Source organism: Mastigoproctus giganteus, chromosome 9, assembly GCF_048544385.1.
Source record: "Mastigoproctus giganteus isolate SK-2022 chromosome 9, ASM4854438v1, whole genome shotgun sequence".
Classification (NCBI taxonomy): Eukaryota; Metazoa; Arthropoda; class Arachnida; order Uropygi; family Thelyphonidae; genus Mastigoproctus; species Mastigoproctus giganteus.
The window spans coordinates 122,116,329-122,260,507 of record NC_143583.1 but is presented as its reverse complement, the minus strand read 5'-3'; the positions used below and the strand labels follow the sequence as shown (position 1 = coordinate 122,260,507).

Genomic DNA, 144,179 nt, shown 5'->3' with positions numbered 1-144,179 from the left:
GAACCATATTAAAATTGGAATTTTTCAAAAAAAAATTTCTGCTTGCTTTTGTTAACGAATTGGCTGTCAGATGTGCCTGACTGTAAAATAGGAACGTGGTTTTCATTATACTTGTATGTTGCAAACTGATTAACAATATTAGTAAAATGCTAAAGAAACATGATGTATAATTTCAGAAGGCATATATGCAAGTATTCTGTATATGTTTTTTTTTTTTTTTTTTTTTTGATTTGGTAGTTATTGGCGCATCGGCTTCTGTGGCCATATTGCACCTCCCAAGGTTTTTGCAGTACTTTGATCCAAGCCCGAGGCGGGAATCGAACCCGCGACCTTTGGGTTGCCGGGTAGGTACTTTACCCACTCGGCTAGCCCGGTCGGCTTCTGTATATGTAAACTCTGAAATAGTTTGCTTTCTGTACTGTATGTGATTTTTAATTTCAAGTGCCATGAAATGTGATTAAATCAAACAGTTTCAAAAAAAAAAAAAATACACAAAGAAAATGTGCAATGGGTAGAAATCAAAAATAGATGTATTACTGCCAGTTTTTTTTTTTTTTTTTTATTCATTTATGATGAAGCATCCTTGGAGTTGTACTAATCGTGCAGGCATGTTGTGGAAGAACTGTGTGCAATTTCACTTGGGCATTAATGAAATTGCATGGATTGGAAAAGAGGGTAATAATGGCTCTGAAAAATGCCATTTTTGTTTGCTACAGATGGCATTAAACAAAGTGATTCCAGGCTATATCCCATTGTGGTGACCTTTTGTAATAAAAGAAATCATCAAACTGAAAGCATATCTCCAAATAGGCCTACAAGGCTGGGACAATTCATATTGAACAATTAGACTTTACACCAGCCGGTATTCAAATAAACAAATTTTAATCCTGCAACTAAAACACTTTATTTACAATAAAATAAAATACAAGTGTATAAAATTAAATGAAATAAAATAAAATATATATATAAAATAAAATATGATGATAAAAGCGATAAAAACAGTTAATAAAATACTGTAACAACTATAGCTCTCGGAGACAGCGGTCTCCTTTCTCAACAGCATATTTCTGCTGTGTGGCAGATCCACGGCACTCGTCACATGGTTCCTCGGGAATATGGCTGGAATTTCCCATTTATGCACCAGAACTGCTAGCTGAAACCATTCATCTCGCCCAAGAACAATGGTTTCAAAGAGGGGATGTAAGCATGCACCCTTGTCTCTATTAATGGAATTGCTAGCTGCCCCAATACGTAAACTCTCAAGCCATTTACGGTCCCAGAACCCCTGTGCATGATCGGTGATGACAGTATCCTCCGGGGAGATTTGATGTTGCTTCTCCCAGAAGTGTTCTGCCACGGCAGACTTCCCATAATTTGCAGACTTTATTGTTTTTTTATTTAAGCGATAAAAACAGTTTTGTTAACTGTTTATATCGCTTTTATCATCATATTTTATTTTATTTTATATATATATGTTTTTATTGTAAATTAAATCACATCAGTTTTAGACTACTATATATTTCATTTTATACTCTTGTGTTTAGTTGCAGGATTGAAATTTGTTTATTTGAATACCGGCTGGTGTAAAGTCTAATTGTTCAATATAAAAATAAAAACTGAAAGCAGTTGCTCTTAGTGTCAGCACTGGAAGGTAATTTATAGTTTGGTATCTTCTTATGAATAACCTGAAACCATGTGGTATTCTTTTAAAAAACTGGCGGCACACATTTCTGTGAATGTGGATGAATTAAGTGGAATTTACTGCTACAGTCCATTCCGATTATTTGGGACTAGTGCATTTTGGCCCGATTAAGCGGCTGCCCCATTTATCCGAAGTTTCACGTAAATGGTTAAAAATACAATGTACCCCCCCTTACAATTGGTTCACTGTACAATCAAATCACGTTACGATGGTGACTCCATCGTAACGTGATTTGATAGGTAGCATAGTAAAGTACCATTCACTATATGATGTGCAGTAAGCGCCGGTCATTGTGATCACGTTTGTGAATTGAATTTTAATTCTATTAAACAGCGATTCGAATTAGCGAAAATAGGAGGAATATTATCCACAGGCTAAACAAAGATACAGGGTATCTCAAAAATATTGGTACAAACGTTTAGGGGAGGTAGGTAACATCTAAAGGAATCTGAATCGCATAGGAACCCATAACCGGAAACTTCACTGTAAGTCGGTACACGGCACTGCTCATCAGTTCGTGAGAGGGAAAATTTCTGGTTTACTCATTCAAGCAGTAGTCGCCGCACAAAGAGCATGCATCGATATACGAACTGTGAACTGGCAGACATGCACCTAGTGTATGGATTAGCAGAGGGCCCACACGGTGTGCACCCCCATGCGGCACAACATCGCTTTGCAATAAATGTGTGGGCAGGTATGGTCGGTGACTGCTTAGTTGGCCCATACCTGTACCATCCCACATGAACTCCGCTAAATATCGGATCTTTCTTGAACAAGTTCTACCAGGGTTACTTGATGATGTTCCAGCAAATGTGAGATGCAACATTTGGTTTCAACATGACGGGGCACCTGCCCATTATGGAAGGTGTGTTCATGACCATTTGAACAAGCGTTTTGGGCGTCAGTGGATTGGCCGTGGTGGACCCGTTGCCTGGCCCCCACACTCACTTGATTTATCGAGCCTTGATTTCTTTCTGTGGGGGCCCCTCAAATCTATTGTGTATGAATTGCCTTTGGAGACAAATGGATCTCGTGGCGAGACTCGTCTGCGCTGCTGCTACTGTCAAAGAAACTCCGGGTGTGTTCGACCGTGTCCACCAATCCATGCTGCATTGGTGTCACGCATGCATCGTGTCTCATGGTGGAACCTTCGAGCGTCTGTCGTAACATCATGAAATGCATCCATCTCATACTACATTGTTAATATTATGCACCTAGTGTATGGATTAGCAGAGGGCCCACACGGTGTGCACCCCCATGCGGCACAACATCGCTTTGCAATAAATGTGTGGGCAGGTATGGTCGGTGACTGCTTAGTCGGCCCATACCTGTACCATCCCACATGAACTCCGCTAAATATCGGATCTTTCTTGAACAAGTTCTACCAGGGTTACTTGATGATGTTCCAGCAAATGTGAGATGCAACATTTGGTTTCAACATGACGGGGCACCTGCCCATTATGGAAGGTGTGTTCATGACCATTTGAACAAGCGTTTTGGGCGTCAGTGGATTGGCCGTGGTGGACCCGTTGCCTGGCCCCCACACTCACTTGATTTATCGAGCCTTGATTTCTTTCTGTGGGGGCCCCTCAAATCTATTGTGTATGAATTGCCTTTGGAGACAAATGGATCTCGTGGCGAGACTCGTCTGCGCTGCTGCTACTGTCAAAGAAACTCCGGGTGTGTTCGACCGTGTCCACCAATCCATGCTGCATTGGTGTCACGCATGCATCGTGTCTCATGGTGGAACCTTCGAGCGTCTGTCGTAACATCATGAAATGCATCCATCTCATACTACATTGTTAATATTATGTCAAATAAATGTTTGCCACTAATTACTGTCTTGTGTCATTTCTGCTTCTTGTGCCTCTGCTACTACTTTCCCCTTGACGTTTCTGGTTATGGGTTCCTATGCGATTCACATTCCTTTAGATGTTACCTACCTCCCCTAAACGTTTGTACCAATGTTTTTGAGACACCCTATATATTAAGCACAAATTTACCCTTTATTACCTTACCAATTAAAAAATTAAATGATACGTGAAAATCGGAAGAATATACGTGATAATCGGAATAATTAACTTACTGTAATAAGTATATACGAACTAGTTGACATTTCTGTTCACTGACATTTGTGGGTGCGGGTTAAAATTTGAAACAGTAAAAAGATAAGCAATCAATAACAAAGAATACGGCACACACAAATTGCAAGTAACACGATATGTGCAAGTGAGAACAGAGTAACGAGTTACAAAGCTTTAAAAATAGGAATGAAGAGAAGATCGAAAATTAATTTTTTTATATGATCGAAGATTTCATGGAAGTGTAAACACATTTCATCATAACCCACAGAATTCCAGTTGTCGCAAATGCAGTAAGATCGAGTTTACTGTCCGTTTATGATAGATTTCACTAACAGAAAAGCCTAATAAACAGGTGACTGCTAATTGTTTTATGGTTGTGACCCCCAGAATTTCGACCGAACTATGTGGTACCGTCGGAGACAATAGTAGGGTAATGCTGCGGTCTCCTGCCCGGATTAAACGGCATGCTGTCCCAATTAGGCGAAGTAAACCCTGGCTATTTTCTCGATTGGTTTCTGTTTTTTAAGATTTGCCCCAAATAAACGGCTGCCCCGATTAACCGGTGGCCCAAATAACCGGAATCCACTGTATGTAGAAATTAGTTAGATAGTATGAATCAGAGCTGTATTACTCAATATGTTCTACGTTGGTAATAATATTAGTAAATTGATAAGAGGAGTTTACCTCAATATAGTACGTGGAACACTTCCGTATGATACCCTCCAGAAATTAAAACGAAAAAATCGACAACTTACCGGTACATTAAAGTAAAATATAAATAATTAAAGTGAAATATAAATAATTAAATAATCAATTTAACACAATTCAAAATCAATTCAAAACAATTAAAATTCAAATTAACGCAATTAAAAGAATCTAACGAAAATATTCAAAACGATTTTCCTTCCTTACTTCCTTCCTTCCTTCGATAGGAAGGAAAATCGTTTTGAATATTTTCGTTAGATTCTTTTAATTGCGTTAATTTGAATTTTAATTGTTTTGAATTGATTTTGAATTGTGTTAAATTGATTATTTAATTATTTATATTTCACTTTAATTATTTATATTTTACTTTAATGTACCGGTAAGTTGTCGATTTTTTCGTTTTAATTTCTGGAGGGTATCATACGGAAGTGTTCCACGTACTATATTGAGGTAAACTCCTCTTATCAATTTACTAGTAGAAATTAGTGCCAAAAGGAAAAACAGATTCAATTTCAGCTTATACATGCTACTGAAAAAAAAAAAAAAGATTTTGAAGAATGTGTGTATACCACCATGTCCACTTGATGCACTGCCTTTGATTTTTGCTTATTACTCTTAACTAAGAGCATAACCCCTCCCCTGCTGTCTTTTCTGTTCTCATTGTACTCCCCATTTTCAAATTCTGTCTCCCTTATATGTGAGTGTCACCATGTCTGACAGCACCACAATATCTGCATTTTATGACACGACCAGGACTTACATTTTATCAGATTCATTTACTATGCTCTCTAGTATTAGTATATCATCATTCTTCCCTTTCTTGGCAATTCTCTCTCTCTCTCTCTCTCTCTCTCTCTCTCTCTCTCTCTCTCTCTCACACACACACACACTCAGGGTAACTCACTTTTTTTTTTTTTTTTTGCTGGTGCAGCAAAAGCCTGAGGCTTCCTTGCACCATATGTCTAATGATAATAATATGCTGTTTTCACTCTTAGTAACTCTAGCACTGCCGTTGTATTTGCTTATTCCATGAAGGGCCCTATCAGCCTTTGAAGTTATCCATTGGAATATGCAGCAGCCTTGCTTTCAAGGCTGCTGCATATTCCAATGGAAGCAGTGGAAGAATCACTCGCAGCTCTGCTTGTAACTGTTGTTAATCTAGTAGTTTGTGTACCCTCCTCCCCAAGCTAACACTTTTTCAACCCACCTTCACTTTCTTGCACCACCCCACCCCATCTCTCCTGTTAATAAGCACAGATTGACAAGGTCCACATCACATAGTTTTATTTTAGCTAGCGAGTTATAAATTACTGGAATAAGTTACCTACATGGGTAGTACAGGCTGACAGTTTGAGAAAATTCAAAGGTCAGCTGGATAATTACCTATGGGAGGAGGGAAATGCATAGGTTGTCTATTTCCATTTCTTTTATTAATTTTTTATTCTTTAAAATTTTCTTATTATTTATTTATTTTTTTTGGCTGGTGCAGCTTAGGCCATAGGCATCCTTGCGCCATGGGGCCATTGCTAATACTAATCTCCCTTCTACCCATGTTTGGACAGAATTGTAGATGCTTTCACTTTCAGTCCTAACTTGCAGCTTTTTCTCAACATTGTCCTGTGTGCTTGTTGAGTAAATTCCCCGGTGTCCTACTCTTAATATCATTAGTACCAACATGTACAGTATCACCTTTTGTGTCCTTCAAAGATGATAGCTGCTCTACATCATCAACCTTAGTCCCTGGCCAACATACCCTGGTCCTATTCCACCTGTCCTTTTTGTGCAATATGTTCCCTGTTTCCCTAATAATCAGGTCACCAAAAATAGCTACTTCTTGTGGTATCAAGGATCTCTGCTGGAGAGGATCTTATATTGTCTGGGGCATTGGTGGGGGCAGGTGTGTGCTTGATGGGTCCCTCTCTTTTAAACTTAAAGAGCATCAATTGTATTCTTCAAGCTGGCATAGTAATCCCATCAGAATGCCAAATTTGTGCTTAACTACCTCATGCTCTTTGCAGTGCGCACGCACGTGCACACACACACACAGGCATCCCCTGTGTCTGTCTCCGTGCCCTGCTAAAAGGTACCTTCGCAAAGAGGGCACAAATAACACAATCCTAATTTATAGGAGAATTGGCTGTGAGAGTTCTCCTCTGAACCAAAGCATTCCTGCTGCTTTGATGCTCTACTCTGAGGCATGATTTCAGTCTAAATCTAATTTAAAAAGCTCAAAACTAAGATCGAAAAGAATAATGCTAATCCCTTTATATGACAGCAAAATAAAAACTGTTATTACAAACCATGGTATTTTAGATTACATTACATACTACACGATAAGGTTACATTACAAAAACACTTACAATATTACACTGCTACAAAACTATGTAAAAACCTCCAAGTAGCAGTTATATCAATACTATAACAATGGCAGCAGAATTAAAATGTTCGTATGTCAATACAGCACAGTGGTGGCAGAAGTCTTTGGTTTTTTTTTTAAACATCTTTAAAGGCCAAGTAACAAAGAAATTCACCAACTTATTCCAAGAGACAAATAATAATTACACTACTAAATTTAAATCAAAAGTTACAAAAAAAAAAAAAGCAATATTTAAGCAGTAAAGAAAAGTTCCATTTAGTGGCTCCCAAAAGCATTTGCTCCAACATAGCCTCAACAGCAAAAAAGATAATTATGTTTTTTAAGTTTTAAATAAGTTTTAAGTGCATGGATGTAAATGAGAAAATGTTACCCTGCTGGTAATGAATACACTACTATTCATTTAAAAGCAATAACTATGTACTACTGTAAAAATGCCATAAATTCTTTTCAGTCCTCCACCCTTGGGGATTGAAAAGACTATAGTCAGGAGTGGTTCTAGGTAGGGTTAAAGGAGTTTTGCCCATTCCTTATGATCAAAATAACGATTTTTTTATTACTACATGATGATTTAAGCTCAGTGATTCCTCAGAATGCTGCTTTACCCCATTTAGAAAATCCTGGTATATCTAGTCTTGATAATTTTAAAATTTTCCAGATTTTAGGGTGATAATTCTAGTGTTTGGGCAGTTTTGGCAAAGCATATTTCAACGAATATTAAACACTAACAAGTTATTTGTACCTGCAAAGATTTATAATAATTAAAAGGTAGTGCTAGTGAACTGTTATTTACAAATGTAAATAACAGTTCAATTTGTTAAATGTGAAGAAACGACATGGTTACTGTAAATATCATGTACTGTAATGTCCGTTCTAAATACATGCCAAGTATAGTATCCAAGAATATGTATATAAAAAAAATAAATACTTTTGCATTGGAGAATAAAAAAAATAATTATTCTTAAAGAATAATTATAACAAGATATCTTTATCAATTTTCATGACATTTTGGTTTAAATAATGTATCATATAGAAATTTAATTTCTCAAACTTAAAAAGGATCACTAATTTTCATTTTTGTCAATATTATAACTTGCCATGCAACTGATAATTTGTATGTTATTTATAATGGCAGAAAAATTTTGGTTGTGTGAAATTAAGCCTGCTCTTTGTGCCAGTCATTAAGTTTCTGGTTATGGAAGAGATTAGCCATAGATTTATAAGCTACCCACATAGGTCCCTAGACCTCTCATGCATACCAGCTAGCCCCATTATCTGAAATAAAGTAGTAATATTTCATCATATATATTGTACTCTACTGTATTTATTATACTGTACTGTATATAACAATTGTTACATACCAATTGGTAAATAACAATTTACAATTAAAATTATTTACTTTTGATTGCTAATAAAAAAAAAATAACATACCAAAAAAGAACAAAGAGAAGGGGATATATGACAAGAAAATTACCACATTCATCTCATTAAATGATTTGTGTATTATAGATATTGAAGGGCATTTAAGAGAACTTGAACAACAATTAAAATTAATATTTTTTTAAAAGCTAGGAACAATCAGTGGAGTCATAAATTAATAACCTTAGCCAGTAAGTTGTAAATTACTGAAATGAGCTAAGGCTGATAACTTGGGAAATTCAAAGCTTAGCTAGCTTTCTTTGCTGGTGAGACAAAAGCCTGTGACTATCCTGCAACATATACATATGGCTTTACTTGAAGTAAAAAAACAAACAAACATTGGGAATTAAAAAGTAAATATTTTATTATTATGTAATTAAGAGTTTTGTGAACCGTAAACCTTATTTTCTGGTTTAAAAAAAAAACAAGCCGTACTTTCTTGAACATTCTGCACCCCTTGAATAAGCTATGCACTCCATTTTTAATATATGGAAAAAAAATTGTGAATTTATTTTGTACTATTTCAGATTTTTTCTCCTCAAGCTATTATTTTCAGCTTTTTCACTAACTGAAAGATTGTACTTGTCTGCTTTTAGTACTCATATTTAGCAGGACATATACACAATAACTTACAGACTATGCAGGATAATCTGGGGCCCTAAAAGAAAGTCAGAGGGCACTTGAACTTACTGTAACCTTTTATCAGTTTTTATTTGTTCATCCAGCCTTTCAGCACTGGAAAAACAGAGCCACCACTGAACATAGGTAATCAGGCCTTACAGTTTGCATGGCCTCCATTAGCTCAGGGCTCAGGTATGAAGGTTCATACATATACATGCTTTTAGTGACTGGTTGAAACCCATGTAACTAGCACAGTGCTGTTTTTATATATACATATAATGTGAGATAAAAGTTAGGCAAAAGTGATAAAAATAAATAAATATGGCTATGTAGCTATCATTAGAGGCAGCAAATGCACATCCTCCACATGATGCCTAATTATATCTGATAATTAAAATAAATATGATATTTAAAATAAAAACATCAGCCAGTAGTACGGCAATAATGCAGAGCGAAACGAAACGTAAAATAATAAAAAATAAACAAACAGGGAAGGGAAAGTAGCGGTAGTAGGACAAAAGGTAGTCGATAATTCCCTGTATAATTTAGTCATTAAACCCAATTAATAAAACATGATATAAATTTAAAATAATGCCAATTATACATAATTTAGCGGAACCCCCTCGAAAGGTACCATTTCCAAAAGACGTGAAATATCACCAAAAAAGGGTTAAAGAAACTACCAAAAAACTAAAATATCAAAATAATAGACTGACCATCATGCCCCATATCGACAGAGGACCACGAGGCCAATAATGGTCATGGAATCGCTGCATTTCAATCGTCATACAAATCATCGCAAAGGCGGAAATATCGAAGAACCAAACCACACCTCCATTCTCCGATAGATCAACCAATGATAGCTACATAGCCATATTTATTTATTTTTATCACTTTTGCCTAACTTTTATCTCACATAATATAAATTAATGGTAGTAGTGGGTTGATATGCTAAATAAGCAGCGCCTGTGCCGCCATCTATTTCTTTCCTTTATATTATATAAGCTGGTTAAGCTTGCATTATGTCAGTGGTGTGGCTCTGATCTAGAGTGCTGTCTGTTCTATAGATTATTTTTCGCTGCATAAGGACCAGCGCCATGCAAATCCTCTGCATTGGTTGATCTATCGGAGAATGGAGGTGTGGTTTGGTTCTTCGATATTTCCGCCTTTGCGATGATTTGTATGACGATTGAAATGCAGCGATTCCATGACCATTATTGGCCTCGTGGTCCTCTGTCGATATGGGGCATGATGGTCAGTCTATTATTTTGATATTTTAGTTTTTTGGTAGTTTCTTTAACCCTTTTTTGGTGATATTTCACGTCTTTTGGAAATGGTACCTTTCGAGGGGGTTCCGCTAAATTATGTATAATTGGCATTATTTTAAATTTATATCATGTTTTATTAATTGGGTTTAATGACTAAATTATACAGGGAATTATCGACTACCTTTTGTCCTACTACTGCTACTTTCCCTTCCCTGTTTGTTTATTTTTTATTATTTTACGTTTCGTTTCGCTCTGCATTATTGCCGTACTACTGGCTGATGTTTTTATTTTAAATATCATATTTATTTTAATTATCAGATATATATATATTTCTCCCTGTGAACTGACTGGTTGTTCTAGGAGTATAAACAAAATTTATATTTATTAACTAGTACAGGGTGCAAACCTTAGAACCTTGATCTATAAGTGCTTAACCTTATGCTCTTGAGCTATAAGTGTTTAACCTTATGCAGTTAAGCACATGGGTTGAACAAAACCCCTAAAATATTTCAGAGTTCATGCTTCATATACTCTGTCCACACAGCTGAAACTTCTAATAGTTCTTTTTGAAATGTTTTCTTCGATGTCTGTGCAGAAAGTTCTAAAAATGCCAAATACTGCATAATTAGGAAAAATTCACAATTAAGTGAAACCTAATTAAATGCATGTGTTAATTGACATATCACATTGAGTTGTTTCCCCAGGGGCTCACATCTGGGGAGTATGGGCGTGGCACACCCAGGGTTACGAGTTCCGTTCCAAGACGTTCGTTATGCGTTTTGTTCTTTACGCGTATCTTGCATTCCTGAGCTTTTACATTACGTTACGTATTGTCTATGTTAACACCCATTTTAAAGCATGTACAAAACTATGTACTAAACATCAAATGGTCTATACAATAAGTTTAATTATAATGTAGGAATGCATTATGGTTTATCGTATACGATACGTAATGTAAAATAAAAAAAGAATAAAAAAACAAGATATTGTACTTGTTAATTTTAATTAAAAACATAGAGTTACAAAATAGAAATAAAGAAATACTGTACATATGTAATGTATTCAACTTTTACTTCTCAATATCTTCATCAGAGTTCAATATTTTTCGCATAAGTGACACTAGGTGCAAATGAGGTAGATGGAAGAGTGTCTGATAATGAAACAGCTGGGTTTCCACTTTTTTTAAAATATGTTTTTATAAAAGATTGCACAATTTCTTTTTTTCTTCAAAAATCTTGCCGTAGCATGCTAGACAGTCATAAATGCCTCTTTTCACTTTTGCAATTCTTTCCATATTTGCCTCTTCTTCAAAGATTGCCATTCCCTCAGAAATTGATTTAAAAGCTGCAGCCATTTTCTCCCATGAGAAAACATTTTACGTGCTGTGACATGCAAACTAACGTTTTTTAACTGGCTAAATTAGTTTTATTAACCAAGGACAGTTCAGTATAATTATCATATAATAATTTTCTGATAATTATTGTAATAAACCCTTTTTTTAAAAGTTTATTTAAATCTTACAATTATGTTCACTATAAGTTTGGCATTTCGTTTTATATAAGTAACTCTAACTATTGGATTGATAAAATGAATTATGACATTCGTTATAGCGAATGTTCGTAAAACGAGAGTTGCCTGTATTCCTCGAATGGTTCTGTTTTTAAATTTACATTTGCTTGCCAACAGGTCTAAAAGGAGTTTTAAAGGAAAGTTAATTTCAAAAATTAATTTTAAAAATGTTTTTAATATAGAACATGGATTTTTCGCAGATGTGTTCCAGAAAAGATTGAAAGTAAAGTCAGCATAAAAAAAAATTAATAATTATAATTATTTTTTACTAATTTTTGAAATTTTTACTCGTGGAGGAATTTAAATTTTTTATGCAGCTAGTGATGGGTTAATATTTCTTGGACGAGGCGATTTCTTGAGTTCGAGTCCCATCAAAGTGAGGAATTTTTATTTGCCTTTTTCACATGTGGCTAAGTCAGTCTTAGACAAGTGTAGCATGGTTTTTTGTCCAGAAAACAGAAAATCAACCACAGAACACATGCAATTTGCAGACAGTATACACAGAGTGATATAGCCTTAGTCACTAATGCTCCTAAAACTGTACTACTACTAACCAATTTCTGTCATTCTTAAGGGAAGGTGACAAATATATGTGCCTCATGATCTGCACCTTTCATTTCCACTTAGCAGTAAATGATGAGTGTCAAAAGTGATCCAGTCCTGATATGTGAATGAATTGCATGCATTGCTGGAAAACAAAATTATTCATTTCCAAAAGAGAATCCTAACTTTACATAGTGCAACATCCCAAGTTGTGTTTTCATAAATATAGGTAATAAACATTATTACCTTTATTTATTATCAGTGGAAAACAAAAATTGTTCATTTCCAAAAGAGCAAATCCTATTTTTTTACATAGTGCAGCATTCCAAGTTGTGTTTTAATAAATAGGTAATAAACATTACACATTTAGGCTACAACCTGACAGGTGAATAATTTCTTGATAAGGCTACAGCTGAATGAGCAAACACACCTGTTTTTATTTGTTCATCCAGCCTTAGTCTTGAAATCTGAAGTTCCAGCTTAAGTTTGTGAATAAAGTGTATGTATACTCAAATTTGTTGGTTTTTTTTTTCTTTTTTTTTTTATAGAAAGTTGCTGGATATTTTAAGAAAAACAGCATTTAAAAAAAATACAACCAACTGATAACCAATGGAGAATGAAAAGAGGATCTTTCTTTGCATTAGGCTGACAAACATTCCCTGAACATAAAACTAAATTGCTGGTTTTGTAGAATTTGATGTTTAGAAAGTTTCCATGTTAATGCAGGAACTTTCATCAACTATATGAAGTTGGGAGGACTGTTTAAATCCTGCTTGCCAGCAGCAGCAGCAGGAATTAAATGCCCTTATTGCTCACAACAGAACAAGTGCTTTCAAAATGAGATGTCCTGTGTTGCACTACTTTGAAACAGAATTATGAAAGGGTTAATGTACTATTTATTTAAAAGATCATCTGCAATTTGATAAGGAACCCTTCAGTGCACTCTCAGAGCAGTTTCTCATCCACGGGGAAACTATAGTAGATTCTCTACTTGTCCCTCATTTTGAAAGGTCTAGGTTCAACTGCTATTAATTATTGAAGAAAACTTTAAGAATTTCAAATGAGGCCATAGTTAATTGATTTCAGGCAGAGAGAATAGGATTCCTCACAAGTTGTTCCAGGTTTTTAAGTGTGTCAAGTGAGAAATTGGCCCAGTAATGCACACTTATATGGACCTAATATACAGTGGCACAATGTGATTTAAGTTACCTAAAACCTAATGACATCTTTTACACAAATAGCAGATTAACAATTTGGGAATGTGTTAAAGTAGTGTGAACAATGGCAATTCATTGTGAGGGCAATATTTCACTGAGCATTAAGCCTGTTGCATTAATTATACAGTTTAAATCCTGCTGGCTGAAAATATGTATGAGAGACCAGACAGCCCTCAAGTTCATTTCAGTAAAACCAAAGGACATATTATCATAATTATGTGCTGACTTTGTATGATTAATTTAAAAACAAACTTACTCAACAGTTGATTTTAAAAGAACTAGAGGAAATTAAAATAAATTGCATACAGAAAAATGTTTTTTGTTTGATAAAAAAAAATACTGGGTTATCCATTTGTATATTGCTTTTGCCCAACTCTTTGCACTATAACGGGACCATCCACAATACTTGACAAAATTAACAGAACAAAATGTTTTTCATATTGTGAACAGTGTTTCCAAAGGCGAGGCGAATATTTGATGTAATAGGCTTGCAAATTCTGAATATCCAATAGAAATCGATCTACCATCGAGAGACACATAAAAATGCAAATTATTCATGCCTATAAAAACATGTTGCAACCACATCATTCCTGTTATTTGGCTTTGCTCAGTGGGATAACCTCATTCCCGTACACAGTATGGAAAGTCATTTAGATCAGCGTTATTCAACTGGGGGAATGCGGGAGATTAACAAGAAACAAAAATATTTTAACAATTGAAACGTATTGTTTACCCATATTCTGTAGTAATTACACCAGTGCTTTTTTTTTTTTCTTTTTTTTTGGGGGGGGGGGGCGGTATGCAACGGTACGGCGTACCGGCACCTTTATTAACAGTGACGTGTGCTATTTGGATGCAGTGAACTTCGAAATTTGTACCATTCCGTAAATTTTTTTCACATGTTTACATGCTATTCAAATAAGCTTAAAATTGTTTAACTAAATTTGCATTTTCACTGTCTACTGTTAAGATATTTTCTACATAAAACTGTATAACCATTTTTATAATTCGAAATTACTCAGTCGGACCTCTGGTTAACGAAGTCCTTTTATAGTGAATTATTTTGACTTCCCATTGGAAGTAACATTTAAAATACAGTACTTTCCGTTGAACAAAGAAAATTTTCATATAGCGAACGGAGAGAATTAATTCGGTACGCAATGTTTGCATTTCTGGCCTTCAGGCAATTTAGACAATTAGTGCTGCTGCACGCATTAAGAGCTAAAGGGAATACCATTCTACAACTTAGTGGTACTTGGTAAAACTTGTCCGACCACATGTCCCACATACGGAGAAATCGCGCTGGTCAACAGTGAGCAGATCAAGGGGTATTCCCAATGGGCTCTGGTCCACCTTTTACTGTAGTGGTGGCCAAACTTTTTCCGTACAGGGGCCACATTAAAAAAAAATTCAAAGTTAGATTTCTTTATGCTGTTTTAGTTGATTTTTCGGGCGGGCCGTAGGTTGGACACCGCTGTGAATCAACTGTAAGTTCCCCGTTCGAGAATTAGGAGAGCGATTTTATTTTACCCCAAAAAATAATCATCTGTTGTTTCACGGAAGCGCGTTATCGACATTTTCCCTATCTCTGTTTTTTTTTTTTTTTTTTTTTTTTAGCGCATTGGCTTCTGTGGCCATATTGCACCTCCCAAGGTTTTTGCATTTTCTACGCTGATCCAAGCCCGAGGCGGGATTCGAACCCACAACCTTTGGGTTGCCAGGCAGGCACTTTACCCATCCGGCTAGCCCGGTCGCCTATCTCTATTTACATAACCCCGGGGGCTCACATCTGGTGAGTATGGGCTTGGCAAACCCAGGGTCCTGAGCCGGATATCATCATTCTTCTCTTTTTTGGTGATGCCCCTCTCTCTCTCTCTCACACAGTAACTCGGGAATTTTTTTTTTTTTTTTTTTGGCTGGTGCAGCATAAGCCTCAGCTTCCTTGTAACATATTGATGATAATAATAATAATAAATGGTCACAGTACCTGAATATCCGAATGACACTGACATTTTGGACAGTTTCAAAAAAAGAAAGAAAATAAGAAAAAAAAATTAAGAACTAATGACAACGAAGGTAAACCTAAATATAAATTGCCGCTATTTGGTGAAAATGAAGTTAGAAAATTGTGAATTAGGTTACAGTAAAATAAAAGGCCTCCGTAGCCGAGTAGTCAGGAGCGGGTGTGCAGTAGCACGCGCTCTTTGAGTAGACAGGGGTTCAAGTCTCTGACTGCTAAATACGGTCGATCTGCCAAGCCGCACTGGGCAGATTATGGTCCATTTCCCTCAGCATGAATTATTGAGAAGGCTTCCATCCCGCAGTGGGTTGATAATGGCTGCAGTTTACCTTACCTTTTTTTTTTTTTTTTTTTAAATGAAAGATACAATTCGTGGATTTCGGGGATACCTAATTGAAAAATGGTTTCGGAAGAATTGAAGCATTTGATGGACGCTCTGATTACAATACCAATTTCATCGAGTCAATGCGAATGAGGATTTTCACAAATGAATCTGAACAAGAGCTTCGTTGAAAAATAGTTTTTTCAGCACTGATTCTTAAAATTGTAGGCCTACTGCTGACCAGCTTCGATCCAGCAAAATATGTCGATTTGTGGCTGCTTCATAAACGTCATTCAGCAACACACACAAAGAGGGAGAAAAGAAGTCGGCAGAGGGTGTCGGATCAGAACTTAATAAAAATTTGGAATATTCTATAAAAGCTTTATTATGAAATTATTTTAACTTATTATTTTTAGGGTCCGTAGGCCTAAACAAAGACCCTTATAAGTTATAATGTCACTCGGTTGTCTGTCTGTCACAGCATTGTATCTATGGAACCACTCAACGTACTGACTGGAAATTTTGCATGGGTTTGTATATCATGTGGGCCAACATAATGCCATATTTATCGTTGTTGACAAAAATTTATCTGAGAAATTGAGGGGTAAAATGTGGGGGGACAAAAAATGTCGACAACCTATATACACCATTGGAAAGAGCTCAACGAGTAAGTTTAAAATATATTTTTAAAATTAAAAATGGTAGTGCCAGACAGAAAATGTGCCTAATTTTCGTGTCCCCCCTATTTCCGTTGCTAATGGAGCTAAAAATTTAAAAATCACATTAGCTATGCATTATTCGATGCTTATCGAGGGAAAACTTCTGATTGAAATCTATCATTTACTTTTTGTGTTAAAATTTAAAAAAAACAATTTTTTTATTGCACTTCGATAGCGTGCTTCTTTGTGCTAAGTAACTCCTTTTGGTGACAGAAAGGTTGCTAAATAGTTAATAATTCTATAAAGGTCATGTTCCTCCGTTTTAGGCCAAGCTGGTGTACTAGAAATATTTTTCAGTTACCATAAAGCTCTATTTCAGATACTACACTAACGATCATTCGTGACTACTAACCCCTCATCCTGAGTGCCCGGCACACAGTAGTTGACCGATTTATTTATTTATTTTACTCACATTTTACTTATTTTTTTATATACTTGAATAATAAATTTATGCTTAATAAACTGTGTTAAATACTAAATTTGTTGTTCTTAATCCAAAAACATTACTACTAAAGCAATATCATGTAAAAAAATGTTGAGTACTTCATATCCTTTCAATTTTCAATTTTTCCTGAAAGCAAAGAATGAGTACCGGCACCTATTTTTTTTACAAATAAAACACTAAATTACACTATTACCATCATTAAGCTAAGTGATGATTAGTCAGAATTGATGATTAATCCGATTTTTTACATAAGTGTATTTTGTATTGTTGTATATACACTATTGCGATTTAAGTGATGATTCATCCGAAGTGCTGCATTGAAGTGTCAAATATGGCAAAATCCGATTATACGCACATTCCGTTTCTGGATTAATTAAATTTGATTAAAAATTTTGACATTCTGATTGAGATGTGTATTTTCAAAAAATTTATTTAAGAAAATGATTTTTTAAGATTTCATGGAGATAATAATTAACGAAATACATGATTAGATTATCTAATAAAAAAAAACCTAATCTATCTCTATATCTATTTATTGCTATTAAGATATGCGAAATGATATTTTTAAGTATATCTTGATGCTTAATAATTAAATTTTCTTTTTTTGATTAGTGGTTAAAAAAAATTACTGCCCCATAATTTGGTATAACATAATCCAATTTTGTTCTTAGTCAATTTTTTTAATCAAATTTAATTAATCCAAAAACGGAATGTGCGTATGAGAGCTTCCTTGTATCCAGGGGAGCTACCCATTGACTGGAGACGTGCAAATATGACCCCAGTCCACAAAGGAGGATCAAAGGGAGACACTGATAATTACAGACCTGTTAGTTTAACTTCTGTTCCAGGGAAATTAATGGAGGCACTGGTCAAAGAAGCATTGCAGGATCATCTAGACAAGACTTCAGTTACAGCTCAGACACAACGTGGGTTTGTTAAGGAGAAGACTTGTCTGACCAATTTGATTGGATACTAGGTTGTATTCACAAAGGAACGATGCAAAGAATAATTTTGATATCATATATTTGGATCTTAGCAAGGTCTTTAATACTGTTGCACATGGAAGACTGCTGCACAAATTGGAGCGGTGTGGCATGGAGGCAAATTGCTGGTATGGATAAAGGTATGGTTGAGGGGGAGAAGACAGAGAGTGGTAATCAATGGACACTGCTCATCGTGGACTAATGTTATTAGTGGAGTCCCTCAGAGTTCAGTGTTGGGTCCATTCTTGTTTTCTGCATTTATAAATGATATAGATGACGGTATATCAGGCTTTATATCCAAGTTTGCACACGATACGAAGGTTGGCAGGGTTGTTAATGACAGTATGCTGTTGCAATCGGATCTAGAAAAGTTGAACAGATGGGCTGAAAGGTGGAAAATGAAGTTTCGCATTGACAAATGTAAAGTACTACATTGGGAAGCAGGAACCCAAGAGTAACGTATAAACTCTGTGGTACTACACTGAGGGTGGTAGAGAATGAAAAGAACCTGGGAGTAATTGTGCAGGCAGATATGAATTTTTCTGAGCAGTGCAGACGGTTTGCAAGAGTAGCTCATGGTGTCTTGTCAATGATATACAGGAATTTTTCTAGCAGGGATAAGGCAATGGTCAGGCCACACCTTGAGTACTGTATACAAGTCTGGAGGCCTCATTTTAAGAAGGATGTAGAGCTGTTGGAACAAGTACAGAGAAGGGCAACAAGATTAGTGAATGGAACGAGGGGTTGCTGCTATGAAGGAAGCTTAAGTTTTGCAGATTACAGTGTCTGGAGAGTAGGCACCTGCAAGGTGATCTGATTGAGGGGTATAAAGCCTTGAAAGGTTTGAGCATGCTCAATGCTGATGGGATTCTTTCTCTTGCTCAGAATAATCGCCTGAGAAGTTTGCCTTTAGCCTTGGGTGGTTGATTGCTGGAATAAACTTCCATCTGTTGTTGTAGAAGTTGATAACTTAAATAGATTCAAGACAGAACTTGATAAACATTTGGAGCTAGTGGATGGGTGAAAGAAGGGTTTTTTTTTTTTTTTTTTGGTTTTATTTGGCTGATGCCAAAAAAAAACAAAGAAAAACCCTTATTTCAAAAAAGCAAGCTTAAAAAAACCTTTTTTAAGCTTGCTTTTTTGCATCATGTGCCCTTGCTTATGCTAATAATCGGATTTTGCCAGTACTACCGAGTATTTACGAAATCACTCGAACTGTGTCCGATGGTTGATGGATTACCGGCCGTTTACCATCTATTTTGTTTAAGTTCTCCTCTGTTAGCTCTCGGGGACGGTTGTGTGCGCACGGTTGCAGTTGTGGTGATTTTTCCTGTTAATTCTTCCGTGTGATTATTTTAATACCTCATTATGGATAAGTTCATTTTAAAGTGAAAACGTGAAGGTGATAGGTGAAAACGTGAAGGTGATAGGTGAAAACAAAAACGGCAGTGCATGTAGTGAAAATAATGAATTGCAAAGATCTAATGAAGTTACACTTGTTACTCCATCTGGACGGAGTGGTGTTGAGAATGTTGTAAAATCTACTAGAACTAAACATAATACTGCAAAATCTTTGAAAGCTAAGACTAAACCCAAATATCGTAATTATGACGAAAGTTGTGTCAATTATCGTTTCATTTCAAACAAGTGTGATCCACCCTTCCAGTCTGTGTAATATGCAGCCAAACTTTGTCTAATTATAGCATGAAGCCCTCTCTATTAGAACGACATCTTGTAACAAATCATATCGAATTGAAAGATTTTGATGTTGATCTTTTAAGTGCAAAGCTAACTATAATAAAAAATCAAAAAGTTATTCAAAGTTTTACCAAAACTTCGAATTCTAAAGATGCTTTAGAAACGTCTTACGAATTAGCTTTATTAGTTGCTAAAAATAAAAAGGCGTACACAGCGGTTGAAACACTCATTATTCCTGGTGCTTTAATTATCACTTATAAAATGCTAAACAAAAAGTGTTCAAACATAATAAAAAGCATACCAACTTCTGATACTGTAGGTCGCCGAATTTGTGAAATAGCACAAGATGAAATTCTGCAAACTGTTGAAAAGATCAAAACTGGATAAAAGATTTTCAATGCAAATCGACGAGTCTACGGACATTTCAAATAATGCCCAGCTTATTCTGTTTGTCCGCTATTTTGATGTTGAAATTGGTGCTATTAAGGACGACATACTGGGTTGTAAACGGATGCCAGAACATATAAAGGGAAAAGATATTTTTCAAACTTTGGACAATTTTGTGAGACTTGAATTAGGATTCCAGTGGGAATACTATATCAGTATATCCACAGATGGAGCAGCCTCAGTGACTGGACAAAAAGTGGGCTTATTGCAAGTATACGCGAAATCAATCCTGACCTCGACTGGCAACATTGTATTATTCATAGACAAAGTTTGGCTACACAAAATATGACTCCAGAGTTGCATGAGGTAATGACTGTTGCTGTTAAGGTAGTCAATTTGATCAAGTCTCGAGCACTAAATTCACGGCTTTTTAACACAATGTGCGAAGAGATAGGTTCATCAAACTCACCTATTGTTGCATACCGAGGTGAGGTGGCTCTCCCGAGGACGTGTTTTAACTCGCCTGTTTGAACTGAGGGAGGAAGTGAAGTGCTCCCTAGTAAAAATAAAATCTATGTATCCAACTTCGAAAGCATTGATTTGCTTTCACAACTCAGTTACCTTGCTGATATTTTCAGCAAGATAAACGAACTTGATCTCCAACTTCAAGGATTCGACAGTAATATTTTCAAGACGCATAGTAAAATCAAATATTTCTATATTAAATTATTGTTGTGGGCAAAATGTATCAAGGATGGAAATATCGCAGCTTTTCCGAATTCACTGTTCAGAATGGAGTTCCCATAAGTCAGTGTGACTAAAAAAATTAATTGGCACTTGATGCATCTCAGCGAAGCCTTCACACAATATTTTCCGCATATCAAGAATGAAGAAAAAATAAACGATTAGGTATTAAATCCTTTCGTCACAGCGAGTGCCATAACTGCTAACATGCGAGTCAATTTAAAAGAGAATTTATTAGAAATTGCAGCGGATAACTCATTGAAAACAATTTTTGAAAGCCTGAGAGTATGCGATTTTTGGTCCAAAACTCGAAAACAGTTCAAAGAAATTAGCGAAGAAGCTCTTTCAAATTTTCTCGTGTTTCCCTCAACTTATTTGTGAACAAGGCTTCTCTGCCTTAACGTCGACAAACGTTAAGGACAGAAACCGTTTGAATCCAGAGGCAGCAATCATTCTTGTCCTAACTTCTACTCGGCCACAAATTGAACTGCTGGCTTCAACAAAACAAGCTCAACAATCTCACTGAGTTTTTAATATTTGTTATTTTAATGAGAATAACTTTTGTATTGATTTTAACACTGTTTTTGTAGAAGCGAAGCGATTTTATAATGAGAATAAATGTCTGTATTTCGATAATTTTATCATTACGTTCTTAACCTACTTAATTATTTTTTTATTACTATTAATAATAATTATTATTATTACCACCTACTTAACTTATTGACTCGATAGAACAGCAATTACTAGCAAATAATGTAGAAATAGTAGGATTAACTGGACTAGCAGGCCAAGATCTAGAGCTTGTTATAAAACAACTAGGACTTGCATTGAAGCTACAGCACAATAAAGAAATAGAACACTATTACATACCTAATAATAAGAAAATAAACGACAAGCCTACACTAATTGTCAATTTTTTAAACCATGTGGTAAAGGAAAAATGGATGAGAAAGGCAAAGGAGATCCGACTGACAGCAAATGATGTATTTCAGAACAACAGTAATATTCCAATCTACATAAATGACCAATTAACAACTCATCTCAAGCAATTGTTTTGGGAAACAAAACAATTAGTAAAAACACACAGTTACAAATTTCTATGGTTAAAACATGGAAGAATTTATGTGAAGAAGAATGAATCTTCAAGAGCCATAAGAATCTTGAGTTCAAAGGATCTACAGTATATAAAATAGACCCTTATATTGTGAAAAATTGAAATTTCCTGAAATCTAGACCTAAGTTAAAATTAAGACTTCACTTATGCTTTTTTGAGGAATCACAGATTTTCAACTCACCTTTACATTTTTTGCTAATGTAAAGTTTGCAGATGATAAAAATGTTAGAAGGGTGGTTAATCACTGATACCATATCTAGAAAATGATACAGATGGACTGGCAAATTGAGTTTAACATTGATAAATGCACAGTACTACATATGGGTAGTACTAATTCTAGAGTAACGTACTAACTATGGTACTACACTCAAGTAGAAGAAAATGAAAAAGAACTGGGGGTCATTGTGCAATCAGATATGAAATTTTCTGAGCAGTGCAGACTGGCGGCCTAACCTTCTGAAAGAGGACCTTTATTCTTAATTACTATTGCTAATTATAAACCAGATTTTCTTCTATTAGTTTAGAAATTCTTTTATAATTAACATTATGCACGTCTTCTGTTCAAAGTTATATTTTGGGGAGTCTCAGGAGAATATTTTTCCTTTGGATTTATTTGTTGGTACATCTGAACTTTTTTTTTTTTAATTTTCAATTGCTATTTCATTTGTTAGAATTACTTCAAACTAACTACATGATATACTGGTGTGCAAAATTTAAGGACCAGTCAGGTTTTCACCTGTAACTTCTCATAGGAGTGGCCTGGATATGGGAAAAGCATACCAAAGGAACCTCGTGAGGTACAGAAATGATGAAGGAAACACACCGACATAACTACCGAAGCAAATGGAGCCAAATCGAGTAGGGAACACACAATTTACAGACAATATAAATATGGGTAGATGTAATAAATAAATAGGAACTGAGGCCAATGGCACCTTGGAACAGACGCACATGGGGAAGGATTAGCTCAGTACAGTCTGCGCGCGTAGCACAGTGGTATCGTCACTGTCCTCCCCACACTGGGTGAAAAAGGCCCGGGTTCGAATCCCGTCGATGACGCGACGAACTTTAGTGGGCTTTTTCACTCCTTGGCTGAGTTAGTCGGTCTCTGGCGTAGATAGCTAGGTCCCCCCCCCTCAAACTTAGGTTTTTTCGTCCTGTAAACAGCCAAATCGAGTAGGGAACACACAATTTACAGACAATATAAATATGGGTAGATGTAATAAATAAATAGGAACTGAGGCCAATGGCACCTTGGAACAGGCGCACATGGGGAAGGATTACCTCAGTACAGTAGCGTGCACCGGTTACAGTAACGCCTTCCAGTATCTGGGGTTGTGTACATCCATCCAAGATAACGCCTCCCCAGACAAGAACATCTCGACCGCCATATTGATCCATTTCAGTGATATTTGCGGAGTGATATCGTGTGTCAACCTCTCACCAGATTAGCTTACGTCCAGAATCGCTGCTGAGACTGAATCTGATCTCACAAGTAAAGAGTACCTTACCCCAGTGTGCTGCTGTCCAGTCCTTGTGTTCGATACACCAGTATAAACGGTGTTTCCGAATGGCAGGTGTTAAAGGGATACAGCGTACTGGCCGTCTGGCAAACAGTCCACCTTTGTGGAGTCGCTTGTCCACAGTAAACCGCGATATCCTGCATCCTGTGCAGCTGGTTTGCAGTGGATCATGCCGTCTTGTGTCGGTCCTCTTGGCCTGTAGTCGTATATTGCGTTCATCATTGGGCGTTGTTTTTCGTGGACGACCATTACTGGTCCTTCGAACAGCTGTACCTGTCGTTCTGAAGGCCGACCACTCACGTGAGAACTCTTCAGCCACACTCCTCGCACTTCGACCTTCCTCTAGCTTCCTAATTATTCGACCCAGGCTAAAATCATCCCGATGTTGTCTAGTGGCCATTTCGTTGCCTGAAGCACTGTATGAAACCATTCGAACGTCTGTAACAATCGTGTTTATCGTTCGGTAATTTTCACATAACTGCTGCTTTCATCTGTTTATGTGCACCCTCTCATCACGATTCAAATTTTTACATGTGCTCCATCTTTCTACTGAACGGCCACAGTTATGCAAATCGCTACAGACTCATTTGATTTTGTTGTTGTAACCTTTAGAAAATAGTGTTGGTCCTTAAGTTTTGCACACCAGTGTAATAAAGCAGTATTTCTACCGGCGATTACATATGCTGCAGGGATATTGTATCCGAGATCAAAAATAGCAGTAAACAGAAAGAAGCTCGAAACTATTCAAAGATTTATCCTCCTTACCATTACCAGGGCCTGCCGTTCTGTTAGCACCCATGCCCTTCAGGTGCTGGCAGGCGCCCTTCCTTTGGACCTGGAGGTGATATGTTGAGGGTTCCTCTACCAACTATCAAAAGGCACATCGGTGTCGTTCATTGACCACACCATTGATCCCACTAACAACTTGAATGCTGAAAAGAAGCGCCTTAGCCTCCATTTTTAGCAGACATGGCAAGATAGATGGGCTAACTCCGCTAAAGGAGATATCACTAGGAAATTTATTCCACATATCAACAAGGTATATCCCAAGTCTCCCTCATGGTTCTCCCCCGGCCTATACGCAACTTACATGCTAAAGGTCACGGATCCATCAGAGCCAAACTCTCAAGTCTTGGAATTATTAATGATCCCTTCTGCCACTGTGGAGAGCTGGACTCACCTAATGTATGACTGCCCTTTGTATGAGCACCTTTGCTGCATTCTGATTACCAGAATTAACTTTAATCCAAAACTCCAGGTGCATTACTTGTTGGACAGCGACAGAGAGTACAAGGCCTTCTCGCAATACTGCCAGGAGCTCTTCACAAGAAGAAGATTCCTACCGCTGGAACGAAAGTACACCTGACTAACTCATTTTGCCCAAATTCAAGCAGGAATGTCAACGACTACCATCGATAATGGGACTGGACCTCTGTCCTATGAATGACAACACTGTTCTGGATCTTCCTGATTTAGACTCTTCACAAACTGTGATATTATGCAGCTCTGCTGACCCAGTGACCAAATGGATGGAAGCTCTAAAACCGCCCCCTAGTCAGACTGCAGTGAACATATATCTCTAATTGTTACTTAACTAACGGGAAAAATCCGAGGAGAGACCCCTACTAGTGACACAGTACGGTGATAACCACACACTTGACGACCAGACATGAAAGCTAAGAACTCATAGTGACAAGTATACATCGGGCGGGACACATGACGTACAGTCCCCAAATGTGACAGGCTCGACAGACTGAAAAAGAAGACAAGATGGGATGGGACCTTCGTTGGAGGTATGACACTCAAAAGCACAGCTCAGCTGCTGCCATTAAGCTTTCCTTGACAAGCTTCTTTCCGTGGTCCTTCTCCACTACCACCCAGGCAGGGGGAGGGAGGTTACCCCATGTTCTCCTGCCTCCTCGCCATCCCTCTGGTGGGGCATAGGCCTGCTCCACAGTTTTGGGGGTCATCTTCCCTATGGACCCCTTATCTTTCCCCCACAGCCTCTAGTCTCCCTCCCCCTTCTCTAACTTATAACCAGCGTCCGAACGATCTCTAAATTGCCTGAGCCCTACACCCAAAAACTTAATAACAACATCAAATCGCATAGCCAGTAATCCTTTTGGCTGACCCTTACTGTAGCGTTTTTTTTTTTTTTTCCCTAGGTCCTAGCCACTGAAATCTCAGGAAATTAGGTGGCAGGACCTGCCAGAATAAATAACTATAATACTGGTATACCTGGTCTGCCTCCACGGGGCGGAGCGTGGACATCGTTGGAACCCATTAGGGGCCCAGCAGCTAAGTGACCAGAGGAACAACGGTACACGACACTACACATACAAATTCCATACACTTTTAAACTCTGGCATTGACAGTGTTCTGTTTCACACCCACAATATATACTACGCGGAGATGGGAGAAACCCCTGGTGCCATTTGACACTAAACGCACTCTACTACACCATTGTACCTCTGAATTGCTATTTGGGAGTCAATAAATTATATTATTTATTTCAGAAAAGCACAACTTTTCTATTATCCATTCCCCGCTTGTGTCAGTTGCAAGTCTAACATAACGTAACCTCACCAATGTATATTTATTCATATTTTCAATTAATCTGAAATATTCTTCCAAGAAATGAATACCTTGATTTTGTAGCATTTTAAGTATTTCTCTTGTACTAGACCTCTATCCATTTCTCTGACATAGTTTTGTTGGGTTTCCTCACCAAAATGTTATTTTTATTTATTTATTCTTTTTTTTTTTTTGATCTTGTGTAAATTAGTAACTTGAGTCAGTTATTGGGAATTTATGGGTTAAACCAGCAAAGACCACATGGTCTGTTCGGAACAGAATAAAGCTTTTCAGGAAGAGGAAGAATTCGCTAAGATTAGCTTTCTCTGTAGTGTTGCATTGTCAAGGGTTCAACAAGGCAGAAATTGCATTTCTGCCTTTTTGATTCTCAACACCACATACTTGACTGTGATGGTGGAGTTGCAGCCAGTATCTTGAGCTACTTAGCTAGAGGCACTCCCTTTTTCAATTTCCAATGTGGTGTCTGTGTGTTAAGAGGCATAGCAACTAAAGCTATGAAGGTTCAGTCTATTTGGTCTGTAACTACGTGTGTTGTCGGTCGAATTACTGGACCAAAAATTTGAGTTCCTGGGGGAAAATTGCACACCCAACGCCTGAGATCAACTAACTCGGCCACGTTGTGAAAAAGAAGAAAATGAAAATTCCTCTCATCACTTACTGAATTTCAATCCAGGCGTTTATTCACTCCCTGGATGATAGTTATAAGTACTGCAAAGTTGCTACGTTTTTAACTTAAGCTATGTACCGACTCCAGTATTCTGCATTAACGCACTGTGCATTAAGTTACTTGTTATACGGTACATTATGAGGGAACAGTATCAACACCATCAGTTTTTGCAAGTCGTGGTCAGAATATGGCATCCCGAAGCTTTTATACAATTTAATGAAACGAAGCGTTATTTCATTACTGCAACTATATTTTAAATATGAAATTGTAATTTTTTTATTAAATAACTGTAATTTTTATTACAGTTATGTAATAAAAATTTATTAAATAACTGTGCAGAACATTCTGTTCGAAGCGTAGTGTCCGATCGTACAGTGGAAGTAAAAGGATGTCAGATAACACGCTAGCATACGTGAAAAGTAACATCCATTGATGTCGTTTTTTTGTTAATAAAGGAAAAGGAATGCGGATAGACGGCGCAGTCAACCGAACATGGGTGAATGATACCGAACGCATTCTACCTTTGGGGCATTCGTTGTACATTTCTCTTCTTTTCATATAAAGCTTATGCAAGATGCTCAGTTGTGGACACTATAGGAAATTCTTAACTGTCCTGTCAAATAATGGTTCTTTTCCACTAATTTCAAAAGTTATTTATTATAACGAACGTTTGGTTCAACGAGATTCATGTACAAAGGGAAAGTTCATTGTAATGAATTTTAATGTGTTGCCAATCAATGGCGCACTCAGAAATTTTGTTTGGCGGGAGGGTTCCTCTGTTCTGTACTGACAGGTTTTGCAGGAGTCAACAATTGATTGGTCGCTGTTGCATGTTCACTTTGGCCTTCATATGGGGGTTAATTGTCTGTGCGAGCAGCACAGTGGTATCGTCATTGTCTTTCCCACACCGGGTGGAAAAAGCCCGGATTCGAATCCCGTTGATGACGCAAGGAACTTTAATGGGCTTTTTTCACTCCGTAGCTAAGTTAGTCGGTCTCAAGCGTAGATAGCAAGGTTTTCCCGCCAGAAAGGTTTTTTTTTACGTCCAGCAAACAGGCAAATCGACCAGAGAACACACGAAATTTACAGGCAAATAAATATATGGGTAGATGTAAGAACTTGCGGGCCCTAATATAATAATTTGAATTTGTGGGGGGCGGGGGTTAATTGTCTGCGCAGGCAGCACAGTGGTATCATCACCGTCCTCCTCACACCGGGTGGAAAAGGCTCGGGTTCAAATCCCGTCAATGACGCGAGTAATTTTAATGAGCTTTTTTTCGTTCCGTGGCTTAGTTAGTCGGTCTCAGGGGTAGATAGCAAGGTTTTCCCACAGGAAAGGGGGGTTTTTGTCCATAAAAATAGACAGGTCGACCAAAGAACACACGCAAATAACAGACATAAGACACACAGCACTGCAGATGAATTTAATGATTCGGGTGGCCTAAAAATAATATTGTTTTTTGGGGGATTGAGTATGTGCATTTCCGAACAACCTTCTGGTGGACGGTTTATAGATAGTTTTGGGTACCCTCCTCTTAGCATATACGGGTAATGGAAAGTAGCTAATAAGTTTTCTTAATGCATTATCTTTATTATTATTATTTTTTTTGGTAATGAACAGATAATTGAAAGAAGCTCAAATGAATGCTCCTAGTATCTTTATTATTTTATTTTTTTTGGACGATTGACATGACTGGACTTAAATTTTAATTGTAAGAGGTTGATTGTAGGATAAATGTGCGACGGTTTTTCTGCTATTATTAATACGCTGTTGAAATTCCACCTTTCGGTGTGAAGGACGGCAAACGAATTGGTTATTTATTTTTAATGAGTGAGGCTGTGATGGTGAGTGTTTTAAGCTTGTATCTTTTCATCATTTTTAAGAGTTATGCTATTACTAATTCTGATATTAATAGTAATTTCCATACAATGCCTGTCGAAATATATGATAGGTTTCAAAAGCATGAAATTACCCCCTGAAGGAAACTTTATCGAAAATCCTCTGGCCGTTTAATAACTGCAAGTTTTAATGTTTTGGGCTGGGAGATGCTATCATAAGATCAATATTATGTTGCCACTGAAAGTGGTTTTTCTTCTTTTTCTTTCCCGCCACCTATAGGCGAGGAATAGTACAAGGTGCGAAGTTGATGTGGGGTCCATTTTAGTTTGGTGAAGGCGTCGCAGTTAGTGAAGTCCTGCGGAGAAGTCCACGTGCCGAAAAATTATTTCGAAGAAAGGCAATAATATATTTCTTATATTGTATCTCTTGATATTTGGCATCAGGTGAGTAAGTTTTGCATAAATCACTAAGTATAGTTGTATAACATATTAATATATATTGGAGTAGCATTTTGTGAACTTAGCAATGTCGCCAAATAGCTTGGTTTTTTTGTTAAACCTAATTAGGCTTACAGGCTTCGTTGTCTGAAGCTATCGGATAACGTGCCATTGCACTCAGAAGTCTGTTTAAGCTTTGGATTTTATTCGGAAACCTTACATGTTAACTTAATTGAAGCGAAAATTTATAATTTTTTTGTTTTTTTTTAAATAAAATGATGTTTTTGATTGAAAAATAATTTTCCCGCTTCAATCTTGAAACGTTGTGGAGAGATGACGAATCGATTTTTTGTTCCAATTTTTGTTTTCTTTTTAAGGTTTAATTTGATGTATGTAACGTGAAGAACATTAATTTTAGTTTTGTTTGAAATAATTTATTCGTAAGTCGTTAATTGTTACTTTTAAGTATTTTGCTTTAGCATTCAGACCGTTGGCTTTCTTTATCTAAATGAGCGGCCAAGATATCAGGCAATTTGCACAATGCCGGAGCAGATTTTTGTAATGTCCTTATTACAGGTACTGTAAATGAAAGGTCTATTGCAGTGAACATGGACGCCATTATACGCAGCTTCGCGTGAAGAATACGCAGTATTTGAATGTACGCAGTATTTGAATTCCTTTTTATTCCCATTAAAAAAGGTGATTGGAAACTATAATAATTCGATTTTTTGCATCTAGGTAATGTTCATAAATAGATAATAGGTAATTTTTATGTATAGATAGTGTATTAAATTTTTATAAATCGCAAATACATTGAATTAGAAGTAAAATAATATTAATTAAAATAGCAGCACTTGATTTAGCCATCAATTAATTAAAGCGACAAGACTCAGTTCTTTTTTTTCTTGACTTATTTTTTTTAACCTGCCCGCCGTTTTCCTTTCATGCTCAGAGTAACGTCCTGATGCACTTTTTAACTAATTATTAAAAGCATTGGCCGTAACTGAGAACTTATTGATAACAATAGATTGGGCTATTTTGGTTTGGATAAGGTCTGGCCACTACTTTTTAATGGGCTAAGCAACAGATAAAAAAAAAAAAAAAAATCAAAATCGGAATCGTGTGGTAGTGAATAAGTTGTAATTAAGTTGCCGAAGAATGTGAATTTGTGGAATGTGCAGTTGTGCGTTGCTTTAATTGCAACAGTCAGAATGTAACATAGTAATGAATAAAGACAATATAATGCAGGCCCAGATTAATTTCAACTGTTGCAGTTCTTTGTTCTCTGTTCGTCTTTGTTTTCCATATTGCGTTCCTGAAAGCTTAATGCAGAATAGTGATAATTTTCACTGGAAACGGTCCTTTAGACTGGATTAATAGTGAACTTAAATTGAGGTCTTTCTGATCTTTTCAGTAGGACAGAATGGTCCAAGGAAGCAAGTTATACAGAAATTTTTTGCTACTCTTCTCTTCTCTTCACGTCCAAGGAAGCAAAAGTTATACAGAAATTTTTTGCTAGTCTTCTCTTCATGTCCCTAGTAATAAGTTGGACGCTTTTTAAATTTATTACAGAACATGAACTGTTCATTGGATTTTAACTTTTTATGCAACTAAAAGCCTTCTGCGAAAATTAATGTTAATTGTTAATTTAGCTTAAACACTTTCTTAAACCAATGCAATGAAATGTTTCCTTTGTAAATTGTCAATCGCATTTTACATTCTGTTGATAAATGCTGATAAATAGCATGGGGGTGGGAGATGGTTGAAACACTTATTGCCGTTACATATTGGATATGTATATCTGATTATGTATGTATGTACTAAAAAAAGTACCATTTGATGGTAAAGATTCAAGGAACTTTGAATTTTTTTTTTACACCAAAATAAAAAAGATTGAATAGTGACCATGTGAATTTTAGTATTGTTTCATCACAGCTTTTTATTTTCAAGCTGCAAAATCCAAGTGGAAATATGGCTGTAAAAATTTTACTAGCAGGATGTAAATAAAATGCTACTACACTAGTGGCCAAAAGTGTGGAAAAAAAATTGAATTTTTTTCTGAAATTAAAAATAATGGTACTAACATTTATGACAGTTATAGATTTTGTCACATGACCAGTGACTTCAAGGTTTGAGCAATCAGAGTGCATCTTCAATGACTGACTACATGTGCAACAATATGCTGTAAAGCATAAATAGCTGATTATGTAGTGATTCTATACCATATATGTAAAACATGTGGGCTGCATGTAGCACACCAGCAAAAAAGCTGATCCTTGAAAATAACTTAAAAGAATATGAAATACAATAGTTTACTAATTCTATATAATAATATTAATTATTTAATTAAAAATTAGTCATATTGAAATTTTATTTTTTATTTGTATGCACTTTGGGTCTGAATTTGACTTGTTTAAATGTAACATTTGAAAGGAAACAGAAGAGATGGCCACCTTTTATGTCATCTCACTCTTTTATGCCCGTTTCATTTTGCAACATGTTTGTACATGCAAAGCCTTTTCACTACCTACTGCAATAAGGTAGGTATCTGTACGGTTGTACATCGGCAGACTATTTTTCTTCATTAAAAATTGATTTTGTGTAGGGCAGTCTGGAATGAATTGTGTATTATGTCTTTAGTTAAAGTAGTATGTAATATATGTTGTCGAACCATAGTACCAGAAGAAATATGAGCTACCAGAGTGAATAAAATATTGAAGGAGAATGTCAGTGTTCTCAAGAGAAATGGGAATTACAACTTTTTTGTCAAAGCAGAAAATAAAATATGCCGAGAGTAGCATTTATATATTTTATTTTTAAATAAAATTTATAAATACAGTCAAAATACTCTTTGACTGTTCAGACTTACACTGGTTAACATGTAAAATGTTACAAAAATGAAAATACCCAATCTTGACTAATTTTATGGTGCTGAACACAAATCTTGTTTGGCTCTTGTTTTCAAATTACAGTAGAGGCTTCATATTAGCGAGTTATTCTACATTATCAATTACAGCTCATGGCAACGCCGCAGTTTCAGTACCACCATGCTCTTATGTGATGATAAGTTGTCACTTCAAATGAGTTAGTCTTCAAATATGTTGCAGTAATCCTCAGATGTGGCTAGAGACTAGGTGATTTTTTTTTTTTTTTTTTTTTTTTCAGTTAATGGTCCTCTGTGCAATTCCTACTTTTTGCACAGTGTTTGTGTTATGTATGAATATGCCCCGTAATTGTGTGAATAGTCTTGGGTGATTTGTGTTACATGTGAAGTCATGTTAGCTTCAGGAAAGTGTCCCTTAACTCAAACCATGAAAAAGGCCTACTTTTAAAGTAAGCGACCAGGACAAGAACTGGCTGCACTACATGTTCATTAAAACTCGTGTGGGTGAAACAAAAGGCACGTTTTATGCTTTCTGCAGTGCCCATGATGTGGAAGGAGCCAATAAATCACCTCACACTGTTACTTGTCTATGGTGCCTCCTGTTCAAGTAGTATTAGCAGAGGTGTGAGGAAGCCTATGGCTTATGTTGCACCAGTCAAAAAAAAAAAAAAAAAAAAATTTAAAAAAAATAAAAAGAAAAGGAAATAGACAATCTATGCATTTCCCTCCTCCCATAGGAGGAGGGAAATGCTGACCTTTGAATTTCCCCCAACTGTCTAGGCTGACAGTTAGGGGAAATTCAAATTACTGGAATAAGATACCTACATCAAGAACTGGAATAAGTAGGTATTATTCCAGTAATTTATAATTCTGGCTAAAAGAAAGCTATCTGCAATCCAGTCTAAACATCTCCCCTGTAACTTAAATTTATGGCCCCTACTTCTAGAATCATTTATAACTGAAAATTTTGTACTCATTCATTTTACTTGAAGTTTAATTGAAGGCAAATGAAGTTTAACATTGACAAATGTAAAATTACTACATATGGGAAGCAGCAACCCCAGAGTGACGTACCAACTCTGTGGTACTACGCTGACAGGGGTGCCTCTGTAGCCAGGTGGGAAGGAGCACCAGTGCGTGGCACACGCTTCTTGATTAGACCGGGGTTCGAGCCCCCATCACCACCAAATACGGAGGATGCGGAAAGGTCAGGGAATGACCACCGCATATTCCTGGAGCAATATGGCCTTAGTTGCTAATGCTCCTAAAAAAAACAAAAAACAAAACTACACTGACAGTGGTAGAGAACGAAAAGGACCTGGGGTAATTGTGCAGGCAGATATGAAATTTTCTGAGCGGTGCAGACTGTCTGCAAGAGTAGCTCATAGTGTCTTGTCAATGATATACAGGAATTTTTCTAGCAGGGATAAGGAGGTGATTATCCCCTTATATAAGGCAATGATCAGGCCACACCTTGAATGCTGTATACAGGTCTGGAGGCCTCATTTTAAGAAGGATGTAGAGCTGTTGGAACGAGTACAGAGAAGGGCAACAAGATTAGTGAATGGAACAAAGGGTTGCTCTTACGAAGAAAGGCTTAAATTTTGCTAATTACAGTGTCTGGAGACTAGGTTGATGTGTATAAAGCCTTAAATGGTTTGAGCATGCTCAATGCTGATGGAATTTTTCCTCTTGCTCAGAATAATCATTTGAGAGGGCATAAATTCAAATTGAGAAAAAGACAGATGTAGGGTAGAGTAGATGTACAGAAGTTTGCCTGTAGCCAGTGGTTGGTTGGTTGGTGGAACAGACTTCCATACTTTGTTGTGTTGTTGTGGAAGTTGATAGCCTAAATAAATTTAAGGCTGAGCTGGACAGGTACTTGGAATGGAGGGGTGAAATGGGAAGTTTTTTTTTTTTTTGGCTGATGCTGCGTAAGCTTGCTTTCTTGCATCATATGCCTCCTAATACTTAAACACCTCAATCAAGTCTCCTCTAAGGTGTCTAGTTTCCAAGCTCTGCAACCCACATATTCGAAGTCTTTCCTCGTATGGAAGCCCTTTTGCCGATCTCACCAGGCAAGTTTACCAGTCTTTGGACCCTTCCAGGAAGCCCAATGTCTTTCTTTAGGTGCGGTCTCCATACTTGAACATAGTATTCCAAGTGTGTTGTAACAATAGCTTTATATAATGGTATTATGATGTCCTTAACTCTACTTGCAATTGTTCAATAAATCGATAGAACACAGTGGGCCTTCCTTGCACCAAGTGTATGTTATTTTGGGGTTACCCTAGGACCTTTTCATTCTCCACTATCCTGAGGTGTAATACCTTATACTTTGCTGGATTAAAGCATAGCTGCCATTTTCTGACCATTCCTGAAGTCTATCTAGGTCACTCTGAAGAAGCTCTGCTTGGTGGTGATCATTAATTACTCTACCAATCTTTACATCTGTAAATTTAGACATGCCCACTACTCCATCTGTCATTTATGAAAATCAAAAATAGTGGTCCTAATACTGATCCTTGAGGAATGCAACTTCTTACATCAACCCAACTGAGGAATAACCATTTATCACAGCCTCCTGCCCTGAAGCAATTCTGCTATCTGTCAAAAGATTTTCCCCTGTGATTCCAACCTGTTCCAGCTTATGTAAGTAACCACTCATGTGGGACTGCATCACAGGCTTTGCTAAAATTCAAGTAAACAATTTTGAAATTATTTTCTAAATCCAGCTCCCTGTCAAAATAGCTAACCAGATTAGCTAAACATTTTTTTTTTTACCTTCCCTAACTTTAGTAGGGAAAAACTGCATCATTAATTTTTTTACTACTAAAGTTACTGACTGGCCAGTAATTTCCCACTTCATTCTTAGAACCATCCTTATGTATTGGAGATACATTGGCACTTTGCCACTCCAACGGAATCACTCCCAAGTCCAGTAGTCCTCTCATAATTAGTCTCAATGGTTCAATGCACTCAACTTTCTGCTTCCCTTAAGATTATAGGGTATATGCCATCAACCCCAGGAGCCTTACTGGCCTGTAGGTCCCGAAGTTTTTTCATTAAATGAACATGTGAAGTATCAACAACATTAATTGCATTTTGTTTTCAACTTCAGTCCCATAATATCTCATTGACACAAAGGGTTTTTCTTATGTAAATATTGATGCAACTTCAGCTGGGGTTATGTAATACTATCCCACATCCATTACATAAGGTCTGATTCTGGGTCGTCCTTCTCTTTGCATTTATATATGTGAAGAATTCCTTATCCCCACTCTGCCTGCAATTTCTCCTAATCTACTTTTGCCAACCTAACCTTTTCTGTGGCTACTATTACAGATTGCTTTGTAGCTGTTATACTTCAGTACTTTTTATTGCTTTCTCATGCCATCTTTCTGCCCAAGTAATATGGCACTTTCATTATTCATCCAACTTGGAATCTTGCTCATGGAGTATTTTTTTAATGGTATTTACACATTCAAGGTTTCTGTGATTAATGTTTTAAAGGTATACCATAATTCAATTGTATTTCCTCTCTGCGCGATATCTTCCCAGTTAATAAAGGCCACATAGCACCTTAAGGCATCAATTTCCTTTTCTGAAGTTATAACCCATTCTTTTGCCCTTAACTACTGCTACCTCTCTTTATGTCCACTATAGAACTCCATGATCACTTCCTGTTCCTGTACTGTCAGCTCCATTGTCTGGTTAATGGGGAAAGATACTAGGGAATACTTTCCCTGACATCCTAATACAAATAGGAATCATCTAGTTGAGTGCTGCTGAAACTATCTGTGGTGAAGGACCAGTTCCTTTTATTTCCAATCTGTTGCAGACTGGTAATTTTGTAAAATACAGTTGTCATGGACCAGTAACATCCATAATGAATTTCCAATTCGTTGCAGACTGGCACTGGTCTGTGGACCACACTGTGTAGCACTGATCTAGATGATTTAAAAATTGTCTGTGTTGAGTTTCCTACCCATTTTCTGCAATCACTTAGAGGAAACATAAAATCGCCCATAATAAAAAGGATAACAATCAAGAAAAAGTGACGCTCCCAAATATAACATCTGCAATTCGTCGCATGCCTCATGGTGAAGCACTACATACTCCTGAACCACCTGACTGTTTTTCTGTACACTCATGATAATGAAGAAATTATTGAACATCACAGTTTCTGTACACAAAGAAGTCTGGTCTATGTTAAGGGATCCACCATTTTGTCAAAGCCCTTATCCTTCTGAACCAAATAAAATTGCAAAGTGATCTTAATGAACTCATCAGGGATCTCAAACTGCTGAAGAATACGGCAGCGCTTTTGTCTCGAGGCTACAACAGCAGAATCTTCTAGATCAGTGTTTCTCAATCTTTTTACTCTCGTGGCACAATTTCCAATGAAGAAAAATTTCGCGGCACACCCTTTGAGAAACACTGTTCTAGATAATGCTGTGGAAGTGATAACATTTCGTACTTAAAGACTGATAAATTCTATCAAACAAAGTGAACCCACTTTTTGTGAGGATGTTGGTCTAATGACAGCAATGAATGTGAGGCATGTTCCCAAATAATGGAGACTATTTATAGATGCTTCTAAGGTTAGCAGACTCACAATGGAAATGCCTCCTTCAATACGTCTTGTGTATGCTGTCCACAAAAAAGGAACATATGCAAACAGAGAACATCCTCTTAAGGTGTACACTATCAGAAGTACGAGTGACAGATATGTGGAAATTTTAATGTACTCACCATTTTATTAGGACTGCAAAAAGGTTATGCCATGTATGTTGCTTTCTCTGTGAGTGAGATAGTTGTGCCAAGGATATGAACTATGAGAAAAGGAGTTGGCCTCAGTGAAAATTATAGACATCTAGAATAAAGAATGTAGCATTTGAACCTCTGGTAGATCCAAATAAAGTTTTGCTTCCACCACTCCACATAAACTGGGGCTCATGAAAAATTTCATGAAGGCTTTGGAATTGAACGGTCCTGCATTTGCATATTTACAAGAGAAATTTCGTAGACTCAAAACAGAGAAGATTAAGGCAGGTGTTATAGGCGCATAAATAAGGCAACTTTTCAAAGATGATCGGTTTGAATGTGCCCTTAATGATAGTAAGAATTCAGTGTGGAATGCCTTTTGAGATGTTTCGATCAGTTTTCTAGGAACTGTTAAATCTGGCAACTACAGGTAGCTTGTGGAAGAGTTTGTTACTTACAAAAAAACTTGGGGTGCAACATGTCATTGAAGATGCATTTCTTGCACTTGCACCTGGATTTCTTCCTGACAAACTGCGACAAACATGGCGAGCGATTCCATCAAGCAGTGATGGAACAAAGATACAAAAGCAAATGGAGTATCTGCCACCTTAGCTGATTGTTGGATTGTGAGAAGTGATGCTCCTGAAGCTGAATAAGAGTGAAAAGTGTAAAGGACCCATGTTTGCTATAGGTATGTTAGTAGCTACATCTTACTGCCATATAAATAAAAAAAAAAAAAAAAAAAATACTTTCTATAAATATTAAAAAAATACTTTTTTTTTGTAAATGAGCCCATCTGCTATTTTAAGCACTATTTTGGTGTTTGGCATCTCAAAATCTATTCAGTAAACTTCCTTTCATGTCTGTGACAAGGTATAACCCAAGATTTGTTTAGTGTTATTGTAAAAGCACTGATACCTGTAACCAAGTAGGGAAGAAAGTACTTAGCAGGCCATTGTTATGATCTACTAACTAGGATGGATAAATTATTGGTCCTGACCTTGGGTGTGGGGGTACCTCTAGTCATCACCTATGATAAGGTGAATTTTATATTCTAGAGGGTTCAGGCCAGTTTATGAATTCATTGTGGCTGCATAAGTATTGTTATTAACCCTTCAGAGCTTACTCTTTTTCAGACAAGAATGCTTACTTTGGATCTCATAGACCCAGTATATTTTAATTAAGGTCGTAAGTTTGAAAATGAATTTAGTGCTTTATAAAACATTTAACTTGCTAAATCATGAAAAAAGAAAGGTTAAACCAAAGCATTTCACATTAAAAAAAATAATATAACTCAATTCCTATGAAGAATACAAAAGAAATTATTGTGAAAATAATTCAAGCATTTCATAACACAAATTTATTTTAAAATTCAATACATAGAAATAAAAATTAATTTGTAAAATCCTTATTCGAGCTCACAATTATACTCGAAGCATTCGTTGCACAAAACATTGACATGTTCTAAACAAAGGAAACATTTTGAGCAAAAAATATTGCATATTTCTGCCTTTGATATTGGTAGCATCTTCCTAGTTTTTGACCTGTAGGATGCTCTCTCTTTGTAGTCTTTCCCACGATTTTAGATAGTCTAGATCTTAAAGGCAGTCTTGGATTCTGGCCTTGCCATGATATGTTCATGCACAAGTTCAAGATACAAACTTGTCAGAAAATGCCTGTGTCATTGCTGGGTTTTTATTTTCATAATGACATCAATTAATTCCAGCAACATTTAGTAAGCTGTAGAATACAACCTTCGGCCACCTTCTAGTATTTCTTGCACAATTACAAAGGGTACTAGGAAAGTTTTGCAATATGACGCAACAATGAATCACAGGAAGCTGCTTGTTGCTTCATGTTGAGACATGTTCATACGTGCATAGTAGTCGCCGCGCCAAGTCAATGGGCTCAGTTATTCATTAGTAGTGAGAGTGTCAAGTGCTTGCGATGGCATCGTGGTCATGAAATGAGATAAGGACAGTTTTGCGGTATAATTTCGTGCGTGGTTTAACCATAGACCAGTGCTTAGAAGAAATGACTCTTGCACTAGATGATGATTGTCCACATCGTACAACGATATTCAGGTAGTATAGAGAATTCCAAAGGGGAAATTTCACTCTGGAGGATTCTGAGAGGCCTGGAAGGCCACGAACGTCAGTTACGGAGGAAAACGTTACTGCTGTGAGGAAAATGCTTGACGAAAACAGGCGAGTGACCTACCAACAGATAGAGGATACTTTGGGCCTGAATGCACCAGCAATTCGTTCGATTCTGCAAGATCATTTGCACGTGAAGAAACTTTGTTCTCTCTGGGTGCCGCATGAACTGACTGAAGAGCAGATGACACAACGTGTGACTTGGTGCCGGGAGATGTTAAAAAAGTTTGATAAGGGACAATCTCGGTATGTGAACAACATCGTGACAGGTGACGAGACTTGGCTGTACTATTACGATCTGCCGACCAAGGCTCAAAACAAAGTTTGGGTCTTTGATGATGACGACACACCCGTAATTGTCAGAAAATCCCGATCTGTAAAGAAGAAAATGATAGCTGTATTTTTCAAATCGAGTGGAATTGTGGCACGTGTTGTTTTGGACACGCAGAAGACAGTCACAGCTAAGTGGTATACTGAACAATGCCTGCCTAAAGTCATTGGATCTATGAAGAACCTGTGGCCAAAGTCAAGAATGGACACCTGTTACCTCCATCACGAAAATCCTCCAGCTCACCGCGCCAAAGCTTGCACCGAATATTTGACCACGACAGGACTGAAACTTCTCGAGCATCCTCCCTACAGTCCAGACCTTGCTCCCTGCGACTTTGCACTGTTCCCACATGTGAAAATGAAGCTAAAAGGGAGACGGTTTTCCAGTGATGGGGACCTTCTACGAGCTTGGGACAACGAGTGTGCTTTACTCCCTAGTGAAACTTGGCAGAACTGGTTTAAAGATTGGTTTCGGAGGATGGAGAGGTGTATTGAATGTAGAGGAAATTACTTTGAAAAAATTAAATAAACAAAGCTGTATTGCAAAACTTTCCTAGTACCCTTTGTATATGTTGAACACATTTGATCAGTATCAACTCTGCCTTTGGTGGCAATATAAAATGTTATTATTTCAGGTTTATGTTGCTCTCCTGTGTTCTCATCTACCTTGTAATTATGTAGAGTAGAAAGCAACAAGACTTTCTTTTTTGGTATGTAAGAAACCAAAGTGCAGTTAACCGGAAAACCAAATAGACTTGTCTTTTTTTTTTTTTTTTTTTCTGAGGAATCTTTGTTCTTTGTCAAAGGTTCCAACTAATGTTAGCTGGTGAGAAATTAGCATTTTTTGTTTTAGCATATTATTAGCATAATATTATGCTCATATTAGCATAACTAGTGAACCAATTGTCTACAGTTATGTTTCTATCAGTTCCTGAAATTATTCTGCCCAGCGTTCAACGACATTGCCAGGACTATTACTGATTTTATATGAGCCATCTGGTTATGCTCCATTTTACTTGGGTAAAACTTAGATGCATCTACTAAACCAAAAATCATAATCCTATACTTACTTGGTTTACTGGGGATATTGCCTAAAGCTGCACTATCAGAATGCTTCAAGATGCTCAGAATGCTTCAAGCTATTTGTCACCTGTTACGTATTCTGACACTGAGTGGGTATTCTTACAGTTCTGCACAAATATTTCAAATGCTTCTCTAATTGGTGCAAGCTTATCAATTTTTTTCTTTCATTTCGAGTAGCTTTATCTTCAAATCTAATACATTGTAAAAGAAATTTGAATCAAGGCAAAGACATAACCAAGCGAAACAATTTAACCCCTGTACCATCTGTTGGCTACAGATGGTACAGGGATTGAATGGGTTTTTTTTTTTACCCTCCCTGATTTGGGAAATCTATAAACTACATAAAGTCAGTTATAGCCACTTAAATTAAGTCATAAAATTGAAGTTAATTACATAAATAAATCATGATTAAGATGCATTTAGTGCTAAAGCCTCAAGCTGTGAGCAAATTTAGACTGCATATAGTCCTGAAACGGCACCGTTTCAGGACTATTTGGCCCTTCTTTGGTGGGTAGGTAGGTACCCAAGTGATGCAATGATGGCAAAACAGTTATGAAGTATAACTCCCCAATATGAGAGATGCCTGATGGTGTATGATGTATTTAGACTAAGATGCATTTAGGGCTAAAGCCTCAAGCTGCGAGCAAATTTAGACTGTGCATATAAAGTGCAATAGCATCGTTAATACACAGTCATTTCTGAATAAACAGAATATTTTTAAGGCGGCATCGAAACGGTGCTGTGGTACCTATCTGAGAATAAGTAACATTAGTCTTCTCCTTAGGTGAAGCGATGTTGTCCTACATTGTGCATAAAAAGCTTTAATTTTGAAATAAATGCTGAAATTTGAGTTTTTGCCTTATTTACGATATAAAAGAGTTGCATCTTGTCCTTGTAAATAAGTTCATTGAGTTGAATCTAGTAAATAAATCTGCAAGATATGCAATATCAAGTTTTCATCTTCTTGAGGTCATTACTAAGGTTGTTCTTATCTTCAAAAAACTCAACAGTATCAAAGAGTTCATAAAATCTGTTGAGACAGTTGCCTTTTGACAGCCACCGAACCTCGGAGTGAAGTAGCAATCGTTCAAACTCTTCTGTTTTGATCACAAAGCTTTTGAAATATACGATCATTCAAAGAATGTGCTTTAATTTTGTTTATAGCAGTAATAACAGTTTGTAGAGAATTGTACAGTTGATCAAGTTTTTTTGCAACTTAATACTGATGGTGAATGACACAATGAACAGTAATATTTGGCAGTGTTTTTTAAATAAGCCATAAAATCCTTGTAACGGCCAATCATTGGTTCTCCATCTGCCCCATTCATGCTTATCACCCCCCCCCACACACACCCATCATGCCTAATGCCCCCATGGATAATTCAAATTCCCCTGGGGGTGATATTCTCCACTTTGAGGAGAAGCACTGGTCTAGATGGATGCCAAGGTATTTACCATTGTCTACTTGTGGCATGGCAATTTAATTTCATTGGTGGGCATGTTTCATTTTCTGTCTCATTGTAAATGAGACAGAAATGTAAATGAGTAAATTTTCTCTTGTTTTCTTTCATGTGCATTTTTTTTTTTTTTTGCCAAGCTTGTTTGGTTAAGCTGTTCTTGTAATCTTTGTGTTGCAATTATTGGAACTGTTATGCAGTTATTCCAAGTTACTTAGCATTGTCTGCTTGCAGTGTGGTGTGCCTGGCCATTTAATTTCACTGGCAAGCATATTTCCTGTCTCATCGTAAATGTAAAATGAGTAGATTGTCTCTGGTTTTCATGTGCATTTTTTTTTTTTTTTTTTTTTTTGCCAAGCTTGTGTCTGGTTAAGCTGTTCTTTTGTAACTTTTTGGTTGCAATTATTGCATTTTCATTGGTTATAAGTTCTGCTGTGTCATCAGCAATTGCTACTAGGGTGTTATAGTTAACTGGGAGGTCAGCCATGTATAGGGTATGCAATACTTGGCCCAAGGGAGTATTATACTGGGTTTGTATCTTGAAAGATATTACCAAGTTTCACTTGCTAATATCTTTCTGTGAGGTGATTTAATAATTATATATAATTTGTGAGGTAGTACCTGCTTCAGTTTGTATAGTAATCCTGCATGCCAAACTTTGTAAAATGCTTGCCTGATGTCCAAGAGCACAGCCAAGCAATTCTTTTTTTGTTTCCTGACAATTGTTGATAAAATTGACAACTCTATGCACTTGTTCGATAGTGCTGACTGAATCCAAATTGATGTGGTGGAATTCAGTTTTTTTCTAGGATCGGTTTTAGCTGTTTTAACATTAGCTTTTCTACTATTTTTGATAATATTGGTAGTAGACTGATGGGTCGGTACGACGTTACTTCATTGGAGGATTTCCAGGCTTTAGTATCATTATTGGGGCAACTTTCCATGCTGCTGGGAAATAGTCCACACATATTATGGCATTGTATATATGTGTGTTAGAAGCATTAGTCCTTTTGGAGGTAGTTCCTTGAGTTTCACCAGTAATTAAATCGTACCCTGGAACTGTTTTAGAATTCAGTGGCATCATATGCCACTACCAAAGCATGTTAACTAATTTTTGTTGTGGTCAGTTTTCTTAACCACAACAAATTTTTACGAATATATTTTTAATTTTTTTATTTTATCAAAGTGTTAATTTCTATTTGATAAATACTGTTTGCCCTGGTATTATTTTCTTAAAGTTTGAGTGGCAAACAAAAAAAAAAATTATAAAGATTTCCTTTACCATAGAAATAGCTTGATTAGAAAGCTATTTTAATGAAAATATAATTTGGTGTTACAACTTTGAAAGTGGACTGCAGCACCACTAATAATGACTGGTTAGGTTGAAAAAAATTAACAAGAAATTGCTCTTTATAATGGGATTTTATGGAATTAACTGGAAAAAATAAATGTTTGTAGCTGTTATTTTTTTATATAGACTGCCACCCTAAGAATATGAAAGGGCACACTAGAAATTTTTACTGTGAATAGTGTTAACTAGGATTTTTTTTTATAAGACTTCTTGTGTGGCTGTTATAAGCTGCTGCAATCAGCCATTGCATCATTAGTTGTACAAAATGGCATAAACCCTCCTTCAGTCTTGTGCTAAATCAGATTCCTAAAATATACATAATTTAATTATGAAGTGCCATTTAGAATTATCTACAGTAGACTGTTGAAATAATGGCATCTGAAATAATGGAACATTCGAAATACTACACATTGAGATCGGTGCTGAAAAAGAAAAAGTCACGTGACTACTGTTTTTGTTTAAGTTTGCCATTTTGAAAGTGAATACTGTACTGATATCATGGATTATAAGCTGTTTTACATTTATTTTAAACTAAAAACCTCACTGTGGCTCCTAATGTTAATTTTCATACAGAAAAGAAAAGAACAACATTAATTTTATACAAAAATAGAACAGGTATAAAGAGGAGTATATTAATGGCAAAGCATAACATTGGATTGTCAAAATGTTTGTTTTTTTTATGTACAGTTAATAAAATTGCATTTTTTTAGCCTCATCTTTGAATATATTTAAAATAACTTTCTAGATAATGGAAAAATCTACTGTATTCAGCTGGGATTGGAATTGATTATCTTGTCCCAATGGTTAAAAATAATGAAAACAGTAACCTAAATAGAAGTGGTCACTCACTGAACAGGTGTGGGAACTCCCTTTTGACTGGATGGTGTCCTTATCTGTTCAGTGCTTTACTGTGATTGCATATTCTGCAATCAGATGTCAATGACACTTAGTGTCTTGAAAGCTGTGTTAGCATTCTGTGGTTTCTGTTATATTTTCTGTAATTTTAAACAATTTACTCAGTAAAATCACTCATTTTAAAATATGGTGAAACACTGATTGTGACAAGTTGCAACATGTATGATGCTGTAATTTCAAACAGTCAATCCCAATTTTTTTTTTTTTTTTTTTTTTGTTACACCTTGTATATATGGTTGGTAAGCTCTTAATTGTCAATTGCTGAAATACTTTTGTTAGCAAGTAAAAAGTTTTGTCAACCAAATCTGTTGGTTTGTCATGATAATTAAAGGGCAAACAGACTATAGGTACAGTAAATAGCCATGTTTGCAATTGTAATAAATAAATAAAAGGAATTAAATATAAAATGGAAATTTTTGCCTTAAATAAGTTTACTAAATTTATTTGTGCCATCTGTAGTGCATTTTTTTAATAGTGGACATGGGAACATTTATTTCAGACAAAATGAGCAGTAGTGAATGCTATAAATGCCATAAAACTGGTCATTTCGCTCGGGAATGCCCCTTATCAGATGGAGGTCGTAGTAGCGGAGGAAGAAGGGGGGGAAGAGGTGGTGGATATAGAGGTGGTTTTGGAGATTCTCGTTTCCAAGCAAGAGGTAGCATTTTCTTTTTAGTATTATTGTTTAACTTTGTAGTTGCTTGATAAATTTAGCATCATTTGAATAATTTCTAAACTTATTTAATATTTGAATAAATTCTAAATTTTAAAATTATTATAGAAAGTGAATTTTGAAATTCATTTAGTCACTTGATTATTTAGATAATGGAGTAAATTTTATTTTCTGTATATATTCTACAAATCATATATTCCAAACATGCTAGATAGAAAAGACAGCTTGGAAAGTTTGTCATAACTATGGACCAAGTATGTAATTCTTGTAGAATTTCTGGATATAAGCAGTACTGCAAATTCTTTCATTTGCATCAAAATTCTTTAATTGCATTTAAAGATTGGAAAATAGTACATAAGTATGGCAAAGCATATGGTGTGGCACAGTGCTTGGATAAATTTAGAATATGGCATTGGAAAGAAATTGTGGTAAAAAAATTGTTGCTTAAAGTATGGAGTTACTTTGAAAGAGCTTTAATGAGCAATGAATAAAGACTAACATTCAGGAACTTGAGGTGAAGTTGTTTTATTTGTACAATAAAATTGCTTTGGAGTTGATTGTTATTTGAAGTTCGTTTGTTGTTCAAAGTAGATTGTTAAGCAGAAGTTGATTTGCTGTAACATTTTTTAAGGAGTGATCTTTATTTAAAGAAAAAATGGTGTGCATTTGTGAGTTGGAATTTTCTCAATCAGTTTTAGATCTGTTAACTGCAGTACAGTGAATTGTGTAAAGTGTTACAAAGATTTTTTGTAGATATGGGTTAACATAGGTATCTTATAGAGCAAGACATTAAAATTTAGATAATTTAAATAAACATTTTGCAGAATAAAATGTCTAACCTTTGTAGGATGTTTGACTTGAGACACAGAAAGCATTAGTAGTACAAATTAAAACTTGGATATGGACCAAGCATTTGGACAGAAAATCTTGTTGATTAAGGGAAGATGTGTGGGAGGCATTGGCAACTAGGGTGACTTGTATGGTTAAAGTGTTTAGGTTGTGAGACAATGTAGAAATTTGTGGTGAAAGTGATATTTTATATGGTGATCGGCATGGTTTTGTAAGAGTAAATGTTGTAATAGAAAGCTGAGTTTTTATAAGTATGCATTCTCTTGAGTTAGGTTATGATTTAGTATTGGTTGATCTGTGACATGTGCAGAATTGTTTTAAGAGTAGTTACCAGAAAAGTAAGGTAAATCAGGAACACAAGGATGTGTGCTGTGAGGTTTGGTGCTTTTATTCCATAAACAACGTTGCGATGCATTAGTAATGCTTAAGCGTAATATAAAAATAGAGCTGTAGTGTGGATTTTGTTGCAGTGGGGGATTTGGATAGATAGCAGTTCTGCCAGATATGGAGATATCGGTTTGTCATCAGATTGAGTTAGCAAAATTAGGATGGAAAATTCTATCTATATATGTAGATATAGATAAGTGTATGTACAATGTAAGTAAACAGATTTATTGAGTAAGAACTGGGGATTGCTAGATATTTGCAGATTTGAATTTGTCTAAAGTGGAAAATTGTGGGTAATGAGCAGAAGGAAAACCTGATTTTTTTGCTCTTACGTAAAGTGACTTTTTTGGATCGTGATCTCGTGGTTAGTAATTGTAGATGTGGAGTGTGTGCAAAATGTATTTGGTGTGTGTGCATGTATATGGTGTGTGTGATAAGGGAGTTGGAAGCTTCAAGTCTTATTGGGAAGGAGGTTGAAATGGAACTGGTAAAGGGGATGATATTAGCCTGATGCATTCCATAGCATACCAAAGAACACAGGATCATTTGGGAAACAGAAAAGGGGTGGAACAAATGATAGGAAAAATTTTAAAATGACAATACTTGAAAGGTGAAGTCATTGAAAATTGAGACGAACCTATGTATGTAATTTGTCAGAATGTGCTTTCATTGGTGGGAACTAGTCTAGAAGTAGTGCTGCCTGAATAGTGTGGAATTTAGATGGGATATGACTTTGTTTAAAGGTAAGATGAGTCCAATTTTTTTGTCTTCTCTCCCCTCATAAACAGCATGTTTCCCCCTTCGTAATTTCATTTCCTCTTCCCATATTTGGCTAGATTATTTTTACTAGAATGACAACTGGTCACTTAGTAATTGCAAAAATTGGTCCATTTTTTACATAAAAAAAGGTTGCTAAATTTGCCTCTGACAGTGTATAGTGCCTGCAAAGAAATGTAGCTTGTCTTGATCCTTTAGAAACACTTAAGATTACATTTTGTAATTGAAAATAATTAATGTTATGGATTTCTATATCAACTGAAATTGTGCAGATGTGAAGTGCTTGCCTTACAGCAGAACTATTAGCAAAGTCTCCATATTGCATAATGTTTAGGCCATATACAGAAAGTGCATTTTATTCACCTCCAGTGTAGAATGGGTTAAGTATTTAAGATAAGTTATTACTCTTTAGTAACTATGCAATATAAAGAGCAATTTTCATTTCTCTTTTTCAAAGGGACAAAATTTTAATTGATAATTTAGAATTTCTAAAGTTAGTGCTGTGTCATTTTGTCTGTTTTGAGAATTTTATTTTCTCACTTAAGTTAACAAGTTCTATTAAACATTTAATTTACCAGGTTTATTTGAATATATTAACCTCTTCTTGGGTGCATATGTAGGTCTGTTTTTGCAATGGACACTTAAAATGTGTTTATATATGAACTGACATAATTTGGTTGTCCAGTTTGTGCTGCCATCTTTAATCAGTTTTTCAACTAATAGTATTGGCCCAGAATAAAGGGCAAAGGTGAAGTAAGCTGCTCTGTCAATCATGGCAAACTCCTTTCCTGCTACTGGCAAGTTTCTGCTATGTGCCTGGTCAGCAGTATTCTGAATTGTACAAGTGCAAAATTCAGATGCTCATGCAGCAGTGCCACATAACCTAATTCATGTGGAATGAATCCAAAATTGGCCTATGTCATGACTGATGTCTACTTTTCAACATGTTAGAATACCAAGCATTTTACTATTTGCATTCTACTGTATGCAAGATTCAAAAATTCCTACACTTTGGCACGACTTATTACATCAGCTGTTTTGTGTGAAAGGCAGGCATGATTCATTTGTGCTGTGCTATTGGAACTGGCTTTGTCTTTGCACATATGGACATGTTAACAAGAATTTTTGCAGCCCACTGCACTAGATGGCAACAGCAAACTGAAGTGCCAAACTTTTACCAATGGCTAACTACTCTTCTTTCAGGGTAGCACCTTTGGCCTTTATTAAAAATTCACAAAGCAATAAGTGACTTTCAATTAGTTGTTTTACACAAGAAAGTAAGGTGCCTCTTTTTCCACAAATTACTGCTGCATTTCACAGCCAATTTTTGCACCCTAGTGCACTTGCCAGCTGCAGCAAAGTGATAACTATTAACAGTGACCAATTGTTTTCAGCCACATAAGAGGAAATCTAATCTTTATGCCATTAGTAAAAATTTGACACATCAGTTTGCTGTTATTATTGAGCATAGTGGGATACAAAAATGCACTGCAAAACATTTCCACAATGTGCAAAGGGAAAGCTGAAGTCTAGCTTTGTTTAAAAGTTGGTATGACTTTCAGAAGTATTAGATAAATCTAGTGTTTCTTACTTGATTTCTCAGGTTAGAATTGCATGTTTCATTTTGTCCAGTCAAGATTGGTGGTTCAGACACAGGAAGACTAAGATTTTTGAAAAGTAAATGAGACAAGAGGCCAAGGGAATCGATTTGGATCATTGGTGAACTGAAGAATACATGCAATAACAGAAACAATATTTTGCCTCCTCAAGCAATATTTGTTCTGAATCTAGTTTTTTTTTTTTTTTTTAATTTACAATTAAACTCCACTATACATTTAGCTATGATGTTGATTTAAAAAAAAGTTAATTTTTGTTGTCATGTCTTAATTAGTTTATTCGATAACATTCTGTTAATTTGACTAAATTAAATTGCTTTGAGTAGTTTCATTGTTTTTGCATATTCAAGATTGTAATAATACTGCAAATTAGGCCATGGAAAGAACAGACAGCATTTGCATAGCAAACCTCTACAGCAGGTGTGAGGCAACTTTTTTTCGTCAGCGGGCCGAATGAAATTTTCGCATCATGATGCGGGCCGGAATAGATTGAACGATTTAATAAAAAAAAAAATCAGAACCTAAGAAATGTTATTACTTGAATTACCAAATTATTGTATTTTTAAAAAAAAATATCTGAATGTCCAATTATCATTGAAAATGCAGCATTCGGCATCAATTTTTCTTTTTTTTTTAATTGGCTCATTTTATGGGCTATAAATTATATTAAATTAAAAATTGTAATAATTAGGAAAGGCATAAAACAATATCTCGCACCAATATTTTTTTCAATAAGAAGTCAAACCCAAAGGAACTTCGTTCAATCGATGCTACAATAATAATTAGGAAATAACTCTTTGGCGCTGCGTAGAATCACTTGGTTACTGTTGTACTGGCCGCGATTCCCGATTGAACCGAATTAAGCCGAACATTTACGGCGAGTAGTCGGGTATGGATTTTCTATATTTATGCATTTACCGAGGGGGCCGGATTCAACATCGTCGCGGGCCGGCTGTTACCCACCCCTGCTCTACAGGATGGTGTGAATTGACTTTCTTAGTCTGATAATTAAAATATTTTAAATCATAGATGATAAGGCTTTTTATGGTTAAAATAAAAATTAGCAAATCTGTATGGGACTTTATTTTTTTTATTTGATCTAAGATCGACTTAGGCAGAAAATCTGGTCCTGAAATTAAAAGAATAACAAAAGATCTGGAAAGGCAAAGACAGCAACGAAGTCCAGTATGGTCAGTGTTAGTGTTTCCCATAACTTACAAATGCAAAAGTTGGACAGTGAAAAAAGTGGACAGAGGAAAAATTTGTTTTTGAACTCTGGTTCTGTAGAAATTTGCTACGCATACTGTGGACAGAAAGTTATGAACAGATTTTTGATCACAACAAGCCAGAAACATCACTGGAAGTCAGAAACTATGACTGACCTTTTTCGGTCACATAATGTGATCCAATTTATTAGAAAATCAATAATGCTAGGAAAGATCAGTGGAACAAAAAGAGGTTTAAAAAGAACACTAGCATGAGCATGAAGGACCTCAAAGATGCTGTTGAAGACTGCAGCATGGAGGCAATTGACCCATAAAGTCTGACTGAACAAAAAAAAAAAAAACATTTATTGTTAGCGGGAACAGTGTTTTGTTTAAACATTTATTGAAGAAAATAATTTTCATACCACAGGAAAGTAGCCAGAGTGTGAGTTGACAAAGAGCTTTTTTGAGTGGTTAAAATTTCATATTACACTAGTCTTCAAGTTAAGGTCAGTTTTTGATATGGCCACAATGTATGTTTGCACTTCAGATTCTGAAGTGCAGATTATTATCACCTAAAGATTTGGGGAGTTTTTTTTTGGGGGGGGGGCAGCATTTTTTCTCTTTTTAGGATTGTAAAATTTAAAACATTAAAAAATAGTCAATCAATAATGACTAACACAGCACTCACAAATTGCACAAGTGAAATATGGAGTAACAAGCTTAAAAAATAGGAATGAAGAGAACATTCTGAAAATCTTTATGAATGGTTTCAGCAAAGGAGAGACACATTTCACCATAATAACAGGGAAATTCCAGAAAAAAAAGCTGGAATCCCATAGAATTCCAGCTATTGATATTATTGCAAATGCAATAAGGTCGAGTTTACTACCTGTTTATAATGAATTGCACTAACAGAAAAGCCCAATAAGCCAGAAATGGTAAGTGATCTCCAGAAATGTGGGCTTGCGTGAGGTGATAATAGTGTCTACCTTAACCCTGTGAAGTTATTTAGAGAAATTCATTTTGACCGTTATCATGGTGTCAACTAAAAGAATAAGTGACAGTGGTGCTGGTAAATTTATCATGAACAGGAAGTAATCGATTTGGATCAGAAAATTAAAAGATGTATGAAAATGGTCAAACATTAACAATTATCAAGCACAATTTAGATTTGGTCCTGGAATGTATCTCTTATGTACGTTGACGACTTGCTGTATACATTATTTCATTTCACTTCCTGAAAAATGATGGGTGATTACCAAAAAATTATCTGAGATTTGAATTCAGTTGAAATCTACCAGAACAGTGTGGTACAATAAAACCCTGCTATAATGGATACTGTTTTAGTAAAAAATATGCTATAATGAATACTTTTTAATAAAAGATAAATATTTCCAGATCCTGACCAACTTCCTATATTAATAATGCTTTAAGTTACATTTGAAGTTTGAAGAAAAATTGATTTCAAAATCCATCTATGCCTAAAATGTATTGTGAAAATTATTATGGACTAAAAAAAGTAAATGTTTTAAAAGATTTTTAACAAAAGGATCAGATCTTTTGAATGATTCGATTCAGTGATCCAAATGGTATGCCCCCCCCCCCCCCAAATGACATGATGGATATGTGCACCTGCTTGTGCTCAGTTGAGAAGTGATTCAATTTTTTTGACAAAAAAGCTTTAGAATTTAGTGGTCTTTCAGCTTAGTGCAGTCTGAATTCTCATTCTTAATTATACTATAGTTTTTTTCCTATTAATCTGCAAAAAAAAGTTGAACATTAACACGAGCAAAGTTATATCATTATGAGTAGTTATAATTATTTCTTATAAATATAACATTTTTACTTTGTAAAAATTGAATCTTTTTACTTTGTAGATTTAAATTTTGTTAGTTTGATTTTCAAGTGTTTAAAATAAAGCAGGAATTATTACTTCTGTATGCTAGAAAGGTGGAGCAGAATTTTTGTACAAATAATGGTTCTTTTGAATTAATTTTAAGTGATGTTCATTACAATTTCAGTGCACACCTGAAGGTTTTCTTATTGGAGTTTTTGAAATTTACATTATTCCTTATTTTTGACAACTTACTACTTAAATATAACTGGAATGTTAAATTAGTATTATTAATCATTGGTTTAAGTTGGAGATGATTAGAATGCAACTTTCTGTGCACCCTATATTTTTCTATTATGAATTTGAAGTGGTTTTCTTTTGGAATTGAGTTCAAAGTGTAAATCCTTTGTTTTGATGAGGTTATGTTTACAAAGTTATGAGAAAGAACAACACTTTGAATAGTTTGATATCAGTTTCCCGTGATTTGTGGATAAATCAGAAAATACATTTATTATTACACTAAATCTGAAAATGGAAGTTGGAATGAACTTCAGGAATGTGAGCACAAAATCAGTTTGGATGGCCAATGTACTTTTTTTTTTTTTTGCTGGAAGTGGGGATTTCTTGAAATTGGTACAATATGAATAATGCTTTTTCTTGTATTTGAATCGGGGCTAAGAAAACTTAATTGGGGAATGATATTTGGATGTGGTGATTATCCTACCAATGTTAGGAATGGTATTAGTTATGAGTTTGCATTTCTTTAAAGTGAAAGCCCAGTATGCAAGTGTTTTAAGGAAAATGCCCAAAGTGTTTGAAGGAAAATGCCCATAGTCATCAGGAAATTGATATCAAAATGAACCTTTGAATTTTCAGCAAATGTGTTTTGGTAATGGAAAATAATTTTTGGACTGCTCATAGTAATATCTGGATAAGTGAATTGCGTAGCCTGGATGTGAATTTAGAGATCATATAAAAGGTATTGTTCAAGCAGCAAAAAGAGTATGTAGACATTTCAGTTACAGTTAGAATTGCTTCCGTGTGAAGTGACTTAAAAACAGCAAGCTTGTTTCCCCCCCCCTTCCCCTTCTCTCCTCGTTGCTGTGATATATAGTTGAAGGAAATTTGGTTGCGTTACCTTAACCCATTTGAAGGAAAATTGGCAACATTTCCCTTGCTGTTTGCTTCTGAAATGTTTTCATTTGCTGATTTTAAATCACTGATTTGCAGTACAGTGGCCATTGGTGTTAATTTTATGTTCAACTTGTTCTCTCCATACAACCGTAATTCTTCGATTATGGGGAAATGGTGCACAAGATTTGGATCCTGGAGTATTTCTTTTTGTTCTAGTACTATTTATACATGAAAATTTCACGATAGCATTTCATGGAATTGCTGCATTGTCTAAGAAGCTAATGGGAAAAGTGGATATGCATATTTCGAATGGTAGCCAAACTTCTGTGATTTGTAATTGTCAGTATGTAAGGTAAATATTTTAATATTTATCTTATTGAACAGGTTTTAAAATTCTTGTCAGATTCCTGAATTTCTAAATTTTAAAATGTATTGTTTTTTCTAGATTGTTCTTCACTAAGTTTTTCACCTTGCTGAAGTACCATTAAATTGGGTTTTGTGAGAGATTAATTTTATTTTTTGTTAATTTTCCAAAACAGATGCATATTATTTGTGAGTATGTAAAGTATATATATTAATTGAAACATTGAATGTGTTATGTTTCTAAAAATCACCCTTATTCATTTCTTTAACTTTGTTGTTAAAGATCAAACTTTTTTTTTTACAGTTAAGCTGTTCTTAAATTGAACATTAAATTTTCATTTGGATTTTTAGACATACTTGCAATTTTTGGATTGTATACTATTGAAAGTTAGGTGTGTTTGATTGAAATAATCATCACTTACCTGATTGCATTTATCATGTTGCTTCTGTTTTACATTGTTTAAAGCTATATGCTTTTTATTATTTCTTTTAAAAAAATATATTAATATTTTGAACTTTTACTTCTGTTGTACCCTTTGTAAATCTGATTACATCAGTCAGCATTTAGTTTTAGACCTAGTGACAATTTTGTAACATGGAGACTCACTCAGCAAATTTATATTTCATAAGGATATTTGCATTATATTTTGCTACAAGAGAACGTTACAATTTTACCCAGGGGTCTGCCGGTTTTTGCAGGTTTTGTAGAGTTGCTTTTATTTGAATAGTGTTAATGCCTTGACCATGTCATCATTAATAGATTATGCTATTAATGCCATACCAGTCTTTAAAAGCTGGTTACAGCCATTAAATCTAAGAATATACTTGCTAATGATGCCTCTCCCAAACCTTTTTTTTTTTTTTTTTTTTGTCGGTAAGTTGCTTTGCTGCAGATCACTGCCAGATCTCAGAATTACTGTAGATAGATTTATGAACTTGGTACTAATTTACTGCTTGTCCTTTTACATTAGTTTTATACTTTGCTTTGGTCCATAAATCATTCCATAGTTCATCAGGGACTAGTGATTGATATGAAAGATCTAAGCTTTAAGCTCCTGATTTAGACCACAGTACAGTAAGCCCCCCCCCCCCCGCTATTCGCGTATTCGCAATCGCTGATTTAATATAAAATGAAACCTAAAAAAATGTGAATTTTAAAGTGCCGTGAATATTTTCCACCATAAAAAAAGCATGGGCGTGGCTAAAATTATCTTAAAAATAATTTAACAGGTGGGGGAGAGGGGTGACAAAATCGCGAGCGTGGATGTTTCTCACTAATCCTTGTTCAGTATGTGTTATTATGTGCTTGTCATGGAAGGTTTGGTCGTTGGCTTTTAATTTATATGCTTATAAAGTGAATAAATTTATCAATTTATAAATTGATATGCTTACAAAAGTGATAAATCTACCGTTTTGCAGTGTAAAACAGACTTTTTCGAGTTTGTTAACGGAAGAAAGTTTATTGTGGACAAGTTCTTTTTTACCCGTACAAAAATATGGTTACGAATAACAAGGGAAATGTGAAAATATCAAAGAAGGTGATGACATTAGCGAATAAAATTGAGTTATTAGACAATTTCTAATGGTGAAAGTGTCTCTTCAGTGGCAAAACATTATAAAATCAATGAGTCACCAGTACGATCAATCAAAAAATTGGAAGGAAAAATCCGCCGTAGCGTCAGTGAAAAATTTCTAATAAATATTACATTTAATATTAAATTGTTTCTTATTTTCATTTCGGTTCTATATGCTTGCATTTCACTATGTACATAGTCATATTATGAAGGTACATATAATACATACATAGACAAAATTTTAGACTAGTTTTTCTTATATATTTCATACTTTGGAACGGAACCCATTTATTACTATTGGAGCCATAACTCAGTATTCGCGACATTTCTCAGGAACGTAACCCCCACGAATAGCGGGGGTTTACTGTACTCCCTTTCTCTTGGTAACAGAGTAGGAGTAGGCAACCTTTTTTCATCTGTGGGCCAGAAGAAAATTTTATATATATTGCTTTCAGCTGGTTATATATACACAGACATTTCTTGATTTGTACATTTCTTTTATATTATGATTAACATAGTTGAGCAGTGTTATACCACTTCTCAATAAAGAATGCCTTAGTTATTTTTTCTGAACAGTGAGCAGTGAAGAACATGGTAGTCAGTGAACATTGCTTATTTGTTTTAAATGTTCCACTAAAAATAGCTAAAGGTTATTTATACTGTTCTGAATAAGAGACTCCTATGTACAGTGTAAACAAGCTTCACTGTTATGAATTTTACTTAATGAGTTAAACATTTATGCAGTAGAAACTAATGGGAAAATGCTACAAATCAAGTGAGGAAGCTAAGCTGCACATAAATTTCATAATGGATAAAATTTTATACTGCAACTAACTGTTTATGGGGGGGGGGGCTGGAATTTTAATTGGTCTTAAAAACCTCCCAGAGACAGTTTGCACTGCTGTTGATCCAAATCCTATTCAGTAATATAAACATGCAAAATCTGAATTAATCCTAAAACCTTACCAAAAAATCTGTGATATTAATAAAAATAAGTTGCTAGACAGTAAATGGCCTCCGTAGCCGAGTGGGCAGGAGCGGGAGTGCAGTAGCACGCACTCTTTGAGTAGACCGGGGTTCAAGCCCCTGACTGCTGACTACGGTCGATCTGCCAACCCGCACTGGACCAACATGGCAGATTATGGTCTATTTCCCTCAGCATGAATTGTTGAGGAGGCTTCCATCCTGCAGTGGGTTGATAATAGCTGCATTACTTATGGGATGACTAAAAATTGGATTATTTGTGGGTGATATTATGCTGTAGGTTGAAAGTTTGTCAAATTAAATTAGAAATATGATTAAAAATTGGAACAAGGCTAGAAACAGTCTTTAACTGAAGATGGAAGGGTAAAAGGTAAAGTAAATCGAAAAATCCATTAGGAGCAAAAAAAATTGCTTAAAGGCAAATTAAGCTGTTTATAACACATTGCATATCTGTGGTGCTGAGAGCTGGGCAACAGATAAAAAAAATCAAAAATTAGAATTATTGAAAATCAGTTTTCAATTAAAATAACTAACAAATGGAAATAATAGTAACATCATGTTACCAATGAAGAAATAAGAAAAAAAATGTTCATAACAAATATCCAGCCAAATATAAGAGCAAAGTTAATGTTGGAAGCTATAATTAGGTCAACATATTCTGAACAAGAATCATATCAGGACTTCTGGGCTGATTTTATGAGGGTTTACTCTGACTATAACCAAAAATCTAATAGGGAATAGAATACCATGGAAGGCTGACAGATTTGCACTGCCATAGTGAGCTTATCAATCCTCTCTGGGGATATCCATTATTGAAATCCAGTGGATTTTGATGGTAAGGCTCATTAATTTGTCATACTTGCCAGAAATATTCCTCTTATGGAAACCAAGAAATGACTGTATACATTTAACTAACAGTGGTAATTATAATTGGAAGAAAAGTTAACATGGATTAGAATTATTATGTATGAATTGATTTTTAGATATGGTTGCTTATTAATTAGTACCTGGCTTTATACAACTGCAAGTTATTTTGGAGGTTATGGTCCATCTTCCCCCTTCCCCATTTTGGAAAATAAATGATTAAATTTTTAACATTTTAATTTATTACAGCCAAATGAAATGTTTTGCTGGCAATGGTTTACCCATCTTTTCTGTTATGCAGATATGTTCCATGTTATTCAGATGGGAACCTGTTGAGAATTTGTAAATGAAAACTGTACCTTGGTGTATCTTTAAAGAGAACATTGATCTTGTACCCAATAAGATGTGCTTTATTCCCCGGTCCATGGTTTTGAATGCAAGTGGCCTTATCTCATTTTCTGGAGCCCTTTACTTTTCCTTAACCAAGTTGTAGCCAGAGAACTTTGAGGAGGGGAGATATTTCCCTGCTTGTATCACTGTTAGGATCAGATAGTGTTTATTCATGATAAACTGTCTGCAGATCTTAATTTCCTTCAAGATTTCTGTATCCTGATATTGTTTGAAATTGATACAAGCTCAATTCTCCTGCCATAATTTTACCAGTAGTTGTCTGAATATACCATACAATGCACCAGTTTTTACCACTATTCTAAAATAAATTCCTTTTCAGACATGCTAATTTTATAGAATTCTTTTTTTATTGTTAACTCCATTTGTTTCATAAATGGAGTTAACAATAAAAAAAATAATTAGTGATAGTGTGCATAATCATTTATATGTTAATATAAAGTACAGAAAATAGTGAAATGGTTAAAGAACACTCAAGTAAGGAATTCTGTACATATAACTTGGCCAGTCATTTTTTTAAAATAAAATCCCCAAAGACAATAGGTACTAGAACCTGTAATAGTACCATGTTAGGGTTTGAAGGTTGAGAAGACAGAAAAATATACTTTGCTGAAATTAAACTTAAATTTCTGTTTGTTATTTTCAGGAAATACATGTGAAAGGAGGTTCTATGAGAAAGCTGAAGTTGAAGGTATAAATAAGGAAAAAGAAAAGCTAGATTCTCTGAGTTTGAAATTGGACTGTAAATAGATGTTAACTGGCGGTTGCCTGTGTTTGGACTGATTTTGAAAATAGGAGGAATTTCAGAAGCCAATTCAGAATGTTGTCCATGCAAATATCTATAGCAAAGGCATGCAGCAGAAACAGACTTTGTTAGAGATGAGTCATTAATTAACCTAACTGCTCTCTTTTGAAGGGAATCTAGAAGCCTCAGAGGTTTGGGGCATCCACCCAGATGTGGGAACAATATTCCATGGTAGGGTAGATTTGCAATTTGTACAGAATGAATAGATGTATAGATGTAATAATGCCAAGAACAAAAAGCCCAATTTTTTTAGATGCATTGTTAGCATTGGGGGCAGAAGAATCCTTTCTGTGAGATATAAGATAGGATTGAGTTTTAGAAGGATTGTAATTAGTGAAGTTATTTTACTCCTATTGGAGAAATACCTGCAGATCAGTATTTAAGGAATTGGTGGTGGATGTTTGAGTTGAGGCTGTTTGTGCAGGGCACAAACAGCCTCAGCTCAACTTGGAATGTTGAATTGAATGTTGGAATGAAACAGCCAGCCTCAACTTGGAATGCAATGTATCATTAACAAAATGATGGATAGGATTTTCAGTCAGTGTAAGATCATTGGTATATAAGATAAAGAGAGGGAGAAAGAACTGAACCTTGGTGAACACCAGCATTATTGGAGAAGTTAGACAGCCATCCAATGACACTAGAAGACAGTGGTGAGAGTGAAAAACTCTATACCCAATTAACAAAGAACAGTTGACAATCTTTAAGATAGAAGCTTGTTAAGAAGGGCTTTCTGCCAAACATGATCAAAAGCCTTATAAATGTTAAGAGCAACTGCTTTATCACCAAACATTTTCAATGAATTTGTCCATAAATAGGTAACATAAGCTATCATATTACCAGTGTATAGATTGATAAGATGGAAGGTTTCAAGATATTTTAGGAGTTGGCAGTTAATGGATTTATTTACTTCAGTAAGAATAGAGCTAAGTGTAATGGGATGATAATTGGGTTAGAGGGATTTGTCACCCTTTTTAGGAACTGGCAGGATATTTGCACATTTCCAAGCAGAAGGAAAACTATCAGTGGAAGGTAGGAAGGTGTAGCCGACCGGACTAGCCAGGTGGGTAAAGTGCCTGCATGGCAACCCAAAGGTCGCAGGTTTGAATCCTGCCCCGGGCTTGGATCAAAGTAATGCAAAAACCTTGGGAGGTGCATTATGGCCACAGAAACCGATGCACCAACAACTACCCAAAAAAAAAAAAAAAAAGGAAGGTGTAAAAAATACAGAACAGCAGTAAGCTGAGGGAGCACAGGTTTTAAGAACAATTGGAGAACTAGCAAGCTGGCACTTTCTTGGCATCAAAGTTCAAAATTTTTCTGATATTCCTTTGATGGAGATTGGAGGGTACATGAATAAAGGGGTGGTGTACTAAGATCATAAATACAAGAGTTAGAAGAAAAGTAGTGTGCTTGCCAACTAGCTTTTGGCTTTATCTTTAGTTGAGGAGGTAGTCTGAGGTGGGTGCATAGGTATTGAAAAGTTGTAGGCAATAGCTTTGGCAAGAAACCATAAGCTTGTTTTCAAACTAGGAGCAGTTTTCTGCTCTTAGTTTGAAAATCTAGTTTGGACTTAATATGCTTTACAATTGTTACAACCTTTAATGTAGGCAGAAGATGAACCTGAAGATCTCATCCTTTATCTAAACCAAAGTTAAGATAAAGGAAGATCTTAAGCTGGGGTATGGATTAAAGGATTTTGATCCCTGCATGATCTTAGCAGGGATCAAATACTTGAATTAAAAACTTGAAAATTAAAAACAGTAATCCAGTCAAGGAAAAAAGAATAGAGGCTGAGAACAGCCAAGAGTGAAAAGCTCCGTTGGTAATAGAAGAGACCATTACCAATTTGTGATAATTGCAGTATTGGAAGCAGAAAATCAAAGCCAACTGGTGTGGCAAACATAAATCACCAAGGAAAATGACCTTGCTGTTAGGAAAGTCGGACGAGAAATTTGAGTTTCATTAAAAAAATCTGTTCCAAGTGATTAGTTGAATTGGGAGATTGATATAGCAAGAGTTCATTTTAATAGAACTGTGTCGGTTGACAGATTAAGTCTGATTGAAAAGAGGAGATTCCAAATTTCTGACAGGGAATATTAGAATGGATATGTGCACAAGTATCACCATTAAAGTGAAAGGAATCTTACAGCAAATAATTAGGAGACCCAAGGTGAGCAGTAGTTGAAGCAACCAATATGTGGATTCTGTCAGAAAAAGTAACTGCAGGTAGAAATGGACATCATTGAGCTTGGGACTAACACCACATATTTGTGAAATGAATGACCAAGATTTTGGTAGGCTCAGATCTCCTTGCAGTTAAGTTTGTTATATATTGATTTGACTATTTTGATGTATTCAGTAGTAAAGGGAGTGGATATGTACAAATTAATGAAGTTTTTGATTTAGTGTACAAACACAATAAGAATATACCCAGCTTATTGACATAATGTGCCCCCGTGTAACTACTTGGCCTCTCTCTAGTCACTATCTGGCAGAGTAGAGTGGGAAAGATTATAAACTGGCTGATCTTGGATGATCTAAAGAATTACCTGTGAGTTTGGTCTGGTGGGTGATAGAGTAGCTAGCCACCTGCTTACACCATTTTAGAGATTTACCTTTGAAATGTATAGTAGTTGGATCTTGCTGTGATGCCCATCATAACCTCAGACATCAATCAATGCATGATGAAAGGTGGGGATTGCTGGAGGTTTGCTCTGGAGGCTAAATATGGTTTCACTCCTTCGAGCAATTTGGTGGTATTACATCAGATGATCAGTAATCTGCTACCTAGTATTACCACAGCACAAAGACAAACACAGTGGTGTTTGTCTTTGTGCTGTGGATGCCCCCCCCCCCCATTTATTCACACCTGGCTGGTCACCTCCAGTACACTAGGTGTCTAATTTCAGGACTTGTGGGGATGCTGTACTGTGGTTTACTGACAGTCCCACCATTATGAAGGTGCATGCAGAGATTTGGTTGTTACAGAATGGCCAGATTTCACTAAAATTTGGTGCACTTGACTCAAAAATTAACACCTTCAGTATCAGTTCCAGAATTTCTGATTCCCAAGTAGCAAGCCCTGGCTTGTCATACCTAAGAATGTCTGACAAACCTGAAGGACCAAACTTCTTGTAGACAGTGGCCAATTCAAAAGAAAACTTTATTATAAAATGAAAGATACAAAATATTTAAAGTTAATTCATGGAATTAAATAGAATTTATAAAAATAAATGCAATCAAAATACACTGATTAAAAGGAATGAAAATAATACATCTAAAAACAAAATAACTAGATATTTGGTTTTGCCAGAGTATGAGTGGCTAAATCAGGTGAACAAGTTTTGGAAGGAAGTGATGTACCAAACTAGAATGGTAGGTGAGGAAAAGAGGAGCAAATGTAGTGGTGGAATGACAAGAGCATTTAATTACCTCACACCCAAAACCCCAGAAATAGGTGTATAAGGTTATAATTGGAGCCAAAGTGGAACTTGTATGCTGATTCTAACCAGCAGCACATCTTAACATTACAGCAGTAATATGTGAGTGTGCAAACTCCAGGTAGGAAATTGCAAATCATAAATCACTCTTCCTTTTAAAGACACTCCATATCCCTTGGAGGAACTGTTAATAGTCTGCATTACAACTTGCACTACACTGGCAAGGGGATCCATAGTTTGGAACATCAACTAAAAGACCACTGATCTTTTAGTTGATGTTCCAAATGATGCAATCAGTTCAATCAGTAACTAAAAGATCACTGGTCTTTTAGTTGCTGATTGAACAACAATGCTGATTTTGGCCCCATCACTGGTAGCTGTGCATTATTGACAGAGGGTAATAACCTTGTGCCACCTTACAGCTTTCATAACACCTACTATAAGATGTTTGTTTTAGCATCTTATTTTCTGTGATTGTTCACTTAATAGCAGCCCAATTTTTTTGCATCTAGTCGATAATTGCTAGTGTTGATAAATTGGTAAATGCTACTCAGTTGCCAAAATTTTTTTTTTTTTTGCATTTTTGAAATTAATATTTCCTAGTTTTGGCTATCCCCTGTTTGGTCTGAAGAAACTATTGGCTTTATTTATTGTTTTTTTTTTTTTTTAATATAATTGTGGATCCTCTGGGAATGGTGCTCAAAGATAAGACTGCTGCAAAAATTTTGAACTTCATTTGAGAAATGCACATAGTAAAATATTAGCTTACTTTGGGGTAAATAAGGATTATAATTAAAGAGCCATTCTGCATAAGGAATGTCTTTTTTATTAAATTTTTTTGCTCTGTTTATTAAAAACTCATCTGAATTAAATTTTATTTGGTATAAGGAACAGTATTTATTGCATCTTTTTGTTAGAAATAAGATGACATACTGCAATTTAATGCCTCCGGTGCATGTAGGACAGGAGTTATATATATTTTTTTTCATTCAGTGATCTTAAGCACCTTCTCTTTAGTCTGTAGCCAAGAGAGATAAAATACTCAATATTGCTACCTCCATTGGTTGTCACACCAAATGGGCAACCAGCAGTTTAGACAAGTTCCTTACCACTGGATTTCTTGGAAATAATTCAATTTTTTATTACATTTAATAATGTGGAAAATCCCAATTATTATGTAATAACTAATAAAATAATATACATTCATATTATATGGTAATAAAAATTTGCCAAAATTTCGAGGAAGGTACATAAAATATCAGAAAGCTATATAGGAAAATTTGATTTTCAAAAGTCAGCATCAAACTATTTTGTGACATTAATTTTAAACTTGGGTGATGCATAACACCAGGAAGATGGCTACAGTCCACAAAGGGAATTAGTGTGCTGTGATTTTGGGCATCCCTGTTAGAGGAAAAATGATTAGTTGATATTAGTGAAGTGTGCAAGTTCTTGGTCAGGCTTTTTTTTTTTTTTTTGTGGTCTCCTTTTCCCCATATGGGTTTAAATAAATACCCAAAGGATGTCAAAACTATTTAAAACATCTGAAAATTGATTAGTGTTGGGGGGGGGGTGGATTCTTGTGAATTCCCATAAAGTTGACTACATAACTACAAGATTATCATGCATGGATCATGTGGATAATCTTGTGTATTGTTATGGATACCCTCTTAAAACACTGCAGTATTCATAGTTGTAGTTAGATTTTTTTAATAAACACAACCATACTTTTGCTCTTTTTTCCTAAAACATTTTACATATAAAAGCAGCAGACGAGTAAGAATATCTTTTCTCTCAACAGTTTTGAAAAGAAACTAATCATTGTTAGTTGCAAAGATTGGCAACTTTGCAACGTCTTATGGCATTTTCTCCTACAAGAAATATTACTGCCACTAACAAGTCACTGTATTATGGAAAGAGTGGTATGTGGCAATAAATATTTTGGTATAGGACATCAGATTTTTCATGATGACCAGCTACATTTGATATAGCTTACCAGAAATGGCAGATGTAGTTCATTTTTGTGTTATATGGCTGTTTCCCTAATCTGAAATAATAAATAATTCTAGAAGTAAAATAGTACTAGAGGAATATTGATACTAAAGTCCTTTGGTACAGTATAATTATAAAAAAAAATTTAGAAAATTGTATTATGGGTTTGCCACAACTATTACGGCTTTGCCAAAATGCTGACAGCACAAGTCATCTTTAAAAGGCTGCTACTAGCATTTATTGCACTTTGCTTTATATATTTAAGCTATCAACTTCCACAACTGATGGAAGTTTGTTGCAGCAATGAACCACTTGCTAGCTAAAGGCAAACTCCCACATCTGTTCTGCAACCTCCATCAATTTGAATTTGTTGCCTTGTGTATAGTCTGAGCAAGAGGATGAATCCCATAAGAATTGAGCTTGATCAATCCATTCAAAGCCCTAAACACCTCAATCAGAGCATCCTGCACGTGCCTTGTCTCCAGTTGCTGTAATTTGCAGAACTGAAGCCTTTCATGTCAGGTTAACCCATTTATTCCCTTCACCAATCTTGTTGGCCTTCTCTGTACTTGTTTCAGCAGCACCTTAAATGTTCCTTCTTAAACTGTGGCATCTAGACTTCTATACAGTACTCAAGATGTGGCTTGACCATTGCTTTGTACAATGGGACAATTGCCTCCTTATCTTTGCTAGTAAAATTCCTGAATATCAAGGACAAAATCCCATGCAGCCTGTCTGAATTGCCTAAAGATCTTCATATCTGACTGCAAAATTACCCCAGATCTTTCATTTTCTAGTACCACACGATTGGTACAGTATTCTTGTTTACTGCTACCCATATGCTGTACTCTGCATTTGTCAGTGTGTTCAACTTCTATTGCCATTTCTCATCCCTTCTACCTAACTTTTCTAGATCCTGTTGCAGTAGCATACCATCATTACCTTGCCAACCTTTGTATTGTCTGTAGACTTGGAAGTTAAGCATGATATGCCTTAATCAATATCATTGATAAATATAGAATACAACAGTCCCAACACTGAACTTGAGGACTGCTCTAATAAATCAGTCCGTAATGAGCTATGTCCATAGATTACCACTCTTCTTGCACTTAATTATCCTTTTATTCATAGCAACAACTTACTCTTAATGCTACACTGCTCCAATTTGTATCAAAAGCTTTCCTGAAATCCAAATATGATATCAATTATTTTTTGCATCCAGATTCCTTGTGACAACAATTGTATCCAATCAGATTTTCCCCTTAACAAACCCACGCTGTCTGAAGTATAATTGCAGCTTTGTCTAGATGCTCCTGCATTAGTGATTCCATTATTTTCTCTGGAGCAGAAGTTAAACTAACAGTATAATTTCTTGTCACCCTCTGAGTTGGGGGTTATGTTTGCACATCTCCAGTTTGCTGGGACCTCCCCTGAATTCAAGGATGCTCTCATAATTGTCGCCAAGGATTTGCTTACTTCCTTTTCTATCTCCCTTAATATAATTCAATAGATTCCAGGTACCTTACTTATATTTAACTTCAATTTCTTTTCATTCTCCTCTCAGTTATTACAAAATCATTTAGCTCTCTGTTAGGGTTTCATAAACTTCTCAATTCCCTTTCCTGAAGAATTCATGTGTGAATATAGACGCAAAATACTCATTGTTCGTTAGCTACCTGGGCAGGATCATTAACAATCAAAACTATTGATACCTAGTACATCAGTTTTATTCATTCCCTTCCTTCCAGTTTTTTAGAGAAGGCCCCCCCCCACTTGCCAAAGATTTCTTGTAATATGCCTTCACTTGCCTAGCCTCCTTTGTAACTTGATTACAGCCTAGTTTATATCTGCCTGATAATTGCTCTTGTGTTGCCTGATAATTTTTCTTTTTTGCCACGGTTCATCTGACATATATTTAGGCTTATGCTTTGAATATTTCTTAGTTGGTATGAAAAGCCTAGTAATTTAATGATTAATTCCTTGAATGCTTCCCATTTAGAATTTGCTGATGGTAATGATAGCACATTTCAGTCACCCATTAACAATTGATGACTACTATTTCACCATATTCCAATAGTGGCCTGCCTGGAGTGTGTAATACCTGTCTTAAATGCTATCCAGTGTTACTGATCAATAAGTTTCAAAAAAATTATAAAATGAAAACTTCAGAATGTTGCTGTTCAGTTTCAGTTCTTTTGTAATTATTTTTATTTGTAGTATTTGACACCTTTTGTCCTGCGATATTCCCCTGCTCATTACCTTATATGCTAATTTATTTCTGAATCCTGTTTCTAAGAAGTTGTGAAATTTTAGGTTGCAACTTAGTTTGTTTTAGATGTCACAAGGCACACTATGGCCATAGATGCTAAGTGCCTAATAAATCCCCAAACAAACAATTGAAGTAAAGTTAATTTTGGCCTTCCTTATGTTCTAAATATCTAACTGACAATGTATTCATGAAGAGAATATATTTCTGATAAGGTCTAAATTTTTAATTTTTGATCCAGTAAGTATTGGAGCTAGGTTCCATGTTGACTTAGTAGGGATGACACAGTTAAGTAGCAAATAACCAGAAATAAAACACTTTCAACTAAATTCTGATTGATTTCTATTATCCAGCAATAATTTGTATTGCTGAGGCTGTAAATATATATTTTTGGCATTCACTTTATTGGTGGTTATTAGAAATCAGTTATCCATATTTAAAATCAGTGTTTCTTCATTACATGGAAAACTTAGCTCATCTTCATTATCAGAGTAATTTTTTGAGACTTTAATTCTATTTACATATTTTTGTTAGTTGTTGCAGTTCTATGATAAATTGCAATTCAGTGAAGGTGTGCTATTATACTGCTAGAATTTGTGATGTCTATTTCACTGTATGGATGGATTTTCAAATGCTGTATCGGTATAAATTTGCTTCCCTGTTTTGCATAAAAAAAATATGCTCTTCACCTATTTGATAATAGTTTCTTCAATAATTACTGAAAATCAAATTGATTTTTGTATTTGGAGTGCATAGAATATTGCAATATTAATTCCATTAGAATTCAAATATTTCTTGGGGTTTGGGAATATGATCCATAAAGAAATCCTACTGACAGAATAAAAGGTACTCCTTGTTTATTTCTAAAATATTAATAGAATGTAGGAAAAATTGAGCTTATGTAAGCTAATTTATGTAATAACTTCAATAAGTACCAACCTCTATGTATGACAGACTTCATAAAATAAATAAAAATTAAATTCAAAATAAATCTATATTTAATATAAAAATAAAATACACTGAGTATTTGGAGTTAAAAGTGATAAAAACCAGATAATACAGTGGACCCCTGCATTTTGACAAATTCGTTCCAGAGACACCATCCTATTGTGAAAATATGCTAAGTGAACTTACTACCACATTGTTTTATTGGTAATTCGTTCCAGGACCTCAGAAGTTAAAGGATGGAAAAACAATGTGTGGTCAACCCGTTCACAAATGCTGCTATTGGCTGAAAGGAAGGACTGTCTTGTCCAGTTGTAGACCATCTTAAGCCCATTCCATTGTAAAGTTAAATAAAGGTGTCAGTTAACGTGATCCCTGGTTAGTGGAATCAGCCACTTTAATTTCAAATCATTAAAATGCACTACACTTTCTTCATTATCATATGGTTTTTTATAAGATCTATTTCAAGTAATTTTGCGATATTTTTCTAAAGCACATTTCTGGAGATCACTACCATAAAACAAAAACAATTGTAGTTTCTAGTTTATTGGGCTTTGCTATTAGTGCAATCTATTAAAATGGGTAGTAAATTATCTTATTGCAGTTGTGATAATACCAGTATCTGGAATTATGATGAAATGTTTCTCCTTCCTCTTCAATCATATAAAAAAAAACAAATTTTCAGAATCTTTTCATTCATACCTTTTTAAGCTTTGTAAACTTGTTACTCCATATCTAACCTGCACATACTATTAGTTGCAATTTTTGTGTGCCATGTTCTTTGTTATTGATTGCTTATCTCTTACAGTTTTAAATTAAATTTTAGAATTTCCTCCAAAAAATGTCAGTGAACAGAAATATCAATCAGTATTAATTAAGCTTTGTACTTAAGAGTAAATTTATTTGTATTTTGCTAACTGGGATGAAAATATTCTTCTGATTTTCACGTATCATTTAAATTTGTTAATTGGTAATGTAATAAAGTGTAAATTTGTGATCTTTACTCTTATAGCCTGTGGATAATATTCATCTTATTTATGCTTATTAGAATTGCTCGTTGAATAGAATTTTTAAAATTCAGTTTGTAAACATGATCACAATGGCAGGTGCTTATCACATTGTACAATGAATTTTAAAAGTGGGGGTCCACTGTATTAAAATTTATATGAATATTACAGAGTTAAAAACAAAGATTTCAGAGACAGCTGTCTCCTTTGTCAACAGTAACTTTACAGCCAAGCTACATACTTAAATAACACTAGCAGCATCATGGCTGAAGGCTCGTGATCATGCAGGTATTAACTATTTAAGTTTACTATTTATACTGGAGGAGCATGTGAATGATCCATCCTCCATATGCTCATGGAGGCCATAAATGGTCTGTGGAATTGTTCATCCCATCCTAGGATCACCCTCTTGAAGAGGGGATAAATACAGACTCCCCATGTCTCCATTAATTATGTTACATTCTGAACAAAGCTTAAAAAGGTATGAATGAAAAGATTCTGAAAATTTGTTTTTTTTTTATATGATTGAAGAGGAAGGAGAAACATTTAAGTTCTTGAGGCAATACTGTTGCCATTACCTATGTGAACTGTTCAAATAGGTATTGGCACTGTAAATGGCTCAAGAGGGGGATAATTGGGGTAGAGTAACACATACCAAGGGCCACTATCTGCTGGTATTATTTAAAGCTGTACCATGCTATAAAGTTTCACTGTTAACAAAGGAGATGGCTGCCTTTGAAAGATCCGGTGTTGTATTTAAGACTTAATACTTAATACTGTTTATTATTTGTTTAGCTTTTGACTCCTTAGTTTATAGATATATTATATTTTTATATTAAATATACAGTTATATAATTTTATTCTAGTAGTCTTTGTGATGTATGTGGGTTGCTGTATTTATTGCAGTTATTATATGCCATTACACTTCAATATTCTATGTATTTTGTCATAATAGATAAATATGTAGTAGTGTTTTGAATTTTGAGTGGGTGGGTGGAATTAATTTTGTGCATATTGATGTTTCTTGATTTTATGTACTCTGCGTTATTGTCAACATTGCATTTAAACATTCTAAAAGTAGTGATTTCATTTACGCTTTATTCATGTGATTTAAGAAATTCATTGGATAATTTTCTATTTTTACTTAAAGATTGAATTAGTGAATGTGTGTATGTGTGTTTCCCCCCCCATAAATTAGTGAGGTTGTATTACAAGTTTCTTAAAGTTTATTGTAATTTGTGTATGTGTGAGAAAAAAAATGTATCCTTATCTGAAAAATAAACCACACTCTTCAGACCTGCCATTTAGAGAAAGAAAGGAGGAAAGAAATAACAAAAAAAAAAAAAAAAAAAAAAAAAAAAAAAAACTTTTAGTACAGTTTTTATTAATGGCCTTACAGGAATTACTCCCTGCACCTGAATGAAGCCAGTCAACTATAACCACCAAACTGGCCACAATCTGTCTAAACGGCAGTCTGACTCTCCCTTTACTGTTAGCTCTCCTATTAGGGGTGAGTTATAAACATTATAATCAAATCAATTGCAGGTTAATTCAATACAAACATAAGTAATAAAGGGTATGTACATAAATTGAGTTGCATGTATTATAATAAAATACACTGAAACTTACTGCATGCTGTTTCTTTAGATAAGTATATTTTGCTTTGAAAATTTTACCTTAAATATCTGATTTGCATAGGAATTTAAAATAGTTTTTTTCTAATAGCAAATGGTTTTTTAGCTTTTATATAAAATTTGCTAATTTCATCCTTATGAAAGCTAATTTATATTTTGCAGTGCATAAAGCTACAATACCTGTCATACTTCACTTTAATAATTATACCTTAATTTGTTTTGTATTTAAAGTTTTGCCATGTTTGACTTTATTAACTAGTCACATACATTTGCCATTTATTTGCCAGTTTAATCTGTTTTTCTTATCATTAGCTATGTAACGTTTTGCCTTATATGTGCATGTGCACTTAGGCAGATATGTGGTGTTAATAAGCAATTTCATTTGTATTAAATGTTTTTGAGCTAAGTTTAGAAATAAAACATGTTTTATTTTAGGTAACTACATGGAACAAATAAATGTGTTAATTTAAAATACTGAATTTCTAGCTAATTCCAGTCATTTTGAATTAAATTTGAAAACAAGCAATTTCTTAATTCTGAATCTGCTGATTGTTAGTAAAGGGAATGATTTGAAAAATGAAGTAAGAACATCTGTATTTAGTTATGCACATTGAAACAGTCTTCATGCAAAATGAAACTTGTTTTTGCAATTTGTTCTGCAGCATTTTTATTATTTTTTTTTAATCAGTGAGCTCTTACATTCTGAAATGAGGTAATTCCTTCTTTTTTTGCATTAAACAATAAGGCATAAACATATTGGTTGTTGAGACAATGAACAGTTCTTAAATTTATTTTTTTTCCTTTTCTCGTTAGAAAGCAAATCTATTTAAGTGATGACCATTTGACTTCATTATAGTTTTGTTGATATGAATGAATTCTTTATATGTCAGGTTTGTTATTTTGTTTGAGTGTCTGGTGTCATGGGTGCCATTATTATTTAAGAAAGGTATTAAATTTTTAGTATTAGAGCTTTAATTGGGATCTTGGAATGAAGAAAATGTGACATTAAGTATTGTGTGTAGTGCCACTTTTGTATACATAGTAAAATGAAATAAATTTATTTCACTCTATTTAGAATTCTCTTGTTATAGAAGTATATTTATAAAGGTAATTCAACTAAATAGAGATAAATGTGCATGTTGAGTGTAGAATGTCTTATTCTTAACAGGTGCCCATTTTTATTTTTTGGGAAACGTTTTTTTGATTTTTCTTCTTGAACTTCTGGTGTTCTTAACGGATTACAATACTGCAACTTTTAAAAAAAGTATTAAAAAAATTAAACTATGTTCACATATTCAAAATTTCTTTTTTTGTTGAAAACTACAACAAAGTATTGGACATAAAATAGAAACTTCAACCTCGTAGTTGGTTCCAATTTAGAAGACAGTTAAGAGTGAAAAATTATTGCATGCGTAGTATATTTCTACCAGTGTGTATAAATATTATGAAAATGCATATTTGTTAACATTAGTTACTGCCATTTTCAGACTTATTTTAGAATTAAATTTGAATTTGGAAAACATTGAAACTATATATGTTGCTTCTCACAGAGTAGCAGCGATTTCAGCTTTTGTCTTGCACCATGCCATGCTTTGTGCAGATCTGAATAGTTGCAAAAAGTGGTGTGGCACCTGGCAGGTTCTTGCATCCAATTTCTGTGCAAAAGAAAATCACTTCAAAAACTATTGCAGTGAATACAGCAATGTTATTTTTGAAGGGCACCTATAGGATGCATCACCACCACCACTGCTATTGAATGGAACTTAGATAACACTTCAACTAAAATTAACGCTGTTATCTTAAACTTTTCAGAGCACATTCTTGTTATAGGCAACGAATGTAGAAATGCTGAATGAAGCTCTAAATATTACAAAAAGAATAAGTTCAACTTCTTCAGGAAGTGATTGAATAATGGCTATCTTGGTTATGTTTGGACATGAATCCAGTTCAGTTTGCTGCCTTTTGGGAGACAAACTGGTAAAGAAAAGATCTCCTTCTGACTGAAAAAGCATTCAGTCCAGGATGCCACCTATGCTGGGAGGAAATAGTGAGCTAGAAAAGCTGGGGAAAACCTGTAAAAGGTGCCCTTGCCTCGTTTAAGGAAAGTGTCTTAAAATTATTCGTGGTCGTACCTGGCTACAGTTAGTGGTTGAGATGACCTTATGGGTTCTTTAGGCATCTTGATTTGGTTAGAAGACACTTGGAAATGAATTCCATCTGGACAGTCCTTCCTGTGAACCATTGCTGGCAAATATTTAAGTGAGTTCAATTTAGAACTAACGTTTTATGGTAGGAATATATTTTTTCTGGTTTGTACAATAATATATTTTTTGTACAAGTATATTTTTTGACCCTCTTTTGTAATGACTAGGAGTGATACTTAGGGTTAGTTTACATGATGTATTTGGAATTTCTGCTGAGTATATTGTGTAATATACATGTATGCAAACAAAGTAATAGAGAAAATTGTCAATCCAAAATAAATGTTAGCATCCTCACTGGCAGCAGAAATAGTAAGTGACCACAATATTATGTAAACTAAAAAAAAAAAAAACAAGGTGACAAAATATCTAAACTAGATTAACGATGAGATGTGGCAACTACATAAGGCAGAATAATCGAATTTTCCTAATCATTTACGTAAGTTTTCTTGTAATTTTATTGCCTGCTCATAACTGGTTAGAACAAAATTAGTGGACAAATGAGAATAGATGCTTCCACCCATTTTGTAATCTTGTCATTTATATATATTAAAACAATTTTGAACCAATACGAACAACTTCGAGCAAACTTAACACTACAATGCTCACTCAGTTACCTTGATAACATTGAGTTTTAAAGAAACTTTAAAATTGATAACCATAAATATTTTCAGATCTATGAAGTTGAAATAATCTGTGGTGGCCAAGTAAGAACTGTCGAGTTGGTGGTTTAATTCTCTCAGAATCACATTCACATTTATGAAATGTGAGAAAACAATCTTTTACTATCTGCAGGTGATGACAAGTGTCTTATAATTTTTAGAAGACTGTCTTCTAAAAATTAGTGTCTATATCAAAATTAGTCTAATTTTTCTACTAATGCTGGTGTTCCCCCAGGGTTCGATTCTTTTCCTATTGTACAGGGTGATTCAAAAGTTGTGTACCATTATAAACACCAAATTTCAGAGCTAATTATAAGGATGACTGGGTTAGTGTTTATGTATGGGGTGTCAAGTACTGTACACTGTTCAGTTGCCAAAGAATTTAACCAACTGAATCCATGCTGGCCTCCACTTGATCAGCCAACCAATGTATGACTATTAAACAGCTTTAAAGAAACAAGTGTTGCTGATCGTCCTCAAAAAAGAGACCAAAATGGTAACTGAAGAAACATTAGTATTGGTGTAGCATGCAAACAGCCCAAAAAAATCTGAGCAAGTCAAGCCAATGTTGAGCATTTCAAAATAATCATTTTCCCCGAACTTGGTCAGGATTAGCATGGTGATAACTAGAGTTTGGATTTTTATGACCTTACCTTTAAGGTGAAGTTTATAGTTTACCTATAAACTTTATGTAAACCAAATATCAGTTTGCAAGTTTTTTTTTTTAATATAAACATTAACATTTTTTAAAACATACAAAAACCAAAATGTATAGGCTAAGGTACTAGGCTACTAACACTTAAGTTTCTAAGTACTTTCCATCACATTGCGGTACCTGTATCCACTCCAAATGTTTAGGAGTTAATCTCCTATCTTCTGCTAATATTTGCTTGTCAGCAGAGAAGGAACAAGATGTGATCAGGGCAAAATTAAACTCCTTAATGACATCGGGATATAGAGGAAGTTCTTCAATGGGAGTATCCTCTAAAACTTGGGAAATTTTGCATATGCGAAAAGCTAATTTGGGCAACTGAGATGAGCAGTGGTCGAATCAACCAATACCTGAGATTCTGTCAGAAAAATTACATGGGGTTTGGCAGATTGATAGTGGAAATGGACACCGTGAGGTACAGAAATGTTGAAAGAAACAATGGAAATAAAATAGTACAAGAGGGATTTTATTCAGAAATGGCAGCATAGTATAGTGCTGTCTGCCATGATACAGATGCATCACTGCGATAGGTGAATCTAGCAACAGTTGCACGATTAGTTTTATCCAGAACCTTTGATGCAAGGAGATACGATTTAGATGATTCATCTGAATCAAGCTTTCCAACAATAAAATTAGCTATATCCTTCATAATCCGTGGTTTCATCAACTGAACCCCACACACAGCTGCTTCCAGTATCTTTGCGTATATTGTAAGTGCAGTGCAGTAGGGCTTCTACAACTTTCCCAAGTTATTGACTCCTAGAGGATAGTCATTGCAGTGAAAGTAAGTTATATAGCCTACACAGTGTTCAGTCTTTTGGATTTTATTAAATAAATTATTTAATAAAATCAATGAGAGCATACTGATTTATAGCAGTCCAAGATAATTTTTCCGTAACGTTGATTCGTCAGGAATTTTCCAAGCTTTTGAAGACCGGATTGTTCACTTTGTTCGAAGGAATGCTTGCGGCAACCATTGCTTGGCATAAATCTTCACTAATAGAGAAGACTATTCGCTACTAGTCTTCTCTATTAGTGAAGCGTTACTTATTCGAAGTAGTGCAATACATTTCGTCTGCATATCATTGTGTGCTCTTCCTTCATGAGTGAAGGAAGAGCACAATATGATATGCAGACAAAATGATGCCTTTCACCCTACTATTGTAGTTGTTCTTTAAGAGTTATCCATGGTATATCTACCCCAATGTTATATTAATATACATACCTCTTTATTGCAAGTGTTGCAATATATTATTTTTCCATCTATTTGATGTCTTTTAGACTTCTATAAAAGAAATCCATTTTCTAAAAAGCTCGATTTTGGCTTCATTTCTCCAACAGCTGAAGTTTCTACTGTATAAAATAAGTTGAACGAATAATTTGTTAAACTCAGTATACTGTAAAGTTTTAAATTATATCTAAAATTACACTACGGTGTCATGAGTGACTAAAGTTCCAATCAAAATAACTTTGGGATTTAGCCGCTCGTGCCGGCCCACGCTGGAATGTGAAATGATTAAATGTAAATTCCCATGGTGTTTTAGAAATATATTTTAAAACAATTTGATAAATAATTTGTCAATTATCGTAAGACAATGTGAAAGTTGTCAGCAAGTATAAAATATATATATATTTTGAAATTATGACCTAATGTGTAAAATATGAAATTATAAGCACACTTCTTTACGATCCTCAGACATGGACACAAAGTTTCATGCCTTTATCTAAACGAAAAATGAATGATAATACAAAAAAATCCAAACCCTAGTGATAACACAGCTTGACAGGAGTGTTGAGTAGGTGACAAAACAGATGTATCGTTTGTGTTGGGCGATGAGGTAGTATTTTACCTAAATCTCAGTAGACTAATTTTCATTATTAGACTGACAGTAATCCTAATTTGAAACAACCACCCATTGAAATATTTTCAGTCAGTGGTTCTCATTTCTTTGGCAACAGTTACTGGTGGCACATGCTTACATATGCTACAGAGTTGCTAAACAAATTTTCTGGATAATCTGTTACAACAAAGTAGCATCACGTTCTTCCGTTAAGATGGAGCACCATGCATTATTCATTGGTTGTGAGAAACTATCTCAAACAGTTCATCCAACATGTAGATAGGATGACGATGCCCAGTTCAATGGCCTCCAAGATCACTGGACATTCATGAACTTAAGGAAGCAAACATTGGACTGCTGTAAAATTACCAAAGAGGCATTGATACATATCCAGGCATTGTTCACACAAAGAATTCAAGTGTTTGCATTTGGAATTGTTCATTTTGAATATCTGTTAACAATGAAAATAACTTGCTCTGTGGAATACAAATTTTGACTAACCCTGGTACGTTAATCTTCCACTGACCATAAATTCTATCCCTAGTTCTGCTGATCATAGCATGCTACATTTCACTTCTGTTTGTGAACCTTACCCTACACAAGCAACTTCAAATTCTGAATATCCAACAGATTTCTTATTCTAATCTTTAGGTAATTTTTCCCATACAAAGATAACCTAGTTAATTTTGATTTTTATAAAACTCAATCATGTCTTATCACACAAAGGAATCGACTGCTTCTATGCTTATTTTTTTAACCTTGACTTAGTGACCTAAATCATTAGGCCACTGAAAATTTTACTTTTTATGACCAGGTTTTGGTGCATTATAACCTTAGTCGCTAATGCACCAATAAAACCCAAGCAACAACAACAACAACAGCTTATTTTTGATAGTAAAGTCATGTTCATTGGGGTTTAACATGACCTCTGCATCTCAGTGTTTTCTCCTTTGCTTTCAGTGTTACTTTTCTTCTGATCAACTCATCACTCTTTACAAATCTCAAAATATTTCTTACCATGAAATGCTGTTCCCACAACTTAGGTGGTGCACCCAAAATTCTGAATGGAGTTTCTAGACTCCATTCAGAGGAGGCCAGTCAGGTTAATTAATGACCTGTCTTCACAGACAACATTCTCTCTGTTTTTGATTCATGCTTTCTCTGTATGTGGATGGTTCTTCTGAATTGCTATGTGTAATCTCTTCCAAACCAGTTGTATGTATTACTGCCACAAGCAGTCAGTAATTATTCACTATCCAACTAAAATTCACAGAATCAACTATTCACCTTTGTCATTCATCTGTTCAATTTCTGGTTTCTGGAACAGCCTTCTTTCACATTTATTTTCCAAAAAATACCACCTACAAAACTCAAGTTTAATGTTAACAGATATTTCATAAGTATTACATTCCAATGCCTTTTTGTTTTTATGCCTCATTTAAAAAAAATGCCTCCTGTTGATTTCTCTTCAATTTGAAAACAGAATTATGGGCATCTCCAGTGACTGACACATCTCAAAATAATTCTTTCCATATCCAAAAAAAGTTTGACCTTTTCTTTGGAGGATTAATTCGTAAATTCTGAGAGCAGTGGTGACCTACTGTGTTTCCACTGCATGGACTGTTTTTTCCTCATTTTCTGTGAAGAAATAATAGCAATGATATTGCTGGAAAACATTTCAATTCTTGAAAATAACTCTTGTGGAAAATAACTTGGTTGTGCAGAGAATGTGATCTGACCTGACCCCTTGGAAATTTATTCCCTGCAATCACACTGTCTCCTCCGTAACCAGGTCTTCAATTTTTGGCGCATTTCTTAAGTATTCATTTCTATTGGTTATTCAGCAGGGGCATCCATGGATTCTCAATCCCCCATAAACTGCTTATGCCAAAATTATCTTGTATTCAGAAGAGGTACATCACTGTATAGCGCTTTCATGTGTTCACAAAAAAATTTGGTACATTCCCTTTTGTAAATACAGTAGTGTTGACTAATTGGAACCAAGGATGGTTTAGACTCCTGATTTGTTCAGATTTTCGAACTTATCAAAAATGCTGTTCTGGAGACTAAAGTTTAATCAGTATATTAATGAAAACACTGGCTGTTGAGGGATTGTGTAATTTCTTTTTTTTTTTTTCTTTGTTAAAATCCAGGCTCTTTTCGCACAAAGGTCCAGATATGGGTTCTCCTAAACTTTGTCTGTGTGAACCACAAATAAGCTGCATCTTCAAGGGATGGGTCACTAGCTGTTCTCATAGTTCTTTTCTCTCTTTAAAAATTTTTTCCATATTGTTTTTGTCTGTTATTGTTGACTTCCCAATTTCATAAAATTTTGCTAACAAAGGCCCACTTTCATTTGAAAGTAGGCCTTTGAAAGTCTTTAAAGTCTCAATCTTAGACTCACTAGTTAAATTTCTGCTTTTATTGATTGATGGTATTTTACTGTTTTAGCTTTTACAGACCCAAAAAAAATTCAGTGAACAGAAATATCAGATTACCAAGTGGTTAGTTAGTACTATATGTATATTAATTAAGCTATATAAGTGCAAATATATTTTTATTTTGCTAATCTGTGGATGCTAATCTGTGGAAAGAGTTTCAATTTTTGCTTATCATTTATTTTCATTGTTAATGTAATAAAACGTAAATTTGTGCTTTATATTATTACTTTTAGAGCCTGTGGCTAATATTTCTCCTGTTTCACTTATTAGAATTGTTGTTTAATTGAATTAAAATTCAATTCACAAACATGATCACAATTGACTAGCATTTACTACATTGTATAGTGAAAGGTATTTTATTATTGAATATTGTAATGTGGGGGTCCAATGTATTTGACATGCTGTCCATTTGAAGACCTTAGCAGCACAGTGATAAGTGTATAGAACTTATCACATAGGGTGCACAAAAATTAAATAAGTGATTGGTGAAAGTCAGTGTTAGGATTTGTTTTTGTTAATTTTATTTTTCTTATTAGTAGCAAGCATATAAGCTTATAGGATCAGTCAAAAAAAAATTTCACATATACATTCCCTCTAAAAGTTTGCCCAGTTCCTCGTTGAATTTATTTAAGCTATCAGCGGCAACAGAAACTTTGTTCCAGCAATCAACTACATGCTGGCTAAAGGCAAATCTCCACATATCTATTCTACAAGTTTTTCCTTAACTTGAATTTATGCCCCCTCAGGTTTGTATTCTGTATGTTTAACCCATTCAAGGCCTTATACCTGTCAGACCACCTTGCTGGTGCCTAGTTTCCAGCCGCTTTAATTTGCAGAACTGAAGCCTTTCTTGATGAGAGACCCCCATCGTTCCCTCACCAATCTTGTTGTTCTGCTCTATACTTGCTGAAGCAACTTTCAGTCATTTGTAAAATGAGGCCCCCAAACCTATGCAGTGCTCAAGGCATGGCCTGACCATTGCCTTATACAAAGGGATAATTGCCTCTTTTTTTTTTTTTTCCCCTACTAGAAAAATTTCTGTATATTATTGCCAATGACCTGCACTGGCATCCTGTCTGGCACCCAGAGAACTTCATATCTGACTTCACAATCATATCCAGGTCTTTTTCATTCTCTACCTCCCTGACTGTAGTACCACACAGTTGGTACATTTCTCTGAGGTTACTTCTACACATGTGCAGTACTTTGCATATAGGTAGTACTTTGTCAACTTCACTCTGGATGCCCAGATGTTTCTAGATCCTGTTTCAGTAGCACTGTCATTAACAACCCTGCCAACCTTTGTATCATCAAACTTTGACATTAAGCCCGTTATACCTTCATAAATATACAAAATAATATAAGATTATATTATTTTGTAAATATACAAAAAACAGCATGCCCAACCTGACCTGGGGAACTCACTAAGAGCAATGTAAATTAATTGCCACTGTCTCCCACTCCACCACCCTTTTATCCAATGTACCAACTTGCCCTGAATACTGTATTGCTCCAATTTGTACAGTAGTCTTCCACATGCGTAGTGTCAAAGGCTTTTCAGAATTTAAGTACAGTTGTGCCCTATATCTGCTGATTCAGTTACCTGTGGTGGGTAACTTCCACTGGGAAGAAAAAAATTTTAGAGTACTAATTGTGTGCATATGGTTTTGGTCATTGTGGACACAATGTCACATGATTTTAGAGTACTGTTTAGCGGCCTCATTTTAGGAAGGATGTAGATTTGTTAGAATGAGCAGAAAGAAGGGCAACATGGTTGGCTGAGGGGAACAAAGGGGTACTTTTACCAAGAAAGGCTCAAGTTCTGCTAATTGCAGTGCCTGGAGAGTAGGCACCTGCGAGGTGATCTGATTGATGTGTATAAGCCCTTGGATGGGTCGAGCAAGCTGAATGCTCAGATTCTGTATGTAGATTCAATTCAAATATAATGTAGATTCAAATTGAGCAAAGGTAATTGTAGAATAGATGTGTGGAAATTTGCCTTTAGCGAAGTGGGTGGTTGATTGGTGGAACAGAGTTCTTTTGTTGTGGAAGTTTATAGCCTAAATAAATTTAAGGCTGAGCTGGACAGGCATTTGAAACAAATGGAAGGGTGAAATGTGAGGGTTTTTTCTTTTTTGCTGACGCTGCATAAGCAGACTCGATGCTGATGGGATTCTTCCTCTTGGTCAGACTTCTTACATAATCAACCTTAGCTTGCTTAATGTTTTTTCACTTGATTATAGACTACTTTCTATTCATCATAGTTCTATATCACCTAATTTTTATGTGTTCCATGCATTTTTCTTCTGCCACAAGTCTAATCAGATAATCTGACATCTATTTAGTTCTTCACCTATTTCTTTGTGTGAAAAGCCTAGTAACTTTTAAGATTACCCTAAAATTTAGAATTTACTCCGGAATATCACTTTGTGCAAGTTCAACTGTCTGAGGTCACCCTTACGAAAGAAGTCTACTCTTTGACAGTACAGTAATTAAGCTTTTATAATCTCACATTAATATACAGTGATCACTGCCACCCAGCTGTGATTTATGTGCTAATTGTTGCATGAAGAATAGTTGTTAATCAGATCAAGAATGTTGCTTCCTCTTAGGCGTTTGTAAAACAAAGGACAAGTTATGTTCTGCGGGTAGTGCCGTAATAATGTAATAGTAGTTTAGGTTTGTAAACACAAAAAAGAGCATATTCAGAAAATTACAAAGTACAATAATAACAATCCTTTCCAAAATTCCTTCAGAGTTCTATCATGGTTGATTCTTCTCAATTTTTGAATTTATTTGTACTGACTACTGTAAACATAAAGAACATGTTTACCACAGTTAAAAGGATAAGTAAACATTTCATGCAAACAAAGGTTTAGTTTTTATTTTCTAGTTTAAAGCCAATCATTGGTTTTTTTGTTCTGGCTGATGCCCATCCTTACTTTCCTGGTAACCCCTTTTCTGTTATCCCTATAAAATCCCTTATGACAATTACCAGTAATTGAAATTTATTTGTTATGCTCCTTGCATTAGTGGACATGAGAGAATACATATAGCTGTTTTACTGATCTAACAGTTCCTGAGATTATTTATTTGCTCACTCATTAGGAACAACAGCAGGCTTAAAATCCCCAACACCTTTCATGCAGCCCTGTTATTAGTCTGCATATCCCATCCCTGCAAATCAAACTAGCTGTTTTTCTTATCTACCCAATTCTATCTCAGCAAATATTCTTGTATCACTTCCATTTAAGTGTATACCATTCTGTAAGTCTTCCACATACTTATTGTTTGGACACGAATCCATTTTACTGCAGGGGTGGGAAACCTTTTTACATTGAAAGGCCAAATTGTATTTAACCAAGATACTATTAAGCTGCATGGTGAGAATTAAATATATACAAAAACATATTTTTGTAGGCATATTTACAATTTTAATTACAGCCTGTTATGGTATGAGGAATTTAAACAAAATTAGCGAAGACATTTTTTTTTGGTAAAGATAAATCTAAAAATAGATAAATTTAGACAAACCATTTAATGACTTGGTTTGCGACTGCTTAAAGCCAGAGTCTGATATTTGGTTCCCACAACATTTAGTCTAGTTTTAATTGGTCCTCCAAGTGAATATCCATCAAGATCTCAAGCTTGTTTTAATGTTTATGAAAACGTTATTCAAAACAATAGGTTATGCCAAACAAGATAGAATTAAATGAGCATGTTGACATAGATGTGGCTATTCAACAGCATTTTTCAATATTAAAGATGAGTCTTCAAATAGACATCAATTGGGTGTAGTTGAATAGCTAGTTTCGGTGTGAGATTTTCTTGACATCAGCAAACCTATTTTTATTCTTCAATTCGGGAGTCTCGAACAGCTGTGTATTCTTTCATGTTGCATTTCCTTAATGATTTGTTTGTATCCTGCTCGTTAATTACTCTTCAGGTCAGTTCAGGAAAGTGTTCAGATTGATTAAGCAAGGTTTTGAAAAAGGTCAGCTTGTTCTGAAAATGCCTGTATATTTAGATTTGGTTTTACCTTGCAAAAAATATTCAGATCATTTTGCTTTCACATAAAACCACACATCTGCAGAATTCTACTTTGACAATTCACAGATTCAAAAAAGTGTTTTTGCAAAGATAAGTTTGCAAGTATTTGTCCTTGGGACAACCAGTGCACTTTAGAATGATATTAGCATTAGTAGAGGCACGCAATGCAAGAAAGCAAGCTTATGCAGCATCAGCCAAAAAAAAAAGAATGAATGGAGGGAGATTCCACCCCTCCATTCATTCCAAATACCTGTCCAGCACAGCCTTAAATATATTTAGGCTATCAACTTCCACAACAAAGATGGAAGTTTGTTCCACCAGTCAACTACCTGCTGGCTAAAGGAAAACTTTCACACATCTATCTCCAATTTGAATTCATTCCCTCCCAGGTGATTATTCTGAGCAAGAGGAAGAATCCCTTCAGCATTGAGCATGCTCAAACCATTCAAGTCTTTATACACCTCAATCACATCACCTTATAGGTGCTTAGTCTCCAGACACTAATCTGCAAGATTTACCTTTATATAATAGCCTTTCTTTGTAAGAGGAACCCTTTGTTCCATTCACTAATCTTGTTGCCCTGTACTTGTTCCAACAGCTCTATATCCTTCTTAAAATGAGGCCTCCAGACCTGTATACAATACTCAAGGTATGACCTGACCATGCAAGGGGATAATCACCTCCTTATCTCACAACATTCCTGTATATCATTGACAAGACACCATGAACTACTCTTGCAGACTGTCTGCACTACTCAGGAAACAATATTCTGTAAAGATTAGTGAATTAGAATAAATGCTTTGCATTTACTCCTTTTCTTAACTAGAAAAGGGAATGTATACATTCAATTTAATGCACACATTTTATTTAACATATTAGTTCTTTCAGCCTCTCTGGCCTGTGAAGAAAATCAATGGGTATTTGCCAATTACTGAGTTGGCACTGACAGGTCTTGCACTAACTATACAGTTATCAATAAAAATAATTTTTCCTCTTCACTTTGTTTTGTCCTCTGTTGATCTATCCAATATTTTTATGCCTTAGTTAATTTTGTTAATGTGTGGCATAAATGGAAACCAATTTATATCAAGAGAATAATGTTATAGAAGACTTAATTTCAAAATATTTTGAGAGAAATAGACAGTGCTGCAACCGGTACAGGTTCCCTGCCCTGGTTTACTGCCTTTTGGGAGACAAATTGGTAAAGAAAAGATTGAAAAATCATTCAACCCAGGATGCCATCTATGCTGAGAGGAAATGGAATGAGTTAGAAAGACTGGAGAAAGCCTAACACTTTAAATTTCAATTCTAACTTAACTTTAAGAAACTTGAGAAAATCTTAAGATGTCCTACCCTTAAAATTATTAGTATCATTTACAACAATAGAAAAAGTGTGTTCTTATCTTGGTCCTTTTCTACCAATCCTTTTTTAGAAAGTTATTTTTTATTTTCCTGACAATTGAGCAGCCACTGTCAACACTGGTTATATAGAAGGTACATTCTGCATGTACCTTCTATATAACCAAAACAAAGTTATTGTCTTGTGTTGCTTGACTCAAGCCTCCAAGATTGTGCTGGGAAGGTGTGCTTGAAGGGCTGCCCTGTTCCTTAAGCTTCACGTAGCCTATCGGAAAGCTGACTTAATGCCTCAAGATATCCACACATTCTCTAGAATGAAACAGTCATCCACCTTGGCTATATTATGTCTCACTATGAATAAATCCAAATATGAAGCAAGTTGCGTGAAGAATGTAGCAATGAGTTGCAAATGAACTGCCATCTAATTTTAGACTTAGATTTTTATAGTGTCTTTATTTTTTGTATATTTTTAGGCTCTTTTGCATATTTGTGCCTGTGGTGTCACTCTGGTCCCCTGCTTGAATTTAACATATAGACTCCCAGCAATAAATATAGATATTTATTTTCAGTACAATTTAAACGATTCTAATTATTTAAATTAAAAAAACTGGTGCCTTTTAACACCAGTAAAATACCAGACTAATCAAAAGAAAAACTAACTTTTCGAATACATCAGTTAAATCTTTTATAACTTCTTCTGGTTCACAGGGGAATCAAACCCTCGTCTGTTCCAAACAATGTCGAAGGCGAATGACTATCCAGCAATTGTGCTAAGCGTGAGCACTCAAAGTGCTATAAAGATAATTCATATTTTGTCTTCTGATCTTTTTTCTAATTTTCTTTAATAGCATTTTTCAGGAATGCTAAATGAAAATTACTTTGCCACTGGAGCTCATCAACAACTTTATTAAATAAAATTGGCATATAGTAATATTTAAATATCAGTGCATTATATTTTTAAGTTTCCATGGAAAATTTTTACCAAAAAATTACTTTCTTGCACATTTGGTTTTTGAACAGTATGTACTATTTTCACAAGTATTAAATTATACACTGCCACGCCAAATGACCAGAATCTTGTTTTGTTGCCTTTCCACACAGAATTAGCCAAGATATTGATAAAATCCATAACGTGGCATATCTTCAGCTTTTCAATTTCAACAGGTGTTAATTTCTCCTGAAAATATGGATGTGTACTCCTACAAGATAGTAGGATTCAAATTCTGGTAATTTGGCCTTTCAGGTGTGTGTGTGTGCAGTTATGAAATTCCAGATTTAATGATTTTTGTATGTAAGCTGTTGTTAGTTAGCCTGCCCACATTTAATTTTCTGGATTTCATATATTATATTTTGAAAGGGTTCATAATTATTTGAATTAATTTGTCAAATACAAGAATGCAAAAGTCTAGCATGCTGCAATGGCAACATGTCACAGTCAGGTTTTCAGCAGTTGTTACTGGAGCCTACTCAGTCTCGGTTTTTCAGTTCAACCTTATCAATTTACATCAGTCATTTTTTTATGTATTTTTACAATGGTTTCTTTCTTATTTCCCATTTTTGGTGGATCAGCATACATGGTATGTAAAATGCTAGGTACATTTAAAGCACTTTATCTTCATGTCTGTCAGTTCCTGTTCATCTTGCACATAACTCTTGGATGGATTGGATGGATTTTTATGACATTTTATATTTTTTATCTTTGAGAATGATTTGTTGAACCCTTCAAAATTAAATCAGTTGAATAGAATTTTGGCAGTTATTTACTTATTTTTACTATGTGTCACTGCTCTATATACTATGTATACTGATTGTAGTATTGAAGTACTGGTTAGTGTAGTTTACATTATTCAGGTTCCATTATATTGGAACCTGAATAATGTAAGTAAAGTGGGCACGTTACTTATTCCTACCTTGCATATCTCAAGTATGCACTACTAATGTAGTTGCATACTTGAGATATGCAAGAATTTAAAATGCATTTCATTAAATGAAATTTTTACATACAATGTTACAATTTACAAAATAAAGTGTGCATATGATCTGAAAAGTGTCAAACTACATTTGTACTTTTGCAGCCAGAGCTATTTGTCAATTTGGCCATGACTTACCATTAATTTAGTGGTGTATGATCTTCAGCTTTTCAATTTCAGCAGATGTTAATTTCTGCTGAACATCCTCTGTTGCGCTTTGCTTTTACAGCACAGTTTTTGTCTACTTCAATGGTTTTGTCAGTCCTTCCTAACCAGTTCAAGTCTACTGTGAATTTCCAAGTATATGTATGGTGTAAATGTTCGTTTTGTAAACATTTCACGTTACTTATTCCTACATGAAATGCTGTTGATGTTACTGGAGTTTCTAGTAAAGACTAATAAATCATGTGCATTAATTTCTTTAAAGTTGCTTAAAACAAACTAAAGCACCAAACCCCCTATAGTCTTGGAGGATATTTTTACTATCCTCTAAGACTACATTACTGTGGAACTTGTCACCGATTGTAATTTGTGTTGTCTCTTGTTTCTACTTAATTAGTAATTTTCAGCAATGAAAGCAAACTTCATTTCTTACCAGATTCTTTTCTATGAAACAAAGTCAGGACTTTTTCCTCATTACGGAGAGAATGCAAATCAAAAAGATTCATATTTGTTCAAATTTCTGTATTTGTAGCAATAACAAATGAAAGGAGAACAAAAGTAAGTGAAATCAGAAGGTTTCAAAGTGATTTACACGAAAAGGTCGTGATATGGTTTCATTGACAGTGGGTAGGTGGTACTAACAACTGCTGGTGTGTACTAAAGTATAAGGTATATGTATGTGATTATGTGTGAAAACAAGAAAATAATTGCTGTATTTCTTTTGGTCAGATTTTAATTTTGAAAGGTTCAAGAAATTCTTCTCAGAGAGCAAAATATCCATGTTATTGCCACTGCAGGATATTATCACATTGCAATTGTTTTCCCAATCGTGTATTTATCTAAACATTTAATGATTTCGATACTTTTTATTTGTAAGTAGCATAAATGGCATTTATACTAATTGTTTCTGACCGTCAGTTTATTCAAGATGTATTCTATTAATTCTTTTCATACTCATCTTAGTACACCCCCCCCCCCCCCCCAGGAAGTTTGACTTTGTGTAATGGCCTAAACTGCCAATGTGCCATCAAACAACCAGCCAATCTGTCTAAGGCAGGCAAGTCAAACTGGCTGGCCCTGTGCAATTAATTCTCAAGGGTTTCACAAGTTATGGGTGCTAATGCTATATAATAATAGTATAGCATTAGCAGAACACAACTTTGGAGAAAACTGATATAAAATTTATATAAGATTCATGATTTATGCTTTTATCATTTCATGTAGTGACCCTCCATAAATATAGATCACAAGATTGCCCTTTTTTGCATAATGGAAAATATGCAAAAATATTTAATGGCATTTCTTTCAGTAATGCCACTGAACCATCTAAGCACTTAACATCCCGAGTTTAACATCCCTATTGTTTTGGCAGCTAAACAGTTGCCAAACTGCAGGAGTATTTGCAAAAAAACAAGGGAAAGAAAAATTAATACAGTCGGTCCTCGTATAACACGTGTTTACATTACACGAATTCGATCATACACGATTTATAAATATGGGAACGTTATCTTACATAACATGAACCGAATTCGCTTATGCACGATTCGCCTTTGTGTTTACAAGAAATGGCAGTCGAATGCGGAATCACCCCAACCGAACGCAACACGATAGGAATGAAGAAGATGCTGAAAATGTACTTATGTGTTTTATATCAGTGAAGGGGAAACACATTTCACCATAATAATGTAAAAACCCACACAATTCCAGCTATCGGTATAATCGCAAATGCAATTAGATGGAGTTTACTACCAGTTTATAACAGATTCCACTAGCAGAAACGAAACTGGAAATTGTTTTATGGTAGTAACCCCCAGAAATGTGCTTTAGTAAAATGTGGGGGTGTTAATAGTGTATCTCGGCCTTTACGGTGTTGTTTATTCAGTTGTGTATTAAGTGTTCCTCCTCGTTTTGTAATTGTGCTTTGAAAATGAGTAAAATACTTAAAAGGTGTGAAAAGGAAGCGTCCTGGCGAAGACACTGCAGATTCAGAGAGAGAAAAAAAAAGAAGCAATATCGATAAACAGAGGCGGACTGGGTCAAAAATTCTTACCCGGGAAAATTTATAGTGGCCTCATACTACGGTTTATGGCCAAAATCTCACCGGCCACCGGGATTTCCTGGGTAAGGCTTATGGCCAGTCCGCCTCTGTCGATAGAGAAAAAATATGAAATTGTGAAACGCTTTGAGCGAAATGAAAGACCACGTGATATTGCACGTGCTACAGACCTAAATGAGGCAACGCCGAGAATTACAAAGAATGCGGAGAAAATAAAAACCAACTTTCATAGCAGGAACAACTCAAAGTGTAATTAAAAACCATTAGATTAAGACACAAGAATTGGAAGAGATGGAACGGCTGTCATCTGTTTGGATAGAAAATCAAACAAAAAACAAGTTTGCTTGAAATAGAAGCAAAAGCATTAGCAATATTTTATTACGTAATAGTCGTAATAAAATACATAAGCATTTTATAACGACTTACGTATTATAATTTATACTTACGTATTTACGACTATTTTATTTAATATAATAAATTTTTTACGAATAAAATACGTATTTTATTCGTAAAAAACTTTTAGTATTAAAAAATACTAAATATACTTATTTTTTATTATTTATAAAAATTAATAAAAATATTTATTTTTTATTATTTTATAATAAATATGTTTTATTATGTATTTTAATCGTTATAAAATACTTACGTATTTTATAACGATTAAAATTACCCGATTATTTATTGTGTTTGGTAATGTTTTGGTTCCAAATGTGTGTTAGATCTTGGGTGGTCGGCACATAACCCCACTTTTCCCATGGGGCCTGTTTATATTGCACGAGGGTTTCTAAGAACACAACTATCGTGCTATACAAGGACAGACTGTACAGTAATACAGGGTTCAACGAGTGTTAACTGTTTTCACAATTATAAAATTTTGGGTGAATTATTAAGCAGTTCATAGACATCAGAGATTGCTTCAATTATGCTTTTCTTGGCAAATTAGGAACTGGTGTTGAGAATGGTAACACTCAAGAAAGAATCAAGGGCAATTGTATTGGGTGGGAATTTGGAAAAACTGCATTACAAATTGTTATTACAGCATAATACCAGTGAGGCATAGTCCCATCCTGCTGGTTGGGAACATTAGGTTGGTAGATGACTCATCAACCGGTGCAATACCACCACGTTGCTTATTGGAGGCTTGAAGTCGTGAAACCCATGTTTAGTCTCTAGAGCAAAGTTTCTGGCATCCCCCTCCCCCCATACTACTCCTTCAACCCATGCACGGTACTAAGTACTATAGGTTTTGATACCTTTCGTATTTGGTGTTTTTTTAAAAAAAAAAAGATTCTTTGTTAATTGACTTTGGAGAAAACAAAAGTGGAGCAGAGCAATAGTGAATTTGATTAAGCCTGCACCACACTGCCACCTATGCTGAGAGGAAATGGAATGTATCATATATTTTTCACACACTGCACGTTGGTTCCCAGACACCTATGTGAGTGTTGTATACTGATTTATGAAATGTGAATGTATGTAGTGAAATGAAAATTTCCTTCACCAGAAAAGTGACTGCAAACAATGCACTTATTACCAACAGACAGTAGCCTGTCTATTGGTAATAATTGCAACACCATTTAAGTGATGTAATGTACTGTTGATGGAATTGAGTTCTCGTGAAGGGCATAAAGTCGAACTTGCTTGATGTGATGGAATGTGTTATAAATGCTCTTCTGAACTTGGACAGACATTTTAGGCAAACCACTACTTTTTATGATGCAGTCAACTTGTTTTCTGGAATTTTTCCATCAGATGTATAACAGCATCTGACAATAATTATGATGAACTTGATTTGGTGAATTTGTCATAATACATTGCATGCTCTCTTTGACTGTAGTCATTGGGCTTTACAGTTTGAAGCCTTTGAACAGGGATTGATGTGTATGGAAAAGAAACTTTTTTTAAAATTATTCTCTGATACTCAAATGATTCATCTTTATAATGATAAAAATGACGTGTATAACATCTGATCAAAAGTTATGGAGTTTTTAATTAATAAATTATTTTTGGAGACCCTCTATTGAACCCAAGCATAACCTAAGTTTGCCACTAGTGTGTGAACAATGTATTGCAAAGAAATTTTCCCACTAGGTGCCTTGGTATTGCACTACTCCAAATAAAGAGCTTGTGGAGATATATAATGCTGTCTATATGAACATCCTAGTGATGATATCACAATATGCAAGATGGTATAGTAAATATAATACTCAGTTTTAATTGCAAATGATGCAAGAAAGCAATCTTATTCCAACATCAGCAAAAAAGCAAACACTTCTGGTATAATCTGTTCACCCTATTCAGTAGTTTACCTAGTCTTTCCTTATATTTATTCAAACTAAATAACCTCTACAGTATCACGAGTTCCAACAATTGACCATCTGCTGGCTGAAGGTGAATTTCTGCACTTCTATCCAGTCACCCTTCTGTTTGAATTCATGCTTCCTTGTATTGATTAACATTAGTTTTCCTTTGATGACAGAAAGGGATTCCAGGTGCCTCCATAGCCAGGTGGGCTGGAGCAGCAGTGCGTAGCACACGCTTCTTGATTAGATTGGGGGTTCGAGCTTGTGACCACCAAAAAGTCAGGGAATGACCACCGTATATCCCGGGAGCAATATGGCCTTAGTTGCTAATGCTCCTAAAAAAAGATTCCATCAGTTCATAATCCATTCATCAAAACTCAATGCATTGAAATCCTTAAACATCTCATTCGGCTCTCTTCAAGTGCCTTGTATCCAGGCATGCAGAAATGAAGTAAGAATAGCTGTTTCTTCTGCACCCATTTGAACAGATCCATCTCAATGAGACCTGTAGGATGTAGCCTGACATTGCATTATACAGTAGTATAATCACCATCTTATCCCTACTGGCAAGATTAGATTCAAGTTTATCATTAATAAACTTAAATTTATCATTGATGTAATGAAGACTCTTGCCATTAAGTTTTAATGGCAAGCAAGAATCTTGGAATTGATGCCATTTTGAGGTTGGTGATGAAAAATGCTTTGAAACATTAAGTTTAATTATTCGGGAATCATTCGACTTGGAATAAGAGAATAGCTAGGAACTACAGACCTTTCAGTCTTAACAGTGGTTGAAAATTCCATAAAAATGAAATTCATACGTAAATAAGATCCATTGCACAACTCTGTATTGATGGTTCCATTGTTAACAGCGTGTCTTTCATTCATAATAATTATGATATTAACTTTATTTTTATTTCCAAATAATTATGATATTAACTTCTATCTTTATTTCCAAATTTCTGGCACTACCACCAGTTTTATGAGAAAGACTGCCCATCTGTAATTTAATACACAATAACAGTGGAAACTTGCAAAAGAAGTGTTTTAAAAATTGCATCAAAGCTAGTAATGATAGTTTATTCACATAAACCTTTATAACCATGCATATTCACAGTTTTGAATGTTAAATTTAATTTAACATTTCAAAAGTCTTGAAAAAAGTTTTCAAAAATTTGATTTCAACATTAGTTTCTAAGAAAGTCCTTGAAAGCTTATTTTTTTTTTTTAGCAGATTCATTTTAGAGGACTTTAACTGTATAGCAAATGAAATTTGAATGCAGGGTAGAAAATCCACATTAGAAAATATTCATTAAATATAAATGGAATTGTATCAGCATGATTAAAATTATTATGCTCATTATGATTACAAGACAGTTGCCAGTACAGTAAACCCCTGCTATTTGCAGTATCTGTATTCGCGGTCACTAATTTAATATAAGATGAAACCTAAAAAAAAAAAATAAAGAAAAAGTGAATTTTAAAGTGCCGTGAACCACCATAAAAAAAAAACATTGGCGTGGCTAAAATTATCTTTCCTGGCCAAAACAGTGCTCAGTGGGTGGGGGGGGGGACAGGAGTGACAAAATCGTGAGTCTGGATGTTTCTCGCTAATCCTTGTTCAGTATGTGTTATGCGCTTGTCATGGAAGGTTTCATCGTTTGCTTTTAATTTATATGCTTATAAATTGAAAAAAATTTATAAATTGATATGCTTACAAAAGTGATAAATCTACCATTTTGCAGTGTAAAACTTTTTTTGAGCATGTTAATGGAAGAAAGTGACTTTATTGTGGACAAGTTCTTTCTAACCCATACAAAAGTATGGCTGCGAATAAAATTGAGTTATTAGACAATTTCTAATGGTGCAAGTGTCTCCTCAGTGGCAAAACATAATAAAATCAACGAGTCAATAGTACAATCAATCAAAAAATTGGAAGAAAAGAATCCGCCGTAGTGTCTGTGAAAACGTGCTAATTGCTTCAAAAATTTGCTCTGTAACTCGTGATGTTAAATTAGGGAAAATGGAAATGGAAAAAATGGAAAATGTTAAATTAGAAATGGAAAAATGGAAAATGGATTGAAGACCGAACTCAAAATAATTCCGTTAAGTTCACTCATTTGTGAAAAGGCAAAAACATCTTTATCAACACTTTAGTGAAACTGGTGATAGCACTGAATGGATAACTTTTTAGTTAGCAAAGGCACTGGTTTGAAAGATTTGTTTGATCTTTTGATCATAGTCATATCATGAAGGTACATATAATACATACATAGACAAAATTTTAGACTAGTTTTTCTTATATATTTCATACTTTGGCATATTATGGGAGCCATAACTCAGTTTTCGGTATTTGCGGCATTTCTCAGGAACGTAACCCCTGCGAATAGTGGTGGTTTACTGTATTTATAAATTTATACGTTATATTTTTGTTAAATTTTGAGGGCACATTAATTAGACATTTGGGAAGTGGATTTTAACTGCTATACTTTTGTAACCAACCAATAATGAAATTAGAATGGAAATTTTTCAGAGGAAATCTTTTTCATATTTTAAATATATTATAAACATCTATAGCTGCAGGGTTTGAGTTGATTTTTGGTTTATATAAAATGCCTGAATATTACAAACATAGAAAAATTGAGTTACTCTTATTGATCAAAATAACCAGTCAACATTATTAGGGGTAAGAAAAAAAAAAGTTGGAAATATTAACCAAAATGAGAAGTTTATATTTTTAAAATTTCTAAAGGAATTTCTGTGCCATGCTCTTTTGGGAAGTGGATTTTTTTACTAATTAAACATAGATTAGTGCAAAGCATTTTAACATAGCCATCTACCAAAGTACTTAAATTAATTAATTCAGTTGGCATAATTTTGGTTATACAGGTGACCACTTAACACTGATAATTTTTTCTGAAAAAACAGTACTAAAAAAGTCCTGCTTCATCCATTTTAAAAACTTGTTGAAGAATAACACACAATATCCCCTCTTCAATAATTTTAACAAGTTCTTTTTTGAAAGTTTTGGCTCCTTGAACTGCACTAGCAGCTTCTCCCTGGATTTTAAATCTATTCAACCAGCCCTTTTCTTTAGATCTCTCTCTTTTTTTTATAATATTTAACTTAATTGAATTCTGCATTGGATATTATCTTCAATAAAATTATTGAGAAGTCTCCATTTCAATTCTAATAGCCAGCCTAGCCCTAGTTGTTTGCAGTGGAATAGCTGTTTCCTGCTGCTAAAATTCTTTATTTTTTATAATTGTTCTTACAGTTAAACTTGCCAGTCCTAATTATGGCACACATCTGGTTGTTTAATGTTTATTGGAAGCAAACTGGAATCAGTTTGCTTCAAAATGTCATTTAATTTTCAAATACAGACCTTTTGCATTTAGTCTTTGTACTGCTTCCAGATGTTGCTCTTTCATTATCTGCCATTATTAACTCTTCAAAAATGTAACTGCATTAGTTGCATTAATTATGATACAATGTTCAATTAAACTATCCGTTACGCACAATATCTAATTTACTTAGTGATGACTAGACTTCAGATCAATGCATATAACGCAAATATTACAAGCTTGATTGCCGAGTGGGTAAAGTACCTGCCCGGCAACCCAAAGGTCGTGGGTTTGATTCCCGCCTCGGGCTTGGATCAAAGTACTGCAAAAAACCTTGGGAGGTGCGATATGGCCACAGAAGCCGATGCGCCAACAACTACCAAATAAAAAAAAAAAAAAAAAAACAAGCTTGATCTTTTTTTTTTGTTTTAAATGTTGATCTCGGAACTATGTAACAAGTCACTGTACTGCAATTAAATTAGCGTGGGAAACGTTTTAATGCTGTTTTGCTTCATTTTCAAGCTATCAACTCCAAATAAAACATTTCGTGAAATATGCAAAAATGCAATCCGTAAAAGAGTTATAGCGGTTTGTGACAGCGTAATAGTCAGATGTGGGTTATAACAGTGTTATAGCAAATCAGTGTAAAGCGAACCACATAACGATGGCCGCTATATCTCATTGTGAAAGACATTCACAATATAACAAACTATGCCAATTGAATAAATCTACTTTGGTATTTGGCTATGTTAAAATGATGCATTTGCACTAACCTGTTAGTCATTCTACCTCGTAGCATTTGAAGCCTTTTATATTTTATAAAAGTAACTGACCTGTTACAGTAAAATATTTAATTTGTTAAATATTAACCCTCTTTAATTCTGCCTTGGCATATCAATATTAGATCTTATAATGGATTATAATTTTTTGTAATTTTTTAAATGAAAAATTTAAAACTTGTCATACATTTTATTTCCTTTAACACAACTAATTAACTCCAGTAAATTGACATGTCTTCCATTTCTACTTGATCAGTTTGAATGATGCCTCTTGTGGAAGATCATTATTTATTGATGTGCAGGGTTTCACACCTTGCATTGTGCTCAGTAATTCTATCCATCTTTGAGGTGCTATTATTTCTATGATCTAGGCTAGATTGTAAAATTTCAATATAAATTTATATATGTGGTTCATTTAGTTCTATTTTAGTAGTACTTTTTGTACATTTATGAACATAAATTAAATCTTTTTGAACATTAATTTTTATTATAGGAATTTTTTTAGTAATCACAATTAAATAATACTGAAATGTTTTTTCTAGTAACAGATATTTAATAAACTTGTGTAAACAATACTTTTTTTTATGCTTTATGCAGTATCCTGCTACAACTGTGGCAGAAGTGGTCACATTGCTAGAGAGTGCAGAGATCAGGGTAAAACATGTTATAATTGTGGCAAGACTGGTCACATTTCTAGAGACTGTGAACAGGATGACAGAAAGGTATTTTTTGTTATTCATTATTTTATTTATTCAGGTAGTTACTTTACTTTTCAAATTATGTGGAAATCCTTGATAATCTCCAGATCTATGTTTTCAATATATATGACAAGAATTTATCATTTCATTGAAGTGTAGAGTAATGACTTTGCTCTTGTGCATATGTATAGTGCATTTGCATTATGCATGGCCCAAAATTTGGTGGTCCCAACAGTTTTGTCTTATCATGCCATGCCCACGGGTGAATTCAGATAAGTCTATTCTACAGGACTTTTTTTTTTTTTTAATATCATACATAATCGAAATCAGGATCAAGGCGTTTTGACTAAAGTCAAAAGGCATAATGTAAGTTATATGGATTCAGTGTTCTGGTTAGCTGAACAAAGTCTTGCCAATCTATCATGGAGAAGGCAAAGAATGGAATTCAAGGCTTCAAGTGAAGATAAAATTGATTTTGAATTTCTGAAGCCGGAAGGATAAGTGTTTGAGATATGTAGTATAATGGCTAATCTGGTTGGCCTTATCCAACCAGAGTAGCCACTACAAAAATATGCTTCATAAGTGTTTAGAGCCTTTCAAAGTTTTTATTTAGAAATAAAATATCATTAATTTTCAAATTGTTTTAAAATGGTTTCATTGGCCCTTTTATTGCAGGCATTTTGGTGGGAAACAGTAAGCCATGACCATAATTTTTCATTTTGAATCAGGCCACGTGTGTGTATTGCCACGTGCGCACACTTCTGTTATTGTCTTTCAGCAGAATTTTTGCGCCATTCGTAAAACATTTCTGAATAGCCCAAACAATCTGTCTTGTGGATCAACAATTTATTTCCATTTGAGAAGGTGAACAGCTTTTGCAATTAATCATTTACCTTACTGTTAATTACATGTAGTTGTCAAACACCATAATTGGATGCTTCTTTGTTGCCATCGTGTATTTAGGTAACAATTTTTCCATGTTGGTCATTGATCGATGTAGTTTTATACCTTTACTATCGTGTGAAATGCATCTCAGAGGAGATGCATTTCGTACGATAGTAAAGGATAGCAAAAAGAGGAGATACAGAACAACGGGAGTGACAGTTAATGCCTTTTCCTAAAGCACATTTCTAGCGGTCCCAACCATAAAACAAAAACAATTTGCATTCTCAGTTTATTGGGTTTTTTCTTCTATAAAAATCATAAAATTCAAGTAATAACTAGAATAGGTAGAAATATCTTGTGCAAGTCTTAAGAAGTGGCATTATAAGTCATCACTGGGAGATAATGTACCCATTATCTTGCAAATGCCACTGTCTTCACACCTGCTGCTAAAAAAAGAAACTGTTTTAGTGCATTGTGCTGATTCTTGTTCCTTTTTTTTTTTTTTTTGTGAACCCCAAACAGGTTCTAATTCTTCCAGCTGTTTGGAAGAAACGTGATGCGGAGGAAGCAATATTTGTAATGTGCTTGTGCCAAGAGAGATTAGAAGTCAGGGTCAAGAGATTAGAAGTCAAGAGAGATTAGAATCCCCAAAAGAGATATATCATTTTGCCTAGAAATCGGAGTGTCACTAAAGATAAGCATAGGAGCAGAAGAATCCTTTTTGCAAGATATAAGACAAGACTGAGTTTTAGAAGGGTTGAAATCAACTAAGTTGTCTTTGCCCCACTGGAGAATTACCTGAAGATCGGCATGTAAGGAATTGGTAGCAGATTTTCAAGAAGTTGAAGCTGATTGAGCAGGACAAGGTTTCTCAAAATGGAAAATGGAATGCAATGTGCTATCATCGGCAAAACTATGGATAGGATTTCCAGTCAATGGAAGAAGGTCATTGGTATACAAGAGGAAAAGAGTGGGGGAAAGAACTGAACCTTGGGGGACATCGGCATTAGTGGAGAAATTAGAAGACAGAGATCCACCTACCATCACCCTCAGTGAGCGATCAGAGAGAAAACTGGATAACCAATTACTAAAAACATTGGCAAATCATAAGATGCAAGCTTGTTTAGAAGACCTTTATGCCAAAACAATCAAAAGCCTTTGAGATGTCAAGAGCAACTACTTGTGTTTCACAGAACCTTTCCATTGAATTAGTCCATAAATGGGTAACATAAGCCAGAATATCACCAGTGGATCGACACTGACAGAATCCATACTTGTGATCGTTGATCAGACGGAAGGTTTCTAGGTAGTTTAAGAGTAGGCGGTTAATTGATTTCTCCATTACTTTAGAAAGAGTAGAAGTAATTGCAATGGGATGATAATTGGATGGGAGGGATTTGTCACCCTTTTTAGGAACTGGCTGGATATGAGCAAATTTCCAAGCAGAAGGAAACACCTTTGGAATAAGAAAGTGAAAAAAGGCGGCAAAGAATAGGAGTAAGTTCAGGAGCACAGGTTTTGAGAACAAGTGGAGAAATACCATCAGGACCTGGAGCTTTCTTAGCATCAAGATTCATCAAAATCCTTCTGATATAATTTTGACGGAAGACCACAGGAGGCATTGAATGGAGTGTGTTGGGAATGGTGGGAGGTGTTTTACCAAGATCATTAATACATGAGCTGGAAGAAAAATGGGATGCTAGCAGGTCAGCTTTATCCTTGGCTGAAGTGACAACAGAACCATCTGGTTTGGACAGAGGTGGGAGCAAAGATGGGCAGAAGTTGTGGCCAATAGCTTTGGCAAGAGACCAGAATGCTCGGCTACCATTACAGCAAGAAGCAAGTTTTCTACTCTTAGCCTGTTCAAACTCTAGTTGGGACTGATTAATAACTGCTTTACAACTGTTGCGAGCTTTCGTGTAGGATGAAAATGAAACTGAAGAATTAGAAACAAGCCAATTACGATATGCAGCATTCTTTTCTTGGACAGCCTTAGCACATTTATTGGAAAACCAATAAATAAAGGACGAGATTTTAAAGTGGAGTGTGGGATAAGGGATTCCATTCCTGCAAGAATAATTTCACTGACACGATCTGAGCAAATATTGACATCAGACGTTTTGAAACAGTAATCCGACCAAGGAAAAGAAGTCTCGCAGGTCATCCCATTTTGCATTCTTGTAATGCCAAACAACACGTGGTTGGGAATAGCCATGAGATAAAGGTTCCATTGGAGAAGAGACAATCACCAAGTTGTGATCTGAAGTGTCTAAAGGACCTCTCACTTTGACTGTGTACTTAGAAGGGTTGTTTGTGAGAAAAAGATCAAGCATATTGGCTGTATGATTAGGATTGTCTGGTATTCTTGTAGGTAGATGAACGATCTGTGCTAGATCATTAGTAATTGCAAAAGCCTCAGCATCTTGACCTGCTGGGTTCGTGTGACTAGAAAACGGAATCCAGCTGGAGTTGTGAACATTAAAATCACCAAGGAAAATTACTTCACTGTTAGGAAAGTTGGACCGGAGAAAATAAAGTTGCAAAGAGAGGAAGTCAAATAGCTCCAAGTGATTAGTGGAGTTGGGAGAACAGTAGAGACAATGAGGTAGAGAGATTTTAAGCCAGAGAAGATCGAAAAGAGGAGATTGCAAAGTCTCTGACAGGGAATATCAGAACGGACATATGCACAAGTACCACCTTTGAGTACCACAGCAAATAATTTGGTCATCTGAGATGAGCAGTAGATGAATCAACTGATAACTGAGATTCTGTCAGAAAAAGTACATGGGGTTTGGCAGACATGCAAGTGGAAATGGACATCGTTGAGATTAGAATTCAGACCACATATTTGTGAAATGAATTAGGAAGTCCTTGGGAGGTTTAGATCTTTTCGCAGATAAGCTTGCTCTATTAGTTTGACAATTCATGGTGTATTCAATAGTAAGAAAAAGTGGGTGGGACATGCTATATGAAGTAATGAAATTTTGGATATGGCGTACATGTGGTAAGAATATACCCAGATCCTTGACATAACGTGCCCTCGACAATGCTCCCCGCATGCACACTACTCTGACTCCCTCCAGTCACTATCTGGCAGAGTAGAGGTAGCAAGATTATACACTACACCTGAATAACTTTTTTTAAATTAAATTTTTGGTATGTATAAAATGCCTGGAAAAACATGGAAAAATCGAGTAACTCCGTAATTGATCAACCAGTCAACATTATTAGGGGTACGGGGGCAAAAAGTTGGAAATATTAGGCAAATTGCAGGTCTAGAAATTCCAAAAATGATGGGTAAACAAGAGTTCTGCTTTCAGTTAAACAAGAACTTAAATTTTTAAAAGTTTAAAAATGGTGCATCTGTTAAGTCTTTGATGAACCTTTATAATGTTGGTGACCAAACCATATGTGGCATTGTGAAAAAATAAATGGATGCATCGTATTGAACACGCAATGAACATTTTTGGTACAAGTCCCTGACTTGTGCAACATCAGACTTGAATAATTTTTTTTAATTGTAAAAATTAAAAAAAATAACAAGCAGTCAATAACGATCACTGCATGCACAAGTGAGGTACAGAGTAACGAGCAAAAAAAAATAGAAAAGAATGTTCTTTAAAAAAAATTTTTTTTTATATGATTGAATATTTTAGTGAAGGGGGCACAATTTCACCCTAATAACATAAAAACTGACAGAATTCTAGCTATTGGTAGTATCACAAATGCAATAAGATCAAGTTTATTACCTGTTTATAATTAGATGCACTAACAACAGTTAAGTAAACTGGTAAGTATAAGTTGTAAGTTGTCTTATGGTAGTGACCTCCAGAAATGTGCTTTAGTAAAATGTGAGCTTGTGTAACAAGTATCGCATTGAATTCAGATATTGTCAATAATAATATAATAGCAATGTCATTCCTGAGTTACACAAAACTTACGTAAGAAGTCCTGGAACGTAACTGTATCTCTTAAGTGTGTCAGGGAATTGTTTTTTTGGATTATTGAGGATTTTTTTTTTTTTTTTAACTATCTATCCCGGAAAATCGAGTCTACTGTATCATGTAATATCATGTAATATGCTCTCCATGTGACTGGATTGCTGACAGACAGAGAGGTTATAAAGGTGACTTGGGAGAAGTTATGGAGGAATTCAAGTTATCAAGGAATTCAGTATAGTTACTTTTGGATAGAAATGGAATTCTGTAGGCAACATCACCTTGTTAGCTATTTTATCAGTTACTCAATAGTTGTATTTGGGAAATAATTTTGGCATTCTTTATTTGTTTTTCTATTAAAGCATTACTGCATTAACTGTAATGTATGCACAGGAAGGATTCTAAATGTATTGCAGGGTATGGAGCATATGGGTAATTAATAGTTAGAAGCAGGGCTTATCTTTGGGATATTTGGGCCCTAGCAAAATATTTTCATAATGTCACAAACCCTACAATCCAAAATTAGGATTAGTCAATGTAAAGAAACTAAGGAAATATGAGCCTTTTACATGCCTTTTGACCAGAAGCTACAACTTTGATATTTGAATATTTTATTTGCAAATTTTATAAGGAACATGAGCACTAATGCTCATGTTCCTGGATGTCATTGATTTAATAAAAGTTACCAATTTACCTACTTTTTATAGATATTGTTGTAGCACCATACCTTCATTACTATTATTAGTCCCCATGCCAACCTTCATATCATCTGTGAACTTAGACAATAATCATGATATACCATCATTAATAAATATTCAGAACAACAATGGCACAGTGTTCTAACCCCTATGGGACTCCACTAATATAGGGAATTCCATGAAAGCACAGTCTAGTGGAGCTAACCAATGGAGACTTAATTTTCCATTTTATAGTTGTGGAATATGAAAGGTCTGTGATAACCTCTGTCTTTGCCCACTCAAATATCCATGCATGAACCACACAACTCATCTTGTCCAGCAAAGAATGTCTTCCTGAATTGGGTGCCTCTGTAGCCAGGTGGGCAGGAGCTGCAGTGCGTAGCACATGCTTCTTGATTAGACTATGACTAACAAATACGGAGGACACGGAAAGGTCAGGGAATGACCACCTCATATCCCTGGAGCAATATGGCCTTAGTTGCTAATGCTCCTAAAAACCAAATAACTTCTGAAATGTAACGGTAAGCTGAGGTGGTTGGTTTCCATGTGTAACATATATTGAAGAATTGTTCTTCAGGTATGTGAGGAACCCATATTAGCAGCACCAGTTTTGAAGGTAGGTTTCTGGTTAGCATTGTGGAGTGAACATCTATCCCTCAAATTGACTATCAACAAATACAGATGATTGACAAGGATGGGCTTAAACTGATGAGTGCAATGCTCTTGGGGCATGATAAATTAATTTTGACTTCTAATAATGCCAGTCACGCACTTCACAGAAAAAGCAATTGGACATTTCATCGTGACAGTGAGGTCTCATACAAGGTGATGAGGTCTTGATTGATGTTTTGGTGATGGATTATTAAGTGTATACCTTGAAATACCAATCATGACGAATATACTGTGCTTTTTTACAGAACCTTTGAGAGGTAACCATGATTTTAATATGCTTGTGTTACGATGGGTTGCAATCCAGTTTGTTTAATTGGGCAGACAAAGTTTAAATTGTCATATTTGTTACAGCAGAGCTGCCCTTAAAATATGCTTCATATGAATTCCTGTTTTTCCCTTTGGTATTCACATTTCAATCTAGGTACACACTTCTGGAATTCTGCACATCATAAGATCTTTCTCTGTGTGTAGAAAGTCTTGGACTGCCAGCTAACAAGTCAGCTGTTTTTAGTTCTGAAGACTTAAAACTTTTAGGTTGTTATGGTTACTGTTTATATTAGGTGTGGGTCTTTGCTAGGAATGCTTGTTGGTACAAGAGTGGAGAGTAATTTTCATGGACTGGACAATCCAGAAACAAAGCTGGATATACTACTTGATCTCCAAACTGATATCCAAATAGCAATAGTAGAGATGATTTTGCAGTGATTTATAGTCTGGTGTATAGCCATAGAGATTTCATTTCTCAATTATGATTATTCATCATTGCAAAAATCCAATTTGTGCTAAGAAAAGGGTAATAAGACACAGCCAGTTATGTAAAATAAAACCAGTGATGTAAAAGCATCAGTGATGCAGAATAATGTATATGAACCAATTGTAAGGTACTTCTAATTATCAGTTAGAGAGACAGAGAATCTTTATTGTCCTTCATGGCCTTAAAACCAGGGGTTTACAGCCTCCTGATACTTCTGGTATACTCAAACAACAAAATGAAAAGGATAAATTATATAAACGAAAACATTTGAATACAAAGGAGGAACTCATGATATTTAGGTCTGATCAAGCTGGCTTAACATCGAGATAAGAGCACGAACTCAATCAGACAGGAGCAAATGCAAGGTACACATCAGTCATTGCTGGTCACTTTTTTTCTGGTAAGTCCAGTCACCGGTGAATTTGTTCAGGTTGGTGTGAAGTGCCTGGGTTTGCTTGAGTATCTGCTGAGGGAGGAACCTGTCCAAGAGATGGAGTCAAGCTGAATGCAGGTAGAGCTCAGGTTTGACCCTAAGGGCAGCAGGGGGAACCTCTGGCCACAGGCATTGCAGAATGAAGGTGTTGCAATTATCCTTTTAACTCCTGTTTTTCATCTACAGTTAGGAAGGTGTGCTTTCTAATGTTAATTCTTTTCCATCCTCTCCATAACTTAGGTAAAATCTGTGCCCAGTTTGAAGTTAGCGTAAATTAAAGCTTTTTGTGTTGACTAGTGCTATACATGAAATCAGTGTAACATTTTTTTTAGATATTACACATTAACTTTCTTTCAAAATTAATTTTGTATTATTTTATTCTTTTGTCATCCATATTGTATAAATATAAATAATGCCAAGGAGTTTTAAAAATTTAGAGCAGAAAGTATTGTGTGGAGCTACTCTGGTGGTGGAAGGGAAGTATTATAATATACAGTACCAATTTTGTGGTTGGGGGTTAATTGCTTTAATTTTAATTATCAAGCGGATAATTAAAATGGGGGAGGTGGGGAATCATTACCTTTCTGAACTACATGTGATAAGTAATGCTAACAAACCCTTAGATATAATTTTATAAAGTAGTAAAACGTTTTTTTTTTTTTTTAAATACAGTGCTACACCTGTGGTAAATTTGGCCACATTGTACGTGACTGCCCAGTAGCTGACACAACGGTAAGGAGTTATTTTAAAAATTAAGAGAAAAAAGATATACGGTATCGAGAAGAATAGATTTGGGGGATGAATAAAATCAGAATAATTGGTGTATCTAGTAATAATTATATTTGGGTTGGTGGATAGTTGCCTTAATTTTAACTTGTGTTGAGTGAAATGGGAATTTTTGCATTTCAGAATTTTTAGTGCTACTTTGAATGTTATATCCTTAAATGTATTTTTATGAAATAGTAAAAGATTTTATTTTTTGATACAGTGCTACAGCTGTGGAAAATTCGGCCATATTGTACGTGACTGCCCAGTAGCTGACAGGGAGCGAGATGATCGAAAGTGTTACAATTGTGGAGGGATTGGCCATATCAGTTGGGATTGCCCTCAGAAGGGATCGGATGTGAATAGTGACGGTATGTATTTTTGATTGGTAAATGTATATTTGAAGCTAGAACAATTGATGGAGTGAGGTATTAAAACATCATTTCCATGTTTTGTCATAACTTGCAATCTGGTGACAATGTTCATTTGCCTATTTTTTGATTAGTGCGATTTGGTGTTTAAAGTAGGCTGCTCTCAGCCTTTTAAAAAAAAATAACAGTTGATGGGACAGACAGTTGAAATAGTAAAGCTTGGTTGATTTGAAGCTTTATTTTTGGTTTTCATATTCATTTCTGATTTCCTCAACTGTCTTCGCATTTTGTTTATGACTACTATATCTACGGCTTCACTTGTATTGCTCATGTTTCCTATATTTCAAGTTTGTTTCTAGCAAAATATGCATACTTTGAAAATGCACTTTAAAGGTTTTATTACTGTTACTGTTATGTAAAACTTCCAACTTTGTTGATGCAAAACACTTAACATGTTTCCCCACTTTAATATTGTCATAAAGTGGACCCCCTTAAGATAGTAATCTGTTCCAGAGAGAGAGAGAGAGACACACCATATCATGAAAATATTGTAATATGAATGCTATGCATTGTTTTTTGGTAATTAGTTCCAAGACCTCAGAAGCTTAATTTTCACTATATAACTAAGCTATTTATATCTTTCTAAAAGTTGATTTTTATAATGGAAATTTAACATATTGATAAAAAAATTGTTAAAGCAGAAAAAAATCACTTGATGCAAAAACAAACTGCACGGCCAGCATGTTTACAAATGCTGAGAGGATGGACCACATGGTCTGGTTGGAGACAACCATAAGCCATTAGGTGCTGGTTAACATGATCATTGGTTAGTGGAATCAGCTGCTTTAAAGAATAAAAATTTCAAAAAAATCAATTCAAATCATTAATGCACTACACGTTCATTTTTTCGGTTAAAAAAAGAATAAATTGAGTACCTGTGTGATAGTTTTCTAAAGTGCATTTCTGGGGGTAAACTACCATAAAACAAAAACAATTTGCACTTTCCAGTTTATTGGGCTTTTCTGTTAGTGCAATGAATTATAAATAAGCAGTAAACACTATCTTATTGCATTTGTAATAATACCAATAGCTGGAATTCTGTGGGTACGTTTTCTGAATCTCTGTTCCTACTTTTTTATGCTATGTAAATTTGTGAATTCCATGTATGTTATTGATTGCGTATTTTTTATTTAACAATGAAAAGGTCAGTGACAGAACTACCAGTTAGTAGTACGTATTACAGTATAAATTAAAATTAAAAATGTACGTAAGTGTAAAGTTATTTTGCAGACCTATGGAAAATATTCTTCTAATCTTCATGTATCATTTAATTTTGTTAATTGGTAATGTAATAGTGTAAATTTGTGCTTTATAGCCTGTGGATAATATTCCTTCTATTTTTGCTTATTAGAATCATTGTTTAATAGAATTAAAATTCAGTTCGCAAAAGTGATCACAATGACCGACACTTTCACATCCTACAGTGAACAGTATTTTATTTTTGAGTCGCATCATAAACTGATTTGATCATATACTGAACCAATTGTAAAGTGTATTTTGGTGTTTTCAAATGATTGATTATCAATGATTTTCAAAACTAAATTTCAATCAATTTAGTTTTTTTTCCCTCTTCTCTCTTTCTTCTTTCTGTTGCTAGTAATTACCCCGTTATGCATATAACCCAGTGTATTGCACTGCTCATTACTTTATTTACATATGTTATCATTGTGTTTAAAATTTTTTATTAATGTATTTCTCGTTATTAAACTAAGAGAATACTGCTTATTTAAACTTCTGCCTTTCCTCAAACAAATATTGGACCATTGTATAGTATCATGCTTATAAGCTAATTAAACTCATTTGAATTATTGTTAATCTAATTAAGTGTAGTAGGTGTTTTAATTGCTTGTCTTTTCTTATTTAGATTGATGTCGAGTGATTCCTTCTGGGAAGATTGCACAAGGAGAGTAAATGGGTTGACACCATTTTTTTTTTTTTTTAAGAAGCAGTGATTTTAGGCATATTCACTCCTCTCATAAGGAAGAGGAATTTATTCCTTAATGTAAGAATTAAAATGGTTTGTATGTGTGGTCTGTTAATATACTATTAAGGTTTTTTTTTAATAAGTGCAAAGACGGCCTTTACTGAAGTATGTGATTATGAAGTCTTTTAATGTAGTTTTTATCTCTGTATGGAACTAAATGAAACACCACTGAAACTATGTTGTCAGGCTTTACTTCTACCCTTTCAGTGTTCTACAAAGAATGCTTTAGTGTACAAAAATAAGTATAACTGGTAATTTTGTTTCTCTTGATTTTTGTATCTGATATATATATATATATATGAAAAACCTCATGTTATCTTAATCTTTTTCAGTTGTAAGTTTGAGACTTGTAATAAAACTGGTAGTTCCCAAAAATTACCACACTGCTTAAACTTTTGCTGCAGTTTCTTTTCTTGAAGATTTTCACTTTGATCTAGACTGAGTTCTAATCTCTCTCATGCCATTAAATTGTCTGGAGTCATGGGCCATAGCTTAACAATAAAGAAAACATTGCATGATTTTGTTATACACTGTTATTCAGAAGGGATTTTCTGTAGTGAAGGTGAATTTTGTCTAGCACCATTTAAGCTCTTGCACATCAGAGCTTAATGAATGAGGTTTTAAATTCCTTACTAGTTACTTGGTATTTAACTAGTAAGATAACAATGAAATGACATTGTATTAACATGAATCAGTAATTGCAAATCTGACTAATTTTTCTCAATGCTCAGTGACTGCTGCTGGATACTGATAGTCTGTATTTTAGGTTTCTTGAGTGAAACCAGTTGATTACAAAGTGCTATGCATCTAAGCACTTAAAAAATTGTTGAAATAATGTGCACTTTCAGTTCTTGTAAAGAACTGAAAATTATGAAGTGGAACAAGTAAATTATGGTGATATGATTCACGTAAAGTTTATTGGGATGGCATTACACATTTCTACTGGTAATGTTCCGCCTTGAATCAGTTAAAAATAGGTAAAGAATTAAGTTTCAAGGGTTTTAATTAATTTTACATTTGTTAGTTATTAATTTGGTTTATTTGATTATCTTATTAACCAAATTAATAGTTCTAAATACAGTTAGTAAAAAACAAACCTAAGATTGTCCCCAGGAGCCCTTAAACTAATTCAAAGCTTTCTTACGGTACAGAAGGTATAAATATAATGAATTGTAAATCCCCTCTTGGCATGCAAGGCTAACAAATTGTATGGAGACCATTTCAGGAGTGTTTGGATAACCATGAACACTTGCACCCCTATAATACTCTCCATATACAGTTCATTAGCTTCACATACAGAGGCACATTTATTTTGTACTGTAATCTTAAACTAAGTTTTGAATTAACTTGTCTTTAAGGGCTTCTGGGTGTTTTTTTTTTTACTGAGTATTTAGAACAAGAGTAGGGATTTGTATGTTTGTCAAACATTTGTGAGCATCTTAATTGTGGGTGGATTGTTAGAAGGGGGGAAATGGGTTTGATTATAATTTATAATGAACAGCTGCACTGCTTGCTGTTTCTAACAACACTGTGGAAAGAACAAACCATGCTTCATCACAGCAACTGTGCAATTGACTTGTGCACAGTGTCATGTTCACAGTCAGTATTTGTCCTCTTGTCGAACTATACACATAAGGGGCATATTGAAATTGAGGAAGGCCTCCACCCATTTTAAAAACTTGGAATACACTCACAAAAGTTAGCCACCAAACAGCAGATGCTAATCAAAAAAACATCCAAATCCCTACACCCTCTGTGACCAAATTAAAATTGGTCTTCTGAAAACTTATCCTATGGGTTAATTCCAAACTCTTAATTTAAGAACACAATATAGAATGGAATTAAAATTACAGAATGTTTTAATTAAGAAATTTAACTGTAATAAAAATATGAATTAAACAGTGTGCATGTGCCACCATAGAAACTTCAGAAACCATTATGAAAAGAGCTGTAGGAATCAGTGTAGGGAGAATCTTTGTGAAAGCTATTCTTTTGATATCTCTAATAGGTCGTAGTTGCAAATGATGAAATAAAACAAGCTTATATTGATAGCTAGCATCAGCCAAAAAATTAAAACACTTCTCCCTTCCAAGAATTTGCCTAGTTCTTCCTTTTAATTTATTCAAACCATCAATTTCTACAACAGATGGAAGAGTTTTCAAACAGAAACCCTCGTGCTGAAGGCAAAGTTCTGCACGGCTATCCCATAACCCTCCACAACTTATTTATGCTCTCTGGTGTACAGTCTCAGTTAGAGGAAAAATACTATTAACATTTAGCTTTACTCAATCCATTCAAGATTTTAAACACCTAAATCAGATCTCTCTGCAGGTGTGTATGCTCCAGATGCTGCCATTTATATGTAGGGCACCATTTTGTTTCCTTTGCCAAACTGGTTGGTTCTTCTCTGCACCCCTTCAGCAGATCTGTATACAGTACTCAAAATAATGGTCCAACCATGACATTCTACAAGGGGATAATTACATAATCCCTGGTGGAAAGATTCCTGTATATCTTTGACAACTGTGTAAGCAATCCTGCACTGGTCAGAGAATTTCATATCTGACTGCATAATCATCCCCAGCTCTTACATTTTCTATTATCCTGTATGTAGTACCACACAGTTGATAAGTTACTCTGGGATTACTGCAAGTTTTTCAATTGCATATGGGTAGCAGTAATACCAGAGTAACTTATCAACTGTGTGGTACTACATAAACATTTGTCAATGTTAAAATTCAACTGCTATTTCTTAGCCCATCGACCTTGTTACAGTAGGATACTCTTATTACTGATGGTAATTGCCCTGCAAACTTGGACATTAAGCCTGTTATTGAAAGTATATTGAAACTGTCAAGATAGAAGGGATCTGTGTCTTCTATAAACATTGAAAACAACGAGCCCAGCACAACCCTGGAACTTCACTAATGACTTTAGTCTACAGCAGTAACTTTACCTTAAAGCCGCGTTACTTCAGTATGTAGCAGTCTTATGTATAACAGTATCAGAAGTCTTTCTGAAATATATGATGTCATAATTATTATTTGTCCTTGGTGACTGCATTATAGTAACCTACTAGATTAGTTAGATAAGACCACCCCTTGGCAAATCCATGCTGTGATTGCAGTATAATTGCATGCTCGTCCAAACATCCCGCATTACTGAAACTAGCAATACCATAATTTTTCCTGGAATAGGAAATAGAAGGGATCTGTGTCTTCAATAAACATTGAAAACAACGAGCCCAGCACAACCCTGGAACTTCACTAATGACTTTAGTCTACAGCAGTAGCTTTACCTTAAAGCCGCGTTACTTCAGTATGTAGCAGTCTTATGTATAACAGTATCAGAAGTCTTTCCGAAATATATGATGTCATAATTATTTTTTGTCCTTGGTGACTGCATTATAGTAACCTACTAGATTAGTTAGATAAGACCACCCCTTGGCAAATCCATGCTGTGATTGCAGTATAATTGCATGCTCGTCCAAACATCCCGCATTACTGAAACTAGCAATACCATAATTTTTCCTGGAACAGGCGTTACACTAATGCTTGTTCCAGAAGTCATTTAGCTCCTTGTTAATTCTGACTGCCTTTCCTAAAGAATTGCTTGTGTGAGTTAATGCAATATACAGGAATCCCTTGATTAGAGTGGTTTATATTTAGCTGCCAATTTTCGATTAGCGCAGTATTTTGGCTTGGCCTAAAGAAACTAGCTGGTGATGCTACGACCCACCTGGGCCACCCACCAGCTCTTTCGGATTTACATGAAAGTTATTTATTTTTTTACAGCCTATGGATCAAGGCCTATTATTTAAGCATAACATTTGCACAAGAAATTGAAGCAACAACTGTGATAAGGAAATCAGGAAAGCAATAGAGGTTTGAAGTAACATCCAGCAATATTGAGCAGTTTGGAAGCATATTTTGCCACATTGCACAAATGATTTGTGTAGTTTCACTCACGTCAACACTTACTGATGAAAAAGCAAATATTTGAAGAGATCCAGGCTTTGATGAAATTGACAACAGTGATTGCGAATTGCATTCAGAACAATTAAGTGATTCTGACCTTAACTGTATTTTTATTGATGAACAGCAAGCATATGATGTGGAAATTTGAGAGGAAAAAAATGCTCAAGAAAAGATTGACATTAAAAGAACTTAAGGAATATTTTGCACAGCTGAAAATTTGATACAACTAATCATAGATGTAGACCCAGATATCAAGCGCAGTATGCAAATTTGCAGGAACATTCAAAAAGATACAAGGAAATTTATGATGAAAGGAAGAGAAAGTCTGCAAACCAGCCTTTTGAACTATTTTACAAATAGTGAGTTATATATTGTAATTTTTTAATTTCAATAAACTTGACTGCAAATATTTATAATTATCCTTTGCTGCTGTACGTTAAATTGCCATAAATGTATTTTTCAAAATATTGATTGGTATATTGTAAGACTTGGAACGAATTAGGCTATTTTGTATTGATTATTAACTTTGCACAGTGTGCCATTTTTGCGGAACCAATCAAGGGATTCCTGTACCTGTCTGCAATCTCAGCACGTTCATCAACAATTAACCTATGGGGATCAAGTGGCCCAATTCAACCCCTTCCCTCTAATGTTAATATAAACAGAAGTCCTTACTGCTTTTCTTTGCCACACTTCTCATAATCTGCCTTAGCTTGCTTAACCTCCTTTGACTTGATTACAGATTAATTAATATATATATACCATAGAATACTGTATCACGTGATAATTTATTTGCATACCATGTACTTTTGCTCTGTGCCATGTGTCTGAATAGTTCATCTGACATCTGTTTAGGTCTAAACTTTCAATAGTATTTCTTTGGCATGAAAAGCCTAGTTGCTTGCCATTTAGAATTTGCTGTTGGTGACTGCATAGCATTTAAACTGTCTGATACCACTGTACTATCCTTATGAAAACAAGCATTTCCCCATCCTTGACAGTAATTATGCTTTAAATTCCACATTAGTACATTGATTGCTGCCCCCAGTGGGTCTTTTATCATGAAGAATCAATCCTGATAACCAGATCGAAAGTATTGCTTCTTGTTAACTCTAACCTGATCCTTTAGAAAACAGTTATCCAAAAAATCTGTCTTGCTAGTGTGTGTGAGAAAGACCCTCAAATTCTGATTTTACAAATATAACGTTACTGATAAAATCAGTCACGTTATTTAGGTTGATGGACCATCTGTGCAGGAAGTCGAGCGAATACTGGGTGAAGGTAGAAAGGTCTTAGGAATGATTAATTCTGTGCTCTAGAATAAAAATAGTGTTTTATCATATGGATAAGAGACTTGGACCTTAAATGACAGAAAAAGTATTGGTTGTTCAGATGGATTTCTGTCAAAGAGTGACAAAAAGTTGGAAATTACATAATGAACATCCATATCCAAAAAAAAACATTTGAGAAAATAAAGGAGAAAAGATTGCTGGGGTTTTACCATTTGAAGCCAGCCGAGAAGGAAGAGAAAGACCAAGAAGGACGTGGATGCGAGCAGTTAGAAATGGGAAGAGATAAGATAAATGAAAAAGGAATGACTTTTCGATTTCCGTTAGGATTTATTCCATTGTAAAAACGGAGTAAACTTTAATGTGATAAAAAGGACAAGACAGCATATAGAACAAGACAAAACACTAAGCTACAATAATTGTTAGGACCTATTTTAATACACTTGGAAGAGTCAAATCTGCAGGAGCACCGTGATGTTAGAGCCATATAATTGTGTATGCATATCGGTAGCCAACCCCCACCTTTATTTAAGGCTTTATTGAATCAATTCTGCAAATAGGTTACATTGGTCCAGAGGTACCTCCTGTGTTGAATATGGATTCTATTAACAATATGACATACTCTAACTTGAAACGTACGATAGTTCAGCAAATTTAATGTGAAGATCCTCTCTTAGTCGTAATCAAGTTTTACAAAAGCCATATTGGTCTGAAGTAAAAAAAAAAAAAAAAATCCAGTATTTTTTCTAGGTAACTGGATAGAACTGTTGTTTGTATGGATATCTAGACACTTCTTATAATCAAGTTGAGTGAGTTGTAATCAGTATAAAGAGAATCCCACAACGACCTGCAGCCCTATCCTCCATTTTAACGAAACTTGGCACAGCTCACTGTGTGAACGAGTTGGACGTGAGTGTCTTCCTGCTTATCGAACAAGCTGGAAGACATAACAGACATGTTCTACCTTTGGACTGAAACGTTATGGTCTATGCAGATACTGACAAGTGATATTTGCCAAGTGCCTAAGTAAACATTGTATATTCTTGTTCGATATTAGATTAAAATTGGGAATTTTCCCAGTGGCATTCAGCATTGAGTTTGGCGGTCTCAAACTGTGGTCGTGAGGTTTTCCACCGGGATTGACTCCGGTTTTCCGCTCACAACAGACAAACCGCCCTTCGCGAAGAGTGGTACACGAAAATTTGATAGGGCTAGGGATGTGCGTAGACTAAACTTCGCAGCATTTTCGCTGCGAACTTTACTCTTGTGGGGCAGCCGCGCCAACTTCATAAGGTGAGTGGCAGGTAGTCTATTTAGTGTTGTGCTCTTTAAAAGAATGCACTGATTTCAGTTGCAGCTAAAACCTGTTGATTAAAATAATTTTGCCATCCAGCAAAAATTATTTGCATTTCAATGAATGAATTACAACAAATTCAATTCAAAATTTTTGCTGTTTTGAATTTCAAAACAACCCAGGATGCTGCCGAACGGCAAAATTATTTCAATCAACGGAATTTAGATGCAACTAAAATCAGTACAAGTAATTCTTTTAAAGAGCATAAGGTGCCTGCAACCCACTTGATAAAGATGGTGCGGCTGCCCCACTAACCCCCTTTCCTGAAGAGTAAAGTTCGCTGCGATTTTTAATCTAATATCAAACAACAATATACAATGTATACTTAGGCACTTGGCAAAATATCGCTTGTCAGCATATGCATAGACCTTAACGTTTCAGTCCAAAGGCAGAACATCTCTGTTGTTTCTTCCAGCTTGGTCGAAAAGCAGAAAGACACGTCCAACTCGTTCACACAATGAGCTGTGCCGAGTTTTGTTAAAATGGAGGATAGGGCTGCAGGTCGTTGTGGAATTCTTTTTATACTGATTACAACAACTATCTAGATATCCATACAAACAAGTTATCGTTCTATCTAGTTACCTAGAAAAATACTGGATTTTTTTTTTTTTTACTTCAGACTGATATGGCTTTCATAAAATTGATTTTATAAAAATTGATTACAATTGTCAGAATTACAATTGTCAGAATTTATAAAAATTACAATTACAGTTGTCAAAGCAGCTGGCACTTCAGCACACTTGACCTTGGAATAAGTTCTAGTGTGCTGTAGCGACACTACTCTAGATCATAACATCCAAGCTCGAGGTTGGATTAGAACCCACAACCTTTGGGTTGCCAGGCAGGCACTTTACCCACTTGGCATAGTTTTTTCAATAGTAGAAAAAAAATGAGTGAGCTCTGATATATATCACACTAATTTCTTAACCTGTATGATATTGCCAATTGACCACTTTAACTATACTGTGAAAGCTAAGACATGACTGCATTCAGGGCCAGCTTTTCATATAAGCTAAACAAGCTGCAGCTGTCGGGCTTAGTTTAAATCCTGCATCTACCAGTCTTTGTGGCAGCATAAATCCGATCGGCATGCTTCTCTGGTGGTCTTAACTATGCCAATCTCAGAGCAAATAAGGATGCTGTTTGCATCTAGTACCAGATACCTCCTTGAAGAAACAAAACATATGGGGATGGCCATATGCATACACAATTATATGCCTCTAACATCACGGAGCTCCTACAGATTCGACTTGTCTAAGTGTATTAAAATAGGTCCTAACAACTATTGTAGCTTTGTGTTTTGCCTTGTTCTATATGATGTCTGGCCTTTTTATCATAATTTGGTTGCCGTAAAATTTATTCCGTTTTTACAACGGAATAAATGCTAACCGAAATCGAAGCTCTCACACTCACGTCCTTGGTCTTTCTCTTCCTTCTCACTGACTTCAAAGGGCCACACCACAGCAATCTTTTCTCCTTTATTTTATCAATAAATGTTTTTTTTTTTTGATATGGATGTTCATTATCATGTAATCTCTAATTTTTTAGTCCTACACTTTCTTGCCGATCTTCGACAGAAATCCATCTGAACAACCAATACTTTTTTTCTGTCTTTCATTTAAGGTCCAGGTCCAAGTCACTTTGTAATATTGCATTACATATTTGATGTTAATAATATTTTTATTCTGCAGCAAGCACAGAATTAATCATTCCTAGGACCTTTCTACCTTCACACAGTATTCTCTCAATTTCCTGCGCAGATGGTCCATCAGCCCGAATAACGACGAAGTATTTAATTTGCAGTATTCCATTTAAATCCAGAACATCCTCACTTCGATTCATGTGCTGTCTTATTAAAATGTACTGTCAGTCCTCCCATGTTTTTTATTCTTCTTGTAACTTTCTGCTCCTGTAATTTGAATCATTATCGTCCTGTGCTACAACTTTATCATCTCAAACAGCAGATTGTCAAGGTAATTATTTTGATGAAGGGGAATGCCCATTGAACTGGATTTCTGTGACTCCCTCTACCAGGCACGCCCGACGCATTCATTCCCATACAGTGTAATGCGCAGGCATGTTGTGTTTGTTTTAAATCGCGATATCTCTGCTTCTAGCAGTACGAATTTAAATATTTCATAAAAAATTAAAATTCAACATGCCCAAGGCAGTACAATTCGACCACCGAAAGCACTTCATTTTTTTTGCTAAGTTAATTGGCAAACCCCCCCCCCCCCAATACTTCTCCTTCAACCCATGCCTGGTACTAAGTACTGTAGGTTTTGATACCTTTCGTGGGTTTTCATAAAAAAAAAAAAAAAAACCCGCATGGTTGGATGACACTATAAAGCTAGCAGCTTTTGTTTGCCCCTCTCCCCCTAGGTGTGCAGGTGCTAAGGCCAATGGCATGGAAAAATCTAAAAACTGTCTGAACCTTCCACGAAGGTGTAGCGAAGGATCACTTTTAACACAAAAATAACTTTAAGATCACAAGACACTTTATATCCATTGTTCTGATTTAGGCATATAAAAGCTGAGATATTCCAAGATTCTTATGATCCATAAATAGTTATATTACATTAAAAAAATGCAGTAATATTTTTTCTTCAAATTAAGTAACTGATATGTGAGAGGATGGAATACATGTGAAAACTATACAGCAATTTAAATACTTGGTGCCGTTATTCAGGCTGATGGACCATCTGCGCAGGAAATCGAGAGAATACTGGGTGAAGGTAGAAAGTAGGGATGATTAATTCTGTGCTGTAGAATAAAAATATTAACATCAAATGTATGTAATGCGATATTACAAAGTTTTTTCATATGGATGTGAGACTTGGACCTTAAATGTAAGACAAAAAAAAGTATTGGTTTTTCAGATGGATTACTGTCGAAGATCGGCAAGAAAGTCTAGGACTGAAAAAGTTAGAAATTACATAATAATGAGAACATCCATTGATAAAATAAAGGAGAAAAGGTTGTTGGTTGGTTGTTTGTTAGTTATTTGGTTTTTAGCATTAGCAACTAAGGCCATATTGCTCCAGCATATGCGGTGGTCATTCCCTGACCTTTCCGTATTTGGTGGTCCGGGCTCGAACCCTGGTCTAATCAAGAAGCGTGTGCTACTCACTGCTGCTCCTTCCCACCTGGCTACGGAGGCGCCCTTGGAGAAAAGGTTGCTGTGGTTTGGCCCTTTGAAGTCAGCGAGAAGGAAGAGCAAGGACGTGGATGTGAGAGTAAGAAAAGGGAATGACTTTTCGATTTCGGTTAGCATTTATTCCTTTGTAAAAACAGAATAAATTTTACGCCACCTAAATGATGATAAAAAGGGCCAGAGACGAGTCAAATCTACAGGAGCACTGTGATGTTAGAGGCATATAATCGTGTATGCATATCGGTGGCCATCCCCATATGTTTTGTTTCTTCAAGGAGGTATCTGGTACTAGATGCAAACAGCATTTTTATTTGCTCTGAGATTGGCATAGTTAAGAACACTAGAGAAGCATGCCGATCTGATTTATGCTGCCACAAAGACTGGTAGCATGCAGTCATGGCAGGGTTTAAATTTGTGGCCCGACAGCTGTAGCTTGTTTAGCTTATATGAAAATCAGGCCGTGAATGCAGTCATGTCTTAGCTTTCACAGTATAGTTAAAGTGGTCAATTGGCAATATCATACAGGTTAAGAAATTGTGCGATGTATATCAGAGCTCACTCATTATTATTATTATTTATTTATTTTTTTTTTCTACTATTGAAAAAACTGCCGAGTGGGTAAAGTGCCTGCCTGGCAACTCGAAGGTCGTGTGTTCGAATCCCACCTCGAGCATTGGATGTTATGATCTAGAGTAGTGTTGCTACAGCACACTAGAACTTATTCCAAGGTCTAGTGTGCTGAAGCGACAGCTGCTTTGACAATCGGATCTTAGTTGTAATCAATTTTATGAAAGCCATATTGGCCTGAAGTAAAAAAAAAAAAAAAAAAAAAAAAAATAATTAGTATTTTTCTAGGTAACTAGATAGAACGATAACTGTTGTTTGTACGGAAATCTAAATACTTGTTATAAACAAGTTGAGTGAGTTGTAATCAGTATATAAAGAATCCCACAATGAACTGCAGCCCTATCCTCCATTTTTGCGAAACTTGGCACAGCTCATTGTGTGAACGAGCTGGACGTAAGTGTCTTCCTGCTTGTCGAACAAGCTGGAAGACATAACAGACATGTTCTGCCTTTGGACTGAAACGTTAAGGTCTATGCAGATGCTGCCAAGTGCCTAAGTATACATTGCATATTCTTGTTCGATATTAGGTTAAATATGCCATGCCTGTTCTAGTATCAATATTATTATTTATTTATTTTTTTATTTTTTTTTTTTTGTGAAAATATGTATAGCGGCACCTAAGAACGGAAGTGCAGCAAGACGTCACACTTCCCATGCGACTGCTGAGAAATGAAACGTTAAATACTAAAAGTAAAGCGATAGCATACGGGGCCACAGTAGCCTTGTGGCAATGTTGCTGGCTTGCTGAATAGCTGATCGAGGTTCGATTACAGCTGCTACCCTTATGGGAATTTTCCCAGGGGCATTCAGCATTGAGTTTGGCGGTCTCAAACTGTGGTCGTGAATTTTTCCACTGGGATTGACTCCGGTTTTCTCCTCACAACAGACAAACCGCCCTTCGCGACGAGGGGTACACGAAAATTTGATAGGGCTAGGGGCGCGCGTAGACTAGACTTCGCAGCGTTGTCGCTGCGAACTTTACTCTTGAGGGAAGGGGGTTAGTGGGGCAGCCACTAACCCCCTTCCCTTATCTTCATAAGGTGGGTTGCAGGCACCTTATGCTCCTTAAAAGAATTACATGCACTGGTTTCAGTTGTAGGTAAAATCCATTCATTGAAATAATTTTGCCAGTCAGCATCCTGGGTTGTTTTGAAATTCAAAATAACCCAGGATTACGACCTGGGTTGTTTTGAAATTCAAAATAACCCAGGTCGTAAAATTCAAAACAGCAAAAGTTTTGAATTGAATTTGTTGTATCATTTATTGAAATGCGAATAATTTTTGCTGGACGGCAAAATTATTTTAACCAACAGGTTTTAGCTGCAACTGAAATCAGTGCATTCTTTTAAAGAGCACAACACTAAACAGACTACCTACAACTCACCTTATGAAGTTGGTGCGGCTGCCCCACTAACCCCCTTCCCTCAAGAGTAAAGTTCGCTGCGAAGTTTAGTCTACGCGCGTTCCTAGCCCTATCAAATTTTCGTGTACCCCTCGTCGCGAAGGGCGGTTTGTCTGTTGTGAGGGGAAAACCGGAGTCAAACCCGGTGGAAAACCTCACGACCATAGTTTGAGACCGCCAAACTCAATGCTGGATGCCCCAGGGAAAATTCCCATAAGGGTAGCAGCTGGAATCGAACCTCGATCAGCAACATTGCTACAAGGCTACTACGGCCCCGTATGCTATCGCTTTAATTTTAGTATTTAACGTTACATTTTTCAGCAGTCGCATGGGAAGTGTGACGTCTTGCTACACTTCCGTTGTTAGGTGCCGCTATTCGCTATACATGTTTTCACAAAAAACAAAATTAATATTGATACTAGAATAGGCATGGCATTTTTAACCTAATATCGAACAAGAATATATAATGTATACTTAGGCACTTGGCAGCATCTGCATAGTCCTTAACGTTTCAGTCCAAAGGTAGAACATGTCTGTTGTGTCTTCCAGCTTGTTCAACAAACTGGAAGACACAACAGAACTCGACCACACAATGAGCTGTGCCAAGTTTCGTTAAAATGGAGGATGGGGCTGCAGGTCGTTGTGGGATTCTTTATATTCTGATTACAACATCCATACAAACAACAGTTATCGTTCTATCCAGTTACCTAGAAAAATACTGGATTTTTTTTTTTTTTTTACTTCAGACCAATCTGGATTTCGTAAAAATTGATGACGACTAAGATCCGATTGTCAAAGCAGCACTAAATCTTGAAATACGAGAGGATCTTCACATTGAACTATTGTACCTTTTAAGTTAGAGTATGTCATATCAGTAAATCTATTAATCTTGTTAAACTTCGCCGTCATTTAAATTGTACTTTTAACTATATATATATATGTAACGACTTAGAGTACAAACGTAACAAATAATTAATACATAACTTGATACGGAAGTTATATAAAAGGAACTCGTAGATAACACTCGATACTGAAAAATAAATATAGCTTTATAACTGAGTTACGATACAAGTTAAGGTTTTAATTTTGTTCTGAAATTGTAATTTTATTGACATTAAATCGAAATCATGACTCAACCAGAGCAGCAAAGCAAAAGGCTCAAGCTAATAGGAGTGCTGTGGCTCAGGGGAGAACTGAGGGGGGCAGTTGCCCTCTGAATCACAACCTTTTAAGATGCACTGTTTATGGAGCAATCGGGTACGATTGCTCCACAAACAGTGCATCTTATTTAGGGGCCCATCAAGCTCTCAGCTGCCCACATCAACGCCAGCGCTTCCACTTGGTCAGTGGAAGCGCTGGCGTTGCAACCCATAGGCAGCCCCCAAGGCAGAATGCGCTGGTCCCACAGGAACTAGTAGTTGTTGTCAGGGAAACGGGGAACATGCTTTGTAAGGGGCCCATCAAGCTCTCAGCTGCCCACATCAACGCCAGCGCTTCCACTTGGTCATCTTGCAACACAGGCAGCCCCCAAGGCAGAATGCATGGTCCCACAGGAACTAGTAGTTGTTGGTGGTGACTATTGTCAGGGAAACGGAGAACATGCTTTGTAAAAAGGATAGGTGGAACAGGACCAGGGTATGTCTGCCAGGGGCAAAGGTTGATGACGTTGTAGAGCGGATATCATCTTTTAAGGGCACAAAAGGTGATATAGTTGTACACGTTGGCACTAATGATATTAAGAGTAGGAGACCAGCGGAATTACTTAACAAGTACAGGTCACTGTTGAAAAAAAGCCGTGAAGTAGGGTTGAATTTGAAAGTGTCTGCATTTCTGCCCAGACACGATAGGAGGGAGTATATGATGAGAGCCTTGTCGATCAATTCGGCCCTGGAAAGATTGTGCAAGGCTCAAGGGGTAGAATTTTTTTCAGCCTGGACTGTACTTGTTAACAGAAGAGATTGCTTCTACAGGGATGGGATACACTTAAATAGAAAGGGTGCAAGAATATTTGCTGATGCTATCGAGGCAGTGTTAGGTGGGTCAGAAAACTGCTAGCTTGGGGGGGAGACAAAGACAAATAGATTCACAGTAGCCACTGGCAGAGGAGAAGGTGATTCTTGCACTGATTCTATTGGAATGAGCAGAAGCCTGAAAAACAAGATGCAGGATATTTCAGAGACTGCTGCAAGTCATTGCGGTACGAGTAAACACATGGGTTGTGTTAGGGTAGCTAAGAATAGAAACAGGTGCATGTATACTTGCGTGTACACCAATGCTAGGAGTTTAGTAAATAAATTTGATGAATTTGAGGTATTGCTCAAAACATCGAAGGCAGATATTGTTGGGATATTAGAGACATGGTGTCACACAGATATAAGGAATGCAGAACTGGAATTTGGAGAGTACAACGTCTACAGACAGGATAGGAAGGAAGGAGGGGTTATGCTATTAGTTAAAAAACACAAAATCCAAGGAAGTGAAGCCAGTCGACATCGGTGGACAGGGCAGTGTCGAGTCAGTTTGGTTTGACATAAGCATGGGTAAATCAAAATTGAGAGTAGCAGTGTGCTATAGGCCTAATGACTCTGATGAGTATAATAAGATACTGTAAAGAGAAATAGAATGGGCCAGTAAATCAGAGAGTCTTATAATGGGGGATTTTAATTTCCCAGATATTGACTGGAATTTGGCTTTTGTGGATTTATGGGATGATTGTTTTCTACACCGGCATGTTCGGGAGGCAACTAGAGGGAGTAATACTCTTGATCTGATTATCAGTAGTGATTCTTCATGCATTAAGAATCTGCAGATAAAGGAACCACTAGGTGGCAGTGATCACAGTGTGCTGAAGTGGGATTTACTCAAGGAGTAAATTCTACACAGTGGGACCAACTGATGATGTTACCAACAGCAAATTCAAAATGGGAAGCATTCAAGGAACTAATCTTGGAAGCTACCAGACTTTACATACCAACCAAGAAATATTGTTCAAGGTTCAGGCCTAAATGGTTGTCAGATGAACTAATGAGACATATGGCAGAGAAGAAAAATGCATGGGATACATACAAATTAATGGGTGACATGGAAGCCTATGATAGATATAAGTTGGTCTGTAACCATGTCACAAAGGAGATTAGGCAGGCAAAGGCAGATTATGAGAAATCCTTGGCAAAGGATGCAAAGAAAGACAGAAAAGAGTTCTTTACCTATTTAAACTCAAGAAAGAAAGGGATGAATCAGATTGGTCCACTGGATGTTGAAGGTTCAACAGTTGAGGATCCTGCTCAGGTGGCTAACAATCTAAACCAGTATTTTGCATCTACATTCACACATGAGGAGTTATTCAGGAGGGGGAATGTCGTAGGTGAAGTAAACATTGGCAGTGAGCTAGATGATCTAATAACTGAGAGGAAAGTGGAGGAGAAATTGTTGAGGATAAACATAAAAAAGGCACCCGGGGTTGATGGGATCTATCCAGTTATATTAAAGGAGGCAGCAAAGGAAGTAAGCAAACCCCTAGCCATAATTATGAGAGTTTCTTTGGACTCTGGGGAGGTACCCATAGACTGGAGTTGTGCAAATGTAACCCCAATTCACAAAGGAGGATCAAAGGCTGACACAAGTAATTATAGACCTGTTAGTTTAACTTCGGTTCCAGGAATATTAATGGAGGCACTGGTTAAAGAAGCACTGCAGGATCATCTGGACAAGAATTCAGTTATATCTCAGACACAGCATGGTTTTGTTAAGGGCAGGTCTTGTCTGACTAATTTGATTGGATACTATGATGTAGTCACAAAAGAACTGGATGCAGGGAATAACTTTGATATTATATATTTGGATCTTAGAAAGGCTTTTGATACTGTTGCGCATGGAAGACTGCTGCACAAATTGGAGCAGCGTGGCATTGGAGCCAAATTGCTGCTATGGATAAAGGAATGGTTGAGTGGCAGAAGACAGAGAGTGGTAATCAATGGACACTGCTCAACGTGGACTAATGTTATTAGTGGAGTTCCTTAGGGTTCAGTGTTGGGTCCATTGTTGTTTTCTGTATTTATAAATGGTATAGATGATGGTATATCAAGCTTAATGTCCAAGTTTGCAGACGATACAAAGGTTGGCAGGGTTGTTAAGGACACTACTGATGCTATGCTGCTGCAACAGGATCTGGAACGGTTGAGCAGATGGGCTGAGAGGTTGGCAAATGAAGTTTAACATTGACAAATGTAAAGTACTACATATGGGAAACAGTAACAACAGATCAACGTATCAACTCTGTGGTACTACGCTGACAGTGGTAGAGAATGAAAAGGAACTGGGGGTAATTGTGCAGGCAGATATGAAGTTCTCTGAGCAGTGCAGACGAGCTGCAAGAGTAGCTCATGGTGTCTTGTCAATGATATACAGGAATTTTTCTAGCAGGGATAGGGATGTGATTATTCCCTTGTATAATTGGTCAGGCCACACCTTGAGTACTGTATACAGGTCTGGAGGCCTCATTTCAAGAAGGATGTAGATCTGCTGGAAAGAGTACAGAGAAGGGCAACAAGATTAGTGAAATGAACAAAGGTTTGCTCTTACGAAAAAAGGCTAAAGTTTTGCAAATTACAGTCTGGAGACTAGGGATCGGCGAGGTGATCTGATAGAGATAAAGGCTTTGAATGGCTTGGGCATGCTCAATGCCGATGGGATTCTTCCTCTTGCTCCGAATAATCACCTGAGAGGGCATAAATTCAAACTGAGGAAGGACGGATGTCGGATAGATGTGCGGAAATTTGCCTTTAGGTAGCGGGCAGTTGGTTTGTGGAATAGACTTCCATCACTTGTTCTTGAAGTTGATAGCCTAAACAAATTTAAGGCTCAGCTGGACAGGTATTTTGAACGAACGGAGGGGTAAGATGGGAGTAGTGGTTGTGCTTTTTTTTTTTTTTTTGGCTGATGCTGAATAAGCTTGCTTTCTTGCATCATATGGCTCTACTAATGCTAATATCGTTAATAGAATCTATATTCAACACAAGAGGCACCCTCTGGGCCAAATGCAACCTATTTGCAAAATTGATTCAATAAAGCCTTGAATAAAGGTGGGGTTGGCCACCGATATGCATACACAATCATATGGATCACGGTGCTCCTGAAGATTTGAATCGTCTAAGTGTATAAAATAGGTCCTAACAATTATTGTAACTTCGTGTTTTGTCTTGTTCTATAGGTCGTTTTTACATATTAATATTTATTCCGTTTTTACAACGGAAATCGAAAAGTCGTTCCTTTTTCATTTATCTTATCTCTTCCCATTCCTAACTGCTCACATGCACGTCCTTGGTCTTTCTCTTCCTTCTCGCTGGCTTCAAAGGGCCAAACCACAAGCACATCTTTTCTCCGTTTCTTTATCAATAAATATTTTATTTTTTTTTTATAGGTATGTTCATTATCATGTAATTTCCAACTTTTTCAGTCCTAGTATTTCTTGCCGCTTTTTGACAGAAATCCATCTGAACAACCAATACTTTTTTTAATATTTTTATTCTGCAGCACAGCATTAATCATTCCTAGGACCTTTCTACCTTCACCCAGTATTCTCTCAGATGGTCCATTAGCCTGAATAACGGCACCAAGTATTTAAGTTGCTGTATAGTTTTCACCTGTATTCCATCTAAATCCATGAATGATTCATGTGCTGTCTTATTAAAATGTACTGTCAGTCCTCCATGTTTTTTATTGTGTTTGTTACTTTCTACTCCTGTAATTTGAATCATTATCGTTCTGAGCTACAACTTTGTCATCTGCAAACAGCAGATTGTAATTATTTTGACGAAGGGGAATGCCCATTGAACTGGATTTCTATGACCCACTCTACCAGGCACGCGCGACGCATTCATGCCGCCACTTTGTAACGCGCAGGCAATCGCGATATCTCTGCTTCTACCAGTACGAAATGAAATATTTCTCTAGTCAATCTCCACCATATTTCATAAAAAAATTTATAATTCAACATGCCCAAGGAATATAGATATGCGACCACCGAAATCACTTCATTTTTTTTTTTAAGTTACATTTTCGACAATTTCAAGATCATATGATTTCGAATGTTGTATCATAGTCGGTGAGTTTGTCATATTTACAAACAGTTTCAAAATGATTAGCATTTCATCACGAAGGGAAATATGCGGCACAATTTTGGGCAATGCCTTTTAATGTTCATGGTTGCTTTCTTTCAGCTCTGGGAACCAGTGAGGAAATTTCCTCACTGGTTGCCAGAGCTGAAAGAGGTAGAAGCCAGTGAGGAAATTTCCTCACTGGTTTCTAGCTTCACCACTTGGAGGCAGATTAGTGTTTTAAGTTTGTTAAATCAGGAAGTCGCCGCTCCTTTTTTTTTATGCTTTCGTTATGTTCTCTTCTGGCTTAAACAGAAACAGATTTCACTTTAAATAGTCTTTAAAATGTAGAATTCTATGAAGATTGGCATGCCAGCCAGTTATTATTATTAGCCATATGGTGCAAGGAAGCCTGCGGCTTATGCTGCACCAGCCAAAAAAAATTTCTGAGTTACCTTGTGTGCGTGTGCGTGTGTGTGTGTGAGAGAGAGAGAAAGGTAGAAGGAAATCACTTGGTACTGATGCCTTGATGTTCCTGCATTTAATGTAGCGGCTTTTAGCATACAACTCCGAAGTCGTTGCTGGAGTTTGGGAAATGATTATGCTTCCTAATCCATAAATTTCAAGCAGGTAGTCTATTTAGTGTTCTGCTCTTTAAAAGAATGCACTGATTTCAGTTGCAGCTAAAACCTGTTGGTTAAAATAATTTTGCCGTCCAGCAAAAATTATTCGCATTTCAATGAATGAATTACAACAAATTCAATTCAAAATTTTTGCTGTTTTGAATTTTACGACCTGGGTTATTATGAATTTCAAAACAACTTTTGCCGTTCAGCAAAATTGAAATAATTTTGCTGAACGGCAAAATTATTTCAAAATTGAAATAATTTTGCTGACTGGCAAAATTATTTCAATCAATGGATTTTAGCTACAACTGAAACCAGTGCATGTAATTCTTTTAAGGAGCATAAGGTGCCTGCAACCCACCTTATGAAGATGGCGCGGCTGCCCCACTAACCCCCTTCCCTCAAGAGTAAAGTTCGCAGCGAAAACGCTGCGAAGTTTGGTCTACGCGCGTCCCTAGCCCTATCAAATTTTCGTGTACCTCTCGTCGCGAAGGGCGGTTTGTCTGTTGTGAGGGGAAACCGGAGTCAATCCCGGTGGAAAACCTCACGACCACAGTTTGAGACCGCCAAACTCAATGCTGAATGCCCCTGGGAAAATTCCCATAAGGGTAGCAGCTGTAATCGAACCTCGATCAGCTATTCAGCAACATTGCCACAAGGCTACTGTGGCCCCGTATGCTATCGCTTTAATTTTAGTATTTAACGTTACATTTTTCAGCAGTCGCATGGGAAGTGTGACGTCTTGCTACATTTCCGTTGTTAGGTGCCGCTATTCGCTATACATGTTTTCACAAAAAACAAAAAAAAAATTAATATTGATACTAGAACAGGCATGGCATTTTTAACCTAATATCGAACAAGAATATGCAATGTATACTTAGGCACTTGGCAGCATCTGCATAGACCTTAACGTTTCAGTCCAAAAGGCAGAACATGTCTGTTATGTCTTCCAGCTTGTTCGACAAGCAGGAAGACACTCACGTCCAGCTCGTTCACACAATGAGCTGTGCCAAGTTTCGTTAAAATGGAGGATAGGGCTGCAGGTCATTGTGGGATTTTTTATATACTGATTACAACTCACTCAACTTGATTATAACAAGTATTTAGATTTCCATACAAACAACAGTTATCGTTCTATCTAGTTACCTAGAAAAATACTGGATTTTTTTTTTACTTCAGACCAATATGGCTTTCATAAAATTGATTACGACTAAGATCCGATTGTCAAAGCAGCTGTCGCTTCAGCACACTAAATGTTTGCAATTTGCATTTGTTAAATGCTGTGTTCAAATAGGATGATCCCATATGTTCTCGTTTAACAGGACATTATCCTGTTTGAACCTGTGTTCAAATAGGATATTGTTCTCGTTTAACTGGACATCATCCCAGAAGTTAGTGAAATCATGACTTTAAACGCGGTGTTACCGTACTTATCACTTGTGATTTATTTCATTAAGATATTAAAGCCATGAAGGTTTGTGCTCAAACTTTCATAGCTTTAATAAAGGTGTAGTGTATAATATCTACCATCTTTGCTTCTGATTTGACTGGAACATTTCCAGTTAAATCTGAAGGTTAATGTTAATTTGAGGTTAGAATGAAGACTCCGATTAAGAAAGTAATGTGCGCATTTTTTCATGATTGTACCCTAAATTTGTCGTCTAAAGTACGTTTACTAAAGTGACTGATGGCATATGCAGTGATCAAAGTGGAACTAGGAATTTTGGCAGCTGTGGCTAAATATTGGAAATGCACTTTTTTGTATTAATACATTTTGTGTGAGAACTTGTATAAGAAAATGAGGTTTTTAAAATTGAGTAGACGGTAACAATTTTATTTTTTTTAAAAATAAATTCAGTTATTCCAACTCCATTTGCCACTGCAGTGGTGTTTTTATAACTTACACGTTACAAATCTGACAGGAAGATTTGTAACATGACATGTTGCAAATCTGACTTCATCAATATAATGAACATGGGAATCTTAAGAGTAGTTTGGTTAAGTTTGTGTTGTTTTTACAGAAACTGAATACAGACACCCATAGCCTGCCTTCTTCACAAAAAGACTGCGAGGAGGGGATTGTATCCAGTGACGAGCTAAAGTGGGCTTGTGCGAGCCCATTGTTGAGACGATCATTTATTTCACAAATGAAATCTTGAAAATGCAATTATTGAGTATCCAGAGGTGAATCGACTGTGGGGCGAGCAGGGTCCCATTCCTAGCATTTTAATGGCGTAATCGATCGGTTATGTATTTTAAAATTGCTTAATTTTTGATTTAATTTCAGTCGGACCTCTGTTTAACATACCGAGAAGTCGCACTAGTCAATATACTTTCCAGAGGATTAAAGATTTTCGACACGGATCTGGTCAACCTGTGTTGTGGTTCCCCTTTACTCCGACAAATGTTTTTCGGAGAAGGTAGTGATCCACGCCTTCCAGTAAATTTCTCCTGTGTATGTTTACATGGTTACAGTAGCTAAATATCCGTATGATTCCGACATTTTGCACTGTATTCAAAGAACTAGTGAGGGTAGCAACGTGGGAGGAGGGAGTGAGGCAACGAACTTTATCGAGGCTTTCACTGTGTAGTATATGTTCTAAAATATAATGGCATACACGCAATAATAATAATCAAAAAAAAAAAACACTATCATCAATCTCCAAAAAACTAGCGCAAATTAAGGATGATTGCTAAAGAACTTGATGTGGAAACTATTAAGATCGGCCACGTGTTTGGGCCACGATGAGCAGCTTGTAACTTGCGGACGGAAATTTGGAGGAATTATCCCGCTTCGTTCAAACATTTTGAATCAGAAGTTAAATATTCAGGATTATTAAATTGACTTTTGGAATTTCTGGAAGACAAGATACAATGAATTTATGATAACTAAACTAAGAGATGCATACTCGCGATTGTAAAACAGCACTGACTGATGTACTGATCTTGTAGTTGAAGAGACATACGCAGCTGTTAGGGGCACCTAACAATGGCATGTAATAAAAATGCGAGAAGAAAAAAAAAATTGTTGACAAATATTTGTATTGTTGCAATCATACTTACTGCAGTAGTAACTTCAAGAACCATGGTTGTGACGTCATACTATTCTAAAATTAGAACTCCAGACATTGTCATATCCAGTTATCATCGTAGTGCGAGGCATGACGACCAGGTTTTTAATTTTTTTTTCTAGATAGACCTAGGAACGTTTTACACATTCACTTACACGCATGGTTAAGGGGGTAATAAGCTGCATCTGTCCACCCATGGGTTGAGCACGCTGAATTCTGATGGGATCCTTCCACTTGTTCAGATTACGAACCTAAGGGGGCATAAATTCAAATTAAGAAAAGACAGATGTAGATTAGATGTGCGGAAATTTGCCTTTAGCCAGCGGTGGTTAATTGCTGGAACAAACTTCCATCTGTCGTTGTGGAAGTTGATAGGTTGAATAAATTTGAGGAACTGGACAGGCATTTGGAGGGAATGGTGCGATTTTTTTTTTTTTTTGGCTGATGCTGCATAGGCTCATACACTTGCTCAGAATAATCACTTGATCAGCGTTTCCCAAAACTGGGGCCCATAGACCAGTTCCAGAGGGTCGGTTTCACGGATCCCTGATCAAACTATTTGTTCTATGTATAGCAAATTGATGATAAAGTTATTAATATATATTTATTTAAAAATAAGAATAAAGTTGAGTTGTTTTAAACATAAAACTTTGAATTTTTTTTTCAGAAAACCCAGTATTCATACATACACACACAGAGAGAAACATATGCGCAAATATATGTTTCTCTGCATATCTATTCGTGTACATATATGCATGTTATTAAACATATATATAGAGGGGTCTGCAAACTTGATTTTTTGCAGGGTCTGCAGCGTTTTGCAATCACTGTCTTAGATCATCATATAGGGATAAAGAGGTGATTGTCCCATTATATAAGACAATGGTTAGGCCACATCTTGAGTGACTACTGCAAACAGATCTGGAAATGTTTCAATGTGTACAGAGAAGAGCAACAAGATTAATCAGGGTTACAAAAGGTTACCTTACCATGAAAGACTTCAGTCCTGCAGGTTCCAGGGCTTGGAAACTAGGGACCTATGAAAAGACCTGTTTGAAGTATTTATGGCTTTGAATGGATTAGTAAACTAAATGCTGATGGCATCGTTTACTTTTTCCAGGAAATAAATTGAAAAAGGATAGATGTATAAAAATTTCCTTTCAGCTAGAGAGCAAGTGTTTGTTGGAACACACTTCCATCTTGTTTCAGAAGTGGTTGGCTTGAGTAAATTTAAGGATTAGAATATTACTAAAATGGGATGGACAGTTTTTTTTTTTTGTGGCTGCATAAACTTGCCTCCTTACATCTGCTTGTGCTAATACTAACACCTCTCTATCCATTTTATAAGAAATGGGCACCAATTGCAATTCCTTTTTTGAGTTAAGTTTTTTTTATGGGGGGGGGATACAACAGTGGCAATGGCTTTCACATGTTTGGGGAGTCAACAACTGTTGTCACCCTTGTGGCATTCTTATATCATATATATTCTAGCAGAATATGCTGCTCTAGCCTTTTGAGGATATGAGGAAATATTAATTCAATGTACCAGCTTCTTGACATGAAATATTTAGAGTTGGCCTTGATTAGCAACACCTCATTTAGAAATGGATTGGTGTATGATGCTGGTGAATGCTCAAAGTTAGGAACAGCTGATATACGTTTGTAGTTCACACATGGGGCAATCAGTTTTTCAGTGTCTGCATGATGAAGAGTTGGCTTTGAAATCTTTCTGATTTCAAATGTGGAATGATTGTTGGAGATGTGGGGAGTCAGTATCTCAACAATAGCCAAGGTTGTGTTCCCATTCTGTAGTGTCATGAGTCTACCGTGACTGCCTCAATGGCAGTTGACAACCAGTTAAAGGATGCCTGTGGTTAATGAGGCGTATAAGGCCTTGAATGGTTCGAGCGAGCTCACTGCTGATGGGATTCTTCCTCTTGCTCAGGACAAATTAAAATTGATGAAGGACAATTGTAGAATGGATGTGTGGAAATTTGACAAAGTGATTTCAAAGCTAACTCATTCATCTTACAGAAACTGAAAAACTGATTGCCACATGTGCATCTGACAAAGTTTGGGAATTCCTGGACACACTGTGCCACACATGGGTAGAACTATCATGATGATACCCTGCAACACTTTGTGGAGCCCATGCCAAGGAACAAGGAAATTTGGAACAAGCTTCCATCTATTGTAGTGGAGGTAAACTACTTAATAAGTTCAAGTCAGAACTAGACAAGCATTCAGAGCAAATGGATGGATGAAAAGGGAATGATACTATATAAGATTGCTTTTTTGCATCATATGCCTCTACTAATGCTGATCTCATAACAAAGCAGCACAGTGGCCTAAATAACCACTCAGTACAACTCACGAACAGCAAGACCAATATCCACATGGACTATGCTAGGCACCGCCTAGTCTGGAGACTAGGCACCGGCGAGGTGATCTGACAGAGGTGTATAAAGCCTTGAATGGTTTGAGCATGCTCAATGCTGATGGGATTCTTCCTGTTGCTCAGAATAATCACCCGAGAGGGCATAAATTCAAATTGAGGAAAGACAGATGTAGGATAGACGTGAGGAAATTTGCCTTTAGCCAGCGGGTGGTTGGTTACTGGAATAGACTTCCATCCCTTGTCGTGGAAGTTGATAGCCTAAATAAGTTTAAGGCTCAGTTGGACAGGTATTTCGAACGAACAGAGGGGTGAAGTGGAAGTGGTTATTTTTTATTTATTTTTTATTATTTTTTATTTTTATTATTTTTTTTTGGCTGATGCTGCATAAGCTTGCTTTCTTGCATCAAATGCCTCTACTAATGCTAATGCACTGGACAGTAGCTTGTATAGGCTATGGCAGTTGATGGCTATCATGAATACTCATGCTCACTTGAAATGTAGGCCAATGTGATAAATCCTATTTACAACTCTGTCATGCTGAAGGCAATGGTATTATTGATTGGGGACTATTTTTAAAGTATGCCTTGGGTCAGGTTAGGTTAGGTTAGTTGCTCCTCTGATCACTGTTAATCAACAGGTACACCTATCTTTTTAGTTGCCAACCAAGTACACCTCTTCATAATGACAGTGTATCCACACAGCTCCAGCATCTATCAATAAGAAAATGAATCCTCCATTTTTGGGACCTACTAGAAAAGGCCATTCAATGCTATGACCATCCATCTGACAAAGTATAGAAATTCCTGGACAGAGTAAACCACACATGGGTAGCACTACCATGAAGATACCCTGCAACACTTTATGGAGCCCATGACAAGGATGTGTACAGCCGTAAACATCTTTGTCAAGGTATTTAGGTAGGTGTTGCTAATACAAGTGTATTTCATCTGTTTTTCTCAGGTATGCTTCAAAAACATACCTGAGAATGTGGAGGTTATTCCCCTCCAAAGGTAAGACAGTTGGATTTTGAAGATTTGTGGCTTTTAGAACAAAACTGAGCACAAGCGGGCAATCTTTGGCATGCCATGCCATTTAAGAGTGACCATGTTTCTGGCCACTTCTTCAAGGGGTCTTGCCAACTCTTCCAATGCTGGCTGGATAAAGAACCTATTAATTAGCAAATAACCCCAGGGGCTCACACCTGATGAGCATGGGTTTGGAACACCCAAGTTCCTGAGCTGGATATCATCAATATCCAGCTCAGGCTTATGCAGGTGCATCATAAGCCTCAGACTTCCTTGCACCATATGGCTAATAATAATAATAAATGTATAACAAAGGATGGTGTCACTGTCCCTACAATGCTAAACATATAAAAATAAAGGGGACTTATAACTGAAAACCTGTGAACAGATGGGCTGTTGTAGAGTTTTAAAGGTGCACAGTCACTTAGGTTATTCTGTAGTCTCCCCTGGCATACCATTCCTTCATTCATTATTTTAAGTGTTTTTCTTTTTTTTCCCTCATTTATCTGTACTTGGCTATTTTACTAAAATGTTTTCCATTGTCTTCAATTTCATTAGGTTGCAGTTTCAGTGGACCCTGAAAGAGAAACCTCCAATACCACTATTAAGGCTGTTTGTCCACCGTGGAGCCCTACAATGGGAAGTCCATCTGGCATCCAGTTTAGGGAAGGGGATGCCAGAAGTTTATCAAACTCTAACGAGAAGCTAAATGACTTTATGATAACTGAAAGGAAAGTGGAGAATTTGTTGAAGACAGATATAAAAAAGGTGCCTGGATAATTGGATTGAATCTATCCATTTATATTAAGGGAGGCAGCAAAGAAGGTAAGCAAACCCTTAGTCATAATTATGAGAGCATCCTTCTGTTCAGGGGAAATCCCTACATGAGAATGTATTTCCAATTCATAAAGGGGGAATCAAAAGGTGACGTTAGTAATTACAGACCTGTTAGGTAAAGTCTGTTCCAATGAAAATAATGGAATCACTGGTTAAAGAAGTAATGCAGAACCACGTGGACAGGCATGCAATTATACTGCAATTACAGCATGGATTTCTTAAGGGGCAGTCTTGTCTAACCAATCTGATAGGTTACTACCCCGGGGGCTCACATTTGGTGAGTATGGGCTTGGCACATCCAGGGTCCTGAGCTGGATATCATCATTCTTCTCTTTCTTGATGATTCCTTTCTACTTTTGACTCTCTTTCTCTCTCTCTCTCTCAGGAATTTTTTTTTTTTTTTTTTTGCTGGTGCAGCATAAGCTTCAGGCTTATGCTGCACCAGCAAAAGCTAATAATGCTGCATCACCATATGGCTAATAATAATAATAAAAAATGGATGCAAAAAATAATATTGACATCATATACTTGAATTTCAGGAAGGCTTTTGATACTGTTGCACATAAAAGACTGCTATATAAACTAAAGCAATGTGGCAAGTTACTGCTATGGATAAAGGGATGGTTAAGTGGAAGAGGACAGAGAGTAGTTATCAATGAGCACTGCTCTTCTTGGTCTAATATTAGCAGAGTTCCCCTAGGTTCAGTGCTGGGTCCACTGTTGTTTTCAATATTAATCAATGATATTGATGAAGGTATATCAGGCTTAATGTCTAAGTTTGCAGATGACACAAATGTTGGCAGGGTGGTTGCTGTTGTTGTTTTCTGGTGCAAGGGCTACTTAGGCCATATTGCGCCTCCCAAATTAATTGAGTCACTTATGAAACTGGTGAGCAGTTAAAAATAGTCATACATTTTTATTTGTTTTAAATAGAAAAAGAATTCAGAGAGATTTTCTTTTTTACCTATTATGCTATTCAGAGAGAGAGGTTGCTGTAGATCTGAAATGAAACTAAAAGACATTCGTTGGGTATTGCTGAATAAGTTACATTCAAGGAGTATATATTTTACTGTAAGTGGTTGAGAGCAGTGCGCACACTGCGGAAGATCGTTTCCTGTAAACAGATAGAGATGTGTGAGGTGAGTGTGACCTATACGAGTTCTGGCTAAGATTACTTCTTCTTTTCTATTTTTACGAAGGCTAGTAGTCCATAATTGTGGTTCAGGTTTTATTTGGAATAGCTTGTTATTTGTTTGCATTTTCCATGCAGTGTCCATTGTTCCATGATGTTCTTCGTATATTATGTCTATAATCAGGATATGGGACTAGATCATTTGTTGAGGATATGATGGAAGGATACTTAGCAGCACTGTTTGCACATTCGTTTCCTGGAATACCACTTTGGCCAGGGATCCATGAAAAGATAACAGTTTTCTGATGCTCATGAAGATGCATCAGCTTATGTTTTATGAGCTTTAATAAAGGATTTTTAGGTTGGGAAGTCCTTTTCAAAGCTAAAAGGGCACTCTCTGTGAATCAGTATATATTATACTTTTATTTATTGACATTAGCGAGATGTTTTCCAGAGCAAGCTTAATGGCACGGAGCTCAGCAGTGTAGCTGCTGCATTTGGCTGGAAGTGAAATAGAAACAGTTTTATAGGGAAGACAGCAGCTGTACCCACTCGATTGTCAGACTTTGAACCATCAGTATAGATCTTGGTAAAGTGGGGATACTTTTGTTAGTGAGCAATATGTAGTTGTTGGATGTTAATATTTGCTATAGACCCTTTACCACATTGCTCAAAGTATTCATCAGAAGAAAGTGTGAAGTTAGTCCACGGGGGGGATAATCTGGATCTTTTGTTTCTCTGATGATATTATCAAGCTGAATATTCCAGCTTTCTGTTAGATTCTGCAGCCTGATACCAGAAGGCCGAATTGTTCTAGGTTTATTTGCATAATGGATTTTCAATTGGGGATTATGCAAAAGTGGCCAAACAGGATGAGTAGGCAGGCTTTTAATTTTAGCTGAGTAGTTCATCAGCAACATCTTTCTTCTGATGCTAAGTGGAGGTTTGTGAGCCTCAACATAAAGACTTTGAATTGGTGAAGTTCTATATGCACCTAGGGCTATCCTAAGAGAAGAATGTTGGATGGGCGCAAGACAGGCCAAGGTGCTCTCCCTAGCCGAGTCATAAACAGGTGCGCCATAGTCTATCCGAGATCTAAATAAGTGGAACAGGGTATAACAATCGGTACCCCAAGATGTACTGGAGATGACCCGGAGTATATTCATTTTCTTTGTACAAGTGGTTCATAGATATTTGATGTGCTCCTGGAAGTTTAACTTATCAAAAATTAGCCATAGGAGGCGAATACTGTTCACAATTGGTAGTGGATGATCGGCCAAGTGCAACTCAGGTTCAGGATGCATTGTGAGCTTGGTGCAGAAATGTATGGCTGTAGATTTGTGGCTTGACAGTTTGTATCCATTTTGCACCATCCATAATTCAATATTATTAATGGATATTTGTAGATTCCTCTCAATATAGTTCATATTCTGGGAATGGCAGGATATGGTAAGATCATCTGCATAGAGATACAAGTCAATGGTATTTGGAATGCGGTTTGTGATGTTGTTTATTAGTATTGCAAACAGAGTGGCACTAAGAACAGAGTCTCGTGGGACTCCTTGAATGTATGTTTGAGATAAAACCTGCCGGTACCTCACTTGGAAAGATCTGTGCCAAAGAAAGCTTTGAATAAAATATGGTAAATGGCCTCTCGTATGAATAGAATGGAGATCTCTTAGGATATCGTAGTGCCATGTAGTATCAAAGGCCTTCTCTATATCAAGGCATATCATGATGAGATGTTGATTTCTGATGAATGCATTTCTTATGTGTTGGATTTGGCTTTGATCATGAGGTCTAGGGAAGATCAATTCTTCCGAAAGCCAAACTGATTATGTTTTCGGATTCAAGGTACCAGGTGAGTCAATGGTGAACCATTTTTTCCAAAGTCTTACTCAGGCAGCTGGTTAGAGAAATTGGTCTATAGTTGTTAGGAATCGAATGATCTTTCCCAAGGCTATTACATAAGAATGTCGGCAGGAAGTAGGGAATATATGTTCTGAGAATATTCTATTGTAAAAGTTTAGCAATTAAATTAGTGATTTCTGATTGAGGTGTTGAATCATTATATTGTAGATTCCATCAGGGCCAGGAGAGCTATTTCTTGAGGTATATATAGATTCTTTCAGTTCAGATATTGTGAGTGGCTGGTTATAGGTAAAAGGACATGTAGTTTTGAAGTTTAGTTTCCTTTTCTCAGCTTCAGCTTTAATTTTTTGAAAAGATGGTTGATACGTAGTTGAGGCTGGCAAGGTGTTAACGACAGTCATCAGGGTGAGCTACTGCAAGATCTAGGAAAATTGGGTCGATGGGCTGAGATATGGCACTTGAAGTTTAACATTGACAAATACAAGGTACTGCATATGGTGAGTAGGAACCCCAAAGTAACTTATCAACTGTGTGGTACTACACTCAGGGTAGTAGAAAATGAAAAAGACCTGGAGGTAATTGTGCAGCCAGACATAAAATTCTCTGAGCAGTGCAGACAAGCTGTCAGGACAGCTTACAGGGTTTTGCAAATGATACACAAAAACGTTTCTAGCAGGGATAAGGAGGAGATTATCCCTTTGTATAAGGCCACAGTTAAGCTGCATCTTGAGTACTGTATACAGGTCTGGGGGGGGCCTTACTTTAGGAAGTATGTAGATCTGTTGGAACGGGTGAAGGGAACAAGAGGGTGCTCTTACCTAGAAAGGCTTCAGTTCTGCTAACTCAAGTGTCTTGAGACTAGGCACCTGCTGGGAGGTCTGATTGAAGTGTTTAAAGCCTTGAATGGATTGAGTAAGCTAAATGTTAATGGCATTGTTCCAATCGCCAAGTCTACACACGAGGGGATATAAATTCAAGTTGATGAAGGATGATTCACTGTTGGAACAGGCTTCCATCTGTTGTTGTTGAAGTTGATGGGTTGAATAAATTCAATGAAGAACTAGACAAATTCTTGAAGGGTACACAGATGGGTTTGAACTTTTTTTTAAGCTGATGCTAAATAAGCTTGCTTTCTTGCATCATTTGCTATTACTACTACTATTACAAACTAGCAGGTTGTTGTTATTTGTTATTTGGTTTTTAGGAGAATTAGCAACTAGGGCCATATTGCTCCGGGATATGCGGTGGTCATTCCCTGAATGACCTTTCTGCATCCTCCGTATTTGGTGGTGACGGGCTCGAACCCCGGTCTAATCAAGAAGCGTGTGCTACGCACTGCTGCTCCTTCCCACCTGGCTACGGAGGCGCCCACAAACTAGCAGGTACAGTGTACTCTTGTGGGACATAGAGTTATCTATTTAGTATACCCGTACATCCACATCTGGACCCAGTCTCAGTACAAAAGGGAAACAGACCTGTTTGGAGTACAGTACAGTACAGTAGGCTTCTAGCCTACTTATTTTCCTGAGAATGAACTCAGGACCTCCCTTCTTGGCTGAACCCCACAACCTTCAAGCTCCTTTTCCAAACTTCATGAGTTGCAGTGCACAGAAAAGATTCTGGATTCAAGAGGTGGTGATCTAGAACCCTATAACTAAACTTTGTACATGTGTTTCTGTGTAGGCTTACCCTACATTGCTTATTGTGTTTAGCACTGTGTTGCATGATTGTCCACTTGTGAATGAATGGTGCACATGGGTGGACCTGTCTGCATCATTCATTGATACTTTGTATAAAAAAAGGAAAATGGGTTGATAGAAGATGAGAGTTATAATTGAGGACCTGTCAACAGGAGTATTTTGTAGTTTTAGGTGTCTCAGCCAATTAGGTCATACTGTGCTGTTATTGCATTGTGTCGGGGCTGAAAAAGTTGTAGTAACTCATGGAAGGGAGGGGGAATTCTACTTCCTCTGCCTGAGATTGGCTAATAACAGCCTCTAGTGAAGAGACCCTTAGATACAGGGCTCACATCTGGTGAGTATGGGATTGGCACACCCAGGGTCCTGAGCTGGATATCATCATTCTTCTCTTCCTTGGTTATTCCCTTTTATCTCTCTCTCTCGGGGTAGTTCAGACATTTTTTTTTTTTTGGCTGGTGCAACATAAGCCTCAGGCTTCCTTGCACCATACGACTAATAATAATAATAATATTCCTCTAGTCATAGATGAAAATTGAACCAAGACCTTTCCAAATGAGTGAAATGGTGAAACCACTGTACTGTAACAGACATGGAGGGAATCACTGTGCAGGTATTAACACTATGTGCAAGTTTAGTGTATGCCTACAGCATGCTAGGGTCAAGCTCATATTTCCTGTTAGCTATGTTCAAGTGGCTGTGTTCCTCACTGGATAGTAGTAGTAGTAGTAGTAGTGGCACTTGATGCAAGAAAGCAAGTGTAGGAGCTTATGCAGCATCAGCCAAAAAAAAAAAAAAAAAAAAAAATCACACCATACCCTCCAAATGCCTGTCCAGTTCCTCCTTAAATTTATTTAACCTATCAACTTCCACAACGACAGATGGAAGTTTGATCCAGCAATTAACCACCCGCTGGCTAAAGGCAAATTTCCGCACATCTATTCTACATCTATCCTTTCTTAATTTGAACTTATGTCCCCGTAGGTTCGTATTCTGAACAAGTGGGAGGATCCCATCAGAATTCAGCGTGCTCAACCCATTCAAGGCCTTATAGACCTCAATCAGATCACCGCGCAGGTGCCTAGTCTCCAGCCACTGCAATTTGCAGAACTTAAGCCTCTCTTGGTAAGAGGATCCCTTCATTCCCCTCACCAATCGTGTTGCTCTTCTCTGTACACGCTCAAGCAAATCTACATCCTTCCTAAAATGAGGCCTCCAGACCTGTACGCAGTACTCAAGGCGTGGCCTGACCATTGCCTTATACAGAGGGACAATCACCTCCTTTTCCCTGCTAGCAAAATTCCTATATATCATTGACAAAACCCCATGACCTGCCCTAGCAGCCTGTCTACATTGCTCAGAAAACTTCATATCTGACTGCACAATTACTCCCAGGTCTTTTTCATTTTCTACCACCTTAAGTGTAGTACCACACAGTTGGTACGTTTCTCTGGGGTTACTTCTACCCATATGCAGTACTTTGCATTTGTCAAGGTTAAACTTCAGTTGCCACTTCTTAGCCCATCTGCCCAAATTATCTAGATCCTGTTGCAGTAGCACACTGCCATTACTGTCATTAACAACCCTGCCAACCTTCGTGTCATCTGCAAACTTCGACATTAAGCCTGATATACCTTCATCAATATCATTGATAAATATACAAAACAACAGTGGACCCAACACCGAACCCTGTGGGACTCCACTAATAACATTAGTCCACGAAGAGCAGCACCCATTGATTACCACCCTCTGTCTTCTCCCACTTAACCATCCTTTTATCCATTGTAGCAACTTACCCTTAATACCATTCTGCTCCAATTTGTACAGTAGTCTTCCATGCGCAACAGTGTCAAAAGCTTTCCTGAAATCCAAGTATATGATATCAAAATTATTTTTTGCATCCAGTTCCTTTGTGACCACATCATAATAACCAATCAAATTTGTCAGACAAGACTTTCCCTTTACAAACCCATGCTGTGTCTGAATTATTGCTGCAGTCTTGTCTAGATGATCCTGCAATGCATCTTTAACCAGTGACTCCATTATTTTACCCGGAACAGAAGTTAAACTAACTGGTCTGTAATTACTCGTGTCACCCTTCGAACCTCCTTTGTGAATTGGGGATACATTTGCACATCTCCAGTCCGTGGGAACCTCCCCTGAATCCAAGGATGCTCTCATAATTATGGCTAAGGGTTTGCTTAGTTGCTTTGCCGCCTCCTTTAATATAACTGGATAGATCCCATCCACCCCAGGTGCCTTTCTTATGTTTAACTTCAACAATTTCTCCTCCACTTTGCTCTCAGTTATTACAAAATCATTAAGCACACTGCTACAATTTGATAACCTTCTTCCATTTTCAAACTGTAATAATTCCTCACGTGTGAATGTAGATGCAAAATACTCATTCGGTTTGTTTGCTATCTGAGCAGGATCATCAACAGTCGAACCATCGATGTCAAGTGGACCAATCATATTCATCCCCTTCCTTTTAGAGTTTATATAAGTAAAGAAATCCTTGCTGTTTTTCTTAGCATCTTTTGCCAAAGATTTCTCGTAATCCGCCTTTGCCTGCCGAACCTCCTTTGTGACCTGATTACAGACTAGCTTATATCTGCTACAGGCTTCTGCGTCGCCTGATAATTTATATGCATCCCATGCATTTTTCTTCTCTGACACGAGTCTCATTAGTTCATTTGATAACCATTTAGGCCTAAACCTTGAACAATATTTCTTCATCGGTATGAAAAGTCTAGTAGCTTCCACGATTAATTCCTTGAATGCTTCCCACTTAGAATTTACTGTTTGTAACATCGTCAGTTGATCCCACTGTACAGAATTTAAAAACTGTCTGAGACCACTGTACTCCCCTTTACGGAAGCAAAAACCCTTTCCTTTACCCCTGACGGTAGTTACCTCTTTGAGTAAATCCCACTTCAGCACACTGTGATCACTGTCACCTAGTGGTTCCTTTATCTGCAAATTCTTAATACACGAATGATCACTGCTGATAACCAGATCAAGAGTATTACTTTCTCTGGTTGCCTCTCGAACATGCTGCTGCAGAAAACAATCATCCAATAAATCCACAAAAATCCAATAAATCCACAAGTTTAGTGTATGCCTACAGCATGCTAGGGTCAAGCTCATATTTCCTGTTAGCTATGTTCAAGTGGCTGTGTTCCTCACTGGATAGATGCATGTGGTCATGGTTGCTATGTTTAAGATTTAAGATTATGTTTTTTGTGTTCCATGTCCATTTTTTTTTTACTTTTAGTGAGGGTTTTCCAGTTTGCCTTTAGAGTTACTTTCATTTAGTTGCACTTGGTATTGGAGTATAGAGCTGTGTGTCCCAGCAGCCAAAGGTGCAACTAGCAGGAGTAGAGGTAATGGTTTGTGTGTGTGTGTGTGGGGGGGGGGGGTTGTCCATCCATTTGGTCTCTGATAAAGATCTTTCAGTCATTTATTACTTGCACCACCCTCTCATACATCTGTTGTCACACCTTGCATACCATTTCCCTTCATTCATTACTTTTAAGTGCTTTTGTTTTGTTTTTTTTTATTTGTGAGTGGATGTGTTTTATACTGTTTTTTCCAGATCAGGGAGGGGGGGTATTGTATATAGTACAAATTCTGTAAGTCAGCAGTGCTAAATATTATATGAAGAGTGAAAGTCATTCACATACCTTAGAAAAGGATGTCAGCAGGATTACTGGATGGTACAAGTAAGCTTACCAGGGGAGGGAACAGTCGTGATTAGTGGAGATATCACATCTCAGAGTTCCTTGCACAAGGAATTCTCAGATGTGACCACAGTGATGGTTCTCTGAGTGTGTATGTATGTGGGGGGGAAGTAGAGCCACGCATCAGTATACACCAGAGATCTCTATCCATTGAGAGTGATTTCTGTCATTGATAGAGGTCCCTAGAATGGATGGAGATCCCTTGGTCTTCTTGAGAAGAAAAATTTAAGAGAGCAATTGGCAAACAGTATGAAGCAGCCCAATAGAATCGCTTCTAGATAAATATTGGCAGAAGCACTTCTGCCAGGAATTTTGCCTATATTTATCTAGAAGCAATTCTATTGGGATGCTTCATATTGTTTGCCAATTATTCTCTTAAATTTGTTTTTTTATTAATTTTGTTCTCTTAATTTGTTTGTCAATTGCTCTTTACTTTCCCATCTCAAGTTCCTGACTTTATCATATACCAATTGTGAAGGGCAAGAGCCCAAGACACCTTGGGCCCACAAGAGTCCAAGGCGTCTTGGGCTCTTGTGGGCAGAAGATCCCAGTGTTGGTACTAATCTGAAGACCCAGTTAGCATTACAGGGAGGTCCTATGACAATACACAAGTGCACATGTTGAGGGAAATAACATGTAATGTAAGTTGATAACTGCCACTACTTTTTAACATCTGTTTTTATATGTTTTGAAATTAATGTTGTTACAGAAGCTTTAAGGAGTAAGTTGGGGAGGGGCTAAAAAAAAAAACAAACCCATGCTACAATGAATAAAAATGGTATATTTGTACAGTGCATAGAAGAGTATTGACCGGGGGGGGGGGACTTTATATAGCAGTACTGTAAGTTTCCAATGTTGAATGCAAACAGAACCACTTATGCTACAAAAGAAGTATGCAAATAATGAATAATTTAAGATAATGCATCATAATGTGCCAAAACTTATTTTTGGATCATTATCTGATGTCTTCTGTTATGATTATATTAAATTATAATAATTTATAAGTTTCAGGAACGGGGAAACTCCTGATATATTGGGTCTATCTGCCAATATTGCTTGTAATGAAGTAGTTGTTTTTAAGGATTTAAAAGTAATTTGACATTCTCGTGTAAAGTTAGGACAGTCAAGTAGGATATGTTGGACTGTTAGTATTGTTTGACAGTCAGAGCACTGTGGTGGAGATTCAGCTCGGAGCAGATAGGACTGGGCAACATTGGTGTGTCCTATATTTAATCTGTTTAGTATAACTTCTTCCTGTAAAGTTAGGACAGTCAAGTAGGATATGTTGGACTGTTAGTATTGTTTGACAGTCAGAGCACTGTGGTGGAGATTCAGCTCGGAGCAGATAGGACTGGGCAACATTGGTGTGTCCTATATTTAATCTGTTTAGTATAACTTCTTCCTGTCTGTTAGGTCTTGTACTGGTTTTCCATTGTTGTAACAGTGGTTTTATTTGGAATAATTTCTTACTGACTTGCTTCTGCCATTTTTGCCACTATTTCGGATTGTAATTTTATAGTTTAGATATGGTATTTTTATGGTTTGGTTGATCGGGCTTTCCACTTGTTTTGCTGCTTGGGCTGCCTGTTCATTACCATCTATTCCAACATGTCCAGGAACCCAGCAGAAACTTATGTTTTGTTTTTGTTTTGCTAGTTTTTTCAGCATATTTTGGATTTGCCATACGGTCAGATGGGTATTTCTGTTATCCTTTAAGGCGTGCAGGGAATGAATCTGTGAAAATGATACTGTTGGCAATATTGATTAGCCATATAGCCTCCAGTTCTGCAGAATATCTGCACTCAGTTGGGAGTAATTGGGAGATGATGATGTTCGAAAACTTGGCTGCTATTACTACTTTGGTTTCTGTTTTGGAATCATCTGTGTATATCAGGGTAGAATTGCAATGTTGGTTTCTGTAGGCTGTGTGTAGTTGCTGGAAATTTTGTTTAGGTAGAGAATCTTTGTTTGTTCTAATTATACATATGGAGATTGAATATCATTTGAATAGTATAACAAGGTGGATATGAAACTTTAGGATATATTGCTATCTGATTGAAATTTAAACTGTGTTGCTGGATTTTTTTAAATATATGCCTGCTGGTTTGTTGGCATTTGGATGTGCTCTATATAAGTTTTCCAAACTTGGTTTGTATAGGATTGTCCATGTTGGGTGGTCAGGTATTGATTTTATCTTTGCAGCATAGTATAGCAGCAAGTTTTGTCTCCTGAGCTGTTTTTTTTGGTAGTTGTTGGCACATCGGCTTCTGTGGCCATAATGTACCTCCCAAGGTTTTTGTAGTACTTTGATCCAAGCCCGAGGCGGGATTTGAACCCGCAACCTTTGGGTTACCCACCCGGCTAGCCCGGTCGGCATCTCCTGAGCTGTAGTGGTGGTTCATGAGCCTCTGCATAAAAAGATCTAGACTGGTGATATGCAATACACTCCAAATACTGTTTGTAAAGCACTGTGATGCACTGGATCTAGCCATCTTAGGGCACTTGGTTTGGCTGAGTTGTACATGGGGGGGGCTCCCTAATCCAGTCTAGATCTTATGAGGGTTCTGTATAATCACAATAAAGTAACTCTACCTGTGCTCCAGGTCGTTGACGATAAGACTCTCAAAATGTTTAGTTCGTAGTTGTTTTATATGTTCCAAAAATGTTAGTTTTTTATCAAGAATAAGTCCAAGAAATTTTATGGTTGGCTTGATTGGAATTAATTGTCCATTAAGTTTTAACTCTGGATCTAAATGAAGGTTTCTTTTCCTACAGAAGTGCACACCTATTGTTTTTTTGTGTGGAGATCATGAAACCATTTTTCTGAGCCCAATTGCTGACCTTGTTTATCGCTCCTTGTAATTGGCGTTTTATTGTTCTCATGTTTTGTGATTGGAAAAAGATACCGAAATCATCTACATAAAGAGCTGTATTTATGGTAGATGGTATCTGTTGGGTTATCGAGTTTATTTTTTATTGCAAACAGGGTGGCACTTAGGACTGATCCCTGTGGTGGTACTCCTTGCAGGAAAACTTTTGAGTATTTTGTAGTTTGTATTTGTACCTGGAGGGTTCAGTGTTGTAAAAAGTTCCGGATGAAAATTGGGAAATGTCCTCTTACCTTTAAATTATATGTCCCGGAGAATGCCATAGCGCCGGGCTATATCATATGCCTTTTCGATATCGAAGCATATCATGACTAAATGTTCTTTTCTAACGAAAGCATTTCATATGTTGTTTTCTATTTTAATTAGGAGATTCAGGGTTGATCTATGTTTCCTTAGCCACACTGCACTGGGCACAAAAGGTTATGGTTTTCTAGGTATCACATGAGTCTTGCATTTATGATCTTTTCCATTAATTTTCCTAGGTAGCTTGTGAGTGCTACTGGACAGTAGCTGTTCAGATTAGTAGAATCTTTGCCAGGTTTTGGCAAAGCAAGGACATTAGCATGATACCACATGTTAGGAAAATGATACTCCATATAAATTCTGTTGTGTATAAAATAAGTAGAGTTTGTAATGATTCTTCACAGAGTTTCTTTATTCATTATATAATTAATGTCATCTGGACCTTCTGCACTTTGTTTGTGACAATGCCTTATGGAGTTCCATTATGGTTAGTGGATGGTTATATTGTTCTTCATATTTTGTGGAGAATTTTAAATTGTATTTTTCTTGATGATTTTTATATTTCTGGAATTTCAGTGGATAGAATGTGGTGGCAGATATTTTGGCAAAAGTTTCACCTAATGTATTTGTTGTTTCTTTTGGATCAGCAATATCCTGCCCTTGCCAATTGATAATTGGATGTACTAAATTTTGGTATCTAATGCTCATTTTCCTTATTTTATCCCAAACTGTTTTAGTATTTGTAGTTCTATTTATTTTTGAGGCCTTCTTGCATGCCCTTCTGACATACCTTGCTCTTGTTCTCATTTTTTAAAAAATGTATTAGATTGTCTGTGGTAGGATTTTTGTGAAAAATATTCCATGCTCTGTTTCTGTCTCGTTTTGCTTGTGTACATTCCTCATTTCACCAAATTTGGAAATAGAGGAAGTTTGGTGGATGTTTTTGGTATTGATTGTTCTGCTGCTTGGCTAATTTGGTCGGTTACATATTGTACTTCTTGGCCAATGGTTAGTTGTCGGACTTTGTTGTTTGATTACTGCTAGATTTTTGAAATTTTCCCAGTCCGCTTTGTGAAGCTTCCATTTGGGTTTTTGTCTGGGTTGACATGGGATGTTTTTTGTTAAAGTGACAATAATGGGATAGTGGTCGTATAATGGATCTTCATGAACTGTCCATTCTAAAACAGGATATAATGATGGGGACCATAAAGTGAGATCAATTGCTGTGCTGGTTCCTGTTGGAAGGTGGACATATGCATGTTTTCCACTATTCGGGAGGGTTAGATTTATGGCATCTATTACCTTTTCTATTTGATGTCCTCTTTTATTCAAATCAGTATTTCCCTGTAAAGGGTGATGTCCATTTAGATCCCCCATAATGCAGTAAGGAGGGGATAGTTGATCTATCAGTTCTAAGTCTTCATTACTTATTTCTTGGTTCTGGGTAAATATATACAAGTGTTATTAAACTACTTGCTGCTATACGTACTGTTTCTGCCTCAAGAGGGGTTTGTAGGTGGACTGTTTCAACTGGTATGTGAGAACTGACAAGGATTGCTACTCCTCAGTGGGTTATAGAATTATTTATTAGATCTAGCCTATGTATAGTGTAGTTTTTGATTACAACTGTATCCTCAGGTTTTAGATGTTTCTTGTAAGGAGAAACATATCGGGTGATATTGACAAATTAAATCTTGGACATCAATCGATATTATTGCGGAAACCAGAACAATTCCATTGAATAAAGATACTACTCATTGTTTTGCTTTAGATGATTTTTCTGGTTGTTTTCTCATTACGGTTTTATATTTTTCTGTCAGTGATTTGACTTTTTCGGGGAAATATGGCTTTCCAGTATCCATATCTTCCTCGGCAAATATTTCTAGAACAGGTTCTTCTTCTCTTCTTCTTGTGTTTTTCCTGCTGTGTCCATTTGTTCAGCAGTACGATGCACTGTTATGGAGGTGTCTTCTTTGGTTTTTCCCTGTGAAATTACCGTCGGCGGAACCGAGATAGGGATGTTTGCAGTCTGGTCTCGTTTCTGCTGTTTTGGGGACGTGAGTCATTTTAGTGCCCAATCTGACAGCAATTCATTTGGTGCAATTGTTACTTCGGTTTGTGATTCTGTTGTTTTTGGGTTATTTGTGCTACTTGTGTTGGCTGGTTCTAACGTCTTTCTGGCTTCCCGATATGTAACTTTATGTTCTGGTTTGTATTTTTGGATTTTTCTTTCCTGTTTCCATCTTTCGCATTCCCGAAAGTAGGCAGTGTGATTTCCACTACAGTTTGGGCATTTAGGGTGTTCAGTTGTGCATTCCTGATTGGTGTGTTCTCGGGAACCACATTTGCCTCATATTGCTATTCCTCTGCATGTTGTCTGTGAATGTCCGTATTTTTGACATTTAAAACATCAGATAGGATTTGGTATGTAGGTCGGATTTGACAAAGCAAGTATTCTGCTTTCACGTGCTGTGGTGGACTTTGAGTATTGAAAGTTAAAATGATATTTCTGGTCTGGATGATTATTCCATCTTTTTTGACAGTTATTATTTTAACTCGAATGACTCCTTGGTTTATCATTTCTTGTAATATTTTTTCTTCTGTTATATTGAGAAGATCCCATTCAGAGATTACTCCTTTTGAGGTGTTTAAAGTATTATGGGGTGTAACTGTTACTGGGATCCCACCAAAAGTAGATGTTTTCATCAGTTGCTCTGGCTGTCGTATATTGGCTGTCTCAATTAGTGGGTCGCCTGATTTTAACTTTTTTACTGCTTTTGGAGTTCCAGCTATATTTTCCAAACATTTTTGTATCAGGAAAGGGGATAATTTTCCTGTGGACTGTTCGCCAGTAGAATGAATGATGAGATATTTTAGTGCGGGTATCTCATATATATCAGTTTTTTGTC

General features: G+C 36.0%; 2 protein-coding genes across 4 annotated transcripts; both read left to right on the top strand.

The window, feature by feature from the left end:
* Positions 1 to 19,695: 19,695 nt before the first annotated feature.
* On the top strand, positions 19,696 to 20,076 carry LOC150080690 (protein ZBED11-like). Its single transcript, XM_090380785.1, has one exon. The coding sequence runs from the start codon at positions 19,696 to 19,698 to the stop codon at positions 20,074 to 20,076; it is 381 nt and encodes a 126-aa protein (XP_090236911.1).
* Positions 20,077 to 28,854: 8,778 nt separating this feature from the next.
* Positions 28,855 to 104,232, top strand: LOC150080689 (uncharacterized). Of its 3 annotated transcripts, XM_090381750.1 has the most exons (6): positions 28,855 to 29,002; positions 44,439 to 44,597; positions 93,180 to 93,304; positions 101,333 to 101,392; positions 101,649 to 101,796; positions 103,721 to 104,232. In XM_090381750.1, the coding sequence occupies exons 2-6, from the start codon at positions 44,444 to 44,446 to the stop codon at positions 103,723 to 103,725; spliced, it is 492 nt and encodes a 163-aa protein (XP_090237876.1). In that variant the 5' UTR covers positions 28,855 to 29,002; positions 44,439 to 44,443; the 3' UTR covers positions 103,726 to 104,232. The 3 variants fall into 3 exon arrangements, with proteins under 3 accessions (XP_090237876.1, XP_090237877.1, XP_090237878.1); XM_090381751.1 differs by lacking the exon at positions 101,333 to 101,392; XM_090381752.1 differs by lacking the exons at positions 28,855 to 29,002; positions 44,439 to 44,597 and adding an exon at positions 67,615 to 68,578.
* The last annotated feature ends 39,947 nt before the right edge of the window (positions 104,233 to 144,179 follow it).

Excerpts from the sequence above, each read along its gene's own strand:
- LOC150080690 (XM_090380785.1), top strand. The coding sequence starts at position 19,696 with ATGAAGCCCTCTCTATTAGAACGACATCTTGTAACAAATCATATCGAA.
- LOC150080689 (XM_090381750.1), top strand. The coding sequence starts at position 44,444 with ATGAGCAGTAGTGAATGCTATAAATGCCATAAAACTGGTCATTTCGCT. Across the intron at positions 44,598-93,179 it reads TTCTCGTTTCCAAGCAAGAG|TATCCTGCTACAACTGTGGC; the intron begins GTAGCATTTTCT and ends TGCTTTATGCAG. Across the intron at positions 101,393-101,648 it reads GCCCAGTAGCTGACACAACG|TGCTACAGCTGTGGAAAATT; the intron begins GTAAGGAGTTAT and ends TTTTTGATACAG.